The 144179-nt window shown below is 40.9% G+C and overlaps 1 protein-coding gene across 2 annotated transcripts; it reads left to right on the top strand.

Moving 5' to 3' along the window:
- Positions 1 to 29525: 29525 nt before the first annotated feature.
- anos1a (anosmin 1a) lies at positions 29526 to 78679 on the top strand. 2 transcript variants are annotated; one of them, XM_039657428.2, is made up of 14 exons: positions 29526 to 29816; positions 34400 to 34447; positions 49610 to 49672; positions 52762 to 52984; positions 53534 to 53718; positions 54034 to 54163; positions 54299 to 54495; positions 56168 to 56309; positions 56450 to 56566; positions 59684 to 59772; positions 60249 to 60420; positions 73256 to 73473; positions 76600 to 76744; positions 77692 to 78679. In XM_039657428.2, exons 1-14 carry the CDS (start codon positions 29637 to 29639, stop codon positions 77739 to 77741), a joined length of 1959 nt encoding a protein of 652 aa, XP_039513362.2. In that variant the 5' UTR covers positions 29526 to 29636; the 3' UTR covers positions 77742 to 78679. The 2 variants fall into 2 exon arrangements, with proteins under 2 accessions (XP_039513362.2, XP_039513361.2); XM_039657427.2 differs by having other exon boundaries at positions 29527 to 29816; positions 73253 to 73473.
- The last annotated feature ends 65500 nt before the right edge of the window (positions 78680 to 144179 follow it).

The following is a 144179-nucleotide window of genomic DNA, read 5'->3' as shown; positions in this document are numbered from 1 at the left end:
GCATCATGAGACGCGGCAATGGCCGTGACATGAACCCTAAGGGTGGAGGGTGACAGCCTACGCTCCAACCCTTCTTGCAGGAAGGGAAGCACGACACCGATCGAACATCTCCGGGGGTCTTCCCCGTGAGAAGAGCACCAGTTGATGAAGAGGTTCCACTTCAACGCATAAAGGTGTCCAGTGGACGACGCTCTAGCGGGAGTGATGGTTGCCACCACCGCAGGTGGCAGCGAACTCAAACCTGCCCCGTCCCGTCCAGGAGCCACACGTGTAGCCTCCATAGTTCGGGACGAGGGTGCCACAGAGTGCCCCGTCTCTGAGTGAGTAGATCCTGTGTCAGAGGAATAGGCCAAGGAGGTGCTGTCGCGAGGAGCATGAGTTCGGAGAACCACGTCTTGGTGGGCCAGTAAGGGGCTACCAGCAAGACCTGCTCCTCATCCTCCTTGATCTTGCACAACACCCGTGCAAGGAGGCTCGCTGGGGGAAACGCATATCTGCGTGGGCCCCGAGGCCAGCTGTGCGCCAGTGCGTCTGTGCCAAGCGTGCCCTCGGACAGGGAGTAAAACTGGGCGCAGTGGGATGAGTTCCGGGAGGCAAACAGATCTATCTGAGCCTCCCCGAACTGGTCCCAAATCAGCTGGACCGTCTGGGGATGGAGTCGCCATTCTCCGGAGATAGAGCGGTGACAGCTCGTCGGCTGCCAGGTTCCGGTCTCCTGGAATGTACACTGCACGAAGGGACCTCAGGTGCTTCTGACTCCATAGCAAGAGGTGGCGGGCGAGCTGCGACAACTGGCGCGAGCGTAGACCCCCCTGGTGGTTGATGTACGCTACAGCAGTGGTGTTGTCTGAACGGACAAGTACATGTTGGCCCCTGAGCAGTGCTCGAAAGCAGTGCAGGGCCAGGCGTACTGCCAACAGCTCGAGACAATTGATGTGCATGAGGCGCTGGGGTCCTGTCCAGGAACCCGCGGCTGCATGCCTATTGCACATGGCACCCCAACCCGTGGTAGATGCATCCGTGGAGACAACGAGATGCTTGGAAGCTCACTGGAGCGGGACACCGGCCCGCAAAAAGCTGAGGTTCGACCACGGGGAGAAGGTACGGCGGCACGCTGGAGTCACTGGAACTCGGAGCGAGCCGCGATGCCATGCCCACCTCGGGACTCGTTCGCGAAGCCACAGCTGAAGTGGTCTCATATGACGCAAACCGAGCGGTGTTGCCACGGCTGCGGATGCCATATGCCCCAGGAGCCTCTGAAAGAGTTTCAGTGGAATCACATTCTTGCCTTCCAACTGACGAAGACAAGTCAGCAGTGAGTGCGCGCGCTCGTTCGTGAGCTGCGCGGACATGGCGACCGAGTCTATCTCCATGCCGAGAAAAGAGATCCTCTGCACGGGCCAAAGTTTGCTCTTCTCCCGGTTGACCTGAAGGCCCAGACGGGCTAGCTGCCGGAGCACCAGGTCTCTGTGTTCGCAAAGCTGTTCTCGAGAGTGTGCCAGTATCAGCCAATCGTCGAGATAATTCAGGATGCGAACCCCGTGTTCGCGAAGGGGAACAAGGGCTGCCTCGACGATCTTCGTGAAGACGCGAGGCGACAGAGCTAACCCGAAAGGGAGAACCGTGTACTGATGCCTGGCCTCGAGGCAAACCGAGAACGGTCTGTGTCGAAGCAACATGGAGACATGAAAGTACGCGTCCTTCAGGTCAATCGCTGCAAACCAATCCTGCGGCCGGACGCATTCGAAAATGCGTTTGGCTATGAGCCCTTTGAACGGTGGCTCAAAATGCGCAGATCCAGGAACGGTCGTAACCCACCGGTCTTCTTGGGGACCGATGAGTCTGGGGGTCTTCTTGGGGTCTTTCTTGAGAAAAACCATGACACTATCACTGAGCAGCCCGTCTCAGGAACATCGCTTCGCCTGGCGTTAGCGGGGCACGCGGGCTGAGGGGGCTGTGACGCTTACCTGTGGCCTCCTCCACGACGCGAACCGGCTGAAGGCTGCTGCTGGGGCCGCGTGGGAGGGAAGGGAGCCGCAAGGGGGCGTCCTTGGCGGCGAGCAGGCGGAGGCGTTTGAGCCGACGGCTGGGTGGAGGCAGCAGCTGGCCGACAGGGCAGAAGTGTAAACCCGCCTTCGTCTGCTCCTACGCGGTCGAGAACTGCTGGGCGAAGTCCTGGACCGCACCGCCGAAACGATGATCTTAGATGATACTCCTGGACCACAGTGGTGTGCATCACCTGACCAAGGGAGCGAGCAGCCGCTTCCGTCGCCCGTTTAAGAGCGAGGTCGGCGGCAGGCTCGCAGCTCGCTTGGTCCGTCCCCTCCTCGTGTACAATCCTGAGCAGCTAGCAGGTGCTCATCATATGCAGGGCGGAGGCCGCCTGTCCCGCCGCTCTACAAGATCGCGCCGCCATAGACGACGAGAACCCATAGGCTTTGGATGGGCATCTGGGAGCACCGCGGGAGAAACGCCCTGCGGACGCAGCTGCATCGCAACAGAGCGCTCCACCGGGGGAGTCCCAGCGTACCCACAGGCAACCGCGTCGCCGAGGGGAGGAAAGGCGGGGAAACTGAAGCACGCTCTCAGGGCTTTTTATTTTTTTACCCAAGTGCGTGTCAGTTCCGCATGCAACTCGGGGAAAAAGGAAATTGGGCGTCATCGCAGTATCAGACACGGCGACGTTGACGCTCCCGAGGGAGACAACGCGGCCGCATCCTCACTTCCCGCGCGCCTTGTGATGCTGCGATCGTCATCGCATCATCCTCTGGAGCGCCGAACGAAACAGACGGTACCTGCAAAGAGGCAGACGTCTGAAGCGATACAGCGCTCACTGGCTCTAACACTGGAGCAGTGGGTGTGGCCCGAGGAACTAGCGTCAGGGGTTGTGCCACACATTTTTCACCGTCTTATCACCCTATCCGCGAGTCGAAGAGCTTCCATTTTAAGAAGCAGAACGAGTAACGGACACAGGGATTCTCACTTTATCAGATCATTGAGTCTAGATCACAGTGTAGAGATGCTCATGTTCCCATTCAAAAGGAACATGAGTCATCCACGAGCGCTGCTACTGCATGCTGAAGCCCAGGCACACAGAGCAGCGATCGCGACCATCAGAAAATGACATGAAACGATCGCACCCAGAAGAACACGGGCGAGTCGTCTTTAAAAAGACGTGCAGCGTGCAGCTCTTTCACTTAGAGGGGAGGAAATTCACTCTTTTAGCGCTGAGGCGACCAGGGAGAAGCGCAAAGTCCGGCAGACCACTGCTCAGATTGCAGGCAATGCAGAGTCTCGCTGGGTACCGCCGTCACACCAACACTGAAGAGGACGCTCGTCTCGAAGAGTCTTGAATCAGTGAGAATGGCTTGAGGAGTGAAGAAATCTCTTGGCTACGAAGCGAAAACATACTGCGGTTGCGTTCACTTCCTCCTTTTATACTCACGGAGTAGGGCGGAGTACGCTATGCAAATTTTCGCAGCCCCAAGGCATTGCATGCCATTGGCTCGTGATTAAATACTTGAAGAGGATTGGCTTTCTATGCGAAACCCCCAATCTCCGTCACTTCTGACGTAACTCGAAGTGACTACGAAAGGGAACTGAGCATGCGCGTGGCTTTGTAAACAGTGGTTGACGAATCAGGGAAGGATACGTCATGACTGATAACACCCAATCATAAAGCTGCGTGTCAACCTCTGCGTCAGAGTTTCTGAAGTCCTCCGTTTTGTCTCATCTACACTAAAACGCCCTCCAGAGATTCAAAAAGCAAAACGGAGCTGCAGCATTTCTAAACTTCTCAATTTTAGGTCTTCCTTTTTGCCATTTTAGTCTGAATGGGAAGTGCAAACGTAGCAAAAGGTCTCCGTTTTTAAAAACGCAGTAGTGTGGACGGGGCCTTAGAGAGATGTACAAAGCCTGTTTTTACTAATATTTACGTGACTTTGTTTGTAAGTTTGTAATGACACAATAACTATAACGCGTTGACACGATCATTATAAACGTGGGATTATGAATTATATTGAGAACGTCATACATAGAAAACATGCCATAATGTACCTAATGTATCCTGAGTGTAAACCTTAGCCACATTCATCGTGAAGTATGCAAGCGATTTGCAAAGATTAAATGGATTGGTGCGCGTCTGATTTAGTGACGTCACACGGTCGACGGCTCGATTTGAGGCAGGGGCTCCGGCGCAAAACCTTTGGTCTAATAAAACATCAGTACCTACTCAATCGTTCTCTGAGATTTGTTTTCATGATAATCGAATGTAAAGAGTTTTATCTCTAAAAACTGTTTAGCGTATAACGCTAGTATATGGGGCATAGAATAAGTAAAAAGAAATTGCTAGTTAATACCACTAACAAGGGTCAAAATAGCCCCACACTAAAACTAACATAATGAGGGTCCATACATGCAAAATGAAGCATTGAGAACTTTGTAAGTGTACAGACCGTTTAATAAGAAGATACGTTATAAAGACTTCATGTATACAGACAGGAGCCATCTTAGAAAATAGTCTCGATAAGTCTATCCCCGAACGCCGTTCATACAGTTCAGAAGTTCGCTGAACTTCATACAGTTCAGATCACTCAGCACGACATTTATGGTTTGACTTGTCGTGACTGTTTTCCAAGATGGCTCCTGTCTACACCATGGTATACATGAAGTGAACGGTCTTTATAAAGTATCTTCTTATTAAACGGTCTGTACACTTACAAAGTTCTCAATGCTTCATTTTGAATGTATGGACCCTCATTATGTAACTGTGTTAATGTTGGGCTATTTTGAGCCTTGTTAGAGGTATACACTAGCAATTTCTTTTTACTTATTCTATGCCCCATATACTAGCGTTATACGCTAAACAGTTTTTAGAGATAAAACTCTTTACATTCGATTATCATGAAAACAAATCTCAGAGAACGGGTACCGATGTTTTATGAGACCAAAGGTTCATTTTGCGCTGGAGTTCTCCTTTAAAACAGAAACACTGGATAGATTTTCATCTTTATATGATGGTTGTGTACAGGCATTGCCAACACACATCTCAGTACTATCAACTTGTAAAAGTGCATGTACCATTATATGACCCCTTTAAGAAAGAAATCAAAATTGACCCTATGACAAGCTTTGACATCTGTGGTATACATATTATCTGTAATATAATACATATTATCATATTATTAGTAATTTACTAGGGAAAAAGAGTTTTGTAATTTGAAAGAACAATATTACAATATATCAAAATTACAAATGCAATTGATTGAACTGAACTCTATTGACTAGTTGATAAATTGTAACCCTGTCTGGTGTCAACGCTTTGAAGGTTTTGTAGGTTCTTTGATTACAGCGTCATGCTGTCTCCCTCTTCATTCCGGGGAAGAAAACTGTTGTACTGAGCTTGCGTGATGCTCTTCTTTGTAAATTCGGCAAGGCCTTGTTCAATAATTCAGACTAACATTTTCACAGAGCAGAGTGATTCATCCTAGAGCTCCAGAAAGCTTCAGCTTGCCATTATTACGCCTCACTGGACTAAAGGTAACAAGCATCCAACCCCCAAACTCACTAGAGTAAAAGTGAGAGGAAGGGACATAAAGAGAGAGAGAGAGAGAGAGAGAGAGAGACCCACATCATTGCTGAAAGTCTACCACCCCCTCAAATGAAAACTTCAACTACTGTATATGTTTGAAGTGGATGTTGGAATGTAGCAGAACAACAGAAGGACATTTGAGTGTTTAAAGGACAACTCCGGCGCAAAATGAACCTTTGGTCTAATTAAACATTGTTACCTAGTCAACCGTTATCTGAGATTTGTTTTCATGTTTGCCGAATGTAAATAGTTTTATCTCTAAAAACAGTTTAGCCTATAACGCTAGTATAACGCTTGTATATAGGGCATAGAGTAATGACAAATAAAAATCGCTTGTCATTACCACTAACAAGGCTCAAAATAGCCCCACAACAAACACGGTAGCATAATAAGGGTCTACCAGTCGATCTACGAACACCGATCCATGTGCGCTGGTGAAATGTGAATAAGGTGATAAGGTGAGCGCGAACAGTAGGCTACGTGTACATATTGAAGAGAAGAAAACGGTTCGTGTTTGTGTTTCTTCCGGAAACAATGGACCATATGAGATTCTGCACAGTTCAGCGCACTTGGATCAGCGTTCGTAGATCGACTGGTAGAGACTATTTTTCAAAGATGGCTTCTTCCTGTATTCGCGAAGTTGACTGTGTGTATAAAATATCTTCTTATTAAACTGTTTGGACACTGACAAAGTTCTCAATGCTTCGGTTTGAATGTAGGGACCCTTATTATGCTATCGCGTTAGTGTGGGGCTATTTTGAGCCTTGTTCGTGGTAATAACAAGCGATTTTTATTTTGTCATTACTCTATGCCCTATATACTAGCATTATACTAGCGTTATAGGCTAAACTGTTTTTAGTGATAAAACTATTTACATTTAGCAATCATGAAAACAAATCTCAGATAACGGTTGAATAGGTAACAATGTGTAATTAGACCAAAGGTTCATTTTGCGCCGGAGTTGTCCTTTAAGGTTGCTTTCACAATAATCTTTATCATCTTATTTTTTTTAAAGTGAACTTATTATGCGTTTTCAGATATTACCATGTAGTGGGAAATATAGCTGTTTCTGAATGAAAAAGGTCTGCAAAGTTTTAAAGATCAAAGTTTTTTTTAGTTTTTTTTATACACTCCCAAAGGATGAAATGTGTTTTATATTGTGTAGATCTCCAGCTCCTGTTGGCCCACTATTGCCTAAAACTGTGTTTGTTCATGCATCTTGTCTGTCGTACTACTTTGAGAAAAGATAAAGGATAGAGCAAGAATCAGTCATTCACGTTATTGCTCGGCTAACGTATGCACCGTTATTGATAATGAGACAGTTCCCACATGTGCACCTCAATAAATTAGAAATATGCACAGTTATTTGATGGACATACACTTGTTAATGCTGATGTAGGGGAATTACAGAGGCAACATCTCATATTGTACATCCAACATGAGTAAAAACTAATCATTGAGAAATGTCCTGCTCAAGTTTTCCTTGCGATGGAGATTCGGTCGATCAACTAGTTCTTGGGATTATGGTATTGGGCGTTTTATTTCAGACACATGCTCTAAATGGTAGACCAATCACAACAGATTGGGCCATCTGACCAGTCAGAGCAGTCTCGCGGGATGGAGGGGTTTAGAGAGTTTTTTTTTTTTTACCTTTAATGGATGTAAACCCGTTGTAGGAGAAATTTGGAACCTTTAAAATCATAATTGGGGCACTTTAAGTTCGGTAGCATATGTAGTATATCCGTATGACATTAAGTAGACAATGATCCTCACAAGTAGAGTCATAATACCACACATAAGTTATAAAACAGACACTTTGGCATGCAGCCCTTTCATGCTGAACAAATAACTATAACAAATAATTATAACATAAAAAGCAAAATACACAATTAGGTAAGCATTGCTTAACTGTTGAAACATCAGATACATGCTGCCAATATTAGTCCACGTGATTCCACTTAGTTTTCATACTGTATTGGGAAATAATAGTCAGCAAATAATCATATGTCAACAAGAAAAATACATGTTTAACTCAAAAGTTACTTCAACCCAGAAGTCGATGCAGTACCTACAATGTTTTCAGTCCAAAAATGTTATACCAATGTATTACCTCACTCCTATCCAATCAGGTGTTAACAGCCACAGTATAAAAGTTTGGTACTTACACTTGTCTGAGTTCACAGGTGCTGTTGCTCCCATTCACCTCCATCCTCCCCAACCACCACCAAGATGGTACCTTCCCCTCCATGCTCCCCATCACAACCACCAGGATGGGGGGGGGGGGTCGGCTGCGCCCCCGCCTTCATCTCAGGCGGGACATGCAGATTAGGCTAACCTCGCTTTGCTCGCTAAGGACCGGGCCTACGCCAAAGAACTCATAAATTTATGCTTGCTGAGCTGTCAATAAATTTATACTGCTATTCAATTTGTCTCCCGACTCTTTCTGGTAGAGCCTCTTTTCACTAAAAGAAATTTTTTTTTTTTTTTTTTTGCAATGGAAAAGCTCCATGGATTCACAGATAAAGAACTTGTGAGGACTCAAATGTTGTCTCTAGTATTGTTTCATTGTTACAGTGTTGAATATGTATCTGTTGGATTAATATGCCTCATTAGTAAGTGCGAACCAGTGAATCAAAAATTCCTGCTATTTAACATCAGATGAAATAGGATTATGTACCTCCATAGCAAACTGTTTCATTTATTCATTTTACATCACGTTGTTTATTAGACTGGTTATAAAGTCATTCTCAAGTGCCACATCCCCTCTGTCTATTTCCTTTATCTCATAATTATTGTACTTGACTGTAGAACAATTTCACTCTCTGTAGTTATGCACATCAGAATAATTAAGGTGGTTGAACAGATGAAGCTGAAAACATCTCCAGCGAGAGATGTTTTCTATTGTTGTTCAAATTTCCAAACATTCTTAAATTGTTTCTTGCAAAAAATAAATAAATAAATAAATAAATAAATAAAAAATAATTATTTTGGAGGGATTTTTTTAAAAAGATCAAGGCTTTTAAAGTGAACTACATAAGAAACCTTGGATCAAACATTATGTTACCCAACATTTGAAAGCCGTTCTGAATATAATAGCAGCAAAATAACACATTTAAATGATTGTATATTTTGATGTATATTCCTGTGGCTTTACTTGTGGTGCAAGTGAAGTCTTAGGCAGGTCAGCATAATTTATCTAGAGGTAATGAATTATGCATCCATGGTTAAAAAAAGGATCTATTTGTCATCTTAATGTATCAGGGTAATTGAATACACACAAACCACAACTCACTCGTAATTCACAGTTTAGACACATGACTGTGTGTCTTTTTTATGTAATTGCCAATGCATATGGATCTTGTTGCATAACTTATGACAGTATTTGGACACAGATTTGTCCAATCTGTATCTGTTCACAGAATATGAAATTAATACACCTTTTCATATCTGTGTCAATACTATACATCAGGAACATCAAGAGAAGGCAAATTTAAGTGCCAATGCCCTTCACAACCTTAGTATCAAATTTAAATTTCTCTCTTATCCACCCACCTCCTCCCTTTCTCTCTGCTCCTCCCCCAACTCCCCTGTGAATATTCAAAATACGGGTAAACCCCCCTATGAAAAACAACACTGACAATTTATTCAAATTCTTTTACAGTATATTTGTCTCTACAGACTTTCTAAGAGTGCATATGGCAATGGTGAAAAGAAAAATGTGAATCGTGGGAATATTTGATTGGTAGAGGAAGCAATATTGATCTTACATAAGATTAATGGATGTTCAGACTGACAGTAATTAAACTCAGTCAGCTCTGCTGTTGCCTTGTAGCAAGTCTTCATTACAAGACGTGAACACGCATACAAACACATTCTAGTTACCGAAGAGTGCTCACACACACACCAAAACCACACCAAAACCCCTGCCTTCCACCTCCTTCCACCAGCAGTCCAATTTACTTTTACAAATATAAATGCCACCATAACAGTTTTAGCACATAATGTCCCAGTGCATGTCAGATCACTGCATGGAATGAAGCCACAACACTTGCAGGTGATGAAACAGGAACAGGATTAAGAGGAAGTTTAATGCTGACAGATTTAAAATGCTTTTCATCAAAAAAACAAACAAAAAAACATCATCATCCAGTCCAACTGATTTGACAACATACACTTATCAACTATATTAATGTTTAAATTGATGCTCTACCCAAAAAGAAAAATAATCAAAAATAAATAAATAAATAATTAAAAAAATGCAGGTAAATAATATCATGCAGTAAACAATAAAACTATTTGCACTTCCAGCGTGTATGCGATTACATTTAGCTTGCATGTTTATTAGCCTGATTAAAACCAGACCATTCTCAGTTGTAACTGAGTTATGGAAACAGACAGTAAAATAAATGGACAGAGCGACCCCATTGATTTCAACGGAGTCTTCTGAAGCCCGATTTTTGCACTTCCTATCTGATGTCTGAGCGACTGCGCAGGCTCAAACTGAGCATGACGACAGTCTGACTGTTATAAAACTTTTAGTAGCTGTGCCAAGCCAAAACATTGGTGAAATATTTTCTCCCATTGCTTTTAAGGACTCTCTATCTATGGGCTTCTCCCATAGTAAAAGGCCTCTCCCTTGACTTTATGCCTTCATGTCCCCCCGATTCCCTCATAGATAGCAAAAGATTGCCTAAGAACTTCTCCTCCTGTCTATACGGTAATGTCTCTATTGTGCGACAGAAAGTTGTGTGGTGATGATCAGGCCATTCTCACTCACCTAACTGACACCTAACATTTGGACATGCTTCAATATCTGACGCTTTAGGCGCCCTTTAGCGTCAGTTAGATGACGCCCTAGGATCGCGTGTACCCTACCCCCACCCCACACCTAAACCTAACCGCGTCCTCTAACTGACGCTTTCCTTTAGCGTCAGTTAGATGACGCCGTAGGATCGCGTCATGTAAGTGACGCTAAAGGGCGCCTAAAACGTCAAATATTGAAGCATGGTCAAAGGTGATGCCTTGGGGTGAGAATGCCATGTGATGATGCAATCGTTTTTTCACAAAAATGGCATCTACGGGGCCATAAGGTAAGATACAAAGTAATGGAGCTTTTAATACATTGTCGTGTTTCTTTAGAAATAAATAATGGACAAATGAAGTCTTTGGACGCCTCAGATGTAAAGTTATTCGCTGTCAAAATGACGCCAAAATGAATGTCAATGAGATGCTAAGAGCAGGTGAAGTTCTGCTACAATGGCGGCTCCCGCGAGGCTTCAACTTCCGGCTGATGGATTACCCCCTTGCTGGCCCATTTCCAGAGGGGCGTCACCAACGGACGTCGCGGATAGACCTAAAACCAATCAGAACGATGAAGGAGATGACGTATGCAGAGCAGCGGAGAAACATCTCCAAGTGTTGTTCTTTGCTCGGTTTTTAACAAAAAGTTCGTTCATATCACTTAAAACAGATGCGATAGCTGATTCGAATGAGTGACGTTCGAATGTAGTCTACAAAATCTGCTTCAAAATCTCAGCGCTGTGCTCATCGTGTAAAGCCCGCCCCAACATTTCTGAATGTTGCCTCAATTTTGACGGATTGGAAATGGGCTTGAATGAGCTCTTTGCCAGACTAACTTTCAGAGCAAACCTAAATTTGCCGGAAGTTGTCTGGGTTTTCCCAGGCTACATGTTAATACCTTGTTTAGGGCTTTTAACCAAAGTGCCTATAAACAATAGAGGAACATGACTGATTTGTGTAACAGTCCTGTTCTGCATGCCTACATACTATGTAGTTATTATGGTAATAACAATAACTAATAGGTAAAAACCTGGAACCAACCCCTAAACCAACTCATTAGTTTGTACGGTAAGTAAACTTATTGTAAAATAAAGTGCAACCACAATTTGTCATAGAGCTAAAAGTGTATACAGTACCAGGTTTATAAGAAAGCTAGATCAGTAAACCAGTTAGAGCTTGTTTTAATAATAATTGCATTATAGTATTAAGATGTACATTATTAAGATGTACATTAAGAGTAATATATTTCTATTGCATTTTCTTTAAGTCAAACACACTGTTTGCAAATCTCAAGCACACTTTTTGCAATACTCTAAACACATTAAAACATATCTCGCACTGTGATCCATTTGTGTTGCAAAAAACTAAACACAAAGGCAAAAGTTAAACACAACTACAACACAGTTGTCATCGTTTACACACAACAATTCAAAATTGTTCACACTTATTTCTACTGATGTGACCAAACCAACTGTACATAAAAGAAGTCAGTTCAGAGTCTGAGAGGGAGAGGAGGAAGAGTATGTGTAAGAGGAGGAAAAGGATGAGGACGAGAAAGTGTTGTGGACAGTGTTGTCACACTAAAAAGTTTTTTTTTCTTCGTCTGGCAAGAGAAAACATTTTCTGTGATGTGGCCAGAGCCAGCAGGAAGACATGATGCTCTCTCTCTCAACATACAGTATTTGAGTGCAATGTAACATGCTTTTCATTTAGAGTTTTATTTGACCTTTTTAGCTTTTGCAGTATTTTTACACTATGCAAGTGCTGAATATATAGACATTCAATAGGCCTATATTCAATATTCAGTGCAATACTATACTTGTAGTGCATACAATAATATTCAGTTGAAATTACTATTACTATTCTTTTTATGTAATGGCAAAAAATGCATAAGATCTGCATGAAGATCTGTCTGTGGAGTACGTACCATCTAGCAAAAATATTCAGAGCTGGCAAGAGCCACACCCTGCAAGCTCAGCAGGAGGTCTCTTCTCACAGAAGGACAAAGGGGGAGAGAGAGAGAGAGAGAGAGAGAGAGAGAGAGAGAGAGAGAGAGAGAGAGAGAGAGAGAGAGAGAGGATGTTTGCCCTGATCATGACAACACATCATAAACCAGAGGTGACAAACAAAACACACACGCAAACACACACACACACACACTTGTATTTAAACCTTAAGGCATATATAAGTCCCAAAATACCTTCCCAGCCTGCACAAACAAAATACATATTGCACCATCATAGTGTCTAGTACTAAATTAAGCATTCTTCACATCCTTCCCTTTTAGATCTGTCTGATGCTTTCTTTCAGACAGTTTCAGATCTGCTTATGGTGGGACCTTCAAAATTATTTAATACTTAATAAAACACTTTTCCATTCATGTTTCCACAGCATTTGACAAAAACACACATTAATTAAGCTATTAGGCAGTTTAAAGTATTGCAAGGGAGAGACGTTGTACTGATCTCAGGTCAGCAATAGACAATGGGCAGATGGAAGATGCAGCAGTAATGATTAGAGATCGCCATAGGCTGACTCTTTCTTTTAATTGCAATTGATTAAAGATCAAAACAAAGGAAGTGGTCTAAAACCCAGTAATATGAGGTCTGTGGTGAGACTCAAGCCCATGCACAGGCACAACGGGGGTCTAAAGATCTGAAATAACTACTGAAAATGCTTCTATTTTGTTTCTGGATTAATAGAAAAAAAAGAAATAATAAATAAAGAAATAATTGTAATAATAAAGTTGTACAAAAATTATATTTTTATCAGAACGATTGAGTGAAAAGTTGGTTATTTGAATCGTGCCCTATTGAATAGTGTCCTATTGAAATAATGACATTTTCAAGACTTATATAATAATGATTGAATATGAGTATAAACAATGGATTGTCCATCCTCAAGGAAACAGCTGAGAGTATTGACACCCCTCCCCCCACACACTTGCACACACACACACACACACACACACACAAGCACACACACACACACACACACACACACACACACACACACACACACACACACACACTGAGTGCCATGGTAAAATTCATGCATGACCACACCCTGATGTCAGACTGCAACGTTTGCCTGCTTTTTCTTCCTCACATTCAGGACTGCAGTTATTATGTAACTCACTGCCAGTAAGTGACTCTCTACAACACATCTCATGTATGACTTTAATCATTGAACTCTTCTCTTCACATTGTTTAGCTGTTCTCCCGTCATCTCAATTAACTCTGCCGCAGATCTCATCCTTAAATTAAGCATTGTAGCAGGACACATTACCAATTTTGGCTGATCATTATGTCTGTGAGAGATAATTCAAATTATGGTTTAATTGCTAAAGTCACATACAGCCTGAATCTCAAAAGCATATTTGCTAAATGATCTCTTTTACATTACCCAAATGCTGTAGACTTATCAATAAATCATCTGATGCACTCAAAATTATTTCTAAATGAATGTACTGTCATAGCTTAAGGACATAGTGATATATGTTTTATATAGGTTGGGTATTTGGGTATTTATATAGGTTGGGATATTATTGAAAAACTGGATACTTATAACTTATTTTGCCGAATATCTACTCAATTTTGAGAATTATACCCTTGCAATTACATCTCTGGTTTGATAGTAGTATAACTTAATAACAAAAAATATTATATAAAATAGAATATTTCAAACAATTTTTAAATATTATTATAAGTTTGTCCACTACACATTTTATTGGCCCAATACAATTTTTGTCTCCATAGCATTCAACTGCATAAAATGAACTACTACGCCATCTGCTGATCAGTTAGAAAAATGCAATAACATTAAGCAATTTACTTGTTCTGTTCTTTTGTGTCATTGTAATTGATGTTAATTAATTTAATTCATTTTGGTTTTGTGACTAGGTTGGACTAGAATAATACTATTATGTGCCCTCCATGGCTAACCTGATTTTATTCAGCCTTTCTGGAAAGTGCATTAGGGGTTACCGTTTTTCTGAATTGCTAAAACACTAAACCAATTTGTCGAATAAATCACTCTTTCTGTAAAACCTCAAACAAGTTCAAGTGGTTAAAACACTGTTTGCAAATCTCATGCATTATTCAACTCTAAACACATTCTCACTCACTAAAACACATTGTACACTGTGATGCACTTGTTTCAGTAGGCGAAAGTTAAAAAAAACTGCAACACAGTTGTCACCGTTTACACACAACGACTCAAAATTGTTCACACTTATTTCTACTGATGTGACCAAACCAACTGTACATAATACAAGTCAGTTCAGAGTCCCACAATTTACTCAAAATGTTGCACTGAATGTTGATACCAACAATGGATGGAAACAATATAAGAGGGAGAGAAGGAAGAGTATGTGTTTTATAGGGAAATGTTAAAACAACAACAGGACAACTTCAAGAGTTTTGTTCAAATCATTATGGAAATGCGAAAAGGCTGGATGGTGTGATTAGACATGTACAAGAACTAAAAACTGCAGTTCACACAAGGCATCATGGATGAGATGAAAGCTAAGAAGAATGACATTGACATAAAAATTAAATCATTTGAGAGCAGCATTTTTAAAATCAAAGCAGGAAGTGGAGGATCTGTTTGAGAAGCTTGATCACATTAATAATCAGTCAAGGAGATCTAATCTGCTGATTGATGGGATTGCAGAGGAAAAAGGCGAAACTATCAGTGGATTAGAAATGAAGATTCAACAAATGCTGTCGAATAATTTGGGTCTGGATAGTTCTACAATTGAGATGGAAAAGGTCCACCGGATTGGACAATTCCATGAGGGAAGAAAGCCAAGAAAAATTGTTGTGAAGCTTCTGAGATTTAGGGATCGGCAGCGCATCCTTTCCTCCACCAAGAAATTAAAGGGTACAAACATTTATATCAATGAAGACTTTTCTGATTTGGTGCAGCGGAGGAGACGTGAACTGCTGCCGAAACTGAAAGAGGTAAGAGAGAAAGGTGAAAGAGCCAGCTTAAGGTATGATAAGCTTTTAATTTGGCCGGCAAATGGACAAAGGCAAGCATCTGAATAACTGTTCATGACCTTTTTGGATTTTTACCCTGATGTTTTTTTGTTTTAATGTTTTAATCTTATTAATATGACTAATTTACTTTCAAACTTGCCTAAGAAAGGTCTCGTTTTAGCACATTTGAACATTTGTAGTCTCAGAAATAAGGTTCATGAAATTATAAACATCTGTTCTAATGAGATTCAGGTATTGGCCTTATCAGAAACACACTTAGATCACAGTTTTGATAATTCACAGCTAGCTGTTGAGGGGTATAGACTTTTTAGAAAAGGCAGAAATCAAAATGGTGGAGGTGGTGCATTCTATATTAGAGAGAATATTGCAGTCACTCCAAGGGAGGATTTGATGGGCAGCGAGATTGAAATGATATGGCTACAGTTACATATTCCGTTTAACAAACCCATTTTAGTTGGATGCTGTTACCGACCTCCCAGTTCAAATGTAGATTACTTGGAAAAGATGTGTGATATCATTGAGAAGGCATCTGCTCAAACCAAAGATATCTTTCTTTTAGGGGATTTCAACATTGATTGGTTTTCAAAGAAGTGTTATTTACGTAGAAAGATGATTACTATAACTACTGCTTCTAACCTTAAACAGATTGTTACACAACCCACAAGAATTTCTTTGAATGGCTAATTTAAATCGACATGTATTGACCACATCTTTACAAATGTGTATGAGTTGTGTTCACATGTCATCTCAGTTGGAGTAGGATGCAGTGATCATAATTTAATCATCACAGCAAAGAAAACTAAACTGCCTAAATTTGGTGCAACGATTGTCTATCGAAGATCTTATAAAACGTTCGACCCCAATGCATTTGTGGAAGATTTTGAAAGGTCCACTTGGTCGGCTGTTTGTGAAGAGGAGGATGTTAATGCTTCTTTACGTATTTTTATGGACAGGTTTGTGGAAATAGTTGACAAACATGCACCAATTAGAAAAAGGTCGATAAAAGGCAATAATGCTCCTTGGCTAGATACCGAGCTAAAATCTATAATGAGGGAAAGGGATAATGCCAAAGCCGAAACTCTAAAATCTAAAAGTGATATGGATGAAAGGTATTATTGTAAGTTGAGAAATAAAGTGACAAAGTTAAATACTGTAGATTGAAAAAGAAAATATATTTTAGCCAAAAGATTAGTAATTCATAATAGCAAGCAATTGTGGAAAGTTATAAATGAAATAATGTGTAAAAAACCTAAGCGTTCTAATATGTATTTGGAAACAGGAGAGGAAATAATTACTAAACCTTTGGATATAGCAAATCAGACTTTATAAAAAAAAGACTTTTTATAAAGAAAACTGCAAATTTAAGATCTAGTATGTTATCATACCCTAAGGATTCACCTTGTAGTAATGTGAAGAACATCATGAGGAATAAATCTTGTTCGTTGACATTTGGTACAGTTAGAGAGGAAATTGTAAAGGATGTTGCTCTCTCTCTCCCGGAGGAAAAAACTGCAGGTAGAGATCATTTGGATGGCAAAATTTTTAAAACTGTTGCTAATATCTTATGCAAGCCTATCTATTTTAATAGATCTGTGATAAGTGGGGTGTTTCCGGAAATCTGGAAGCAGTCTAAAATTATACCGTTAGTGAAAGATGATAGATTAGGTCTCAGTGAATCAAATTGTAGACCAATTAGCATTCTACCTATATTGAGCAAAATATTTGAAAAGCTACTTTTTAATCAAATGATGCATTACTTTGTTTCAAATGATTTGCTCTCTAATTCACAGCATGCTTATAAGCCAGGACACTCCACTAACACTGCATTGGTACAAATGGTAGACCAGTGGCTAACTTTTATTGATGATAAAAATCTTGTGGGTGCATACACCGACGGCGTCAGCCATGCAAGGCACCAGCCAGCTCGTCGGGAGCAGCTGGGGTTAGGTGTCTTGCTCATGGACACCTCGACACTGGGTCAGGTGGAACCGAGGATTGAACCACCAACCTTTCGGTTTGTAGACAACCCACATGAACCACTGAGCCACTGCCACCCCAAGGTTCTTTTGGTGGAAGAGTTGAGGAACAGTGCAGTTCTCCTGTCGGATTATATTGGCTGATCTGACGCTGTTATGGCTTTAGTTGACGTCAAATGGAACTGATGGGTTACACGAGTGCTTTAGGCCTAAAGGTGCAGAATTTCTCGTGAGAGGCCTTGGCTGATCGAAACTCTCGGAGGAAGACCACTGTGCCTACGAGGAGATGCGACACTGAACGAAGGAACCTGTTAACACCTGATTGGATAGGAGTGACAGAACTTCCTGACAGAACTTAGCTAAACATTTCATTTCTAAGAATATGTTGTTTCTGAAGTCCAGACTTTTTGCAATGTCCATGATGGTCAGTAGTAGTATGACAATCTTGATCATCTGTTCTGAACTTTTTCTTCTAAAGTGTTTGAAAACTCAGGAGTGAAAACCAGGAGACTCGAGTTGTACCTTTTTAAGCAGGGTTCTTTATTGTTGTTGCATTGCTGGAGTCTGTTTTGTCCAAAAATCTTAGCCAAGTCTAACTAAGGGAAGTTTACATTGCAGTTGATATACCTTTTTAAGGGGTGGGGTTACATAGAGATGGAGACACTCTTAAACATAGCATGTTTATTCATCTGGTTACCATCAGGATAACAGTATAACTCAGAGTGTAAATGAGGTATATTTTTGGAACCTGCTCAGCATTAAACACGAGAACAGGATGGTGCAGGACTTCTTGTACTGAGACAAGAACTCCAAGACTAAATGGTCTCAGTACTAAAGTAGCAGGTGTTAAAACCTGCTCAGCAGAGCTTCCCACATTGAGACAGGAACCCCAAGGCAAATGGTCTCAATTTAACTTGCAATAGAAAGATCTGGACAGACAGGAAAAGGCAAGTTTGTGACATTTACCTTACAAAATTCACACTACTAAACTCCCTTAGTTCCTTCATTACCTTGACACCTTAATGTGGCGATATGGGAGGAATAAAAAGCTCACAGACTTATATGCGGGGCAGCAGAGGAGGGGGATGCCTCAAATCTCTCTGCGAAGCATGCACAGAGAGGGCTTCTGGAGCTAAATACACATCTATGGCTAGAGGTTATAGGTTCTTAGATTTTGCAGTCATAGCAGCATTTTTTTATTTATTTTTTCAAACAAAACATATGTCCTAAACATATACTGTTGTCACAGTCACACACCATTTGGACATTGTTTTTCAGTTTCCACCGTTTTCCTGAGGAAAGTATTGTAATGGTTATTGATTTAATTTTTTTCATTTAGTCCAGGCGTGTATTGTTAATTATTCTCATTTGCATATATCCTTAAAGTCCCTGTAAAGTCAATTCTACAAAAAAGTTCTAAACACATTATAAATGTTACATATGTATTGCTAAAACATATTACAAAGTCTGTGAACTGTGAAGTACTGAAATGTGGAGTTAGACCGTTAAACAGTTTTTCACCATTGCAATTTTACGGATTAATTGGGTGGGGCTAAAACAGGGCTCCGTGACGCACTGGAACCCATGAGCTGCTGGACACCCCCCTATTTGATGACGCACAGGGTCTGATCTCCCTCTCTCCACACACACTCCCCGAACACATTCGCATTCACCGCTCAATCGCGAGTGACTGTCACAGTACTATTAGTTACTACAGCTGAGCCTACAGTTTTCTAGCTAGCTATGCCTTCGACACGGACATGCATGGGCTACTACCTGGATGCGATCATGTACAAAACAGATCGGTATCTTCATTTAAATTCCCTTAAAAACGATCACATTAAGAAGAGGTTTTTAGAGAGCCTAACGTTACCTTGATGAAGAGCTGAGGATCACCCCCAACACCCGCCTCTGTAGTGATCATTTTACACTGGATCGTTTTATAAACTTTCCTCAGAGACAACTTAATTGGATTCACTGATAATTCACTGATAATCCGCTGTTACTGGTGAACGGGGCCGAAACGACGATCTCTCCCGCCTCAGCTTTCATCCTCCCGTCTCCAAAAGCTAATCAGCTAATATCACCGTCAACAGCTTTCCCTTGAGTGGGCGTGGTTTCAGCACAGCCAGCGGACACGCCCCCAGCGTTTGAGAGCAGAGAATCTGCTCATTTTTTTCATGATTTTGATAGCTTATTTTATGTACTTGCCGACTTTTTTATCATTCAAATTTGGCTGGGTGGCTAATTACACATTTTTCTGTCGTGTGACAAACTCAGAACACATACTTAATTTTGACTTTACAGGGACTTTAAGTTCCTCTAGCCTACTTCTCTGTTCATTGTTTTTGAGTGTAACGAGCTGAGGAACGCATGCGAAGGAGAGGATCTAAATGCAGGATTTTAATAAAGTAATAACAGATAAAACAAAGGAACAAAAGCAACCATTGCATGTACAACAACTGACAAAGTAACAAGTTAAACACAAGGGCTATAAATACACAGGGACAAACAAGTTAAACAAGATAACAAGAGAACGGGGCTAATTAGAAACACCTGGAGAGACTAATAAACTACAAATGAGTTCAAAACATGGCACAGAACAGGATATAACAAAAGTCCACACAATACAGGAATCGTGACATATCCCCACATTTAAGGGCGGTGATTTTAATAGATCTTGTGCTGACTTTAGCAGGGGATCTGCTAGGCTGGAAATCAGCCCTGGTCGCCCATAGACCAATCCGGTGGCTGGCCTGATGGCTTGACATGAAGAAGCACTGGCATGGCAGTTGTGATAACATCCTTTAAAGTGAAGGGGGATCCACAAAACTGCAGGACAAAGTCAATATATCTTCTTCTGGTAAATTTAAGCTGTCCTATTCTAAACCACTCCAGAAACAGTCCTTAAGCATCGTATTGTAACCAGGAACAAGGTGACTATAAAAAAGGAACTCCTCCAGATAGTTCGCAATGCTACTGTACGATCATGTTGATAAATTGAAAAAAGTTTGCTGGGTTCTGGTCACATCTAGTGATGTTACGTCTGACACCAACGCTCTGAAGCTTGCTTCAAACTCGAACGGTCCTTGCAATGAACCACTGCTTCGGAGCTTGTATCATTACATCAGTAGTCACGTGAAAATGACATCTGAAGCAAACACAGTGGTTCACTCCTGTAGTGAACCACATGACTGCTTTGACAGCCCGATCTAGTGTTGACAGGTTTGAAACCTGGCGGCTGTATTTCTCATAAAAGTGAAGCCAAACCATGGCAACACCATGGGTTGTAGTAGTCAGTGTTTGGATTGGCATTATTATTGAGAGTGGATTGAGTTTATTTTAGTGTTGTGATGGAGCCAGCGAGAAAGAGAAGTCGTTCGCAAGTTTGGGAACACTTTAAACTTATTTTCCCGAATAAGATTAGTTCTTTGACATTTCTGCATACAAATATTTTTACATACGTAGTGAATGATATGGAGAAAGACAGAAACTTCAAAAAAGCTACATTATTCAAGTTCAACCAGTTACACAAGCACATCCTTTTCAATATGCAAAAATAACAGTCCCACCAGTAAAGTTATAGAGTTCTGGTTCCCACCGGAAAGAAGCAGTAGCTAAAGTCATGGTTTAAATGGTAAAAACAGAGGGTTCCTATCAACTTTTTTTTTTTTTTAAGCTGGTCTAAACTTATAGCCTGGTTCAACCAGACTCTAGTACATTTCATTTGTACATAGAGTCTGGCCTCTCTCCATTGAGAAATGTTTACTTCGTTGTAGGCGGGTTCACTATTAAAGTTCAAAACTATTGGATCTGCCCAGAGTCACTCACGATCTGCCAAAGTCAATCGCTAACGTGTGGTTGTGACGTAAACGACTGGAAACAACAAGTCTGAATGATCAGAGGATTATGTTTACAATAGGATTTCAGTCAACGAGAGCTGCAAGTTTTGTTAATCTAGGAACAATTATTAATTCGAAATGTATATTTGACACGAAGGACAGTGATGTATTCATTCAACGGTCGAAGCTGTATCTAATCATTACAAATACGTCGCTGTGGTCGTTTTTTGATCTGCCACAAATGCTGTACAGTGAATGATCTGTCTGTCTCTATCGGCAGATGTGTAATAAACAACAATTTTTCATATTACGTCTTATTGTTTCTTAATTACCTTAATTATGGTCTTAAAAGGATGTGTTTGTACATTTTTATATGGCATTTAGTTTTTTTTTTTATTATTAAAACAAATTAACCATTGACATCTAAAACTGAAAATCAAATTATGGTCTTCAAAGTATGTGTTTTCACATTTTTATTTATGACAATTATTTTAAAAAATCACAACCAATTTGTATGATTTACAACATGTAAAACTGACACACCAACCTCCTGCGCGAGTACACAAAGGGGCTCAAAATGTTCTATTCATCACAAGAATGAATTTACTGTTGGGAATGTGAGCTACTGACATGACTCCTGAGGGGATCTTCAAGAAAACTTTAGCAGCCAATATTCGGGGCTTCCAAACACCAGGCTAAACCGTCCGTCCAAAATGTCACGGTCATAGTGCACGCCGAGCTATACGCAGCACAAACTTCCAACTTTTCTGCCTCCTTCACGTGGTCCTCTGTTGTGCAACAAGAGGTGAGACGTCAACAATTCGGCTTTAAATTCTGTATATTCGGCAGTTTCTTTTCCAACAACGGACCGAATAGCTTTTCTCGCGTCTCTCTCCGCTGCCATTACTGAACTCAAACTGACGCGCTACATCAACGTCATCGTTCTCAGCCACTCCCTCTAATCGCTGATAGGTTTCCAGAAATCAGTTTTTTGTAGGACCAAAGGATGCACAGCAGTCCCAGACCTAGTACTGAAGGAAAATGAAATTGACCGTAAGTGTATACATGGTTCCCACAGGCGAATTAATGTCACATGACCTCCCCGGAGACGCCATCTTTGAGGGCAAAACCGCTGTGTTTACCATAGGCGTTTACAAAGTTTTATCAGAGAATGTCGTTTTACAAACAAATATTTATTTCTGTTTATATTGTTATGCAAATCATGAAGACAGAGAGAGCTACAACGCGAACATTTCATTCATAAATGGTGTGGATCCGTATGCAGTAACGAAGGAAGCACTGAGCACTGATTATGCAACTTTGCCTCAGATACAGTATTTTCATGTGTACCATTATCTGGTATTGGTGAGGAGTTTTTACACATGTGAGCAATTCTGAGCCTGGAAAACACTTGAGGTGTACGATCAGATTGACGTGGGGTTGGTTTGGTGACGTTTGCTCAAGTGCAATCGATGGAAAAGTAACTTAGTCATCATAGCGAAGTAGCATGATGCTAATCTGTCTATTAAAAAGGCATAGCCTGCACAAGTTAATTCCCATGTTCCCCTTAAAACAGTCACCGGTGCTTTCTGTAATATGCATGTACTTGCGGGCGTCATGGTTCGGTGCATGAATATAAAAATAAATAACTTGCGTGCAATTTAATTAATGTAATGCGGAACTACATTATATGTGGGATCTTTAGGGACATAATCTGAGATTGCAATGCTGGAATGTGAGATCAAACAGTGGAAACAATGTTGTTTTGTATGTTTTTAATACCTCGTCATTTAGTACAGGACATTATTCAAACTGCAATGTTCGCTTATATTTGTTTACAATCGCAATAAAACACAACATTGTGCTTTTGTGAAACAAATTCTTGCGTGTTTTGAGCGAGTTTCTTTTCTGTTTATGCTCGCCAGCCACAATCTCCGTCGTTGTTCGGACAAAAGCTTAGTCTTCTCACATCCATACGGAGTCTAATGACGGGTATAGTGTAAAATCCCGATTTAACTGAACCTCCGGCACGATTTTAACATCCATTGACCCAGCAGGAGATGACCATTTTCACTTTATAGCACGAAACTCATTTCACTTCGTTCAAGTCGTATTGCTTCTTCTAATGTTTTGCCCTCAGCAATGGCGCCGGGTCGGCAAATGCCCGTATGTTGTGACGTCATGTGGGAACTATGTATAGGAGGGTGCAGCCAGGCTATTGATCTTCTGTCCTTGTCTAAAGAAATAATTACAAACACACACATTATGTTTTATTATCAAGGTGAACACATGAAATTGATCATTATCTTTAAAATTCACCTACATAAATGAGTTTCACTGCACTAACACTGTTTCAGCTTTGATCACTTCGTAATAAACGGAGCGTTAACATACAGTATACGCCTACTTGCATTTTATGTTTGTCAGCTTTGTTGCATTACATTTACTTCACCAGGAGATGCTGCTGCCATTTCTATCTGAATGAAGTAATGAACCATTTTCGACACAATTGTATCAGAAAGTAATAATGCTTCGAAAAGCTTCATTTGGCCGTCACTAGTCACGTCCTGCTAGATCCATTAAATCGGTCAGTTGTTCTGCAACGAGCTGAGGAACGCAGGTGAAAGCGAGGATCTAAATGCAGGATTTTAATAAAGTAATAACAGAAGAAAGGAACAAAACCATTACATGTAGAACAACTGACAAAGTAAATAGTGAAACACAAGGGCTATAAATACACAGGGACAAACAAGCTAAACAAGATAACAAGGGTTAATTAGAAACACCTGGAGAGACTAATAAAGAAGAAAAACTACAAGGACTACAAAACTTGGCACAGAACAGGAAATTACAAAAGTCCACAAAAGACAGGAATCGTGACATTGAGTCTAGTTCATGTGTCTCTGTTGAAATCTCTGTTGAAATTCTCTCTGTTTGAATTGATCTGCCAGTGCATATATTAAAGATTACCTTTGCTTTCATCATCGTGTTCATGCAAGCTCTTACAACACATTTCTTATGACAACTGTAGTCTACCTGCAGAACATTATACACTAAGTTAAAAGCAAATCATTTAAAAACGCCAGAAAATACATATTATTTGAAAACAATAATATTCATAAATATCAAGAAAAAAACCACAGACACAGTGCAGTAGAGGCCTAGTTCTGAATATCAGATAATGTACTGTAGAAATGTCTCTGAAGTCAATTGTTTCCATCAAATCATTGATCATTTCCTTTAATTATCAGAAGATTTCCTGAGTTGATTAGATTAACAGGACAAGTTATTAAGTGTTCCTCTCTGACTGTGATTAATATATTGTTCTTTGGATAGATGAGGGGACTGAATCATGAAAATCCCAGCAGATCACATACAAATAGGTTGCTTTCTCACACATTTATGTAAACTGTCACAATTATGGAAAAACAAAGATTATATATGGTGGTTGAGGCCCTGAAGTGTTCAAACTAGAATGAAACTTCTCTTTCATATACACTGTATTAATTTTGAAAAAAAAAAAGGTGAATAAAGGATTAGAAAGCATACCATTACAAACAATGCTTCTTTCTGTGAACATTTTAGATCAAAGACAACGGAAATGTTGCTCCATGTATCTGAAATGGACATCTTCCTATCTTTAAAATGATTTCAGATTCTTTGTTGTGTGTTTTCGAAAGTAATTTTTCAAATAAAGCTTAGTTCTAAATGAAGTCCAGACTTCATTGTTTCAGTGATCTACTACACTATGATGACATGGATTATGGAAACCTTAGAATTTATGGCAAATACTGCATCTATTAATGACTATGTCAGAGTGCATTGAGAGTTTTACATTCATCTAACTGATTTTGTTTCATTGACAGTATCTGGTCCTCAGGAAAACATTAAATGTACTTCTGTAATGGCACTAATGCCCACCAGATGTCAGCAGAGTTATTAAACAAAGACGACCAGGCTCTTCTGTCAGGCCTAATAACCCATTCTGAGCTGACAGACCTCAAAATGTCTCGCTTTAACACAAAAATGAGTTTCCTTGTGCCACTGCCAAGATTCCATTTATACTTGATCAGAATAAATAAATCAAAGTGGCTATGATGAAATCTCTCCCTTCCTCCCCTCTTTTATTCCATTTTGATTTTATCATAGTTTTCACTTGCCAGATGGTGAGTAGTTTCATCATTCTGATCAGTTTAAGAACGGCACATTCCTCTTTTTTTTAAAGACAATTCATTTTCATTAACATTTACTCATATTTTTTTGCTCTTGAGTAAATGTGACTCATAGGCTGACATCAACATTCGGTTAATTCGGCTTTCCCAAAATAACACCATAAAAAGTTATTCAGGCATATTAGCAGGTTGTTTCCTAACTCGGAGGAATAATAGGGAAATGACAAAATCAACCTACCTCATGCTCCCCTACTATGCCCAAATAAACTACAAGGGTCTCCCTGTACTCCGTATTTACGAGCTGGGCTCCCCAAAGGCCGAGGCATTTCACTGGAAGCACAAGGGAAATACCATTCAGTAAGGCTGCAGGAGAAAAGAGGACCCCACACCAACATGTTTTCCATGTGTACACACACACACACCAACCACCAATACTACACACTATCCTGCTGGAGTGCACACACTTGTATAGACGCTTACATAGAAATTCACAGCTGTGAGGAAACCACAAACACGTCACAGACGGCTAATTTTATGTGTAAGTAACATAGACTGATGCTTAAAGGCTTTTTTAGGGGGAATGACTGACACCTCACCTCCTAAATGTTATGGTGTGTGGTTCGACCACCAGGAGCACCAATCTGGCATAGTGAAATGTTTCAGAGAATACTCACATGCAAGTATGGAGTCACTTGCTATATCATATGCACATACTTCCCTACTATACGATGGTCAAAAACATAAGACCATAAGGCCACAGGAAAGAGTGAAGAGACGCAACTGACACTGGTAGGGCAAATGAAAATATCAACGTATATAACATGTCTGGATTACTTTCATATTACACACATTTACACAACAAAGAACATATTTTTAAATGGATGTAAAGTAAGTACATTTACAGGGCACTGACGTTTTATGAAGTCTGGCATTTTATGGATTGTCTCAATCACAAAATTCTTGAGATTGAGACAACCTATAGAAAATCACACCATAGAAAATCCCACAGTGCACCACAAAAACCAAAGTATCAATGCTCATTATGTTCCTTTAAAGGAGCAATGTGGGATTTTTAGCGACATCTAGCGGTTCGGTTGCGAGTTTGCACCAGGTTTGCACTAAGGGCTCAGCCCACTGCTCACCCCTCACTTTCGAAGAAGCTACGGTTGCTAAAATGGGACAAACATCTCGTCGGCTGAGACAGCAGAGAATAGCCAGAGTAAGCCAAGAGTGTGTAACATTGTCACTGTTTCTGTACCACAGTCCATTATAAACCACATCATGGATACTGTTTACAAGCCAGTCAGGTGAGGATCAAGGGTTTTAATATATAATTTAATATAATAATAGTAATCAGCTGATTGTCTCACAAACGTAACCAGCAGCACATTTCTCCCCACATACTGTAGCAAACCCATAATACAGCAAGGGAGCAGCTATATATTTTTTTCTAACAGGGTAGTAATAGTTTAGCTGGCTAATATGAGCTGTTACTGTGGCTGAGCTGGGACGCGTCTGCATGAGTCCAAAGGTCGGAAGTGCGCGCGCTGTTACAATCATGTCATTTTTGACGCGCGCACCTCCACATCCCATAGATACTATTTACTACACGCAATAGGCTTTTTTCTCTGATTTTGAATTTTGATTTTGAATTTTTCTCTGATTTTTCTCTGATCTAAAAGTCTCTATCGACGGGTTAGTGATTCCTGTAACGTACTTTTTTACGGTCAATGACATGAATACTAATCATCAGCTGTCTCACGAACGTAACAGCACATCTATCCCCAACATAACAAACCCATAACACAGAGAGGGAGAACTAAGTTACATGAAACAATCCCAACTACATATTTTACACCACTCACAAGGGAAAAGTCACTACTCACGGAGTGTAAGGCTCCAGCTTTCCGCTACTTCTCTTTCAAGGTAGTGATGAAACGCGTTCTGTAGCGCTGTTTGTTCGCGTTCGGCTACGGTAGGAATATGACGTCACAACATGGCAACCTTCATAGAAGGGAGCTATAAATGTCTCATTCTAAGGTAATAAAAACATTACGGTTAATTAAGTAAGTTCTTTATACACCACTGAAAAGTTAGTTATGGATGTCATATTGCATTTCTGTTAATAGATACTCAACTTTTTTACACATTGCACCTTTAACAAGAATTCTAAAGCATTGAACAATTTGGATTTGATTGCGTGAATGAAAAAGGCCTAATCTGAAAAATGGCAAAGCTAAGAAAAAAAAAAAAAAAAATCACATTAGTCATCCCGCCCAGAAACCCACTCCAAAATTGCAAGATTTAGAGGAAAAAAAGCACCAGTTTTTTTTTTTAGAAGCACAACAATTAAATTGTTATCTGTTATCTGACCACTGAACAAATAAGTTTATTGTAAAGCACTAAAAACCAAAATGTGTAAATAAAGCTTAACTAAACTTTAGCCTACTTGAATTCTTACAACACAATGCATATTTCTTCGTCTTCATGTCCACTTGAACACTTGGGCAAAATACAGGAAATGACGTATACGTAAGTAGGCAAGTTGTCAATTTCAAAGAACGCAAGAGTGGATGTTGGGAAAGGCCCATTGAGTCAGGGTCCGAACCCATGTACACAGTGCCGATTCATGACCTGGGAGCAAGTGGGCTGATTGTGACACACCCACAATCTTACACAGCATGAGATTAGTACTCAGATGTTGATAATTACAACTAACTTGATGTCAGCGCAGCCTGCTAAAGGAAGTCATTGAGATTCACCTGTTAAAAAATAAAAAAAGACCTCCAAATTGCTGACAGCACAGCTGCCAAAACACCAGGAAGCTTCGCTACTTCATAAAAGCCAGTAGGGAGGAGGACGAGCGTCTCGTTAACACCCTGGGATCTCCCTTGTGAAGCACAATCCATTACAGCAACTCGCATGACAGAGTGAAAAAAGCACATGATTTAGTTCAATATTTCCAACACGTCATATTTTCTCCATTCCTTGGGCGAGGGACCAGTGCCAGTATGTTTAGAGATACCTTGTGGTATACGTTAGTGGTCGTTTTAAACACTGTGCACATAAAACTGTTGTTGTTCTCAGCTACCAGTGAAACCTTTTAATAGTTGTGGGGTTCCCTGGATGCTTCCTGCTCCCCTCCAGATGGGCTCAGGGTTTGGTCCATGATGTTTTGGGGTTTCTATTGGACACACACGTGCACAGCTGCATTTCAACAACACAGACTCAGTGGAAAATGCGTGCATTGGATGGCATTTTGGCTGAGATGTTAAAAGTCCTGGTAAAAATGAATCTAGTACTTCGGGTGAGAAAGTCAAGGGCGAAAAATCTTTCATCCATGATGACTAATTGTTTTTTTTTTAGTTGTCTGTAAATACTATGTTTAGAAAAAACACACAAAACATTAAATAAAATTCTACTAATAATAATTGTTAGGTACAATGTATTTATTGTGTTCATGTTGTATTGCAAAACACATTTGCTGCAATTGATGCGATACAGAATAGGGACAGGTTTAGTGGTATGGGTAAGAAAGGGTCAACAGTGTTGTAAACATTGATGTAATTACAAATGAATTAAAGATGTAATCACATGAACTTATTTTTTCTGTTGTCCTTTTACAATAAGTACAATGTAAAAACATATGTTGGCCTACCCAGTAAGTGCATTGTATCAAATCAATAATTTAAATGTTAGTACATAGTAGGATCAATTAATAGATTGATAATGTGGACCATTATATTTCTGTATAAAGAAATGAGTTCAATTTGCTATTTTGTGGTATACTTGTAATGTGTCACCAAAAGATGGCAGCAATACATGTCTCTAACTTATTAATGCTTATTAGTTTGAGATAATTCAACAAATCAACATGATAACATATAACCAACAAACAGGGTGGTAACTGTTTGATGTAATGTTTTATTTGTTAAAATGAATCATACTAATTTCACTATTGCTACCCTGAAACAACGTCACAACCAAACAGTTGTGTTGTGTTCGGCCATGAAGTGAGCAATCCACAGAGAGCATGAAAGCTGTGTATCTTCACTGAACAGCTGCTGCGTGCGCTCGATGCACCTGATCCCGCGCGTCTCACGGGTGCAAACTCTGTCCAATAGCAGTGCGCGTCTCTGTGGAAGCTCCGCCCACACGCGGTCATTGAACTTTCATTATTTGCATCCAGCACCCGCACATCCACTTTTACTTTCAAGCTCCTCGGTTCAACAGGGCACTTTCTGTTCGTCAAGATGCGCGACGCGCTCGTCGGTTTGTGCATTGGGATTATACTGTTACTAAACAGCGGGTTTGTTGTAATGAGGAGGCAGGACTCGTCTTCAGCTCTTGGCAGTATTTTCCGTACGAGGTGCGCCGCCAGGTGCCTGAGCCTTCACACCACGCGCATCGCTCTCTCTCCAAGACATTTTCAGGTAAGTAAGAAAAGAGTTGACAAATAAATTTGTGTGTTGTACTCAAATGTACAGAATAGCCTAAGTGAATCCCTTGTAAAGTCAGTACCTTTTACCCTACCTTTATAAAACAATAGGCGACTTCATTATTAGGCTACTAAACTTAACTAAACTTATATTATAAAGCTACATCTCTTTTTTTTTTTTTTGCAACGGATAGAGATTGTTTAGCTTTATTGTATTGCTTGTTATTCATAATGTTACTTGTATTAGTGATATTAACCTATTGTTTTTCTTCTGCTTTTGAATCAATAACTAGCAGGAATAAATTGAATGAAAACATAATAACCATTGCCATTATATGCATGAAAAGTAGATTTGGGATCTAAATAGTCTCATATTCATCAAAATAGCCAGGGAGAGTAGAGAATAAATTACTGTAAACGTACAGAAATTATACAAGTAATATACGAAATAAGTCACTTTTTCCGATCAATCTGTGTTGTTGGGTGCCATTTGTTCTGTAAAAATATAATCAAATCAAAAAACATCAAATAACAATAATACATTATTCATTTTAATATTTAAAACTCCAAATAGATCAGAAAACTCTAAATAGATCATTCAGTGGCTCTATTTGATAAAACATGTTTGTGTTTAATGTACTATCACTCCACACCTGATCAGATGAACAAAAGATACTTTTTTTAAGTTAAATGACAGTTATTTTTAGTACTATACCATACTCCGTGAACACAAGCAAACTCACTCATCAGCTCATCCATTTCAAATTCCTAACCATTCACCCAGAGGAGTTCTGTCTATAAACAAACAAATGCATAGAATTGGAAAACTGGAGACACAACTGTACAAATCTCTGCCAGCCTCAGTCTCAACACTGCGGTTGGGGTTTTCATTAGACGTTTTAAGTTACTTGCTTCTCTGTTTATGTTGGTTATGACAGACCATGGGGGTGGGGGGTTGGGGATGTAGACGAGGATTGTGTTTTAGACTTCCTCTGTGTATGTGTGTGCGCATGCCTTATATGTTTATGTGTGTTTGTATCTGCGCAATGGCATGTGGGGGGGGTATCTTTGTGCGTGTGTCTGCACTTTTTGTCTGCTGTCAACAAACTCCCTTGTTACCGTGATTATATTCATCCTCATGTCCTTCCTGATCTTTATCATGAGTTTGCACCAGCATCTGACCCAGAAAGAGACAGCTAGACAGCCAATTTCATTTACAATTGTTTTGCAAACCTTTAGTATGAATGATAGGGGAATTATGTAACACTGCAGGAATTTTGTTCAATGTATAAAATTAAAAAAATATGATTTGTGAGTGTCAAACATTATTCAGAATCAGCAGCATGAAAAAAGTGATTTTTTTCTTGTTGTTTCGAGATTAAGCTATTCTATTCTACAGTACGGTAATAACAACTTAAATATGTTTTTGACATAGGCTAAATAATGCATCAACATGAGCAAACATGTACTGCACTGTATGCAATTAAAAGCCCAATGCCAATTCAAAAAGGCCCCCAATACAAATCATCCAGATCTTTTAAAAAAATCAAATTAAATCATCTTCTATTTTCAAATGCCCTGTCTGCTCATCACAGTGACTGCCTTGTTGTTATCTAATCTAGACATCAGTGCAGAGGGAAGCTATGCACATCAGTCTCTTTTATCAAATGCTTTATTCTGCAGCAAGCTGTCCATCTGGAGATGCTATCAGATTAGACACTGGCCTAGAAGCTCTTCATTGTCTCAGCACCGATTCCACAATGGGTTCAAAGCGTTCCAGAGCTGTCTGACTCAAACAGCAGCTTGTGTTCCTGAACAGCTGCTGTCATTCTGATGTCCGAGCAGGGAATAAACCAGAATGAATGCTTTTCATATCTGCTGATCATTGTCTTCGTGTCCACATCCCTGAAGCCCACTTACGCTGTCTCCCGAGGGGGGAAGCCATTTTGGCAATTATCCCCCTTCCTCTAGTATCAAATGGAGAACCGGGGTCATGGGTTAATTTAGACGGGCTGAGCTGAATGTCAAGTTATGCTGTGGCAAGGCATAACATCGAACTATGAGGAGCTATCACTGATGATTAATGATTATGGGAAATTAGAGAGCATTTGATGTGGTTCAGAGAACGTCTGATCTGTCAGCGTTATGCAGACAGTTATGTGGAAATACACAAATCTTTCAGCTGTCTCAATATCCTGTTTGACTGCCATTGTTTTATTTGATTATCAGTCTTTGCTTCACTATGTCTTAAATTTTTCTCAGGAACCAATAGTAGTTTATAGTTTTATTACTTCATTATATAAAAAGGGTGGTATAAAATTATTTAATACATTTAGGAATTTGTTTATGATGAAATGCTAATTTTAAAATAATCAATAAAACAATAAAAAGGAATACACTTGAATTTTTTTTTATTATTATCATTATTATTTTTTAGGGGGACATAATGTCAAAACATTTCAGGGTTATACAACTGACCTGGGCCGGATTTCCCAATAACGATGTATCTTAGCTCTTAAGAGCGCTCTCTACGTGCAAGGTTACGAACACTCGCAGCAATTCCACATGCGTTTCCCAAAAATGCACTTAACATGTGCACTACGTGCTACTTAAGCGTCGCTATCCATTCGCGAAGTGCTGAAATATAACCTCATATGGAGTCGTATTCTGAACGTTTAACCTAATAATCGTCATTTGTTGTGCATTACAAATCAAGACACGTCTAAATGGATATAAAACACCAATACAGGCTGACAAAATGGCTGAAAAACAAAAACTAAAAAAACAAAACAAGAGAAGATAGACTACCTTTCAAAAAGTTAAAATTAATGTCCTTCTAGAGGAGATAGAGGGAAACAAAGATTTTATTTTTTAACAGATTTAAAGGACACCATACAAATAAGTTAAAACAAAATATCTGGAAGGACATTGTCACATTGAGGTCCACAAGAAATGTCCAATACATGGCTGGTTTTCGCGCATGTCCGCAAGTCATTGACAGATTTTTTTGAATTCATCCCTATTTTGCCCGGTCTTTAAAGCATATTTCCCAGATTACTTATTTCATTCGTTTAATTTAGATGTGTAGGCTATTTATATTTTTTCTTCCTTTTTAATTATTTAATTTATCCAACACGAGTACAACAAAGTGTACAATAAAGTACAATCAAAACCTATATATTATACTTACATTGCAGTGTAATTGAATCTATATAAAAGTGTAATCGGCCGGTTGTCCTGCAGGTGACCTCGTAACTCTGTCTTCTTACGATGCGCTTGGGGATGCCCGATTACTCCAGAGCACTCGTAGTTCTACGAAGATTTTCAAGTGCTACTTAAGTTGCGATGCTTTTGGGAAACAGAACATAATATTAAGATCATTCGTACGATCGTTTTTACGATCAACTTAGGCTTACGATGCTTTTGGGAAACGCAGCCCTGATATCATCAAAAGTGAACCATCCGAATTAAAAGGACATTATATAAAATGTGTCTGCCAAATCAAAGTCATGTGGAGCGACCAAAAATTATTGTGATCCAATCAATATGAAGAAGCACAGGGGCAAAATAAACTTAGAAAATTATGTCAAAGACAATTCAGAATTACATTGTTTTTTTTAATGAAAAGACAAGGTTTACAATGTCACGTGGTGCAACTTCCCCCAAAAATGTAATTATATTTATGAAGTGGTTCATAATAATCGTTTAAAAATACTTAAGAACAAAAGAGGGTAATAAATGTGTAAAAAAAAGTTTTTGGTTACATTACATGACATTTTAGATTCATTAAATGTAAAATATCTTGAAAATGTTATAAATGTTTATTAAAAAAAAAGACCAACATGAATACAAATTAATACAAGAATGCTCGTATACATTGTTTACCAATAACAGGTAAAATATGTCTCATATACAGTACCTTTAGTAATGACAAAAGGTTTGTGTAGCTCTGATGAGAGCACATCTATAACATGCATGTGAACTAGCTTGATCCATTGATCCCACCACAGGCCAAAATAGATTTGTTGCTCTATTCCCCATAGTGGCTATAAAATTGTGGTTACTTTAGTGTCCCCACCATGTTCAATAAAATATACAGTCCACCAAAAAGGTTTTGTCCTTTGTTTGTTTTTGTGCTATTCAATAACCATTATTCCGAAGACTGGCCAGGGGCGTCTGCCAATCAAACATGCTGCATAAGCTTAAAACAACTAGTTGTTATTCAGATAAGCAAAACGCTGTGACGATTCCTGACACGCTACGGAACATTCCAAGATCTGCTATGCAAATGTTGATGAGTGATTTCTGATGTTTCTGTGCTCAGGTGCCCTGGCTAGTCTTTTTAATAAGGGAGGGGATGTAGACTGACTGTTCTGGTTTATGAGCAATTTTACATTACCGTAGTCAGGGCAGTGTTTTTAAAAAAGAATAATGCGTTCATAATAGGAAATTTCCTTTTTAAAGCCTCTCTGCTCAGCAGGGGCACATTAAAATAACACGATTCAAATGAGCCTGTCTGATGTGACTGGTGATTACAGCATTCTGACTCGCGTTTCCAACTTTCTCTTCTGTCCGCAGAGTAATGGATCCCTTGGATGGTGTCAGAGCCATAAACAGTGTGCAAAGGTAATTTCTGTCAAAATTACACAGCATTTCACAGCAGTTTGACATAAAAGCCAACATAGATCTATCACTGTAAAGCATTGGTATGCCTGTGCACCTCCCGTAATGACATCATACATCATCGTAAAAGCTACTGTATTTGTCAGCTATCGCCTTGTTCTATTATATCCATGCTAGCTGGTTGTCAAACAGAAAATGAGATTATGATTCACTAGCAAAGCTAGAGGTCAGATCTGTAATGAGACTGATACAAATGAAGTAGAAACGCTATGTGTTTTGATTCACATTAAATTATACAGTGTTTCTTTTTTCACTTCAAGGCAAAATGCTAATTTCAGTAAAGAACTCAACCCACTTTTCTTAATGAGGACATTAACATGCTCTAGCAGCCTAGTCATTAAATAACAATAATATGCCAGTAGCACAGGGGGAATTGAGCTGACATGTTGCCAATGCAGATTTTCCACACATTTCACTGTGGTATTATGTAAAGCTCCCTTTGATGTATTGTTAAAGAGGGCTGCTTTCCTTTCAATGCTCTATGCTTGCATTCCTTTACATATCAACCATCCATTGCATCCCGCACAATGAAAGTCTGCAGGAAATGTTCTTGAATGCACATCTGGACATTTTGAAATATTTCAAAACAGTTCATGATTGTGCACGTTACAGTTAAGCGCCTAAGCAGACTTTTCATGGCTTGAGGGTCAGCTTTAAGGATTTGAGATCTTTAATGCATTGATGTATGTGTGCATATGGTTGGAAATGGTGCAGCACGTGTTTTCATATCACCCTTGGGGGGAGTTCACTGGAACAGCCACGGTTTTGACCTCTCTTCTACAATCCATGAAAATTTGGCCAACTGGTTCATGGATTTTTACTGCATTCTCCAGAGAGTTTCTTCCATTTGCTTCAAATGAAGACAATGCCTTTTAAATTCTTTCTTCTCATTATACAGGATCCATGCACATTTAGTTAGAAGTCCAAAAGCTTCAAGACAGTGTGCTCTGTCAGTAATAATGTATTTAGTAATGCTCTAACTAAATAATGCATGCAGTCTTGTCATCATGTAGAAGGAATGTGCAAAATGACATATTGTCATTATCAGTTAGTTTGTGGGTTTTCTGAGTTCGCAGCTTTTCAGTAGGATAACTCAAAAATATTTGAACAAATATATATAAAATTAGGGATGTCCAGTATTTCAATTACAAGCACAACACAGTGTCAAAAATATTTTCCAAAATTAAAAAAACAAGAAAACTAAACAAAAAAAACTTAATTTATTCCATCCCCTTTAAAGTATCGCAGTTAAAAATATTAATCCTGACCTATCCTTACAATGCAGACACATCTACATAAGTCTTAAGCAAAGTGAAAAGTCCCTCAATTAAACGTTTCCTTGCTTAAATAATCGTAATCTCTCGTTGAAATGTGGCCTATGGGAATCATAGCTTTGATAAAGCTAAACTTGTTTATCAGTCTCTGTTCGGGATCTCTGAGGATAAGATGGACTTCCTTGCAGAACATCTGGGGTTTACGCTGGAATTTTACACTGCGTTCACTCATTTTGTCTCTCATGCCACGTCAAGGTGACCAGGCCTCTAAACATAACCAAGTATTCAATCTCCCTACAAATTGTACACATCTAATTAAAGAGGTGTATCATATCATAACTGCAAACAGAACGTACACAAAGCAGACTGCAGCTTTTGTTTTCCTGACCTTGTTTACCATACATTCCAGAACTAGAATTTGCATTCATCGGCTTGTGCACACAAACATCCATTTATACTCCTAATAGAGTGTTTACTAGACATGTAATTAAAAAAGGCACTCTTGGAATTTATAACATCTTAAAGGAGCATTTCACCCATTGCAGGATTAATCTTTATTGAAAGTGGATCATATATGTAGTCGAAATGTAAAATCATTTTTTAATTTGGTGCCCTCTTGACTGAGAAAAGACAGAAAATAACCAAGGGGCGCCTTTGTGTTAAAAAACTACAGTTCCCAGAATTCCCCAACATTGCACAGCTCCGCAAGCCACACCCACTAACCCACCCACCGGAACAGCGCAAACAGAGACGCAAACACACTCTTCCGTCTACAACGCTAACATTAGCTGTTACCAGAGTGAGAGTTTGAAATTCATTTCAAACAAAATGTCTAGTTAGTTGGCTGTGGCGAGCAGGACGATCGAGGGCGAGGGCTGTAAGAGGACGGCGCGCTGCCGGTGGCGTGAATGATAATGAAAGACAGCTGTGAGGCGCGCGTCGGTGCGTCTCTCACGAATAGAAGAAGCGAATGCATAAAATGGGGAGCGACGACGGCAGATCGAGAGAGAAACAGGCCTGATTTTATGTTTTGTTTCTGTTGTGTGTAACGCTGGCTTACTTTCGTTTTGTATTTGTTCATTTTACTATTAAAATGTTTAAATGTTCGCCGGTTCATGCCTCTTTCTTCCCACAACATCAAACCCCGTTCATGTTACATTTGTAAACACATTAACGTTAGTGAATTACTCCTCGTTTGTATTTATTTCTGTATGGTGAATTACTGTATGATACCTGGATGTTCTGAAGGCGAAACTATCACAACACAAACGTCCGTGTGCTCGTCTGATTCAGAGATTTCCTCCAGGAGAAATTGCCATCGTTGAAAGTCTCTGCAGCAGACGGACTCTGTGTCCGTAGGCCGTGACACGCAGCGAGAGTACAGGCACCAGCAGGCCGCCGAGCTCGACCCAGTCCGGGCGTCTCGACCGACAGCCAGGCGTCTCCTGCTCCTCCATCAGCCTCAGCTGCTCTAAACTATACTGCAGCTCGTAAAGAGAGCCACGAACATCGGATTCGAGCAGCAGACTTTCAAAATCCTCTTCTTCCATATCCTGTTTAGTTTCTTCCATTATCACAACTTCATATCTCCACAGGGCTTGTTAGCTTAGCTTCCAAACAAGATGGCGGATATTGATTTCAGTTTCTGCAAGTGAAGTCCCACCCACTGATCTGTAATAGGCCTGTGGGTGAATGGGTGCCACACCCTTGAATAATAATGAGCTAATCATTGTAGTCTGTTGACATTTCAATGAAATGTGACTTCCTGCTTATCGTGACGCAAAATGACGATTTTTACGTCACGATAAGCAGGAAATAAAACACTTAAATCCTTATTTCTCCCATCTCAGGGCAAAATAAGGGAATAAACCATGACCATTCAAAAATATGACTGGGTTTTTAAAGATACAAAGCTTAATGCAAATGGGTGAAGTGACCCTTTAAGGCCAGGACACAATAACTGCAAGCGTCCTTTGGGCTAGTTTTTGTGGTGTGTCCCACATGCAGGCTCTCGTCAGGCTCACGTCGGCGACGGCTTACCCGATTCAGCATGTTGAATCGGCGCCGGGGCCGATAATGAGAGTGGGAACTTCAATGTTCAGTTTAGCGAAGGAGCACGAGAATTAAAGCATAAGCGATGAAAGAGAGCAAGTAAGTCCGACGTAAGTAAGACGGTACAGATGGATGGCTGATCTAATGTTATGTTATCTTACCTGAGCATTCCAAAATGCAAATATTTTCATAACAACATGAGCCACTTAAAAAAAGAAAGTTATCACCATAACTGGTATTCAAAATGTTAAGCAAGCGTTGCGTTATTATATCTCATATGTACTTGTTTCGGTTTGAAACTAGACTATTGATACCTACTGATAATTCCTTACACAGCAGGCGCAGAACACACATGCTAGTTTGCAGTCGGCTGTAGTCTGTGCTGTGTGTTCAAGCACAGATTTTTGGTCCAGACGCAGCCGACATGAGGCGACAACACCGTTGGTTTTCAGCTTCGCTAGTTCTTTGAAGTCGGTTTGGTGTGTCCCAGGCTTTAGATGTTCCTGCTCTGAAGCTTAGTTAGCTTCCAAAGGCTGTTAACTTGATGCTTCTTGTTTAGGCTGTTTGCCTCGAATTGACTGTTAACCCAGTGGCCTCCGCTCATCAGCAATTTTCGATTCGTAATAGCTATACTCAGACAGCACTTGGAAAGCTCTTCACTGAAGTACTGTGATTAGCATGATATAACTATGTTATACACCAATTGCTCAGTTTTTGAACGACGACTACAAAAATGTTGAAGAACACATGCGGCCCTCAAATCAAAGATCTGCTCTTGAATATTATTATGCTACTGCAGCACATGGCCTTTAGGCATTTGATATTCAAATGGCAGCGAAATAATTAGTGTGCCTTGACAGTTCTCTTAGCCTCCAGTTTAATTGCTGGTTCAAGTATTAGTGCTGTGGCACCAATGCAATTGTAAAACCGAGAGTGCCAGCAATTTTCATGACATGGGCAAGATTTCAATTACAGTTGCTCTACATAATTTGCTGAGGCTGGCAAAGTGAGTGTCTCAGTGGTAGATTAAACAAGGCTTGGAAACTCCTTAAAACAACTACAATTTGTCCAAATGTTGGGTCCAGACATGGGTGGGATTCTTGCATTCTGCCCAGCATTTAACACCCAAAGCATGCATTATCCAGACTCACTTTCTTAAAAATAAAGATTCCAAAAGGAATTTCTTCTCGCAGCGATGCCATAAAGTATCTATTTTTGAATTTCCCAAATAACCTTTTAGTGATCAGTTACCATTTTTTTCTTAGAGTAAAGGACATTTTAATAATCCGAAGAACCCTTTTCACTATACATAACTTTCTGTGCTATAGAAAGGTTCTAAGAATGTTAAAGTGGTGGTCAAGTAATTTCACTTTTCTAACTTTAGTTAGTGTGAAATGTTGCTGTTTGAGCATAAACAACATTATCAAAGTTACAATGTTTAAAGTTCAAAGCAAAGGAACATATTTGTTTTTAAAGAAAGGGACTACAACAAATGGCTGGTAGGGACTACACAACATTCCTCCTGGGTTAGTGACATCACCAACCCTATAATGTGCATAAACCCTGCCCCGGGAACACGCAGTCCATGTTAAGAAGAGGAAGAGTGGTTGTATAAGAGTACAGTTGTAAGTCAGCTCAAACTTTAGCATCCATCTTTTCACATAATAGAAAGTCACTCTGTGTGCATCTCACAACAGTTCATATACGAGCGATTTATACATTACATGACAGCATATGAAACCACTCCCTCAGAAACAGGCAGTGGGCTCAGATTGGTTAGTTTGGGCCGGTGTGTTGTGGCTAAACTGTCGCTCACGTTGTCCAGAAGGTTAACGCCCATTACCATTACGAGTGAAACGTGCATGTCATGAGCTCCGGTCCAGATGTAAATAATGGTGTCGAACTGCAGTATCAGTTAGAGGCAGAATCAGACCGAGAAAGCGGCGATGAAGAGAGTCAAGCAGAACGTCACCACACACAGCTCTTACTAAGCGCTTCTGAGTGATAATTTGCTACATTTTTTTACTTTATACACGTTTGTTTTACACAATAGTGTCTGACTGGCAACAATAGCAACTGACTGGCTACAAATGTTAAAAAACAAAAACAGCGTGGCATTAGTTTACGTTCTTGATCAAATCGAAAACAACATAAAGCATATACACATGAAAAATACGTTTAAAACAGTAGTAATTATACAAAATTCAGGTCCATAATGTTTGTACGCGTTTGTCGTGGACACAAAATAGCATAACTAGTAGCCTAGTGGATATAAAGCCAGCGCTGGCATTTGAAAAAAATAAAACACAAGGCTACGTCTGGAATTATACATGCAAATACATTTAAATTGGTTAAGTCTTAGACTAATTACAGGTTGTGGCCGAACAACTGCTGCCTCTGCTTTTAAAGATGGAACTGCTTCATGTTTTAGTAACAGTTTCTTGTTGAATCCAGTGTTGAATTCGTGGAGATTGTGGAAGCTGTCTTCCGTAAAATGCGCAGCACAGAGAGCTAAATTACGATCGTCATTTTCAGGAAAATAATCAAACATAAATTGTATCCATTGTTGACGAAGTACAGCGTCCGTGGGAAGCCTGAACACAGAAGACCTGACAGCTGGGTGAACACAACACACTTGTCGTGCCGCAGAAATCTGCACATGCCCTTTTCTGCATATTCCGGAGGGAGGGGTTGATGCAAATGTGTGGGTTAGTGACGTCTAAAACCCAGCTGTAGTCCCAGTCGAGTCGTTTTTGTAGGCAATATGCTTCCTGATTTTTAAAAGATGATATCTCTGCTTACACTAAACTTTCAGCGCTGCAACTTTGCAGATACTGTTCATGCACCAACAGCAACATTACACACTATTTAAAATGAAAAAAGTGAAATCTCAATCAACCCCTTTAAAGGGAGTTTCTGTCATGTTAGTATATCTGCGTGAGAAAATCGCAGCTGCTAACACACACAAGCTCTTGAAACCCCACCCTTTGCAGCAGCTCTTTTGCATTTAAAGAGCCAGTCACAAAATGGTGTGTTTTTGTATTGTAAATCCTCAAAAAGTGACAACTTTAACATGCTTTATAAAATATCTGTGGGGTATTTTGTGCTAAAACTTCACACACACACTCTGGGGACATCAAAGATTTATTTTACATCTTGTGAAAATGGCATTTTACCACCCCTTTAAAGGTTCTCTATGCATGGAACCATCAATGCTACTAAAGAACCTTTATTTATAAGAGTGTATGGAGGGAGCGGTCTCATATTTGACCATTTATATTGAAAAGAAACTGGTCTTAATTTTTACGTAATGTTAAAAAGTAAAATATTTGAATAACTGTTTCCCAGTTTGTGTTATTTGTTCAAGGGCGGTGTATCTTAGCTGAACTGGAACTCACCCAATGCTTCTTCTCAGCTTAATCCCCATGTCCGCAGCTCTTAAATAACCTTTATTTTGTATGGTGGAAGGGAATGCTTGATTTGAGACTGAAATGGGGCGGAAAACTAACTGGCACTGGGGTATAATAAAGACACTGGGAGCGAGTGCTTACATGGAGATTACAGGTGCTTCACGGACAAAAGCGTAGTGGGTTTGGAACAAGCCAAATGATGGCTTTAGAAAAGTGAAAGCGATTAAATGAAATACTTTTCAGTGATTTATAGCTTAGATCTATGCTGTGCTTTTTTCCACCAACATGCAATGCATCAAAAAGGGCTGTTACACAAAGGGGCATTGCGTGCTTTATTTGAGACAATGATAAAATGAGACTAAGGTTGTGAATGTGGCGTTCCTCAAAACCAGCTATTGTTTACAATGGTTGAGGTTTAAGGGTGAGACTGAATAAAAATGTATAAAGAGGCATATATATATATATATATATATATATATATATACTTGTCATATAAGATCAGTTATAAAATATGTGGGTAGGAGGTAATTTCCCTGAATTGACTTCAGCATTGCACAAAAAAATCCATTATCTGCAGAGTATTGAGCGAGGAGGGTGTTTATCAAGACTGCATCATATATCAAATCTATCACATATAATGCTGCATAATCAAGGTAGGACTCTCCTATTTTAAGGGCATTTTAATGAATGCCAGAGAGTCTACAATAATTAAAAGGAAGCATTTTGAAAAATTTTATACCATTTTCATCAAAAGTTTTAATTTAATGACTCAAAAAATTAACATTGTGTACTGTAACCTTCAAGTAAAATGTAAAAAATGTAATTTTTTTTTTTTTTTTTTTTTTTACAAATAGGTATACATTTGTATAGAATTATTAATTAAAACATATCATTATGTTGTTGTTTTATTTTTTATTTTATTTTTTAAGGGAATTACTGGACTTGGAACACATATCATTTTCTGTTTTTTTTTTTTTTTGTTTTTTTTTCCTACAAATGGTTTTCCTGGTTGTACCACATGTTGGTCGCTCAACATGACCTTGATTTAGCAGACCAAGATCTTTTAATATTAAGCAGTGAAGCAGTTTTATTAAAATGTTTCTAAGAAGTAATAATAAAACAATATGCTATACTATTTAATTACATTTTATAAATAAATATATATAGAATAAATAAACAAACTAATAAGTAAACATGTAAGTAAATAAATAAATAAATAGTCACATGTATTTACACAGTGCTTTATATAATTCAGATTGCAATATTCTTCAGTAAGGAAACATTTGGTAATCTTCCAATTAAAACTTTCATTTCAATAAAGCATCTTAACAGGAGAGAATGGTGTCATTATTTTAGCTCAATTCAATTTACTAATTTTGTGATCTGTCAAGTATACAGCTAAATTGATATGATTTATAAGTATTTATACATCAATGAAAAAATGAAAATAAAAAGATAAATTAATATCTAGACACAAAAATGCAGTTTATTCACCAGTCATTTAATACAAATTTCTTTATACTGTATACTACACCTATTGCAAATGATGAACAGTAAAATTTAGTACTGTACAAAAAAACTGAATTGTATGTTAATTAATCTTCAATTATACAATGCTTGTTTTATTAAATGTGACAGTTGATATTTACATGCATGGGAAATAGAAGCAGGCAAAGCATAATTCTCTCAGCTACACATGCGACTCTGAGACAGTGTTTCGTGTGTTAGAACACACAAGCTCCAGGCGATCTCAGCAGGGCCCTGGCCATTCTAAGCTCCATAAAACTGCCTCCTCTGCTGCCTCTAACTGCCCCTGTGCCTCTCCCATTATTCATAGTTTCCAACGACTGCACCACCCCAAGCCCGCGCCGTCTTTAAAAGGTGTGCATTTTTACTGCCCTCCCAGATAAATGTGTTTCCCACTCTCATTCTTACTCAGAAACAGTGCCCCAGGATAACCTCAGTTTCCCCAACACACAAACACACACATATTAACAATTCACACACACACACACACTAACGGAAATGTGCCTCGACCTTATCGTTTCCTCCTGATACTAAATCCCTGGATTAACAAGCATTTTAATGCGAAACGTTCTAACTGACGTCTGCAGAATCTTTCCTTCGTAAGGAAGTGTACGTTTTTCCCAAGGTGGTGGTAAAGGTCCATTCATGCTGTTCTGAAAATGGGACCATTGGAGTAAAGACAGCTCCTAGATCAGCATAATGTGTTATGTTCACATCTCTTCCCAGGATTTTCCTGCAGAGCAATGTTTAGCCGCAGCACCATAGTGACCGCTGTGTCTCATCGTGGCATGAAATTGGAAATGCGAATTCCCCAGAGGCAGCCACGCTCACTCATGCAAGGAATTGAAGTGTCAATTTTAAGGAAAAGAGAATAGAAGATGAGAGAGCAAGTAAATGAAGGGAAAGAGCCAGGGAGAGAGTCAGGTGTAGACAATGTAATGAAAGATTGTTGGCATGTGATTTACATAAGTGCTGAATGCAAATGTCAGTGATCAGAATACATTCAGGGATCTCTCCACTGACTTTTCCACGTTGCAGAGAAGGTAATGACAGACTCAAACACCTATGTGTGATCAAAAACAACAAAAAACTGCTAAATCATCTTTGTCTGAACAAATTGAAAACTAGAATACTTAGATTACAAACCACCATAGCTATTCAGATCAGCAGAAACAAACTATTCAAAATTAGGGCTGTCATTATATCAGATTTTCACTTAACAAGTATTCACAATAACGATAATTTCGAGCTCACTTTTGAGGGAACTTGTGCTGCATGGAAGCGTCTGAAGCATGTGTGAAACTAGTCCAATCTTAATGGTTCTGCATCATGACGTGGCATGTACGGAAGATACAAAGGGACGGCGGCACACAACAGAGTTAGATTCACGATGTGGCATCTCAGGTCATGGGGATCACAGATGGAGTTAGCAGAGGGACTTGACACTTTGACATTCTCTCAGTCCTCATCGGGCAGCTTATATGCTCCTGATCCCCGACGCAAAAGCCTGTGAGACGATGGAGTTGATTTGCGAGAGATTCGGACCAGTGGAAGTGGATTTGTTTGTATCTCAGTAGACGATGCTCTGTCCACTGTGTTTCTCCCTCTCTCATCCAGGGCTGCCATGGTGCAGGTGGTGCAGGGCTGTTCCCTCGAGTTCTGGAGAGTGTCCGTTGGAACTAGGGGTGGCACGGTACATGAAAAAACACCCGAACCGTCCGGTTCGCTTGTCTCGGTTCGGAGCGTGTGTGCGTCTCACGGTTCGACGCATGCGCAATGTAACCTCGTGCCCGCGTATGTGACGTGTGTTTTCTTTTCGCGCGACATTAGCTTGTTCGACGTGGACCGGCGCTGCACAGAGCGATCGGTGAATAACATCAGTCTAGCGCGAGTCGGCTCCGTATGCATTCATCACTTTCGCGGTATTTGATGTCATTACCGATCGCTCTGTGCAGCGCCGGTTCAAGTTAATAAACAAGCCAGTAAAAGTGGAGTATAATGGAGCGCTGCAGGTCACGGCACGCGGAGAAATGGCAAGTGGGAGAGATGAGGGAGTTGGAGGATGCACCAGCGTCGTATAAGTCTATGGTATAAGTCCAGTGTGTGGGAACATTTTGGATTTCATGTTATGATATTTTAATTTAACTACAGTGGCACTTTATGTATAGATAAGAGCTTCAGTCATACGTTTCCAAACCCTGCATTTTAATTTTAAGTGGAAAAAAGTACCCTCACATTTTGGGACTAGAAGCATTGTTGATAGTACGGTTTTTGTGTTGAGGTTGAACTTAAATTTCACTTTATGTTTATGGCCTTTGCTATTGCTATAGCTAAATTATCTATAGGCAATGAGGTTTCATGTATATTGACATTTAAAAGACAGTGTTTTAAGAGTTCCTCTCTTATTCTTTTAAAAGATAGAATTTTGGTAAGAGCTACAAAAGTTAGCAGTTGATACATGAAAGTTAATTTCTTTGTGTAAATAAGATTTATGTGATAAAAATGCACAAGTTCTTGTAGAGATAGTGATACACATTCTCCTTTTTTTTGCCAAATAAACAAAAAGCATGTCAATTTCTTCTCTCTTGCTGTATCTAAATCTCACCTAGCTTTCCTCTGAGATAGTCCAAAAATGTGCTTAAAGTCAAAGAGTCAAATTCAGTTTGTGCATGATTGCATGAATATAATATATATTTTTTTAATACTGTATCCTAAAGTGTGGATAATTAAGCTATATATCACATACTGAAGTACATTTCTGGAGTGTTAAAGATTAAAAGAAAAAATAACAAGAACCGTACAGAACCGAAAACCGTGACCCTAAAACCGTGATACAAACCGAACCGTGGGTTTTGTGAACCGTGCCACCCCTAGTTGGAACGGGTCAGTCTACTCATAGTAGCCCTATTCTGGCCAGCCCAAGTGTGGTTCTCGGACATCATATCACTCCTGGCAGGGCCTCCTTGGGAGGTTCACCTCAGAGCTAAAATGGACTGATTCACAGTTTCGTTTAGAACGCCTGGGTTTGACATAGTTAACTGCCCGGTGGCTTCAGTGCTGGAGTTCCTCTAAGGTCTCTTCTCTGCTAGTCTTACGCCATCCACATCTAATATGGCACACTCTACGGTTCTTCAGGCTTTCCTGCACCATATGTGTCGGCGGAAGAGGAGAGACTTCATTTACACTGCCCTGTCAGAGCTCTAGAGTTTTAAGTTCAGAAGTCTTCTCAATGGAGAAAGTCAGAGCAATTGTTAGTATGTATTGGGTTGCCCAGGAGGCCGATCCCTGGCCTCTAAGCAAACGATCAGCAATTGGATCATTCAGGCTATCTCTCTGGCCTTCCATGTGCATGGTTTGCCTTCCCCCTCTGGCCTTAAAGGAGAATTCTGGTATTTAGGACTTTGAGTCTATTGATATCTGTTTTGGATGAACTAGAGTGGTGGACAGAGAAATGTTGATGATGGGTCCTGTCTCAATTTTATGACTCTTTTAGAATCACCTTTGACCGCTTCAGAGTGGCTGTCTACTGGCATGCACAAACATCTCCCTAAAACAACCCTTAATGTTTGTTTTCAAAACTGTGCAACTCACAGAGTGGTTAGCGGTGTTCGTTGATGATTAAAAACAAATATATATATATATATATATATATATATATATATATAGGCGCAATGAATGATTTTAATCTGTGTTATTTGCTATTAGTGTAACTATTTTTTTTCAGATACCTCACAACCGCGTTAAAACTTGCCCTCGATATTTGAGTCTGAAGTGTTTGCACACTTCCCGACCACTTAATGGTAGCGCAGTAATATCAATGAGCAATGAGTCCTCCAACAGAAATCAATGCGATTTTACAAAATGCCAAATAAAATATGAAAGAAACTGTATTTCACTACACTACTTGTTTTGGTACATCAATGATGTTGATGTTAGGAACATCAAAGCATGGGTCGGTGTGGCAAAGTAGGTACTTGTTCCCCAAAGCGTCATCATCGACGCATTGCATGTTCTCTTGAAAGCGACTTGCTTCAACCTATCAGAAGCTAACTCTGTTGTGTGCCCTTTGTAGCTTCCTTGCAGACTGTCATGAAGTAGCATTTGAATGACACGGCAATTCTTATTTCCATTTTTGGCGTGCTATCAACACGCATTATTGCTTTTCAGCATGTTTATGAACGCCGTTGACTTAACGTTATTACTGTATATATAAATATATGACCTACCTCAACCCCGTCCTTAAACCTACCCGTCACTGGGGTTAATGGCATTTATGAATGTTCCCCAACCATCCTAGGAAAAAAAGATCGCTCCCCAGATGTAGATCTACGTTTTGCTTTGTTTCGCGTGGACATTTGACGGCGTGTACAGACAAGCGGAATCACTCGGACGTTAATGGCGTAGACATAACACGCTTACACGCGGATACACGCGGATAGTTCAAAATGCGTAGAGATAACACGCCACTTGACTCGAAAGTGTATGTTTACGCAAAAGTCATGATGTCATGTTGTTCCGTGTATGCCATCACATGCCACGCCAATATGCAGCACCAATCAAGATTGGACTAGTTTCAAACATGCTTCAGTGTCTTTCACACTAAGGGCATTCCCCAAAATGTCATAATCTTATGAGCGATTAAGCAGTTTTTGACTCATTGAAATCAATTGTTTTAAAACAATGTTAAAAAAAAAAGATTGGTAACACTGACACTAGGCATAATGATTGCTTTTCATTTCAGATAATGGTGAAAAATATATATATTGGTGAATCTAGTTTTAGGCGAATAGACAGAAGTAGAAACCTAGACCAACCACTCTATCAGCCTAACCTTCTCTCCTCCTTCTCTCCACTAACTGAGGAAGAAGTATCTAAATTATTCCTCTCCAGTCATCCTACCACCTACCCTCTAGACCCCATCCCCTCACACCTTCTACAAGCAATCTCTCCCACACTTCTACCGGCTCTCACACACATTATCAACTCTTCCCTACAAACTGGCTTTTTCCCTACAGCATTTAAACAGGCTCGGGTAACTCCACTGCTTAAAAATTCAACACTAAACACATCTCTCTTAGAGAATTAGAGACCTGTCTCTCTCCTACCATTCATTGGGAAAACGCTTGAATGAGTTGCTTTCAACCAAGTATCATCTTTCCTGTCTCTGAGCAACCAGCTGGATGTCAATCAATCAGGCTTCAAGAAAGGCCATTCAATCGAGACTGCATTGCTGTCAGTCACAGAAGCCCGTGGATCGCAAAAGCTGCTTCCAGATCATCAGTTCTTATTCTTCTGGACCTGTCTGCTGCCTTCGACATGGTGAATCATCAGATCCTTCTGTCCACTCTCTCATCACTCGGCCTCAATGGAACTTCTCTCCACTGGTTTAAGTCCTATCTCACTGGTAGGTCCTTCAGGATCGCATGGAGAGCCGAGGTATCCAAAGCACATCAACTGACCACAGGGGTTCCCCAGGGTTCAGTGCTTGGATCCCTCCTCTTCTTCATTTACACCACATCACTGGGACCCATCATACAGGCACGTGGTTTCTCTTACCATTGATATGCTGATGAAACCCAGATCTACCTCTCATTTCCACCAGATGATCCCACAGTAACTGCACGTATCTCAAGCTGTCTGGCTGACATCTCGGCATGGATGAAGGAACATGCAGCTCAACCTGGCTAAGACTGAGCTTCTCGTCCTCCCTGCTAATCCATCTCTACAGCACGACTTCACTATCCAGCTAGATTCTTCTTCAATCACCCCATCAAGGTCGGTCAGAAATCTTGGAGTAATCTTTGATGAACAGCTGACCTTCTCAAACCATATTACAAAGACAGCTCGATCATGCAGGTTTGCAATGCTCAACATCAGGAATATCAGGCCTTTCCTAACTGAGCAGGCGACACAGCTTCTTCTCAAGGCCCTGGTTATTTCTAGGCTTGATTACTGCAATACTCTTCTGGATGGACTCCCATCATGCGCAACTAAGCCCCTACAAATAATCCAGAATGCTGTGGCTCATCTTGTCTTTAACAAGCCCAAAAGGGCCCACGTCACTCCTCTGTTCATCTCTCTGCACTGGCTGCCACTCACTGCTCGCATCAATTTCAAGGTGTTGACACTTGCTTACAGATTGACCACTGGCTCAGCTCCCTCTTACTTTCACTCGCTCCTACAAGTCTACATCCCTAGCAGAAGCCAACGTTATTGCCTCTTCATGATGACTTGTTTGATTTTGCCCTCAGATATAAGTCGCTTTGGATAAAAGTGTATACTAAATGACTAAATTTAAATGTAAGTAGTAACTGGTTTGGCATTGTTACAAAATCATAATTGTTTTGTGAACCTAAAGTGCAAAGGAAATGTTGTGCATTGACAAGTTTTTTGCTTGCAAACTCTTCCAATTTGAGGTACAGTTGTTGTAGCTTCAACTACTTCACCTGCGTATAGTAGTTGCTTTGCTTTCTTTCTTTTATTAAGGGATATGCTGTAAACACGTACAGTTTCTCGGAAAATCTGTCTCGGCAACTTTAAAATATAAATAAATATTATAGGCTTACCATTGTAATTTAGGGTAAGACAAATGCATGGTTTGTAAGGTTTTATGATGTTTTCACTTGTTAATTTTGAACTAAAAAAGTTACTAACATAGTTATAACATGATATCAGTATTTTTTTTTAATATGATGGTTATTATTGATGTCTGTACATTGTAACATCCCAACTCAAAGCAATTGCTTTTGACTTTAACATATTTGGCTGTGATTGTTTGAAAAAGAATGATACCAGAGACATTTGAGACTGCTGATACTCAAACTCTTGCTGTCTATTCACAGTGCCTGGAGCCATGCAAAGATTCTTGGGAGTTGAAAGATGGACCTTGTCGAGATTTATGTGAGGTACAGACTGCAGCATTCTTAACAGATATAGTAGTTTCTGGGATATGTTCTTAACAAGAAAAAAATAATAATACAAAATGGCTGACCTTGATGTTCTGGTTTTCCAAATATTAATCCTCCATTGTTTTCTTGACAGACTTGGCTATAAGTGGTCTCCTATTGTTCAAAATTATAATGTTCTGCTCTGATCTTCTTTTTTAAAACAGTCTTAGAATCTGTTTGAACATTTCCATTTGGTCTTGAATCCTATTTCTGTGGATTTTCTACATTTTAAAAACCTTAGCCTAGTTACATCTAGTTTTTCCTAGTTCTTTGGTTATAAATGCAATGTTGAGGGCAATGGGGACTTAAAACAATGAATATCGTTCTTGGATTTGTCAGTACTGATCAGGACCTTCATCAATTATTTTAGACTTGTATAAGAGTAAGCAACATTAAATCATTCACAACTCATGTAAATGTAAAATGTTATAATAATCTTCTTTTGAACAATGTGCCAAAGCAAGAAAAGCCATTCTCTGAAGCCAGCTGAAAAACAATGTAGCCATCACCTTTCATATAGGCTTAAACTACACATGAACATACAGTTTTATGCAGAACTTATACAGGATCATATTATTTTCCTGAAATAAATAAAACGTATAGTATGGTCACGTAATGATTACATTTTCAGTAATATAATTGTCAATAATTATATTTGTAATATAATCTGGGATAGGCTCCATAATCCCTGCCCTACAAAGAATTATACAACAGTTCTTTCTGGTTCTCGAATCTGATTAGCTGAGACCCTTTTCCAGCTGTGCATTATTTACCCAGTATCAGAACTCTAACCGTTTCACCGTGTGTATTACTCCACTTGTGGTGACTGTCATGGCGGTCAAGCAAATCCACCTAACCATACTACGGTTGTTGTGTCATGAATTGTAGTTTTAAGAGTTTTTAGGTGCGAATGTAGTAATTTAGACCTCAAACATGCGACTAATATTTAATCGGTGAATGTGATTTCACCAAGTACCACATGTTCCTGAATCACATTTTTGTTGATCCTGGATCAACTTTCCAATCAACCAGATTTGAGGAACAAGTTTACAGTTTATGTCAAGTTCAGGGTTAGAACCAGGGTGAAGTACTTAAACATCAGTGTTATTCAGATCAGTGTTATTCACCTTTCATTACCCTCGGATTAGGTTTAGGGGTAGGGATTGGTTAAGGACTACATTTTGGGACAGGAATATTGATCCAGGATCAACAAAATATGTTGATCCAGGACCATGTCTTACTTGGCAAAGTCACGGTGACCATACAGAATCATAGTGCCTATCTAACATTATGTTAGGATGCTTTCGCAGATGCGAGCTCCAGGCCGTCAGGAGCCGTTCAGCACTCATGTACCCGCAGAGAACAGTGTTATCTCGGCCAGTGCTTTGGGAATTTGCCGCTGGTGGTTGATATGAAATATAATTAATTTGGGGCATATCAAACTGGCAATCTTTGGTCTTGGTAATCTATTACTTGTTCCAGAGCAAATCTAATTTAGCTAAGGGGAAAATTAAGCATTTAGGCTATATTTAATTCAAATCCTGCTTGTAAGTTTGACTGAATTTTTTGCTTGTGTTTATTTCCTATTGTCTTTTATAATGGATATTGTTGTTAATTTAGATGTTATTGTTCAATAAATATTATTTTATATAAATAATACATATGTAATATTTGGTATAGAGAAATGGTCCGTTATATGGACTTCGGTGAAAGTTACAATATGACATGAGATTGCGGCAAAGACTCTCTTTATGAGTGAGTCAGAATTATGGTCAGAACAAGCAATTTGTTTAATCGCTCTCATGGGAAGGACAAACATAATGAATATAACGCTGTCCTCAGCGGATTTCACACTCATGGCTGTACGATACGGCTGTATATCAGCATGCTGTGATTACCTACGACTGAATCACAGCCGTGCTGGTATAGACCTTATGTAGCCCCACCCCTTTTCAGCGCTGCGCTCGTTGTCTTTTGTCTTCCGGTCTGTATTTTCATAGTGATCTTGCCTATTTATGAATGAACGGCTCGTTTTAAAATCTTCCCTGTCTATTGACATTTGTTAAGACATCTGCCTTAAACATTACAATCCTCATTATAACTTTCGTTAACTTTACATTAAGTAAATCAACTTCAAAAGCTAATTACTCCTGGACAGCAATGCCATAGAGATACAGAGCAACCGCAAAAACGGAAGTTCGAAGACAATATTCTAAAGATGGCGGTGCCCTTGTTTCTCTGGTGCATAAGGTCTATACAGCCATATCGCACGCCACGAGTCTGAGCAATATCACACGACAATAAAAAAATAATTTATAAAAAGCAAACAATGAAGTCAAATGTACAAAAAAAAAAAAAACAGGATTTGAGTTAAATATAGCCTTAATATAAGCTTATTTTCCACTTAGCCAAAGATTGTCCATTCGATATGCCCCAAATTAATTATATCTCTTGTTTACTATCTACATAAGTACCAATGGCAAATTTCTGAAGACTGAAGCTGTTCTCTGTGAGTGCTGAACGCTGCTGATGGACTGGAGCTCACATCCGTGAAAGTGTCAAAACAAATTGTTAAATAGGCAATGAGCAATACATGAGTCACACAAATTGTAGGTCTAAAAAACTACATTCTTGCATAAAAAAACCTTTAAAAATACATTTCCTCCTGACACGACAACAGTAGTATTTTTTTCTTTAATATGGTGGATTCGCACGTCTGCCATGGCAGTAGTGATACAAATGGTGAAACCGTATTAAAATATATTATAAAATTTCCATGGTTTATTTAACTATTATATTAACATTTTTGCGTATAATGTGCAACGTTTCATAAATCAATATTTAAGTGTGAAAGTGTCTATGTGAGAATGCACAAAAGTTTTATGTACAAATACATACTGCACATAGAAATGGTTAGAGAATGAGACCAAAAGTGTATTTTAAAAATCCATAGACAAATTAATGTCACATAAATGAATTGCTAGAATCTATAAACTATGAGTTACAGGTGTTAAACTTTGGTCCTGTATACTATGACATCTCCTCAGCATGCGTTTCCCAAGCGTCATGGGGAGTGTGTGACGAGCTGTGAGTTCCTGCGATCAGTGATGGTGGTGAAACAGGGTGACTGTCCACCACCAGAAAGAGCTAGCGGGTTTGCAGCCGCTTGTGTGGAAGGATGTGAAGAAGATGGAGAGTGTTCAACCCAGAAGAAATGCTGCCCAAACGGCTGTGGACACACATGCCAGTCACCTAAGAACCTCTATAGGGGTAAGACTTGCTACCAAACCTGATGGTAAACAGCTGGTTTTACCCAGTTACCAATTAATTTTTAACCTCAGCTGTGGTTAATACCAACTGATAACTGTACCTTTTTTTCTTTCACCTGGAACGACTTGCAGCTTAATAATTAAAAACCACTCAAATAGTTAAAAATCTTAGAATTAATACTTCATCATGCATGTAGGGCAGTGGTTCTCAACCAAAGATCTTTGCAGCAGGGCTTAAAGTATTCCGGCACCGTGCCAGATCTCCGGCGTACAGGCGTGAGGGAAAAAAAAAAGTGAACTTGCATGCGGTTTAATATTTTCGAGTCAATTGATTTCACCTACCAATCATATGAGAGGAACGCAGCTCTAACACGTTACAAGCCTATCAGAAGTAGAGCAGGGCGGGTCCAAGCGACACAGTGGGATAGATGGAGATCCGTGCGTCACGTTAGCGGCGTTGGTGAAAGCATGGAGCGCAAATTCATAAAGTCCTGATAATATGATAATATCCTCTTAATATGTAATATCCTATAATGTATAATATCCTCAGGTGCTCCTCTAAAGCCAAGGAAGGAGCTGGTCTTTGTGGAGCTGGAGTCGGGTTTGCTGGAAGTGCGCTGGTCCTCCAAGTTTAATGTGTCAGCGGACCCAGTGCTGAACGTTCTGCAGAGGAGGTGGAACTATGGCATCCACCCCAGTGAAGATGGAGCCACTGATTGGCAAGTGGTGGCACGGGTAAGTGTGAAATAATATAATATAATATAATATAATATAATACAGTACTCAACATTTGAAGTGGATCAAAAAAGTTTATCAAAGATATTAACCTAAGACAAGAACGGGCGTTGTTCAAAATTCATGTATAACGTTGATGAAAGATTTTAATCCTTAATCAATCAAATGTTACTATAATATAATAATATCTGTAATCATAAACATCATAAACTTTGTAAATACATTTATATGAAGTAGGCCAACTTCACTTGGGGTCTTTGACTCCCTTCAGTGATTTATATGCTCACTCCTACGCTCTGTGGTTCTGTACTGTAGACATCAGAAGAGCGTGTGTGGTTGACAGACATTCGACCCGGTCGCTGGTACCAGTTCAGAGTGGCAGCAGTCAATGTTCATGGAACGAGAGGATATACCACCCCCAGCAGACACTTCAGATCTTCTAAAGGTTGGATCAAGAGACTATAATATTAGTAATATTAATATAATTTATTATTCTTTCTCACATTATTATATGATATGTCTACCGTACTGTTTTTGTACTGTATAGTAACTTTTATTTCTTTATTTCACCCCCTCTCAGATCCTGCCCCTCCCCCGGCTCCATCTGAACTTCATGTCAGCGACATGACCTTTGGTGCAGATCGCTCTGTGTCTGTCCGCCTCAGCTGGAGCATGTCTGCAGATTTAGACATTCCTGTTAACCATTACAAACTCTCCTGGAGCTGGTCTGACCACACAATGCCACCCAAACTCAAAAGGAGACAGACTGCAAATGGGGTAATTCTGACTTGCCCATGCCTCTGCACATTCTCTTTTTCTCTCAAGTCATTCACTATTTAATTTTCTCATACACTGAATTGTTTCCAAACCCCTTAAGGGTTAAGCTTTCCAGTCCCTTCTTTCAGCAAGCCACAACAAATTAGATATCTTAGTGCAAGATAAACAACTCAGGATTGGGCCTTTGATCACACCAAGCCCTAAATTTGAGGGCTACAGACACCAAACTAGGGTGGTACAGCATTGCATCACCGTTCTTGGCAAATGCAAACATTTATGGGTGCCAGTTGATATACAGCCAAAAACAGCATATCAATTCTAGTTGTCTTGAGAAAAGGAAATCTCTCAATAACAGCTGAATTGTTTTTCTTTGTATGAGATCATGTTGAAGAGTTTATTTTTTCCTCCATTAGGAATCCAAGAGATGGCAGTTGCCTTTATATTTTTGAAGGCTTTGTCAGCTGAGGGACACTTTCCTCAGAAAACTACATTTCTAAATAGTTGAATGCAGACAAATGCAAACCACACTGATTTCACTTTTGGCCTCTGTAAGATGATAGGAGAAAATATGCTTCAGATTGATTTTAAACAGATTACTCTTGTGCACAATGATTATAAGATTATAAAAACAAAATCTGCATAAAAATGATGCATATTCCTATGATTTATGTGATTAATAGTAGTTTTATTAATAACGTGACTTAGCTACAGTATCAGATCTCATGTTAAAGCAGGGGAATCTAATATGGCCTATCTACAAACTTTTAAATGGTAGTTTAGTTTGCATATTAAATTATGTATGGCATTGAGCAGTTCAGAATCTCGTTGAAACTAAATCTATGCGTGACTCTTTCCCAGGGCAACCCAATTCATTTTCCCACTTTGATTTCAGAGATGCTCACAGCAATAATGGACCATATATAAGGAAAGAATTTTAGTGGCAAAAAAATTATTAAATAAATATAATGCACTAATACTAATTTGATGATGACAGAGTTTGACTGAGCAGCAGGCCCTGTTTATTGACATCTAAACTTTAATGTCCACGGTACCTATCCATTGCACAAAAAGTTCTTTATAGTAGAAAAAAAAGTTAATAAGATCATTAAAATGTTCCTCACACTAAGAAAAATAACGGTTCTTTTTAGAAGTGATGGCCTAACTTCAATTTCATGTTCATCTTCAGTTATGCTTCCAGAGACTTATTAAATCTACTTAAGTTATCCAGGTCAGACCAATGAGTGGGTTTCTCTTTTTTTAATTTGATTAATATTCCCTAATTATTTCATGTGCAAAGTAAACGCAAGGTCTCTGGTGACTGAAAATAGCAAATTGCTCCCAATATTGGTTAATAAAACAGCTAAATTTGATTCTGGGTTATGTCCAAAAGCACATATGCTCTTTTTGTGATTAGGCTTCATCAAGGATTAACTAATAAAATATGATTAGCTTGTATGTGTAATGTGATGTTTTGTATGGCCCTCGAGCCTCAACGTACAATCAGTTTGACACCTCTGGATTGCCAGGTAGTTAACAATTCCATGTGGACTTACCTTCTATTTTCATATAGGTACATTGATCCTTCCTTTTTTCTTTCTATCTTTTTCTTTTAGATTTGCATCGCTGTGACTTATCAAATGCATCCCTGTGGGTTTTGTGTGTGTGTGTGTAGGACTCTACCTATGCTGAGCTGGATGACTTGGGAGAGAACAGGAGTTACACTGTGGAGTTGCAGGCAGTTTCATACTGGGGTCAGGTCCCCATCAAGAGCCCCAAGGCCATTCTTCAGTTTACTACAAGCCAAAGACAATCTGGTACAAAACGATTTAATTGCTCTTCATTTGTACTTGATACATAACAGCACTCATTTGGGTGTTGTGAAATACAGTGAAAACAGCTGTAAATGTTTTGAATTTGTAACGTTATACCTTTCCTCCACATTTGATGTCTTTAGTTTTGGAACCCACAGTCAGCACGGTCTTTATAAATGACCAGTCAGATCTATTAGACGTGGGCACTCCGTTCTATCAAGATGGACAGCTTCAGGTCCGGGTTTACTGGAAAAAGACAGGTACTACAGATGCAATATACCATGTCTTTTATCTGGGAAACAGTCCTGTTCTGTGCTGGATGTCTTTCTTTTTGTGCTTATTAAAGAGTTAACGATCAGAATATGTGTAATTAAATGAAGAACAATAACTCTTTGTTTGTGAAGAGATAAGAACTACTGAAGTAATTGAGGAACTGTTTGTGTGCTAACATGAGCTGACAAGACATGTCTCGGCCTAACTTTGCATGCTGCAAATTACATTTAAACTGTTTCATTCTGTCAGTGAGTGATGAGTTAATCCTACATTAAACTCAAAAATGAAAGCTGTCATAGAAACAAAAACATTTCATTCATGCCAAGCCATGCAAAATGTTGCTCAAAATCTTCTCCTTGACCTCAGCAAGGATGTTTTTTTGTTTGTTTTGTTTTTTAAATATTTAAATAACTTTAGACTCACACTGGCCACATGTCAAATCCCTTAATCTCTCTAATGGATGTCCCACAGATTTACCTCATACTAATCTGTTAGGCACATTATCAAGATTGCTTTACTTTGCATATTTTCAAGCATGAAGGTCTAAATAGATCATTACTGATGATTACCAGTGAATCATTAACTGTTCATTAACTGAAAAAAAAAATAACACTTAAACATGTATTTAATTACTTTAAAAAAAATAAATAAATAAAAAAACATTTAAGTAAACCAATTACATGTTAAGAATTTTAAATAGGCTATATACAATAATATAGCTTCAAAATATAAAAGCTAGTAAATAAAGAGAAACAAAAAAGCATTACAAGCAATAAACAAAGAGTGGTCACAGTATTTAAAAGTAGGCTGTCTGAATGTTTATCATTCAAGAGGTGGAGTGATTTCCCCCTCAGTTTAGATATGATAAGCTGCATTCACACTAATGCACATATCTCTTTTAAAATTGTAATATAACTGACCGTGTTTACATTAATTTCGCGTCATAAAAGCATTTTGACATGCGTACATTTAACCAGTGAGTCGCTCACGGCCGCATGCACGAGAGCTCTTCACAAAGCGTGGGTTAGTTTTTTAAAATGAAAGCAGCCTTCAGTGATTTTCATAGTTTTAATATACAAGCCAACTGCATTCCAAAAGACATAAATAATGCCTCTGTGAAGCATTTGCAACGTTATAACGTCAAGCAAAGCGACAAAACCTCTTCAATGAAGCCCATGAATGTCCTTGTAATTCGGTTCAACCCTGAACTTTATGAAATAACGTTAAGTTTCGGAAGGTTTGAGTGGTGTCGTTTGTGTGCGTGTGTGTGAGTTAGGAAGAGAGAGAGAGAGAGAGAGAATAGAAGCAAGCGGGTTCGTTTCTAAAGCACGTGCAGCGTCATCACGCATCTGTGTTTAAAAACTAAGCTCAGACTCGATTCTGAAATTCTCTGAATCGATCCAGGATTGTTGGGGAGAGAATAAATAACACAATATCACATACATTAAAAATAAACTGTTCTTTTCTGAATGCCAGACCGCGTAGGGTGGCAAGTTGATGCTTGATCTTGCAGACTGCTTTGTGGTTTTCTCTCGCGTGTCACGTGACCAGTGCGATTTTATCGCAAATGCAATTAATCGTTCAGTCCTAACATGAACACACCGAGAGAACTACAGGCGACTGTCAGCTATAATGTGCGTTCTGCGCCTGCGTGTGCCGTGTAATGAGCCAACTGTCTATTTCTGCAGATATATTAGTCCATGTTCATCATTCAAAAAGGAAAACCGACACTGCCGGCTGCAAATATACACACCGTAAACAAAGCAGCGCATGCTTACCGTTTTGAATATCAATCATGCTAAACACTTCCTTTATTCCTCTCCGCTCAAATTAAAATTGAAATATTCGCCAAGGTAAGATGACGTTACATAAGAACAGCCAAAAGTTTGACTTCTTTGCTTGCTGTTTTGATTTTATTCTCGTGCACTGACTCTTTCACTAAGCTGAACAGCCAATCAGAGTTCTCTCTTTACCCGGCGGCCCGACGCTGATTCAATATTGGAGAAGGACTATTTTCAGCCGACGGCACGGAACCGTGCGGAACACACCGAGGAAACTTAGTCGGCCAACACACAAAAACTGCCAGAGAGCCGACCGTTGGCTTGGTGTGTTCCGGGCTTTACCCGTATGCCGTATCCCAACTCAAAAGTATTTTGCAATACAACATAAAAACAATACGTACATTGTACTTTGTTTTTGATGCAAGTACAAAATAATTAAAGACTCCTAATATAAACATAACTTCAGATGTATTGAAAGCCCAGATAGCAAACTGACATTGAATCAACGTGGAAACATGACATCGAAACAACGTTGATCTGACATTGTTTTGCTCATCGAATTAACGTTGAACCAACGTCAGACGCGTCATTCTTTCAAAACTAGCGGAAAATCAACTTGAAATCAACGTTGTTTCAACGTTATGAAAGCAAACCAATTTTCGATTTTCATTTAGCTTTGAAGAATGCCGCGTCTGACGTTGGTTCAACGTTAATTCGATGAGCAAAATCAACGTTGTTTCGATGTCATGAGAGACGTCGTTTCCACGTTGATTCAATGTCAGTTTGCTGTCTGGGAGGGATCATTCACCCTGACATAATTTACTTGCTATGTTGTGCCAAACGAGATAGTGTGTGTTTTTTTTTTCTTTTTACACAAAATAAGATATTTTGAAAGCCAAAAACACTGCTGACTTTCATTGTATTATTATTTGTATGCATACAGTTTTGGAATGACATGGGGATGTTAATTGAGATTTTTAATTGTTGCATGAACGACAGTATCATACAAGAAACAGTGCTGATATTTAGTACACACTAGAACAATTGGATGTGTGAAATTGCTGAGATATAAAATAGTAACAAATAAATAGTATAATATAAACAAATTAGTCCAGTTAGTTCATATACTGTAATCCTTCTCAGCCAACCCATAGAAATAGTTCCAAACAAAAGCAAAGCATCAAGGTGTGTCACCAAACAAAGCACAGACTGGAAGCCGTTCTGGAACAGCATATGAGTGGAACAAACTGACAGAAACTTCCCGTCCCTCACTCAAAGTGCTCCTTAATCTAAATCTGGCATTTATCTGTCTCTCCTTTTCAGATCCCATGGTGAATCGTTACCGTGTGCAGTGGTCTCCAGAATTCTGCAGTCACAATGGATCCAGAACCCAGGAGAAGCTCATCACCCAGGTAACCAACCAGGAATGTGTCTTCCATCCTCCCTACAGATGCGAGGCCACATTCTGACAGCTCATACATAAGATGAATTTCTGGGGAGAGGGTTCATGTGGTGTTCATTGATCATTCATGGCAGATAACTCACCATTTTTAAGGCATATACAAATTCCAGAAATATTTATTTACTACATTTCTGAGAAATATAAGACAAAGTATTATTTTAAACATCTTTAATATTTAGATTTTCATCAATGAAATTGTTTCTTTTACAAAGTAAGAATCTATATTAAAATCTATGACACACTCAAAGGGGAAATTTTATTTTTTCAGCATGAAAATTAATCTTTCTTGACATATAGAAAACATGAACTATAGATTTTCCCATTGAGGCCCACAGCTATGCTGGATTTGTTGATAGGTGATCAGTCATCATATTTCTCCTTGAATTCTTTTTAGTGGAGTTGGAACAAAGATTTTTGTTTTTTCAGGAGAATTTTGCTAGCCTTCCTGGTCTTCAGTTCTCTTGCAAGTATAAGGTGATTATCCAGCCTGTCGGAACAAAGGGTCGAGCCCAGGCTGAAAGCACAAACTTCTACACCCCTTCCTGTGCTACCATCCAGAGCAAGAGTCCCAAACCCATCCCCTGCTCTACAGTCTCAGGTGAATCTGAGCTTTAAAAAAAATTGTATTGTATTGCTACAATTCATTAACGTAATCTACAAAACCATTTATGAGATATGTTGGATCAAACTTGTAGGTCGATGTATAAGAATTACCAACAATCAAGCCACTCCAAACTATGAAACATTCTTCTTACCATATCGTCGCTATCCGATGAAAACCGCGTATGTCCATTTTGCCGATTTTGAGATTTTTTGACGGATAGAATGTCCAGGTTCATTTCCATATACAGCATGCTTCACATTATCTAAATGACCAATGAAAAGTTGTGATTTCCATCGTATTTCCATTTGCTGTCAAATCTGTCAATCGCGCAGCGCATCTCCCTGCCCTGTGGAGGCATCTCGCCGGTCTCGTGAAGTTTCTCGCCGGTCTCGTCTCTGAGACCCCATTTACACCTGGTATTGAAATGCGATCTGTATGCAGATAAGTTATCCAGATAATAAAAAAGGCATGTTAATGCAAGGTGTAAATACGTTGTGATCGGATCTGCCTGACCATCTGGAGGTAGTCTGGCTCGCATTGTGTTCGGATCTTTACTAGGTGTAAACGCAATCTGGTTGTTGAAACCACATATGTATATTTTACTCCTCCCAAAAATGCTAAAAAATAAACGAGTGAGAGCGTGTTATATAGGATATATGACATGTTATAGTCAGATATGACGGCGCTACTGCGACACGCATCACCGCAGATGAGCAGCTGAGCGTCTATTCATCGAGCCAACATGCAAACATCGCAAATAAAAGTGAAAGTAAGTCACAAATGCTTAATCATCTTCACAATCACACAATCATCTTCAAGTAAAGTAACGAAATGATCTTACTGCCACTCTCTCTTATTGATGTATGTCTTTGATTTTGAAATTAGCTGATTATCAATAAAATGCAGCTCATATCTGTAATAAAATGCAGCTCATATCCGACAAAATTACGGTAGAATTGTGTAAATAAAGTATCAGTCTAGCAATGCCATATGTCAGTGTATTGATTCATTGTCTCTTCATAGTTTGCAAGAGTAAACTGAGCGTATTTGATAAACTATTCATCTGTCAATATGAAACGCGATTTGGTCATTCTAATTAATGATCGGAAGAACGCGTATCGACCACCGTTACTGTACAATATGCACATATGTCCATTTAAACTCGATTTTGGGTCAAATGTGGATTATATCATGACACTGGCAAGAATATGGTTACATTTAAAGATGTTGTGCCAAGCATGACAACGCTACGTTCAGCTGCTTTTGAAATTACATGTTTTTTTCACTTCCTGAAAAGTAACCGTTTTGAGTTTCATCGGGCAGCGACGATATTATACATATTTACATGTGATCAGATATCAACAAACACTGTATTTAATAGTGAACAGGTCTAAACATTATAATATTCACCATGAATAAACATTCATACAATCCTACTGTTATATTGTGCTGTGTTTAATTATCGAACATAAACATTCCTGTGTCCATGCAGGCCTAAATACATTTAGCATTAGGCTTCATGTTTTTATTCCAATCACAATTCATAAAATAAATTTTAGTCTGGCACCAGTTTAACTAGTAGCTAAAATGCAAAGTTTATGCAACAATGGTAGCAAACATGCTACTATTAGTGTCTTACCTTAAAATTGTTCTCATAATCAAATTGTGTTTTTTTTAATTCTTCTGAGGTAAATCCAAGGTAAACAGCACAGCACAAACACAGTCTTCCAAACTCGATGAAAGGCAGAGCAGTACTGAAATCGCTGATTCTTTGTTTTAAGATGATGAGGGTGGTAACAGCTTTGCATTTGTCTGCGTGGATCATTTGCATGTGAACAGCTCTTGCACGCTTGGGTGTGGTTACATTAGCGCTAATCGCCTTTGGCTGGAGAAACTATACATGTCGTTGCTTTCATACGAATTACTTAAACAGATAATATTTGTTTTTGATATGATTTACATCATTTAAAAAGGAAGACTTAAGGCTTCCTGTAAGAGCCAACTGTAAGTCTCCTATGGTTTTATGGTCTCATTCATTATTTTTACTGCACTCAGATTGTAGGTGGTGGGCGTGTCTACCGGGGCTTGGGCGGAAGTGATGTGTTTCTTGCACGTATTTGTTTGCTACACCTGTGCACCTGAGTATGGGGGCTTTGACAGAGAGGGAGTGAGCCTGGGAGCGAACACTTTCTGTTGACCGCACTTTATGCAATCACACTGCACTTATGAACTGGTAACTGGCTAACAGTTGTATTTTATGTGCAAGAAGCAATAAATGAGTGGATCGCTGTGTGAAACTGTTTCTGCGCGTCGCAGTGCATTCATTCTCCCAGTGTTTAGTCTCTCGCGGCTGCAAAGATAATTTTGCCTGGTCTACAGCCGCTACAATAGTCAACAGAAAAGTTCTTTGTTGTAAACCGAAGTGTTTTTCTATGGAAACGAGCTGTTCATCGCGGATCGCAACAGGACGCTTTGGATATCAGAGGAAACACTGAAATATATCGGGTACTGCTGTTGGATGGCGGTTCATTCATTACTGCACGGAGGATAAAGACCCGGCCGCGATCAATACAGCAACGGAAGCGGTATGTAACTTTTTAATTTATGCTGTGCAAGTTGTTTGTTTGAACACAGTGTAAAAAGGTTACTGCCGCTCATCCATAGGGGACGCGTTGTTGTTTGCTGGTGTCTATTGTTGGTCATTGGATGTGGTTTATGACGCCGCGATTGATTGATGGATGGATTGATTCATTGAACGGCGCGGATTCTTGGATGATTTGTGGTATATTGGAAAATGGCAACAAGTGAATCAAAATCAAACTCAGACCCAAATGGTTCAGAGATGGATGAACAAAAGAGAAAAATCAAAATGACTGCCAAGGCCTTGGTGAATAAGATTGAAACACTACAAAAAGAACGTAGAAAAAATGTTCATAAAATTAAAGGTCTAATACAGACAATAAAGGATCTCATGCAAAAGGATGATAATGCCCCACAAGTGCAATCCCATCTTGAGAAAATGAGTCAAATGGTGGATGAAACTACTGTGTTACATGATTCTGTGATTTCTATGCTTCCTGAAGAGGAACAAGAAAAACAAAAGGAATGGTTCGTGAATGTACTAAAATGCTACAATGGATTTATGGAAGATGCAAAGGGATGGCTTTCTGAAATTGGGAGACAAACAAGCCGTAGGCCTACTGCTGCTCATGTTGTCACATATGATACTCCCATATTTGTACCACAAAGGGAATCAATGCACAAGTTGGAAGAACCTCATAGTGATAATGAGTCTGATGTTTCAGATCACTCTGAGCAAAATGTTCAAGCTTCTGTTATACAAGATGAAATTAAACCAAGTGACAGTGTGTCAAACATAGGAAGTAAATGCTCTAAAAGTAAGCAGAGCTCGGCTGGAAGAAGGTCTGGTATCTCAACAACATCATCAGCATGCATTAAAGCAGAGGCAGATATGGCTGCTCTTATTGCAAGACAAAGATTATTAAAGGACAGACATGCGTTAGAAGAACAAGAGGATCAGCTAAGGAAAAAACGAGAAGAGTTTGAACTTGAAGTGGAAATAGCCGCCTCAGTGGCTAAAGTAAATGTGCTGAGAGGCTCAAGAGGGTCTCGTGTTTCAAGTCATCCATCTGTGAAGTCCAATGGCATGAATTCTTATCTAGAAAGGGGACAAAAGATAACCAAAACCCTTAATGCTGAGGCAAAATCATTTGTGCCCGATACGAATATTCCAACGCTTGGACAGTCCAATCCACATTTTTCTGGTACAGAACGAGTGGGAAAACGAGTGGGAAATGTTATTCAATCACCACGACCTCAACCCACATCCTCTAGACGTCCAGAAGTCACGGGACATCAAGATACGTTACAATCACGTCCACTGCCTATGCACAGCACTCATCAATTTTCTACACAGGTGACAAACAGTAGTGATCAAAGTCAAATAATTACAGTTTTAGAAAAACAAAATGAGATAACAGCCTTATTGGTTCAACAACAATCTCTTTCATTACTGCCTAAACGAGACATTCAGATTTTTGACGGTGATCCTTTGCAATACCATACCTTCATGAGGTCTTTTGAACACAGTATCGAAGAGAAGGCTGATAATCCTAAAGACTGCTTGTATTTCCTTGAACAATACATCAGGGGGCATCCAAGGGATCTTGTCAGAAGCTGTCAACATATGGCACCTGACAGAGGATATGCCAAGGCTAAGGCTTTGCTGCAAGAGCATTTTGGTAATGCACAGAAAATTGCTGCAGCTTATATGGAAAAGGCTCTTTCATGGACTCCAATAAAATCAGAAGATGTGAAATCTCTACAAGCATACAGTCTTTTTCTTCGAGGATGTTGTAATGCCATGGACGATGTTGAATATATGGAGGAGTTGAACATGCCTACCACTATGCTGACCATCGTAAAAAGGCTGCCCTACAAATATAGGGACAGATGGAGAACTGTGGCTTGTGAGTTGCAGGAAAGGAGTGGACAGAGAGCCAAATTTATAGATATTGTCGATTTCATCGAAAGACAAGTGAGGATAGCAAGTGATCCACTATTCGGGGATATACAGGATACACCATCAACAACAGCAAACAAGGATGCAAGAAAATCTAGGTTTGAGTCTAGTTCTAGAGCCAAAGGAAGTAGCTTTGCTACCACCGTTGCAACAGTGGAAAGGAAAGTTGAATCAGGAACAAAAGTAAAAGAGGACAGGTCAGCTGGTATGAAGGCTTGCATATTTTGTGGAGGTGAGCACACATTGGATTTGTGCCGCCAGTTGGAAAAGAGGGTGCATAATGAGAAGATTACTTTCTTAAAGAAACATGGTGTGTGTTTTGGCTGTTTGTGCATTGGGCACATGAGTCGAGATTGTAGGAAGCGTCTCTCATGCAAAGTATGCAGTCTGAAGCACCCTACTGCACTTCACATTTATCCAAAAGAGAAAGAAAATAATTTAGTGCAAGTCAAAGGAGAGTCTGAGACAGCAGTGGGCAGTTCTCTGATCTCTGTTCAATCCAGTGGTCTTACTGGGGCCGGTGACCATGATTGTACACTCTCTATAGTTCCAGTTCAAGTTAAACATAGGAAGGGGCACAAGGTGTTGATTACCTATGCCTTCTTGGATCCTGGAAGCTCAGCGTCATTCTGTACAGAGCGGCTGATGAACAAGCTTAATGTCAGGGGACGAAGAACTGGTATTCTCCTTCGTACTATGGGTCAGGAGAAGGTCGTTGGGAGTCATATTGTTTCAGATTTGGAAGTGGCTGAATTAGACGGTGATTGTTTTTGTGAACTACCTGATATTTATACGCAAAAAAACATGCCAGTTCATCGAGGCAATATTCCTCGACAGAAAGACCTCCAACGATGGCCACATCTGAGACATGTCCAGATAAGGGAGATTGATTCAGATATTGACCTGCTGATTGGATCCAATGTCCCTAGAGCACTGGAGCCATGGCAAGTTGCTCGAAGTACGGAGGGGGGCCCCTATGCGGTCAAAACGATGCTGGGCTGGACTGTAAATGGACCTCTTAGACGCGATGAATGTAGAGAAATTGCTAGTGGACAGCCAGATGTCACTGTCAATAGGATCTCTATTGCAAACCTCAAGGATCTGTGGAATGAGCAGCTAAAGGCTGATTTTCCTGAATGTAGCCAGGATGAGCAGATGGGGTTATCAAGAGAAGATTGTCAATTCATGGAGTTTGTGACAAAATCTGCTAAGTTGGTGGATGGCCATTATAGTATTGGCTTACCTTTAAGAAAAAAAGATGTGAATATGCCAAACAATAGAAAAGTTGCCGAACAGCGTGCTATGAGCCTCACAAGGAGGTTTGAAAAGGACGCTACATTTCATGCTGATTACACAGTATTTATGAATGACATCATCTCCAAGGGCTACGCTGAGAAGGTCCCAATTGAGAATCTGGATCGGAGCGACAACAGGGTATGGTATATACCACATCATGGGGTATATCACCCGAAGAAGGGCAAAATCAGGGTCGTTTTTGACTGCAAAGCCACATTCCAGGGAACATCTTTAAATGCTCAACTCTTACAGGGACCCGATCTTACCAGCATGTTAATTGGAGTCATGACCAGATTCAGAAAAGAGCCTGTTGTACTCATGGCAGACATTGAGGCTATGTTCCACCAAGTCAGAGTACCAGTTGAGGATTCAGATCTGTTGAGGTTTCTCTGGTGGCCGGATGGAGACCATAAGCAAAGCCTAGTGGAGTACAGAATGGTAGCGCATCTGTTCGGGGCCACATCTTCGCCAAGTTGTGCAAGTTTTGCTCTTAGAAAGTGTGCAGAGGATAATCGAGAGCAATTTAGCTTCAAAGTAATCGAAACAGTCCTCCACAATTTCTATGTGGATGATTGCCTTACATCAGTGGCTTCTGAGGAGGAAGCAATAGCGCTTTACCAGGACCTTCGCGCCCTTTGTTCGAAAGGGGGCTTTCAGCTCATGAAGTGGATCAGCAATAGACGTACCGTGCTGGCAGCAATTCCTGCAACAGAGAGAGCAAAAGAGGTTAAGGATTTGGATTTGAACAATGACACCCTTCCTGTAGAAAGAGCATTGGGCGTACAGTGGTGTGTTCAGTCTGACACTTTTAAGTTCAAAGTCCTCATCAAAGATCGACCCTTAACCAGAAGAGGGATTCTCTCCACGGTCAGTTCAATCTATGACCCTTTAGGAATGTTGGCACCTGTGGTCTTATCTGCCAAAAGGATCCTTCAAGACTTGTGTAGAAAAGACCTTGGTTGGGACGATCTTATACCCGACTTGTCTGCACAGGAGTGGAGAGGTTGGTTGAAGGAGCTCTGGCAGCTTGAAAAGTTTGAGGTTGACAGATGCCTAAAACCAATGGATTTTGGGGAAGTGATTTCTGCTCAGTTACATCACTTTGCGGATGCATGTGAGAGCGGCTATGGAACAGTGACTTACTTGTTATTAAACAACATAGAGAGAAAAGTTCACTGTACTTTCATAATGGGAAAGGCCAGAGTGGCTCCATTAAAAACAATCACCATCCCTCGCATGGAGTTGACGGCTGCCATGGTTGCAGGTCGAATGGATGAGCTCTGGAGGAAGGAGCTAAAGATGGAACTTCAAGACTCAATTTTCTGGACAGACAGTACTTCTGTACTGAAGTACATCAGCAATGAGACCTCAAGGTTTCGTACATTTGTAGCCAATCGGGTTTCAAAGATACTGAGTGTATCTAGTCCATCTCAATGGAGATATGTTAACACCACAAATAATCCTGCTGATTTAGCCTCTAGGGGAGTAAAGGTGACATCACTTCTGAGAGATAACATATGGGTGTCTGGACCTCAATTTCTGGTTGGGCCTGAAGCGGGCTGGCCTGAAAACCCAGATGGCCATGTGAGAATTCCACCAGATGACCCTGAGGTTAAGAGGGTCTTGATTGTGAATGTTGTGCAGGCTGAAGAGAAGATCGATGCAGTCACTCGCTTGATTAACTACTTCTCCTCTTGGATCCGTCTGAAGAAGTTGGTTGGTTGGATCCTTAAGCTGAAGAGTCTACTACTGTACTTTAGTCAGAAAAGGAAGCAACTGAGTATGACTCTTGCTCATTCTGGCTTGGATAAGGACCAACAGGGAAAAGAAATAGAAAAGGAGATGCAGAGTATCAAGGCTCAGACCGCCAGTGGTCTTCTTTCAATTGAGGAACTTAGAAAGGCTGAGATGGAGATTATTAAGTTTTGCCAGAGAAGGAGGTTTCCCGGGGAATTCAACAGTCTGCAAAAGGGCGAAAGTGTGAAAAGGACTAGTCACATTTATAAACTCAACCCAATACTTGAAGATGGTGTTTTGAGAGTTGGAGGACGACTTAGCAGAGCAGCTATGCCGGAAGAAGCTAAGCATCCTGCCATATTGGCAAAGGATTTATACATTTCCAACATAATTCTTCAGCACATACATCAAGAGGTGGGACACAGTGGTCGTAACCACATGCTGGCTTGTCTGCGCCAAAGGTATTGGATCCCTGGGGCTAGTGTGGCTATAAGAAAAATCCTGTCTAAATGTATTGTCTGTCGACGACTGCATGCAGCTCCAGGCCAACAACAGATGGCAGATTTACCTCAGGACAGAGTTTCATCTGATGAACCTCCATTCACTCGGGTCGGAGTTGATTACTTCGGACCTTTTGAAGTTAAGCGAGGAAGGAGTATATTGAAGAGGTATGGGGTTCTCTTCACATGCCTTTCCATAAGAGCGATCCACATAGAAGTTGCATCATCCTTGGACACAGATTCTTTTATCAATGCTCTTCGACGCTTTACAGCAAGACGTGGACAAGTATTGGAACTGCGTTCAGACAATGGAACCAACTTTGTTGGTGCCGAGAGAGAATTGAGAGAGGCAATGGAAAGTTGGAATCATGCCCTAATTAATAACACCCTCCTTCAAAAGGGAATTAATTGGGTTTTCAACCCCCCCACAGGGTCACATCATGGCGGGGTTTGGGAAAGGTTGATAAGATCTGTGAGGAAGGTTCTGAATTCCACCCTGAAGTTGCAGACCCTTGATGAGGAGAGTCTTCACACAGTTCTGTGTGAAGCAGAAGCTATTATCAACAGCCGTCCTATTACCAAGGCATCCACTGATCCCAATGATTTGGAACCATTAACCCCTAACCATCTGTTGCTGCTCAAGATCATGCCATCTTTGCCACCGGGTCAGTTCAAAAGGGAGGACATCTACGCTCGTCGCAGATGGAAACAAGTTCAGTATATATCTGACTTGTTCTGGAAACGTTGGATTAAGGAATACTTGCCTCTTCTTCAGGAGCGTCAGAAGTGGTCTGGTATCAAGCGCAACTTCCAAACTGGAGATATTGTACTCATAGTTGACGACTCAGCCCCTCGCAACTCATGGCTTACAGGAAGGATTGTGCAAACTCTCCCTGACAGAAGAGGACTTGTTCGTCAAGTGCGAATTAGGACGAAGACCAGTCATTTGGATAGGCCTATCACCAAGATTTGCCTTCTACAGGAAGCAGAGGAGCCATGAGGATATCCAGCTGACCTTCGAACTTCTTAGACTTTGACTTTAATCTTGACATTATTATATAGACCTTTTTACATTACATGATTAAGTGATTGTGAAGATCACTTTTTACAAAGACAAAGGACTCTGTCTCTTGTTTGATCTAAAGAAGAAAAGACACTTTCGAAGGGACTGTTTTATGTAAAAAAAAAAAAAAATCATATTGTTGATCTCTTACATAATGTGCAGTTGTATAATTATTGTGTTAAAATAATTAGGGGCCGGAATGTAAGAGCCAACTGTAAGTCTCCTATGGTTTTATGGTCTCATTCATTATTTTTACTGCACTCAGATTGTAGGTGGTGGGCGTGTCTACCGGGGCTTGGGCGGAAGTGATGTGTTTCTTGCACGTATTTGTTTGCTACACCTGTGCACCTGAGTATGGGGGCTTTGACAGAGAGGGAGTGAGCCTGGGAGCGAACACTTTCTGTTGACCGCACTTTATGCAATCACACTGCACTTATGAACTGGTAACTGGCTAACAGTTGTATTTTATGTGCAAGAAGCAATAAATGAGTGGATCGCTGTGTGAAACTGTTTCTGCGCGTCGCAGTGCATTCATTCTCCCAGTGTTTAGTCTCTCGCGGCTGCAAAGATAATTTTGCCTGGTCTACAGCCGCTACACTTCCTAAAGACATGTTGGATGCATCGTATGCATCGTACCATTTCCCTAGGCACTTAATTGGGTTTTCCTCAATTGATGTGATCATCTCCCACTGCACTCGCAACTGAAACTTGCTGGTCACTTTCCCGCTTCTGATCACCATACTTTTTGATTTCCTTGGTTTGAACTTCATCCTAGCCCATGTTACCACGTCATCAAGTGCCTTCAGAATCCATCTTGCTTGCACATGGGTTGAAGTTGTTATGGTAAAGTCATCCATAAAGCCTCTTATCTGAGGTTGTCGGATGCGGGACTCCATTGCTGGCCCTCTGGATTCCTTTCCTGCAGCTGTTATAAGCAGGTTCGTTCCCATGACAAAAAGGATGGGGGAGATGGTACAACCTGTCACGATTCCCTTTTCAAGGTCCTGCCAATGAGTTGTAAACTGGGCAGTTTTGAACTGTAGTTCAAATCCTCAGAAAAAGCTAGTAATTGTACCCCTGGTGTGGTGGGGGATATGGTAGTGTTCCATAGCCTTATTAATGAGGCCATGCAGGATTGAACCATATGTGTTAGCCAAAGTCAAGCCAGACAACCATTAGGTTTCCTTTGTTCCCCTTGGCCTCCCGGATCAGCTGGCAGCACCCAGAAAAACCTGGAATGCCGCCCTTCTGGACTGATGTGTCGACATATTTATTCTTCACCATGTTGGTAGTCACCCTTTTTGCCAGGACAGAAAAGAATACCTTGCATTCAACACTTAGGAGAGAAATTGTTCGGAACTGACTCATGTCGGAGGAGTCTATTTCCTTAGGTACAAAACACCCCTCTGCTCTTTTCCAGGATGCTGGAATGATACCTTTTGACCATATCCTTCACAACAGTTTCCATAACCTTGGAGGAGCATCGGGCACATCTTGTATACTTTATAAGGTATACCGCTTGGGGCAGATGCTGAACAGGCTTTCTGCACAATGTCCTGGGACTTCTCTCCATGTTGGTTCACTGGTATCAACCTCTTCCTCAGTTGTTTCAGCAGTTCTGCTGATCTTTGGGTGTGCGCTGAAGGCTTGGTTCCTGAGGGCATCACTGTGGCTCTCCTTCAAGAACTCCTCTACGACTACCTTAGGGCTAGTCAATCTTCCTGATCTTGCTTCCCCCAGCAGGGTTTTGGTAAACCTGTATGGGTCCTTAATGAACTGAGCCCGCTTAGCCTCCTTCTCCTTCCTCTGTTTCAGAGCCCTTTCTGCTCTTCTCAGTCTGCAGAGTTGCCCTCAAAGTCCACTTGTTTGATCTTTTATGCCCTTCCTTTCTTCAGAACTTGCTCTTCTGAACTGCTTATTGAGGGTCTTGATCTCCCTCCTCAGTTGCAAGATCTCTCTGGCCCTCCTATTTGGCTGATTTTCTTGGGTTCCGCTACCACCCTTTCTCTCTTCTGTGCCAAAGCATTATCTGGCCATGGTGATGATAATTGTTGTCATACTGTTGATTTTCTTCTCAGCTGATCCTGCTAATGTGGCCTCAAGAACTCTAGGTCCCCATCTAGTTGGTTCCATGCAGCATTGTTGTTTGCTTGGGACCATCTCACTTTCTATGTCATAGGTTGAGTGCCTGAGGTAGTGTTAGGAGAGTCCCTCCTGTGGCTTTGGGATGGAGTAGGTGCTGAGAGCTCTTCTGTGCTGTGGGGTGCTTACTGACTGGAGTCCTCCTGCATCTCACTTAGGGCCAATCCCAATTCTACCCCTTACCCCTTCCCTTTCCCCTAGCCCTACCCCTTCGCCTTCCCCTTGACCCTTGAAACAGATTGGCAATGTGTAGGGGTGAAAATATTCCCCTAAGAAATGGGACACCACTACGCCTCCGTTAGACGTCATTATAAGTCGTCGCTAGCGCCTACGTCACAGGATATGCGGCGATGTTTATCACAACTTCCAAGTTCCCGTCGACAGCTGAAGTTATTTCAGTCGCGGGGGTTACAGCTATTTTCTTGCATCTTGTGAAGTTCGCAGGAAACAACGGAGACGACGAAAATATGTTGCGGGACTATCGTTAGCAAACTACAGTAATTTTAGCGATTTTTTTTACAAATGTTTCTGTGAAGAAACTGACCGTAAATATGAACACAATATTGAATGTAACATTAAGCAAATCATTATTTGTCGTTATAATACTTATTAAAGCCACAAATACTTAAATTTATGGGTCTCCTTTGTCGCTTGGGCAGCCAGCCTGGGTTAGCAGTGACACTTCTCATACCCCTTCGTTTGAAGTGTGCTCCCGAAAAATCTTCGTTTGAAAGGCTATCTGGCCCTTCACCCTAGCCCTCCCCCTCCAACCAAAAGAGAATTGGGACAGCCCTACCCCTTCACGTGGACGCGCACGGGGGGGAAGGGGAAAGTGAAGGGGTAAGGGGTAGAATTGGGATTGGCCCTTAGTGTCTCCACTATGTGCTGCATCTGCTTCTTCCCTTCTCCAAATTGGGTCTTGGATTGATGTATCTTTAGTCCCCTTTCGCTCTTGCAAAGCTTCCCGCAGTGACACTTTACTTCCAAAACTTCCCCTGTAAGTGTGGTTTGGATGAGCCGTCTCGTTATCCGTGTATTTTCCTTAGCCATAACCGTTGTGTACGTTCTATTGGGTCTCTCATCCTCCCCCCTCTCGGGAGACCCTGGGGGTATTGCTCATTGTTCCGTTTTGTAGCTTTGGTTGGTGCCCTTTTGCGAGTGTTGTGATTGAGGTTGCTAACCTCGCCCACCCCCGCCAGTCTTTCCTGGAGGTCACCTGTCTTTCCAACGTTACCAACATCTTCCTTGGTTGCCATCCAGCCTTTCCTGGAAGTCACTGGTGTCCCAGGAGAATACTATGGTCACTTTATGTTAACACTTATATGTTAGATGAAAATCATCAGAGTATTTTGAGTTTGTTTTGCTGTGATCATGCCGGCGTGATTGCCAACCCCAGAGGGTTAAAATATTTAGTTTTCTAAGAAACAATAATAGATTATAAACATGAACTACTTATATTATGTCACTGTGACATATTTCACTTTATGCATATTACACTTATATGGTTTTATGTGACTTATATGATTCTTTGTTTTCTCAAATCAGCAGTGGTTCTTCCAAAGGTCCTGGTCAGAGCGGAGAACCTGACGGCAGCGTTCTCAGTCTACATGGGGAATGTGACGGGCCTGTTCTCATGGGTGGTGGCCATGCCTCAACCACCACAACAGGTCACAGGTTATCAAGTCACATGGGCAGAGGTCATCACAGAGAGCCGCATAAATAATCTTCCCAACAGCCTCATATCTCAGTCTCAGATCCTACCTCCAGTAAGTCACATTCAGAACAATTGGTCACAAGTAGACAGTATGTTCCCTTGCATGGGATCCCAGTCAACCAGGATATATTTTGTTTTGGGCACTAGCATGCAGGTCGAGCAGCTAGATCACCAAACCAGCATAAAATCCAAACCGAATTGATTAGCTTAATTCTGTTCTAAACTTAGTTCTTACTGTTCTTGTAACATGTGGTTGCTGTAGTAAACACACAACAATGGAGATTTCACAAGTTTGTTTGCTTATATAGCTATTAAGGTTAAACATATTGGGAGTAGTGGGACTACTAATGCTTGTAAGATGAGTCTAGTAGCAAGATGCCTAAATTATGTTGGTAGAGTTGGGGAGATGCCAAAATAGTGGATGCAGTTTGAACGATTAGATGGGTTCACTCATCCTGAAAATTTAAGGAAGTTTAAGAACTTCACTAACAAATAAATAGTATTTAATAAAAATAAAATAAATCCTAAACCGGAACACTTAGGAGATCAGAAGGATAAATATATCATGGTAAAACCACATAGAACGGAAACGAGACCGAACAAAGGAAACTAAGGGCTTATAAACACAGGCAATAATCAAGAGAAAACAGAACAGGTATAAAGGTCTAATCAAAATCCATTGTAACTAATAAAGAGCAGGAAAACAGAACAAAGGAAATATTCCGAAAAGAAAGTTTATCTTACCGTCAAACATAAACTCTCGGTTGACTAACCCAAACCTTACTCAATCTATGCTGGTTTCAAAAAACATGTTCAGTAGTAAGTTCAGCAAACTCTGAGTATGTTCAATGTTAACACACAACACATTTTAAATAGAGGGATGAATTGACGAGTCACAGTGGAAAGGATGCTAAGAAAAAGCATGCCATACTACTTTATCTTCTTTTGATTAATGGTACAGTACTTGGTGCATATCACCATCTATTTGTTGGTTGTGCAACTATTTTTCAATCTTTCAATTAAATACTCTTTAATCACTGGGAATAAGAACTATTGTTTGTTTGATACGAATTATATAAAAAAGACTGACTAAACTACGTAAATAACAGTATGTGCTTACATCCTGCTGCTGCTGGAAAAACAGATCTTCTGAATGCAGATAAATGATGTGTAAGATGAGATTTTTTTATCAGAATAAAATAAAAATTACATTGTTTTAATAGTGATTGGAGCCTTATCAATAAGAGCACACATGCACTGAACACCTCTGAAACTAAACCCAGGAACAGAACCCCCTCCGAAGCGGGTTATGTTCAGAGATTAAGTTGATATGGCTACTTGCCCTGTAAATTACCTCAGTTTTTGGAACTAAAAGTTGAGGTTATCCACTTACTTACCGTTAATTCACCCAAAAATGTTATTCCTTTCATTAATTAGCTACTCGCCCTTGTGTCATTCCAAACCCATAAGAAACCCATCTTCGGAACAAAGAAAATAAATATTTTTGAAGAAATCTCAGAGGTTTCTGAACCAGGCATTAACGTCATTGCAACTTTCAAGGCCCAGAAAGGTAGCAAAAATATTGTTAAAATAATTAATCCTTAATGTTATGAAGCAAAAATAAAGACTTTATTCAACAATTTCTTCTCTTCTGTGTCAGTCTCCGCTGTTCATGTAGTAAACAGTGCATCGCTTCTGGGTTCTACGTCAGAACATGTGTCGTGGTGCTCACGCAAACAGCGTAGGCCAATAATGAGCCAGCGTTCTGTTGTGTTTGTTTTTTGCAAACAAAAAGTATTCTCGTTGCTTCATAACAGTAAGGTTTAACAAATCAAATTAAACATATGAAGAGTTCAGATGCAAAAGCCTCTAAATGCCATTTGAAATTTTCTTCTAGAATGATCATTTTTATCAAGCTTGTATATTTAAGTTCAGTGATTTCACTTAAATGGCAATGATAATTACTTATTAATTGTTATTTAAGTGAAATTACTGAACTTAAATATACAAGTTTGATAAAAATCATCATTAAAGAAGAAAATTTCAAATGGCATTTAGAGGCTTTTGCATCTGAACTCTTCATATGGGTTTCTATATATTAACTTAGAAACTACTAAATTTGGTAACTAAGCCATATTTGTATTCTATTATTGACGTAATACAAATCGTACTTTTTCTTCCATGTGCCCCAAGATTCATATCTGAAGTTCTTCAAAATGTACACTACCATTCAAAAGTTTGAGGTCTTTTTTATTTATTTTTTGAAAGAAAGAATGTAATAGTTTTATTCACCAAGGACAATTGATCAAAAGTAAATGTAAAGACTTAGGGCCCTATCTTGCACCTAACGCAATTGACCTTGACGCAATTGTCACTTCTCTGTCTTTTACTGCCCTGATGAGACCGTCGGTCTCCTCGGCTGTGAACAGCTCCTAGGGTGCGCCTAGGCAAATCCGCCATTATAATAGCAATCCGTCATGGAACAAGCGAACATGCTTTTAAAGGAAATGTGAGATGACGCTTTGATTGGTTTATTTCACGTTATGCCCAAACCACACCTATGAGTTATGTAGCTACTTCAGACCAACCCATTATAGATTTGGGTCGAGATCCGCCCACAAAGTTACTTGCGTTTTGCTTTTGATACATGCGTTTCAGATCGTAAAAATATGGCCCATGATGTTACAAAAGATTTCAAATTTCAAATAAATGCTGTCCTTTTGGCATTTATATTCATCAATAAATCATGCAAAAACATACATTACAGTTTCCACACAAATAATATGCTGCTCAACTGTTTTCAATACTAAGAAATATTTGTTGAGCACCAAATTCGCATGTTATAATTATTTCTGAAGGATCATGTGACACTGAAGACTGGACTAATGGCTTCTGAAAAAAAAAATCTGCTTTGCCTTCACAGAAATAAATTACATTTTAAAATATATTAAATTATAAAACAGTTATTGTAAATTGTAATGTTTCACAATATTACTGTTTTACTGTATTTTTGATTAAATAAATGTTGATTTGAGCATTAGGGACTCTTTTTAAGATTTAGAATTTAATTTAATATTTTTAACAACAGTGTATTTGTATTTTATATCTTTCTCAGACTCAAATGATCTTGATTAACAAAAAAAATAAAATAAATAACCTTCTCTTTCCTCACAAATAGGAGCGTAATATCCTGGTAGTTTCTGGTCTTCAGTTGGCATCTCTCTACAGGCTTGAGGTGCAGGTGATCACTACGGGAGGACAAGGCCCAGCAACATCCAGAACCTTCCAGACACCAGTTCACAGCAGGCCAGTCCTGCACTACAGTAAGCTCTTTAAACTTATGAGACCCCAACATTTGTGTACCAAATCACATACTATTTAAAAATAGCATAATCGCTCGTACTTTTTTCCGTAATCTTTTGTGGTATCTATATGGCACTGACCTCTCCAGTGCAAAAAAAAAAAAAAATGCAGCCCTTAAATCTTAATAAGGGAGAGCTGAAAAGACATTCTTGTTCATCGGAAGGAAAAGGCCAGAGGGTATATGAGGTCAAAAGTCTTGTGCAAGTAGCCCCAGCTCTTGATGTCAAGGTCAAACAATAAATCATGTAATTGAGATGAATTGCTTTTCCTCTCCTGACTCTAGTCAGTGTTGGGTGTAACTAATTACTAAGTAATTAGTTACTGTAATTTAATTACTTTTCCTTTGAAAATGTAAAGTAAGGGATTACTCTTAATTTATCTGTAATTTAATTACAGTTACTTCTGATGTAATTGAGGTAAATACTCTGTCCGATCTCACAGCGATTCGTATGCATTTTATGAGGTGTCTAAATATGACGACCGCACTCGTACAAATTCGTATGAATTATTGTAAAATATGTATGAAAAAAGTGTGAAATGTCATGAGATCAGACATAAAACAATAGTGGGTTTAACATCAAAATGTATTGTCTGATGCTAAAAAGTATGTTTTTATAATGTAACCTTCTCCACCTTGGTTAGTTTAAGAATAATTCATGCAATTTTATAGTATTTATTTGAAAGAATTAAAACAGATTCATGTCTATCCTTGTATTATTCAGCTGGTTGAGATTGATATGGGATTTTGAAAGTAATTAGTAATTAAAAGTAATTAAATACTTTTAGAGAGAGTAATTAGTACAGTAATCTAATTACACTGTTGAAGAGGTAATTAGTAACTAGTAATTAATTACTTTTTTAGAGTAACTTACCCAACACTGACTCTAGTGTATATTTAACTTTGCAGAACCAAGGATTAAGAAACACCATCTAAGGTCTGTGATAGAACGGCACTGAAGACCACACTGCAATGAATCATTCTGGACCAGAACTGACTCCTCAGGAACATAGAGTGTCAGAAGAACCAAAGAAAAATTAATTGCAAATCGTGATTCAGTCTGAGCCAGTCAGCTGCCTCATACATTAACTCGCAAAGGGGACCTGATGTAATCAGAAGATCAAATTGTGATTGACGTTATGATATTTAAAGACCCATAAATTTCCTGTTGGGTGGGATCAGCTTCCACAAACTAATTAGTATTGAATTTGCAACAAAGACTTGGGCATCAAAAGCAAAAGCCATAGGATAAAAACATAAAGAAAAAGATAAAGTGCAAAAAAAAAAAAAAAAACGAAGAATTTTTTTTTTTTGAATTGCACATTCCCTAAAAGAAAAGAAAAAGGTCTGGTTACACACCCTAGACTCTAAAATGGACCCTATAACCCTAATACAATATTGCATGTGATGACTAATTTGGTTTAACTTGTAAATAAGCCTGACTCAATACAACTGTTTGTGGTTTTGCATGTGTTCGTTAAGCATGGAATTTAACTGTTTGTATCCCCATTGTGTCAATAGGAACAAATGAGGAATCAATGAAAAATATTCCTGCTCTATAAAAGGGAAAATGCCATTTCATTTTATGAGGGATTTGTGTGGTGTGTGCTCAATATGCTGTAGAGATATTTGTTTGCAGTCATGTAATTCCTGTATATACTGTATTTTTTTATTTTTATTTATTTATGTATGCAATACCAATGTGTTATGTGGATTTGTTACTGTCTGTGTGAGTGCATGAATGTGTGCGTTTGTGCGGGTTCCCCCATCATCATTCACAAACTGACAAACCCTTGCAAGGAGATTTTGTATAAATATATTTGTAAATTCCCATGGATAATGAATATTATGTACATATTTTATATGAATAAAGATGTTAAACCTTGTTTTCCCTTTACCATACTGGTTGTGTGTTTTGTAACTGCTATCAGGGTGAATAGGAAATCATGTCACACAAGCAATATTCACTAAAATAATTTCTGTCAGGACCACTATCGTCAAATACGATTGACAATTAGCATACAGGATTGGCGGAATGGTTCCGTTCTGGGGCGAGAACTCCCTGCGCATCCATGCATCCTAGCATGGTTAAGAGCAGGGAGAGCAGCAATAACCCCCCTTAGGGTAAACAGAACAGAACCAACATGAATGTATGCAGATAATATTAATTCAAGATTATAAAATATAACATTATTCAAGAATTTATTCCGATTCCAGGGGAATCAGAATGCCAAATCCTGATTGACGAGAGGAGGAGCTGGGGATGAAGGAGGGTAAAAAGTTCCTGAGAAACACGATAGCTGTTGCTAATACTGAAGGTGATAGGCATCGTATTCCAATAGGTACCGTGAATCAGCTGAGAGTCAGCTGATGCAAGCTTGACTAACGCTACGCTTGATGTATATTTACAATACACAAAATCAAAAATCAATATAAACATACACATAAATTTAATCTAATTTTATTACTAAAACACACTACAAAACAGTCAAGGCAAGGAACTTTTCCACCCCTTGACAATAACAAGATACAGTATGTATACATTATAATTGTGTTTATTTTTCATTACGATGCAAATGTACTCACTATTTTGGAACAAAAAAGTAATGAGATGTTCTGTTGATGCAGATACATTGTCTTCTGCTTTTATTTCTGTTGTGGTTCAGTGTGTGTGTGTGTGTGTGTGTGTGTGTGTGTGAAAACAAAGAATTAAGCCCAATGCATAAGTGTGTGGTTACTCAAACATAGACATATGTAAGCAAGCAGGCAACCCTACCCTTGCAGCTCTGTAGTCACTTTCATTAGAATTCAACTCCACATCTGGCCCTAGTCTCACAACAGAAGTGTGTGTGCATTCTTGCGCGCATTCTATGTGGCTTGTTGCCATTAGCCCTTCCGAGAATGTCTGACCAAAAAGACAGGAGTACCACAGGACAGGACACAACAATATTTGTTTATGTTGATCTTAAGTGAGAGAAAAAAAAATAGTCCATTCTACTATATATTGCAGGTCACAAAATACAATGCACGAGCAGAAGATTTTTAAATGGTAATGAACAAGCGGGTCTGTTATTGCCTTGTATTCCCTTTAAAAACTTGATCTTAACCTTTTACATTAAAAATAAGTAAGTACAGTATACTTTCAGTCTACTTTTTAAGTAATTCTCAGAAATCTAATTTATGTACTAATCAAAAATATACTTTTCTGTCCGTATGAGTCAAGTATACTTATGTGTAATTTTAAGTAAATTTAACCTATAAATCTTTTGCTCGGCATATGCTTAAAAGTACAATTCAGTGTTTTAAGTAGGGCCTATACTTGTCTTGTAGTTGTCTTTTGTTGAGCCTATTAAATATTTATTTATTTATTTTTTTTTTATTTGATTTGATTTTTTTTTTTTTTTTTGTGGTACACTGGTAGTGTACATAGGAATTTACCTCATAACTACTTCACTCTTTCCATGCCTTTGACGGAATTTATGACACAACACTTTCTCGCCATTGACAGAATTTTTAGGCAATACATGTTTTCACTGTTATACAATAGGGGGAGCTATTATGCATCTTCTGAAAAAATCTCTGGATCAGAAACACAGGCGAAGAAGATGCAGAAACAATGGAAAGAAGCATTGCTTATGCACATGTAAAATAACGCAAACATTGAACACCCAAGTGAAAAAAAACTATACTTCATTGTATTTGAAATATATTCCCTTTTTAATAGTACATTGCAAATATACAAACAAAAAATGTACTGTATTTCAACGCATTCTCACCCCAAGGCGTCACCTTTGACCATGCTTCAATATTTGACGTTTTAGGCGCCCTTTAGCGTCACTTACATGACGCGATCCTATGGCGTCATCTAACTGACGCTAAAGGAAAGCGTCAGTTAGAGGACGCGGTTAGGTTTAGGTGTGGGGTGGGGGTAGGGTACACGCGATCCTAGGGCGTCATCTAACTGACGCTAAAGGGCGCCTAAAGCGTCAGATATTGAAGCATGTCCAAATGCTTCCCAAGGCGTCAGTTAAGTGACGCCTTGGGGGTGAGAATGGGCTGTGTATTTAACCCTCTAGGCGCCAAGGTCGAGTTTACTCGACAAGATGCGGCACTGAATATAATGGCTGATTTTGTCAAATTGGGTGTCAAATTTCGTTCAACCTCCCTTCCACTCATGGCAGACATATCATACTTCATCCCCGATTAAAAACAAATGTCATGCTTCCAGTGCGATCAAAAGCGGAGCTAGTGTGTGAGTGAGGCATTTTATCAGAGCCTCTCCGCAATCGCGGCAACAGTATTGTGGTGGAAACTTTGTCTAATACCACTGGGTATGTTAGATGAGGTCGAAGTATTCATAGGACAGTTAGGGGGCAACGTGGAGGCAGGGTGGGGAGTCGCAATGACAATAGTCTGAGCTGTGCACACTCGGCACGTGCGCGAGGCAGATCTGGCCACTGCTCATATCTCACTCATGATCTATGCCTTGCCGTTGTGAGTGAGCTTTTGAACTAAACAGGTTTTGTATACTTTATGTCATATGAATACTAAATGTGTGCCCCATACATGGAATCAGAGTGCCTACTGTATGTAATAAATGGAAAATCTCTATAGCAAAAGGCCAGCCAATACATACAATCGGTTTGTTTCTACCATTTACTAGTAATGATTTACACAGTTTGTTTACTACTTAATATATACCTGAGCATTCAGTATTGTGCTATATAGCATACAGAAGGTGGTGGACATTTTGGGGAGAAAGAAGTGCTGCATTTTATCATTTAATTTATCATTTCTATAATCCATGATTGCCGCCACCATATGACTTCATAATATGCAAATTAGATGGGGAAATATACATAAATATCCCTACATAAACTTTGGGTCATCCTTAATATTTCTCTAATTTACAGAAAGTGTCTATCTTCTATCACTTTTAAGATATAGCCTTTTGAAATCAAGATGTCAAAAAAAAAAAAAAACTCTGGTGCTTAAAGGGTTAAATAATATTAACTAGGTCAACCAGCTTTACCATAAAACTATAGCATAATCCAATCTTGACCAGCATGGAAATTCATATTGGTCAAAGATCTTTTTTTTTTTTTTTTTTTAGCAGGGATTTACACAGCGTCAGGCTATATGATGGATATTACATTTGGCTTGTTTGGATGGTGGGGTATGACTTCCATATGTAGTGCCTTGCATGTCATGTATGTGTGTGTGCCTGGTTTAAGATGAGACTCTGACATTATGGTTAAACTTTAAATAGTTCAACAAAAATTACCTGTGTATCTTATTTGTCTGAAGTCCCTGAAGGAGGGTCTGAAAAGTTGTTGTTTTGTCACATTGTCTAATAATGAGGCACATCAGTATCAACCTTATTGTTTAAAGTAATCATTATCCTGTCAATGATACCTCAGTGGATTTAGTTAAGCAGAAAATATTGCTAGCTATTTGAATCCAGGCATAGTGTTAGTGTGACTGATATATAAAAAGATGTCTGAATAAATCGATGGAGCTCTGCGTGATGCAGCTGGAGCGCAGTGAGAACATTAGAGCATTAAATGGCCTTGTTGGAAGAGTCTTCTTGCTTCCTTGCTGAAGTGTTGAACTGTGCCTCAGGATTTATGTGTGCTCCTGGACTCTGGTGACCCAGAGACAGGGATTTAGAAGGAACAGAGAGAAGGAATGGTGGGGGCTGGAGAGTTTGGGAAGACTCGATCCGCTTGCAACACATTTATGATGCTCCAGAGAATGGCTGCAGAATGGTATAGAGAAAGAGTGTGAGAGAAAGGGAGACTAAAAGGGAAGCAGCATCAGGAAGAAGGAAACGAGGGGAGAGAAGTAGTGAAACCAAATGGGAGAAGAGGGACAATGAGCGAAGGAGAGAATAGATGACTTCAGGGACTGAAAGTGTGAGCAGATGAAATATGTATCAAAATACTTCACACTTTTTAAGCCAGAGGGAGAAATGATATTTCCTCCTCCCACTTTCCCATGAGCCTCCCAGACGAGTTGCCTCACAACTGGCCGATCCCATAAGAAACATTTTCAAAAAAGATTGCACTCTGGCCTGTGTTCTCACTTACACCACTGCAGCTTCAATTCCAGCATAATGGTATCTGACAAGTAGCTTCTAGCTTTGAATCCGATAAAGAATGAAACTTGTCTCAGTGCAACACATTCTCATCCCAAAAAGTCATATTTTTGGGACGTCTTTTGACCATACGTCAATATTCGCCTTTTTAGGGCCCCCTTAAACGTCGCTAGATGGCGATCCCGGGCCGTCATACAACTGACGCTTTACCTTTAACGTCAGTTAGGTGACGGGTTAGTTTTAGGGTTAGGTTTAGGTCTGGGGTAGAGTTAGGATCCCATAACCTCATCTACCGAAGTTTAAGGGGGCCCTAAAAAGGCGAATATTGACATATGGTCAAAAGACGTCCCAAAACGTCAGTTATATGACTTTTTGGGGTGAGACTGCGCTGCTCAGTGAGTGTCCACTTTCACTTTTTTTTTTTTCAGAAGTTTTTCCTCTTTGTCGCCATCTCTGTTCATTGCGTGACTACATTTAAAGCCCTTCACATACTTTGGGGTTCAAGCACGAAGTGACATTTAAAGTCAATTTTTTTGTTAATTTTCCCATCATGCAACATTCTCCATGTAAAACTGATCGGGCAGCACCAACCGTAAGTCATAGAGACTTGAAACTTTGGGAGCTGGTTGTACTCACAACGCCTACAGCGTCACCAAGTATATGTTTTGTCACCAAGGACATTATGAGGTCACAGTAAAAAATAAAACGGTGTTGATTGGCCACATGATGGTGCTATAACATTCAAATAAAAAGGGCTATGGCCACCTGACCATTAGTCCCTAAATTCTCTAAATTTAGTACAACTCATTGACAGCCCTACTAGACTCAATCCATCTAAGCTTAATAGTGCTACCTTGTTAGATGTCATTCTCACCAATAGGGCTCATAAGTACACTGCGATAGGTGTGTTCGCAAATGATCTAAGCGACCATAGACCTTTCTCACAACTTCCGTATTTGTGACCGGAAATACGCAATTGTCGTGGTAATCTTCTTCCGCTCCATTCATAACAGATAGCGCCGAAGGCAACTAGTGAGAGTTGTTTCGTACCGATCTTTTTTGTTATTCCCAAAAGCAGCCATACCTGTCGTTTTCATTCCTTCCCTCGTCAGTTCCCTGTCGATGAAGTTCGACGGAAATGGATTCAGGCAATCTGGCGGGATGTTATTGATCCTGTGATCTTCTGTACTTCTCATGTCACCATTCACTAATAAGCCGTCATTGTTTGTTTATTTTTTATGTTTTATGATTTGCGTATTTTTGAAGTAACGTTAGTTCATGTTCAACTGTATTAAGATATTTGTATCCAGCGGAATAAGCACATAAAATATACACCACAATATAAAACAAGATAAATAAGAACACACAACAGTGGGCTACATATACATTTAAAATATTAATATATACCATTCTGAGTATTTAACAATCTGAGTGTACAAGGAATAAATTAATATTTGTATAATTTTTCTTCATCTTTGATCGTTCTATCAACAGCAGTGCAAAAAAATCAGGATAACTGTTGAATAAAACTGACAGACTTCTTTCTGGTATTCACATCAAAATGTAGTTTATTGTAAATAATACTCCCTAAATATTAATAACTTTCCACACACTCCACCTTCTTACCTTTAATGAACGTATATTGGGAAGAATGAGCTTCAGTTCTAAAATCAATATCACATCTTTGGTCTTAGATACATCAGCTGCAGACAAGCATCACCACAGCATTTTACAAAGTCATCAACAACAGTACCATGACAAGTTTACATTTTTTCGAAGTTTTGAAGACTCTCTGATCAATTTTCTCCTCCCAGAGTAGGTTTTTCTGATGTGTTAACAGTTGACGGGAATAGGGATAATCCTTGGTTCTCTCATGAACTAGCCCAGTTAATTCAATCAAAAAATAAACAGTGGTCCCTTGCAAGGAGGACCAACAGTAATGTAGACTGGCAACATTTCAGAAGGTTGAGAAATCAATGCACCACAGCCATTCGGACCTCTAAATCAAACTATTATCTTACCGCAACTAACGATAATTTTAATAATCCATCAAAATTCTGGAAAACTATTAAGGTATTACAGAACAAAAAGGCTTCAGATTTTCCTCAGGAATTAAAAATGGGAAATGTAGCTATTACAGATAAAATTGATATATTAAATGCCTTTAATGGTGATTTTGAGAAGGCAGGTAACTTATTTGACCAACAGCTTCCTTCAATTTCAGTTGATTCTTCAACATGTTTTTTGTTACCTACCCAGACAGCAAACTGACATTGAATCAACGTGGAATTGACGTCTCTCATGACATCGAAACAACGTTGATTTTGCTCATCGAATTAACGTTGAACCAACGTCAGACGCAGCATTCTTCAAAGCTAAATGAAAATCGAAAATTGGTTTGCTTTCATAACGTTGAAACAACGTTGATTTCAAGTTGATTTTCCGCTAGTTTTGAAAGAATGACGCGTCTGACGTTGGTTCAACGTTAATTCGATGAGCAAAACAATGTCAGATCAACGTTGTTTCGATATCATGTTTCCACGTTGATTCAATGTCAGTTTGCTATCTGGGTAGTACATCTTCCGCTTTCTCATTTGATTTTGAAGCCATACAAGTTCAAGATGTTCTGCAATCACTGAATTCAATAGACCCCAAAAAAGCGCCTGGACCTGATGGTCTGGATCCCTTCCTGTTAAAGGTGGCTGCACCGGTCATAGCTAAGCCTATTACTCACATTTTTAACATGTCATTAAGTTCAAACCAGGTTCCAGACAAATGGAAGCAAGCATATATTACACCCCTTTTCAAAGCTGGCGATCGATACGACATGAACAACTTTTGACCGATTTCTAATCTCCCTGTTCTTTCAAAAATATTGGAATCATTAGTTGCCATTCAACTCAAATCATATTTGTACTCGCATAATATTTTAAATGAAATGCAATCCGGTTTCCGGTCAGGGCACAGGGCAATAACTGCCACTTTAAAAGTCGTGGATGATTTCAAAGAGGCTATAGATAATAAATTCACCCGTGTTTCTCTGTTCATAGACCTTACAAAGGCGTTTGACACTGTGGAGTGCTGGTATTGGACTCAATGCAGTTAAATGATTCTATAGCTATTTGTCCAGTTGTTCGCAAATGGTCAAACATGGCAATGATATGTCAAACCCAGTTCCTGTTACAAAGGGTGTTCCACAAGATTCAGTTTTGGGACCCTTTCTTTTCCTACTTTATATTAATAATATTTGTGACAAGTTTACATTTTGTAAGTATCATCTGTACGCAGACGACACAGTTCTGTACTCCTGTGCCCCCACAGCTGAGTTGGCGTTTTCTAATGTGCAGGCAGATTTTGATACCCTGCAACATGCTCTGTTAGATTTAAGCTACATGAATGACTGGTTCATATGACGCAGATCCAAAATTGGACGTAACCCCCCATACTTCTTTGGAACGAAAAAATACCAGCTGTAGAAACCGGCTTCTCTGTCGAGGGGAGATACACATTCCTTGGCCCCTTTTACCTCCTGTTCCATGACCCAAGTCTGCTCTGGGCCTACCACTGTGGGTAGGACCCCCATAAACCTGGGTGGAAAAGACCTGAACTGAATAGTGTAATCCCTCTTCTACTGTGCACAGGACCCAACAATTTGTAAGTATCTTCCTTGCTGCCAGAAAATCTACTAAGGTAACCAGCTTCTGGAGACTGGCCTCTGGTGTTATGCTACTGAGCAAACAATTTCACCGGGAGTGCTTACTGAAGACACAGAAGCTAGCTTTTCACTATTTGGGTATGCTTTACAGTTTCCTGGTTTGTGACTACACCCGCCTTTGACATCTCATCACACCATTGAACTGATTTCACACAGCTTTAAGGCGTAATCACACACCGCATTGCCACAGTGTCAATTGACGCAGCCCGAGTTCCCTTGAAAAGAAAGTCACATCACTAGTTCACTCTTTTTTTATTTAGCAATTTCTCACAAATTCTATACCATGGACCATTTGTGGTCTCTCTGAACTTTTACATACCGTTTTGTTCTAGAATGAAGAATGATTTATTAGGTGTTTTATTTAATCCAACCTCTTTATATTGATTTTGAATTCCCTCCGATGTGTTTGTCATGTCAATCAGTTTATGCTCAAATAAATCTACAATATCATAATACAGAGGAGAAAAATCTGAAGATCTCTGGGACCCGCAAGAAGAAGTAAGGTTCATGGAATTGAAAGACAGAGCAAGAGCTATTTTGCACATTACACTGAAAAGAAAGCATATACAGCTTATTGAATCAATTGAATGACTTCCCTCAAGGGCATTGGAAATTTGAGGTTCATAATCTTTTAAACCCTGAATGTATGATAAATGTGGTTGCACATCACCTAAGATAAAACAATTGCTTTGCGGTTTTAACGCTTGATGCTTAAAAAAAAAATGGATTCATTTTAGCAACATTTCAAAGTGCACATTTTTAAAGGTTCAGTGTGTTCTTCCAAATGTCACAATATAGTCCTTTCGTTTCAGAAGATAATAGGCCTACAGTTGAGTGCTGTCAGAATAAATCATCATTAATATATGGGGTTCAAAGGATAATACTTGTATTCTCTGCATTCTGAAATGAAAATGAAGCTTCTGCATTCAGCACACTTTTGTAACGACAGGAACTTTGAATAGGACCTTTAAATAAGATAAAATCGCTTGAACAATAATGAATTCAAGGTAACGTGATTATCCAGTCTAATCTAATAGGATGTCCTCTGTATTGTAAAGTGTGTCTTGCTCTACTCTAGGGAGATACCTTTTGGCCATTACTGCAATGTTGTTTTTGTCCAGTAATGGGGACCAATGAGAAAGTGGGACATACATGAGAAAACATCTTAGATATTATGTGTCCTACATGGATTTACTACATTGTATGGATAAGTTTGCTATGGTAAGCATCTATTTAGATTACATGAGTGTGCGCAAATGTGCTTGTGTTTTGTGTCATGAGAATAGTGAGCAGATGTTCAGTTATTACTCTAAATTTTATGGCTGATGATGGTTTCTCCCATCAGTACCTAGTATGGGGAGCCATTACTTTCACACTGTATATTTGATACTATCACATATCAGTCACAGAGGAATTGATTATGAAGAAATGTTCACTCCAATACATTGTATCCTACAAAAAAAAAATGTTACAGGCAATGTTTAAGGGAAATCTCATGAGATAAAGCGATTATAGACCCATATGGACATCTGGAGGGCTTGATTTCTTTTTTTCCATGTGGATTAGTGTTTTGAAACTTTGTTTTTGTGCACAGCGCTGCATCGCGGCTGCTTTTGTTTGTAAGGTTCCTTTGAGGCTTTTTTCCCCATCCAAATCCCGTTTGATATGGATTATGCATGTCGTCTGTGCTAGGATTACTGGAGATGAATTCCATAACCAAATAGCAGCAAAACAGGATATTTTTGTCTCCTGCTTTACAGGCACTGCTGCATGAAGTTTATGTCAGTTAAATAGATGATTTGTGATATTAAAAAGGTGGCTGACTGGACTAGTGCTAGTAGAGTTGACAGCAAAACACAGCACTGCATATTTTTTTTTAACAATACAAAGATTCGAACAAAGATTCAGCTGACTGAATTTACACGTTCATTTAAGAAATCCACTATGACAAAATACCAGATTAGCGCTTGTGTTTGTCTATATCTCTTCGAGGATTATCTCATCACAGCAAATTAAGTGGAATGTTTTCATTCATTTTTGGAATTATTTATGTTCCCACAACAGTTCCCATGACAACATCATGTTGAATTCCACCAGTGATACATTAATCACCAACCCAGGCTCAAAGGGAAAAAAAAAATTGCTTGTGGTGATATTTCTGCAAAATATTGCTTCATGCACATTTCACAACTTTCTCAAAGATAAATGTCCAGTGAGTGGTGCTAAAATGAATTAAATTATATATGAAACAGAAACATGAATCTGGAAATTATTTATTTTGCTGGTTCAGAAATAAAATGTATGATGAATGGCACTTAATGGTCAATTCTCTATCACAGGGCTAGACAACTCTGGCCTTCGAGATCCACTTTCCCGCAGAGTTTAGCTCCAACCCTTATCAAGCTCACTTCACTGTAGCTTTCCTAGTGATCCTGATGACCTTGATTAACTTGATTAACTTGATGAACTTGTCCAAGTGCGTTTGATTAGGGTTTGAACTAGGTTCTCCAGCAAATTGAGCAACCATACTCTAAGCAAGGTTACGTTTACACATCAACAATATGCTTAATACAGAGAAGTTTTTCCTATGAGTTTTCCATGGACAGACAACATCATTGTCAAAATGATCATTCACACAGATCCACTACGACAGAAAACGTCTCATATTACGTATGTAACCCTGGTTCCCTCAGAGGGAACAAGAGCTGCGTTGGGAATGCTCTGCGTGATTGCGTCGTGAAGCCTCTGTACAATCAGTCCAATGAGAGAGTAGGACGTCATGTGATATCATAGACCAGGAAACTATAAAGCACCCTTGAAATCAGACCGCAACAGGTTCTGAAAAGGCCTGAAGCAAGTCGATTAGGGCATGCAGGATGTATGGCAGGCGAACGCAGCTCTCGTTCCCTCTCAGGGAACCAGGGTTACATACGTAACCTGAGACATTCCCTTTCAAGGGAACTTCGAGCTGCGTTGGCTAACGCGTTGGGAACCCCATACCCACTACGCCATGCTGAGAAATGCCCGTTCTGTGTGAAGTCCTTGCGCACACTAAGAAGCAAGCAACCTAGCCCCAGGAGTGGAGAGGTCAAGGTCATAAAATCTGACAAATGTATGCGGAGAGGACATCCTGCCGTGTTACAAATATCAAGAAGGGAAACACTCGGAATAAAGGCCGTAGAGGCCGCCATACTTCTAGTAGAATGGGCCCGAACAGCCATAGGTGAAAGCTGTTCAGCCGCTTCAAAAGCCAATGATATAGCCTCAACTATCCATTTGCTCATAACCTGTTTAGATGCAGGGGACTCTTTCTTGAGTGACCCGAAGCAGACAAATAATTGTTCAGACTTACGCCACAGGACAGCTCTGTGAACATAGGCATCTAATGCCCGAACTGGACATAACAGGTTCAGCCGTTCCTGATCTGGGGTATTAAAAGGTGGATGATAAAAGGCCTGCAGCACTATAAGGCCCCCAACAATAACTGGGACCTAAGGAGTAAAACCCGGTCTAGGGTATAGAAATGCTTTAACCATACCCGGTGCAGATTCCTGGTATAAAGGAGCAACCGACAGGGCATGCAAATCTCCTAATCTCCGATAAATGAAACAGCAAGGAGAAATGTTTTCAAAGTGAGGAATCTTTCTGAAACCTCTTCAATGGGCTCAAAAGGAGCCAAAGCCAGACCTTCAAGTACAATGGCCAAATCCCAAGCTGGTGCTCTGAGTGCAGTGCAGGTCTCAACCTCATGTACCACCGAGAAAAACTAGTAATTAGAGGATCTCTCCCTATAGAAGTACCCCCCAGAGGGGTGTGGTAGGCCGATATAGCCGCCACGTAAACCTTTAAGGTAGAAGGAGATAATCCAGCAGAGAAACGGTCTTGCAAGGAAGTATTGAGATTTTTGGAAATACCGCCATCACTTTTAGCCAATTATGTGCTAAAAGGTAGATGGTCCTGCCAAATACCATTCGCCGAGCGACCACTCATGATCACCCCCAACTTGTGAGGGAAGCATCAGTCGATAGCATTTTGCGTCAACAAGAAGCCCCCAAAACTGGGCTTGGGCGAGGGACCAAGGTTCTTCGACATGACCGAAGCAAAAATGCAAAGCCGCGTGACCTTGATCATGTGAAATGTTTTTCTCCTCGGAGCATGGGTCTCATGTACAAAAGGCCAAAAGTAATTACGTTGGACGCAGCTGCCATGATATATACCCCATTTACTGCTGTAAAAGGCTATACATAGAAAAGTGGTCCTCAGAGCACACTCTTCTTGGCGTTGAGCGACAACCCCCAACATCTTTAAATGAGACAGAACGACATCTCAATGCCGAACTGCCACATGCTCAGATTGAGCCAGGATCAATCAATTATTGATGGTATAATACGCAAATGCCCTGGAGTCCAGAGGAGCCAGAGCTGCATCCACGCATATTGAAAAGGTGTGGGGTGAGAAACCTAGGACGAATGGGAGAACCCAATATTGGTATGCTTCGCCCCCGAAAGCAAACCTCAGGAACCTCCTGTGATGAGGATGGAAAGATAAGTAAGCATCCCTTAAGTTTATTGAGAGAAACCAGTTCTCGGACTGAATCTGTTACACAATCATATTTAGCATAAGCATATTGAACTTAAGATTCTGAAACCTGCTGTTTAATTGACACAGGTCTAGAGTAGGACGCAACACCTCATCCTCTTTCAGAAACAATAAAGTAATGGTTGTCTGCTGGGAGGAGGAATCCCTTCTACAGCTCCTTTTACAGAAGTTTCGATACTTCCTGCTCCATAACCAAAGCCTGCTCAGGTCCACCACTACGAGGAGGACTCCTAGAAATTTGGGTGGATGAGAACCGCTGAATTCTGAAACCCTTTTCTATAGTGTGCAGGACCCACTGAGAAATGTGTGGCAGTAGTTTCCACGCTGCCAGAAATTCTAATAGGGGAACCAGTCTCTCAAGACTGGCCTCTGGATTTGCTTAAACAATAATTTCGGTGCCCTGAAGCGGCGAACCGGCAGGGAACAACCGAACTGACCGCTCTACGACCCTCCTCGGAGGATCGTATGGGGACGCTGACACCTCGGTGTCCTAAACGGCGAACCGGCAGGGAACAACCGAACTGGCAGCGCTGCGACCCTCCTCAGAGAGTCGCACCCCAGAGGTCGCCGAGGAGAAACAATTTCTCAAAACCGTCCCTGCCCCTGAGGAACCCTCAAAAGCCTGATAGCGATATTTTTTTTTGCGACAGAACTTCTTGTCTAAGCTTTATTTGAGATGATGACAGTTCATCTTGCCTACCTCTTAACTAGCTTAGTTCCTATGACCCTCCTCGGAGGACCGTTGGAAAAAGCAGGCATCTCGGCGCCCTGAAACGGCAAACCGGCAGGGAAACCGAACTGACAGTGCTGCGACCCTCCTCAGAGAGTCGCACCCCAAAGGGCGCTGAGGAGAAACGATTTCTCAAAACCGTCCCTACCCCAAAGGGGACCACCCTTAGAAGCCTGACCGCCTCGGCGTCAGGGCTTCTCCTTTGTCCAAGCTTTTTTAGAGATAAAACAGTCCTCAGATCTTGCATATCTCTAACTGGCTAGACTGTTCTGTTTTGCACCTTGTACAGCGAGGAGCTTAATAGGCCGAGACTGCTCTCGTCCAGCAGTCTCAGGAACATTGGTGAGGAAGAAACCTCTGGAACACCACTGAATGGATTATTTCATAGTTTTCTTGAAAGCGGAGTGTCCAGAAGAACAGACATATTTATATCTTTATTTTCCCATGATCTTTTTATTGGAAAAACATATATATATATATATATATATATATATATATATATATGAAGAGTTCAGATGCAAAAGCCTCTAAATGCCATTTGAAATTTTTTTCTTTAATGATGATTTTTATCAAACTTGTATATTTAAGTTCAGTAATTTCACTTAAATGGCAATGATAATTACCTATTAATTGTTATTTAAGTGAAATTACTGAACTTAAATATATAAGTTTGATGAAAATCATCATTAAAGATGAAAATTTCAAATGGCATTTAGAGGCTTTTGCATCTGAACTCTTCATATATATACATATATATAATTCTGTGGCTACCAGCGGGAACAACCGAACTGGCAGCGCTGCGACCCTCCTCAGAGAGTCGCTCCTCACACTCATTCCATACCCCCTAATAAAAATGTATTCACTATTTATGATGGCTGGTGGGTAAAGTCGGGGTTAATAACGATGACACCGACTCGGGAGAGAGAAAGCTCGCAAGCGTCTCTTTAACCCGAGGCACTGAAATGCCATAATACTTAATAGCCAAACATTGCTATAATTAGGCATCTGGGGATTAAACACATAAAATACAAACCCCGACGAGGAGGCTGAGATACAGAGATTTCTTGTTTTAAGATAAATTTAATCTAAAAACTCTTCTTTATTTTCAATCTCATAATGTTCAGCTGGCCAGTAAAATATTGCCAGTTTAACTGGCAAAAGCTCAAATAAAACTTCCTTTTAAAAGCTCCTCTTTATTCGGCAGACATGAGCTGACTTATTTATTCATTGAAAACTCAAACATCTGCCTTTCTCTTAACATTTCTTATTTGTTTTGTACTCTTTTAAACATAGTGTGACTGCGATTTCCCGAGGAATTGGTATTGTTAGAGTTTATGATACCAATTCCTCGGGAAATCGCAGTCACACTAGATCTGGCATGTGAAAGCTGAGATAGGGCTGAGCCCGTCCTAACCCCCGCTGTCAGATCCATTTGTGAACCCTGAAATGCGAGTTGTCTCCGTGCCTTGGCAATAGAGAGACCCGCGTGGGGAACGTGAACCGAACCGAACTGAACCGAACTGTCCTCCTCGGAGAACGCCCGGCGGGAGCGGAGCGTCCTCGTGGACAATTTCTCGCAATGCCCACAGTCAGCTCCCTCGAGAACTGACTGCTGGCATGCTCCACTCCCAAACATTACAACAAATAGCTGATGTGTGTCCCCACCCGTGATGTAACGAGGGCAGGGAACCACACACTGTCTATAATCTTGCTTGTTTGCCATAAATATAGATAGTGATATATATTGGGCTTTGACAAACAACAATAAATAGTTGCCCTGTCATAACTTCCATACATTTCCATGGTGACGCGTCATTGCTTGTCACGTGACACAGCACAACCACAACACAGCGCTGAATGAATGATCTGCTTTTATGTAATTTTCCCTTAAATATTCACAATGTATTAGCTATAGCACGAAACACTGATATTCCGATTGTCAAATATGTGCAAGTGGATGGGTTTTGTTTTTTAACCATCTTTATAACGATCGCATTATTTGAGCTGTATGCACAACGGGCGGCGCCATTTTAGTTTGTTTTACAGTTCAGAGAATCAGATCTGTTGGATTTACAATGTCAATAGGCTTTATGTCGAGCGTCACGTGACCAAACCGGAAAACGGGTCTCATCGCATCCGCTTGTCAGAGAAAGTGTTAACGGCCGTAAGAACTGACTACGATATCTATGGATTTTTAAGGTAATCAGCTAACCTACCTAGTCCACTCTGTTATTGGCGTTTTATTCCATTTAAATATCTAAACGTTACTGTGAAGAACAAAAAATATAAAACGTTTAAATATCAATCTGCACATGTGAGGGACATTGGTTATGCAAATCTTTGCTCGCTCCTTTTAAGTGATCTTGAGTAAAAACGCAAAAAAAACCATGAAGCACATACAAAAGACCTGGACCGGAAGCGATACGACCTGTTTTACAGAATGCGGAAGTAAGTTGTGCATATAGCCTATTCCTCCACTTCCCACAAAATACAGGAAAGTAAGTGGCCGGTGAACTGGGAGAAGAATAGGGTCAAATGTTAAGCACAATGTGTGAATAAAACGTGTCGTCTTATTATAATTGAAAGGATTATTATAGCCGCTTCCATAGACATCAGTGTGTATTTTACCCTAAAATAAACATTATATGGTTGAAAACACTCAATAGGATATATAGACGCTTTCAGCAGTAACAACATAAACAAATGGTACTGTGCATGTGCATTACTCTGGCCCAAACTTAACTTCCGGCAGACAATCCATAACAAGTAAATAACCTTAGTATTAGCTGGTATTTCTTGCCAGTCAAAGAAAAGAAATGTTACTTGGCCAAACTGAAATGTGACAATACCAGACCCGTTGAACAAAAATTGGAGACAAGAATGTTTTTCTACCGACGTGTCTGATTTACCGCAGTGTTAAAAAACTGTGGCAAGCGCGGCGTCGGGGTTTTATAAGGTTAACATAGCTCTCCTTATTAGCTAGGCTTCTTATATGCTTGCTAATAACCTTTTTTTCAAGGTGGGTCTCCACATTGACAGCATGTTGGATGGATCTGTGCAGCGTTGTTTATGATACTAACCATTCAATACACAGGCTGGTCCGATGTCACTGTGTTTGAGCGCGCGCGCGAGAGAGAGAGAGAGAGAGAGAGAGAGAGAGAGAGAGAGAGAGAGAGAGAGAGAGAGAGAGAGAGAGAGAGGGAGGGAGGGAGGGAGGGAGGGAGAGAGAGAGTGTGAATATGTGCTGCATGCAACTCTGCAGCCAAGCTACAACTTTTCCCATCTTAAATTGTAAAAAAACACGGAAATCAATATGTGGTGGTCAGCGCTGATAATGTGGTGGGCTGCCTCTAATAAATGTATGGGAAACACTGTACCGGATTCACTCAGATAAACATAGCTATTTTAATACCGCCGTCTCCCTCTTTGTTAGGAAACCTTAACATTTTTTATTTTTAAAAATTGTGTTTGCTCCCAAGGTCAGGTTGCACCCCACAGCTCAACAACCTGCTCATCACCTTAACTTTCACTGCATTTGTAGACAATGCCATATTATCCTGTAAACACTAATAAACAAACAGAATGGAAGTTAACTTTGGGCCAGCTCATCACCATGGCAACGGGTCTGATGAAAGCGTCTATAACAGAACTGAGTGCGTCTGGCTCAGCGCCAGCCAGGGCGTGAAAGCACATTTGAATTTAGCAGTTGATCACGTGATGCACTGACTGTTCTAATCACACCAAGTTAAAATGTCTAACTTCACAGCAGAAAAAAACAATCATGTTTACAGCCTGGTGGCAAGTTGTTTTGGTCTATGTCGCTAATTTTGCCCTTCATGATGACTGTGAGGTGGGTGAATTTTTTTACAACTCATCTGTTTAAATAAAAATTTAAGCCTTAAAGTTCTGCATAATTAAGGGCGTGGCCACTTGAGTGACAGGTGGATTGCAGCTGCTTTCACTGCTAGTCGTTTGTCTGTCTGTTAGCATCACCCTCTGCTGTGTTTGTGCTTTTTCCATTATTATTTCATACATGCAATAGATGCACACCCTTGAATGAGCACGGATTTCTAGTTCATTTACTTGAACTTCTGAGGTAATATCTGTAGGCGAGATAAAAGTGTGGCATTGTCTACAGTGTCGAATGCAGTTGTTAAATCTAAAAGCAACAGAACAGTAGATTTGCCTGAATCAGCGCTAAAAACAAATCATTTAAATCTTTTTAGAGGGCTGTTTTTGTGCTATGCCGGGGTTTAAAGCCAGATTGGAAAAATTCAGTGATTCCATTCTCATAGTTGGTCATATATATATCTATATATATAACTTTATATATATATATATATATATACACAGTATATATATATATATATATATATAAAACTTTCTCCACAATCTTAGACAGGAATGGGAGTTTAGAAATAGGTCTAAAATTTGATAACATTGTGGGATCAAGATTTGTTTTTGTTGTAATTTTTAAAAATCTTTGAAGGCAGCCGGGAAGCAGCCAGACAACATTGATGAATTAATACAATTCAAAATGAGAGGTCCAAGTGTCGGGAATAACTCTTTAAGGAGTGTTAAGAGGGATTAAGACTGAGTTTTTGCAGCTTTAACAGCTTTCTGTTATTCCGCCAGACTGTTTCTTAGTATTTCATAGGACACTTGCAGATGGTCCTTTTTCCATTTCCTCTCAGCGTGTCTACATTCACGTTTGTGCGCGCGCGTGGTTTCATTCAGCCATGGCTTCCCAGTGGAGCTATTATATCCAGAAGATCCGAGCACGTCGAGAACATCAAGCCATTGATCAACATTTAGATCATCAGGGTGAATCAACGAGTGAAGCAACGAGTCATTAAAGGAGCATTTCACCCATTTCAACATTAATCTTTATTGAAAGTGGATCATGTTGTTGAAATGTAAAAGAATTTTCGAATTTGGTGCCCTCTTGACAGAGAAAAGACAGAAAATAACTGTGGGGCGCATTTGTATGTAAGACAACAACTCCCACAATGCACCACATTGCACAGCTCCGCAAGCCAGACCCACTAATCCGGAACAGCGCAAACAGAGAAATCACTCGTCTGTCTACAGGGCTAACATTAGCTGTCACCAGAGTTTGAAATTCATTTCACACAAAATGTTTAGTTAGTTGGCTGTGGTGAGCAGGACGATCGAGGGTGAGGGACGTAAGAGGACGGCCTCGCATCCCTCACGGAGGAGCGAAAGAATAAAATGAGGAGCGACAATGGCAGATCGAGAGAGAAACAGGCCTGATTTTATGTTGCTTTGTTTCTGTTGTGTGTAACGTTACAGCAGTCATCAATGAGTGGCTGCTGGCTTATACTTTCATTTTGTATATGTTCATTTTATTATTAAAGGGGGGGTTGAATGCTTTTTTTCTTTGCATGATTGTGTTTATGGGGTGCAATATAACATGTATTCGTGGTTTTTCTTTTTTAAAAAGTCTTATTTTTTATAAACTTCACCTTTATTGTAAGCCGCGTTCTCCTCTGTTCCCTGAACGAGCGGATGACTTCCTGATTCTATGAAACCACTCCCTCAGAAACAGTCAGTGGGCTCAGTTTGGTTAGTTTAGGCCGGAGTGTGGTGATTGGCTAAACTGTCACTCACGTTGTCCGGAAGGTTAACGCCCATTACCTTTACGGCCGAAATGTGCCTGTCTTCCGTAAAATGCGCAGCACAGAGCTAGATTAAGATCGTCATTTTCAGGAACAAAATCAAACATAAATTGTATCCATTGTTGATGAAGTACAGCGTCCGTGGGGAGCATAGGGAATTGCACTGCAAAGTGATCCGGAATACCGGTGTTGCAGATTTCCTGTGTGTTTACACTTAATCCAAAGGACAGCACGATATCCAATGGATGTCCCTTCTCGTGTGAAGCCCCAACCACCCATTGAGTAAGATTAAAAGAGCCATGTTAAGAAAATCCTTAGCCAACTGGTTTGTTTCACAGCACACATGGACATTCATATCCCAGGCTATTAAAAAGTGATCATAGCTAAGAGTTAGTTCTGCAACAAAGTCTGTAAAATCCTCAATGAAAGTCTTATTAAATTTTGGAGGGCGATAAACTAAAGCGCACAGGACTGGAGCGTCTGTAGTTCGAAGCTCAAAAATAAGTTTGTTTGCACTTGTCGACAATTAATACTAGATTTGAAAATTGATGCTAGCCTTCCACCTCTGTCGGTGCTACGTGGGGAGTTTAGAAATGTACAATCTGGGGATATGAGCTCTGAGAACGGAGAGCACTCACCGACGTGAAGCCAGGTTTCACACAGAAGAAATATATCCAACTGGCGTGATGTGAAGAAGTCGTTGAGGATAAACGTCTCGTTAGTGAACGATCTATCATTGAGGAGGCCAAAGCGGAGAGTCTGCTATTCATGGCCCAGTGCAGAACAGAGCTTCAGCTCCAGGAGGCATTCTTGATCCACTCTGCAGCTGCGCTTGCGGCGCCTGAGCAGTTGCGCTTCCAGCGGCAGGTGACGCAGCGTGGCGTCTGGTTTGCTGGGGTCTAGGGGCTGAATCCACCGCAGACGCGGTACTCTGTCAGAAACCAGGTATCCATCATCTCGGGCATGAGGGTTGATCTAGTTGTCAGGCCTCTACTGTGCTCGGATTTCCGCTTTCCGTGTCTTCAACGCCGCTTCCTCCAGTTGACTGGTGTGCGCTACAGGTAGGCAGGCACTGGTGCCAAGTGAGGGGAAGTTTTTGTTTTGTTTTGTTTTCAAATTCATTTTTAACAGTGATGAGTAAACTGATCTGATGTTAAACAGTGCTTGGCGATCATACACAAATAAAGCAGGGATCACTTGGCAGAAACCACAAAAAAAAAAACTATCATTAGCATTTAAAGAAGGAGACAAGGCAGATGGCTGGCCGCACATCCTGGCACCATCTTGCCAACCCACATTGAAATAAAAAGACAGAAAAAGACACCATAAAGTAAACACATTCCATTTTAATGCATACAGTTTCCTCATGGAAGGGGCTTTAAGGCCATTGCACACCGAGTCCGAAATTCGCATCCGAAATTTTCGCACGTTAAAAAAAAAATTCGACCTCACGTTATGTCAGTCACGCTTGCACACCGCCTCCGAAACTTTCGTCCGTCATAAAATTAATCGGATCGGGTTCGATTTTCTGCGTTTTTCGCATCCAGAGCCAGCATTTTGAGAGGTCTTTTGACAATTCAGGGCCGGGGGGAGCTCGTCCTCAAATCATTCATATGCGCCGTGCTTTCAGTTTCGGTTTTCAATTCGATCAAGTGTTTATGTTCTCTTCTCTATATTGGATTATGAAATTAATAAACCTCCCCTTTCAATCAGATTGAAATTTAGGATCGAATAAGGTGTGATTGAGCAGCCTATTCGATAACTAATGTATTATTTGGGCACAATACACAATAAAAGCCTAGCTGTTCTGTCTGCCCAGCGCTTCCAACGGGCCGCGCGCGGGTGTGTGTTTGTCCGTGTGTGTCTGTGTGTGTCCATACCTGGTCCATTTCAGACACACTGCCAGTCTCCGTTCAGAATCGATTGGTTCACGGAAATTGGTGGTCTTGTTTTTAATATGTGGCTCCAGAATCGCTAGCAAAGCATCGAACTGTCCCACTGACATTCTGAGGTAAATTTTGAATCGCTCAGGATAAATTCGCAACTCCTTGATAAGGAACTCTCCTTCTTCTTCCTCTCGGCGCAATTTCAGGATTGGATGGACGTAATATTTTTTTTCTTTCTTCCCTTTTCAATAAGAGAGAGGGCAAAAATCATCCTCACTGCTTGACGAATCCATTTGGTATTTTTGCGTTTTTTCCCGCAAAGGTTTAAGAAATACGCAACGGACTCGGTGTGCAAGGTTTCTATGCGTGACGAATTTTTAAGCTGACGAACACGAAAATACGCATACGAATATTTCGTGCTCGGTGTGCAATGGCCTTTAGAGTTTAGGATGGTCTCAACAACTGTCCAGTACTAGGACCAAACAGATCTCTGGACTAGACTGATTCTCTAGAACTCTTGGGAGCAGCTGACTGTAGCTTCGCCTCCTAAACCTTCTCGACCACAGTGTTGCCTGCGTCGCCGAAGAGGCTAGAATATAAAAGTGAGGCATCGAGGAAGAAGGCCCTGTCCTTCTCCCCAATGCCCGACAGGTTCAGCCACAGGTGTCTCTCCTTAGCTACTAATGCTGCCATGGAGCGGGCGATGGCACGGGCTGTCTCCTTAATTGCACGGAGAGACAAGTCAGCTGCTCAACGAAGTTCTTTGATATCATTGAGGGCGACCTTCCTGCTGTCGTCCACCTCTTTGAAAAGATAAGATGCAATATCTTCCATTGTATGCAGGCATGCACCAGCCCAACCCGACCCCATACATGCTTTCCCCACCAAGGCAGATGTAGTATGGCAGGGGTTTGAGGGGAGTGTCGGAGCTCACAGGGATGATGCAGCGTCAGCCGAGAGATAATATACAAGTGTCTCTTCTACCCGCGGCATCACCCCATAGCCTTTCACTTTCAAGCCTACAATGGAGGACTATATGTTGACATTGGCGCTCGATAAACAGGACTAGAATGACTTACTCCACAATCTCGACACGTCGGTGTGGAGATCGGTGAGGAAAGGTAGGATCCAGCACGAAGGCTGTGACCGGGCTTTCTATTTCATTCAAGGGACACTGCTTATATCATTTCTCTTTAATCGCCATACTTATATATTTATTTATTTATTTATTGAATGAGTGTGAGTGATTTCAGAGAGACAACACCACATAAGACAATACAGTTCACACAGAATGCATGCTGAAGACCAGAAAGCTGATGCTGTTTTGATCCGGTGTCCTTTTTATTGCTTATGCATCACCGTCCAACACATTCTCATCCTTTGGCGTCATATAGGTGACGCCATATGACATTTCCGCAACACCAATCGAGATTGAACTAGTTCCATACAGGCTTCAGATGCGTCACACTGAAGACGTTCCCCAATGTGTCGTTTCTCGTTTTTTTTTTTTTTTTTTATGTTGCTAGCCAACCCTGGATCAGCTGTCCTTTCATTCTAATCGATTATTGACCTTATTTGCCACGCAAGAGTGGGCACGGCCAGTTATTTCTAGCTGTACAAAAAAAAATTGATATTGCATGGTATTTCTTACCCTATTATTTTAATGTATTGTAAAAATTGTAAACACACTAGTTCGTAGCGTAAATACTTTTACATTTTATAGCACTTTGTTATTTTCTTGTTATTTCCCTATAATCTAAAGTTTCGCACATGAGAAAACACAGAAAACAGCTTAAAGTACGTCTGAGTTGAAAAATAAGGTGGATAGTGCAAGCACTCTATCGTTGGTTTGCGGTTAAGTAAACTGTCATATTAGCATGTAATATATAAAATGTAAAAAATGTAAAAAAAAATGCAGAAACTTAAAACTTAAAAAAATGGACAAGCAGAGAGGGTTCGTGAAGTCATACAGCTCCGGATAACCCGCGACAGACACCACAAGTTTCTCCCCCATCATAGCATTTTCTGGATGTTCCAAGCGACTGTAAACTTCCGTCACCACAATGGAAGGCCCAACTCTTCATTCATTTGACTACACAAAAAAAAGCACTTTATTGAAAAGAGTTGATTTTTTTTTTTTTTCAGCTTCAGGCACTCAGAGCGCTCCTACACAAACGTAAATAAACAACAAGCAAAATGCTCCCTGCCAATAGAAAACAATAAAAAAAGTCTCTCTCACTGTAAAAAAACATGTTCTGTCTTATCTGGGCTAGAGAGTCATCCGTGTTGGACATGATTAGGGTTGCTAAACACCTGAACATGTAAGAATGATTGGCGTAACATTTATATATTAAAAGGGGAATTGTACAAGGACCAAATGTGCCCCGTATTTATAATTTGTGTTGCAAAGTAAGAAAAGTTGTTGGTGTTTTACTGCCACTAGTTTTCATTTCAGCTGGAAACTGCAGTGAATTATTTATAACTAAGTTTTGTGAGTTTTGCATTTCAAGTTAGAGGCACGTTTTTCCAATGAGCCTATTGCAAATCACAGCTGATGCAACTAACATGATTTGTTATATTTTTGTTGAGCTAATAAGATTATGACAGTAACCACTGAACAACAACCTCAGCGTTATTTGGATTATTAAGTCGTTCAAACCGAAACCGAGCAGTGTTCCAAGATGAGACTCAGTTCTGTGCCAGACAGCCATGTCAACAACAATCAACTCTTTTGGTATGACCTCGACTCTTTATCCAGACTCTCTCGAATGATTGCCGACCTCGCTCACGGCCAAGAGGGAGATATATTTCCAAAGTGAACATGCTTGTTTGCCTGTGTGGGTGTTGCTGACAGCCGGAGAGATGGCTGTTCTGATAGTGCTGATGAGGCACACATCAGCGCTTAATCAAAAGCAGAAGCAGAGGAATCACACTCCGGAGATGGGAGTCATAAATTTACAGTGAAACACCAAGTGCAGTTTTATAATGCAACTCACGGCGCTGAAAGCACAGCAAAGGGCCCCTTACGACACCTTCAGAGCACTGAGTTTATTGTGCACTTGTGTGTGGAGTGCACTTACCTCTTAACTGATGAAATTAATAATTCTTTCAAAATAATGTTCTGTAATCGGCAAGCCATAAAAGTGAAATTTTATACCTCGCTAGCAAGCTATTGTAAACAAATACAGAAGCTTAAAATATGCCAAGTACTATACTTTGAAATGAGCTTTGAAATTATAGTTCAAGATCTTCAACACCCCACATAACATTTTACATAATAATGCAAATGATGAGCACACTGGTTTCATAAACAGACATCTGCACTCCTTGTGAACAGGCATGATCACATTTATGAACGCCAAGAATAAAGTTGTGTTTAAATCATACAAATAAAATTTAATATGACCCAGATTTTGGATCATTTTGTCAAAGTCGGCTAAACAGATTGACATAGGCTTTGAAGGGACATTGGCAAACACAAACCATGACAGTGATTGACAATCAAGATGAGTCTCATTAAAAAGAGCTTGATGTCTGCTAAAAAGAGAAAATCTATAAATAATCAAGGATTCTTTCCATAGGACCACATACTTATATCTGATGTGTCTTATAAAGAAACTCAATCAATCTTCTTTGTATTGTTTAATACAAAATGTCAACAATCAGCTGTTTAATGACTTTAAGTTGGTAAATATGTGACCTGATTTTATTGATCAGAGGTTTAATAATGTATTATAAAGGCATATTGTATCTCAGAAAGCATATATTTGCTTTATGTATGAATCAATGCGTGATGAATAAGAGTTATGTCAGCTGATGGAGTTTGAAACAACCTTGAAAGCATTGATCCATAGACCAATTTATTTTACAACCAACAAACAAGGCTGCAAATCAATTTTCAAACCAAATGATATGGAGATATGTATTGATCGGCGGAGGTGTTGGCAGACACGAAGCACAGTATGAGGCAGCACACTGTGTGTGTGCGTGCGTGCGTGTGTGTGTGTGTGTGTGTGTGTGTGTTTCCATGGTAATGGAAAAGCTGAGGAATATGTGGAGCTGAGTTTTGTTGCCCTGAAGAACTTGAAAAATAAACGCAGGTGCCAGTTATCATTAAGTCTTTGCCAGTGCGACACTGACATTATATGACTATTTCATGATGTCATGAACATATTGAATGAAGTAATTTCAGGTTTCAATAAGTTCCTTCAATGGAGTTTAGACCATTTCATTTTAACAAAGTTTGATGTTATTAATGCTAAAAACAGTGAAGAAGAAGAAGAAATCAATAAATATATTGAAAAATAGAGGTAAACAATTATTTCTATTGTGTCCTATTATTTTCTATTATAAATTCTATTGTGTCTATTATTTCCATTTAAGCTGTAGTTGTAAAAGATTGTCTAAAAAGTGTGAAAATATGATTTACTTAAAACTATTCATTTTTTATTCATTTTTTTTTTCATATTCATACTTAATAGAACGTTAACAAAAGAACAGTATTTGAAATAGATTATTTAATACATGTCTTTATTCATGTCTTTATCGTCATTCAATTTAACACTAGAAGTGCCAGAATTCCAAAACTACTAGAACGGCCACAAACGGTCATTTTGACCGTTAGATTTTGTTGACGAATAATTTTTGTAATTATTTTCGTCAACCACATTTTTTCAAAAACGAAAACGAGACGATAACTAAATAAAAATTAGGTTTGAATGACAAAAACTATGACGAAAATGTTAGATAGTGAAGATTTGCGAAGCGGTCAATAGGCTAATAATAATAATAGGACTCGCAGAACTAGTGAACAGCCCATGCAGCAAAACAAACAGCGCAGGACAGGGCAGCAGATCACCAGGATCATCCGACATGAATGGAACATCTGGATCCGCCGTGTCTGATGATAGCAGCCGTCTCTTTTTCCTTGATGTGGACTTTGACTCTGAATCACTCTCTGATGAGGAGGAAATGTTAACTTGCACCCAGGAAACGTCGCTGTCACTTTCCACCTCCGATTGTTCCCCTGCATCCGAATCATCACTCGTCAAGTTCTGAAGTATCTCCAGGGCCATGGTTCGAGTCATGTTCCTCCTCATTCGCTCATTCATTTTAGACATTTTAGCCTAGCCATATGTTTTATATATATATATATATATATATATGAAGAGTTCAGATGCAAAAGCCTCTAAATGCCATTTGAAATTTTCTTCTTTAATGATGATTTTTATAAAACTTGTATATTTAAGTTCAGTAATTTCACTTAAATGGCAATGATAATTACCTATTAATTGTTATTTAAGTGAAATTACTGAACTTAAATATACAAGTTTTATAAAAATCATCATTAAAGAAGAAAATTTCAAATGGCATTTAGAGGCTTTTGCATCTGAACTCTTCATATATAAAGCCATAGATAACGTATATATTATAGATAACTGTAGTCCGGTTTTATTTGCTTATTTCTGATCAACAACTAATGTAGAAATTATTATATCAAACACCGCTACAGAGGTGACCGGACGGACCTTTCTGTTGACAGTTGAGAGAGACCACGATCAACCGTGGGATATTTAACAAAAAAAATAGCGAATTTCAGTGCGGTCAATATGACCCTCTCTGGCCGAAATAGGTAAATATGTTCATTTTTTTTTTTTTTGCCTTACGTTTACGTAACTTAATTTATATGAAAAGCATTTTAAATGAAAAAATAGACAATTTTAGGAAAAGTCAGGTACCAGCAGGATTTTATTATTTTTTTCAACAAAGTTATTGTAGATATAAAATTCAAAACGGTCAAAATGACCGTTGTGGCCGTTCTAGTGTTAATGCATTCTTGCTGAATAAAATAATACATTTCTTAATTACTGAATCCAAATTTTTGTAGTAGTGTTACTGTATATTATCAGATCAGATCTTCAGCACATTTCATATAATTCTTAAAATTTTATTCAGCTATACTCTTAAAGTGCCCCTATTATGCTATTTTAAAGTTTCCTAATGTTGTTTTGGAGTCTCCTATAACATATCGGTCACCTAGCGTAACCTCGGTTCTCTCTAAAAGAGGGAACGAGTATTGCGTAAGTTAGCTTACACTATGGGAAAGATTCATCTTCCCGAGATATTGAAGCCAAAAATTATCCTTAATTTTGTATTTATTATCATTGCAGTGCAGCAGCTGCCAGCCCTAGAGCAGGCTATTTAGCGAGCTCATAGGCTACTCTGCGGCAACTGTAGCAGCCTACCAGTGAACCTGGCACCCTCATGGCATCAAAGCCCACCAGAATGGGCGTGGCTTGGTATATTTCAGCGGGGTTCAGAGGCTGCTTCCCTGGTTTTCATCGACTGACGCGAAAGTCGCTCATGGCGCGAGCACGGCCGCTTCTAGAAAGAACCGAGGTTACACTAGGTAACAGATACGTTCTCTTACGAGAGGTTGTCTCGTATTGCGTAATTTAGCTTACGCTACGGGAACCCTTTGTCAACGCCGTGTGCACCAAGAATCCACTACATAAGCACAGGGGGACCTGGGGAGCCCTGATAAGTGGGAAGAATTGTTGGCAAGCAGCAGTGCGGCACTTAAAGGGAACAATAGAGTGGCAGCGCTGGTCTGTGTAGGCATAAAGTGATGACCCAATAGTGCAGCTCAACCAGGAGAGCTGATTTGTCATGAGAGAAACCTGCACACTATAGTTTGTGCAATACTTACATCTCACTTAAACCGCCAGAAGTTTTGCCTGCAGGCCGGGAACTTAAGGTAGACGGGGAAGCCCAGCCTGTCGCCACACATGTCATGAATTGAAATTCCGCTGGACCACGCCCACGATGAGGCCATGCCAAATGGTCATTGCAGACCTTTTGATGCATAAGCAGCTGCGATAGCGTCCACTATCCATCTGGACAGGGTCTGTTTTGAAGTGGCGAGAACTTTAGTGTGGCCACCAAACGAAAAAAAGCTGCTCCGTGCATCTGAAAGAGTGTATAATCTCAGCGCTCTGACTGGGCAGAGGAGATTAGCCTAGCATTCGCTATCGGATGCTGGCAGAGCCAATAGGGAAATGACTTGCGCTCTAAAGGGAGTACCAATCACCTTAGGAACATAGCCGTGTCAAGGTTTGAGAATGATTATGGAGTCATTTGGCCCGAACTCAAGACACGCAGTGCTGATAGACAGCACGTGAAGGTCCCCCACACGTTTGACTGATGACAAAGCTGTCAGAAAAACGGTTTTGAGTAATAGGTTTTTCAGATCTACGGATTCTAGTGGTTCAAAGGGAAAAGCTTTCAAGGCCTTGAGGACCAAAGAAAGATCCCACATGGGAATCTCCTTAGCGCAGAGGGTTCATCCTTCTAGCTCCTCTAAGGAAACGGATGACCAGCTAATTTTTTCCTAGTGACTGGCTGTGTGTTGGTTCTGTTAATGCTGAGACGGCCACCACATATACTTTACATATACAGCTCCTCTTGGAACACGAGCAGCCACGAAACCCCACATTTCCATGGGTAAAGATTTTTGTTGTTGCACCATTTAGAAAACACAGACCATTTAGATGCATAGAGCTTTCTAGTTGAAAGAGCTCTGGAATGCACGATTGTGTTTATTACTCCTTCTGGCAGAGCAATGGATAATCACCCACGTATGGAGGGAGGGTGGGGATGCCAGATCGAGCTGCGAGCCTGAGAGAGGAGATCTGTTATCACCGGAATTGGCCACGGGGCTGTCTGTGACAGCTGCGTAAGCTCCGGGAACCAAGTTTGATTCTCCCAACATGGGGCTATGAGGAGTGGCACGTTTCCCTGATTCTCTTTATTACCTGTGGCAACAGTGAGATAGGTGGGAAGGCATAAAGAGTGTGGCTGGGCCAGTTCTGGGCCAGCGTATCCTCGTTCTTTGAGAAGAACACTGGGCAGTTAGTGTTGTCTTCTGACACAAAAAGGTTAACTTTCACTCTGCCAAATAGGCGGCATAATTTCTGGACTGTTTAGGGGTGCAGGGACTGCTAGGCTCTGTACATGGCGCGTGCGCTGTGTTGATAAGTGAGCTGTCATAGTCATCGGGTCAAGTTCTATTTCTAGAAAGGAAATCGACTGACTGGGCTGTCTAGCCTAGCCAATATGCAGAGGGCAGAGCATATCCGTATCAGATCCCAGTCCCAAATTGCAAGGTACCCCACCTTACAAATTATAAAAGAATTGCCCGGTAGTCTCGAAGCTGGTCCTCATGCAAGCCCCCTCATGCAAGCGTCCCAAAGGCATGGCGAAGTGCTCTGGCTGTCTTCATCATCCAAGGAGAAGGACTCTCTGGAAATTGACCAGTACCGTAGCAAAGCTTTGCTCAACGTCGAAGGCAAGATTTTCTTCTCTGTTTTAGCAAGAACAATTACCAACTTCTTGCTGGAGAATGGGTATGTGAACACCAGCTTTCATGGCTTTCCAGTGTGTGTGGAACACTTTTCAGTAATCTGGGAACAGTTCCAACTGGGAAAGCGAGAAATATCAGACAAGTGCGATGTGTGGCTTGACGTGGCGAATGCATATGGTTCAGTACCCCACCAGCTCATCGACTACACCACTTGCAGTTTTTCCACATGCCCGGCAGCATCAGGAGTCTGGTCCCAAACTATTTTAAGGAACTGGAAATGGCATTCTCCCTGCAGGAGTTCACAACCAGATTGCAGCAGCTGGAGGTGGGCATCGCCATGGGGTGCTCAATATCCCCCATCCTCTTTGGGTCTGCCTTTTAGGTGATCCTTATTGCTGAAGTCAATGGACAAACTAATGTCCTGGGCAAGGATGAAGATCAAGCCTGCCAAGTCCCGAAGCCTTTCTCTCAGGAAGCGAGTTAGAAGAGACCTCACCATCTTCATCGTCGGCGGTGAAAAGAACCCCCTTCTTGCTGACCAGCCCATTAAAAGCCTTGGGTGACAATTTATGGCAGACCTCTCTGACTAACAAGCATGGGAAGCTGTGATGAAGCAGCTGACTGGATCATGTAGATGAGGATCGACCAATGCCAGATCCTGGGAACACTTAAGGCCTGGTGCTACCACACACACTTTACCAGAGGATAGTGTGGCCAATTAAGTTGTGTGAGATTCCATTATCCATGTTAAGCAGGCTGGATGGAAAAGCCAACTTGTTCATCCGAAAATGACTGGGGGTGCCACAATGCCTGTTTGAAACCGGTCTCTTTGGAAGAAACATGCTACAGCTGCCCTTACCACTCAATCAGCATGGGCATTCTCCAAAACTTGGAATGGAAATAAAGGAGTCCACTGCACAGTCAGTGAGGGATGCCAATATGCTGATCCTCACTTAAATGGAAATCCCATGTTGAGGTCGACCAGGCAATAAGTAGGCTGCAGCAAAAAGAGATAATTGGCAGAGTTTAAGCAGGAAGGGCAGGCCTTGGGCATGGAGAAGTCCCAAGGTTCTGGTCCAAGGCGAGCAGGAAAGGGAGGAAGAAGCTTGTCGTTGCCGAGACAAACATAGAGGCTGTAGCTCAGGGGAATGGACAACATGGGAGAACGTGGTTGTCAGAAAGATCAGCTTGGCAGAACTTTGAAAGATTCCGTGGTTTGGTAAGGAGGAATGCTGCTCTCTTTGTAAAACCCCGGGTGTAAGCCTCCACCCTATCTTGTCAGGTCGCAAGACGGCACTCTCCCAAGGCAACTATAGATGACGGTGTAAAGACTTTACCAAACACTCTTCGAACCTTTGATTCTTTCTACCTTTGGATTGACTAAAGAACTCACCCTGTCATAAATAATGTTTTGACAAGACAAAGGAAAACCTTCGCGCCAGAGTTTTGTCGAATCTCATTGGTTAAGGTTGCTCCAGAAGGGGCATGGTCTGCGTCCCTTTAAAAGAAGGACACAGATTCAGTCTCCGAGCTCTTAATCCGCTGGTCTTCACGTCTGCTTGCACCATGTAGTTTCTGATCCGATTTCCCCTCGGGAAACCCTTTCTTTCTTTTGTTTGTTTGAAATTTTTGTTTTCTTGAAGTCCAACCTAATTCATCCCACCGGAGAGGAGATGAATTTAGCCGAGTTTGGTAATGTTACCTCGAAGACTCCGTCAAACACTCATGCGCCAAGCGCCAGGTGACGCTTCCACACAAAGGACTCAGCTTACGCACGCGCCTAGACCATGCAGGCTGTTCAAGGAACGCAGCAACAAATGAGCGAACCATCTCACATGCAAGTACATTTGGGTTACCAAGTTTCCAGAGCATTAAGATTGTGTTTTTCATGTTGTTTCCGAAAGGTTAACTGTCTGGCTAAATGTTGCCAACTCTCTCTCTCTCCCTCTCTCAATTATTCGCTCTCACACATGTTCCCATTATCCAAATGCCCCGCCTTGTCGTCGTTGTCGTGTTAATGTTTGTAAATACATGTATTCCTGTAACGTAGTAAATGCAGAAGTAGTTCTGCTTTATTAAATTCATTATATTTATTTTGATTGACTTACTGTGTCTGCTCATAACTCCAGGTCCCTGAAATGACTGATCAAAGCTATGAGCTTTACAAATTAAAGATACCTCAAAGACTATTTGTTTATAGAGCAGGAAAACTAATTCTTGTGGCCACAGAATTAATTTTCATAAACTCTGTAAATTAATTGAGCTAATTAATTTTACCTGTTTTGTAAAACGTGGTCCGTGTAATTAATTGCAATCAACTTGTGGTTAATTACAAGGATACACATGCATGCATGCAGTTTAACCCTTTCACACGTAAGTTTAAAATATTCTAACTGACCCCCCAGCGTGAGTTTTTCAAGGCGACCGTTATTTAGAACTTGCCACTTTAATGTTTCCATGGTGACGCGTCATTGCTTGTCACGTGACACAGCACAACCAGAACAGAGCGCGGAATGAATGATGATCTGCTTTTATGTCATTTTTCCTTTTTTATTAAAAATATTCAAAAATGTATTACCTATATCATGAAACACTGATATTCCGATTGTCAAATATGTGCAAGTGGATGGGTTTTGTTGTTTAGACATCTTTATAACGATCGCGTTAGTTGAGCTGTATGCACAATGGGCGGCGCCATTTTAGTTTCGTTTTCAGTTCAGAGAATCGGATCTGTTGGATTTATAACGTCAATTCATCCACTTCTCACGAAATACATGATAGTAAGTGGCTGGTGAACTGGGAGAAGAATAGGATCAAATGTTAAGCTACTTACACAATGTGTATCTGATATGAATAAAACGTGTCGTTATTATAATTGAAAGGATTATTATTGCCGCTTTCATAGACATCTGTGTGCATTTTACAAACTCAAAATCATTGTTTTGCTAGTAGTACATATATGTATTTAAATGTCTGAAACCTAAAATAAACATTATGTGGTTGAAAACACTCAATAGTTGTGATATATGACAGCACTGAGTGCGTCTGTCTCTGGCTGAGCGCCAGCCAACGCGCGAGAGCAAGTTTGAATTTAGCAGTTGCTGACGTGTGCACTGAACGTTCTAATCACACCGGTGTGATCGTACGCTCCAGGGACCAGCCAAGACTGATCACACCGGTGTGATCGTACGTGTGAAAGGGTTAAATGACATATCATCCCTTACCGGGAGATTTAATAACATGTAAGACTGATCTAATCCAAACCTGTATGAATAATTATTAATTACCAATTATTAATTATGATATGCAAACTCCCCATGGATTAGATCCACCCTTGAGTCTTTACTACGGCATGACAGGGTCTTGAAAGGGCTGGCAGACATAATGGAGAAACAGAGGCAGGAAGCGAGCAGAGGGCACTTGTACAAGCAGACCATTACATCCGTATGTTCAAGGAGGTGGAAGGGGGGTACAAGCACCACTCTGAGATTACCACAGAGATCGACCCGCTTAAATCAGGTCTGCAGTATGAAAGTCGACCTTGGCAAGAAGCTCCAGTTTTCTACAGAGATCACTAGCACAGGACTGCATCCAGACATTGTGATGTGGTCCAGCAGCTCTAAAGCGGTACTCTGGATTACCTTGGCTTGTGTCGCTGCTTTTCACCGGTACTCGCCTGGATATCGGCTAGCCGCTAACACTGCACGCATCATGTTGTGGTCCGACGCCTCGATGCAACATCTCCGAGCTCTCAACGGCAGGGCCCAAGCTCCCCTGCAGCAACTGGACCTTCCATACCGACCTCAATACATCCATAGGGGATCAAAGCGGCGGTTTGTTGTGTCTAAATCCGGTGATCACAGCTCCATCCCATCCCTCTGGTCGGCATCGCGTCCCGCCACGAAAATGACACGTCACCGTTTGCGTCATTAGAATACCACCACTCATGGCATAGATAGTGCCATGTGTAAACGGTGCACTGTAAAACCTGGAGTGGATCGCAGAGTTCTCCGCCCTATCAATAAACTGGATTTTAGAGCTCAAATGACATTTGAACTGCTGAATGTGCAGTCCCTGTCAAACAAATCTGGACTTATATACGACCACATCCTGGATAAGGTGATAGACATTCTCTGTTTAACAGAGACATGGCAGCAGCCTGGAATATACTCATCCCTCAATGAGGCCTGCCCACCCAGGTACAAATATCTTCATAAGGCTCGTACAACTGGCTGTGGTGGGGACCTAGCTGTTTTACATCGCAGCAACATTGAATTATCCCCTGTGTCTATGCCGAGTACTGGCTCATTTTAAAGTCTGGTTTTCAGTTGCAAAAAAGCCTTTTCAGCAACGATAGCCCTCGTCTATCACCCTCCCAAACCACAACTAACTTTCATTTCTGACATTCATGATTTTCTAATCTCACTCTGTACATCGCACTCAAATATTCTGGTCATTGGTGATTTCAACATACACGTGGACTCCCAAAATTGTAAACTGGCCTCAAACTTCAAGCAAACCCTAGATTGTCTTAACCTTCAACAGTTTGTGGATGCCCCCACACACAATAGGGGGTGTACACTCAACCTTGTCATTACAGACTCCCTCTCAGTTTCAGGCCTTCAGGAACATCAAGAACTTGGACACTACCTCACTCAGTCAATATTTCCAGCATCTCTCCCCTCCTTCTAACTCATCTGCTGACGACCTAATGGACTACTACAATACCAGCCTCACCTCTATTCTGGACAGTATTGCTCCATTAAAAACCCGGACAGTCACGTTTACCCGCTCTGCCCCCTGGTTTGCAAACGAGCTGAGAGGGATGAAGAGGTCTGGCCGTGTCCTGGAGCGTGCTTGTGAAACATCTGACTTGACGGTGCATAAATTGGCCTACTGGGAACATCGTAGGGCTTATGCCAAAGCACTCTCCAGGGCTAGGTCAGAACACTACTCAACACTTATAAACAACGATACTGGTAACTCCAAAAAACTGTTCTCCACAATAAATCACATCATCAAACCACAGATCTCCCCATTCTATAGTTCAACCGACATAAACTGCAACCGTTTTTTTTTTTTTTTTTTCACATCAAAAATTGACAATATTCACTCCTCATTTCCACTTCTAAATATCACTTCACTAGACCTGCCCGCTACACCTATTGCTCAAACCCTATCAAAACTGTCACCCACAACACAGCAGGAGGTCGAACATCAACATCATACGAACATCATTCGTAAATCCAAAACATCCACTTGCCGCCTTCCCATCGTCTCTGCTTAAAACCCACTCTAGCTCTATCAGTTCCCTGTGTCTGTAGAGACGGGCTATGTTCCTAACTCCCTCAAAATTGCTCTCATCAAACCCCTCCTCAAAAAACCCATCCTGGACCCCACACTGCTGTCAAATTACAGACCAATTTCAAATCACCCTTTCATTTCCAAACTCCTGGAAAAAGTGTTTCCATCGAGCTCCAAAATCTTCTCACATCAAATAGGTTATATGATAAATTTCAATCTGGTTTTCCTCCATCCCATAGTACAGAAACATCTCTGATCAGAGTCACCAGCGATTTGCTTATGGCTTCTGATTCCGGCTCCACATCCCTACTCATTCTTTTTGACCTCTCTGCTGCTTTTGACACTGTAGTCCATCACATTATCCTGCACCGACTTCAACACTAAACAGGTCTCTCTGGTACGGCCCTGAAATGGTTTCACTCCTATCTCACTGATAGAACCGAGTATGTAGTTCTGGGGGGTGTAAAATCCAGACCCCACACTGTCACCTGTACTCGTTCCGACCCTCTTCAACATTTACATGCTCCCCTTGGGTCGTGTCATCAGCAGGCATGGAGTAAATTTCCATTGCTATACTGATGACACACAACTATACCTTCAAGTTACTCCTTCTAGCTCCCTTCTCTGCCACGGCTGCACGCCTTAGCTCCTGCCTGGAGGAGATAGAGGCATGGATGAGTCAAAACTTCCTGCAGCTAAATGGCTCCAAAACAGAGGCCATCCAAACTGGAACTGCTCATCAACTGCGCTCGTCTCCAATCACCACTGTTTCATTTTTTGGACACACCACTCCCCTCTCTTCCTCTGTTATTAACCAAGGGGTAAAATTTGACCCCCACCTTTCATTTGACAGTCATGTCAGCACTATCTGCAAAACTGCATTCTTTCACATACGCAATATTTCCAAACTGCGCCCCTTTTTCTCCCTTTTTGCTGCAGAGAAGCTCGTCCATGCTTTTGTGTCCTCCAGGTTGGACTACTGTAATGCACTCGTCATCGGGATTCCTGGCAGGAGCCTTCAAAAGCTCCAGTATGTTCAGAACAGCGCTGCCAGGGTCCTGATGGGGGCGCGTAAACATGAGCACATCACCCCCATCCTTCATTCACTGCACTGGTTACCCATTCAGTTACGTATAGAATATAAGGTTCTCCTTCAGACCCATCACTGTCTGCACAGTGTGGCCCCCACCTATCTCACCGAGCTTCTCACACCTATTTCATCAACCAGAACCTGGTCAGGCCAACAGAACCATTTGGTTATGCCCAGGGCATGGCTCAATGGGCAACAGGGCCTTTTAAGTCGCTGCTCCCTGCCTGTGGAACGCTCTCCCAGACCACTTCAGAGCCACACAAAAAAACCCAGACTAAAACCCCATCTTTTTACACAGGCTTATTTTAATAGCTAATGCTTGTTCTTAGTCCCTCCTTATAACATGTTGTGTTTTTATTGTATACTGTATTTCTTATGTTTATTTTTAACTATGTTTTACTGTAGCACTTTGAGGTTTGGTGTCAAATGTAAAGTGCTTTACAAATAAAATGTATTATTATTATTATTATTATTACTCTTTGTTTAGTTAACCAATTTGTGGGAGGCAGGGGTGGATGCTGCATGGCAGAGGAAGAGGCTGAAACATGCAGTTCTTGCAGATGAGTGCAGGTAGGCGGGAGGGAGAACCAACATTTACACGGTAGAGGTGGAATGCTGCAGCTTTGTGGGGACATCAGCTGTCCACCTCATGAGAGATCTGAGAGAGTCTGGAGCAAGAATCTGGCTTTGTAAGTAGAGAAGAACAGCTTTTGCAGAAAAACCGAACAATTCCTTGGACCATTTTTCCTGCCGTCAAAATTTGCGCTATTTAATATAGTAACACTAACTGTAACCAGTTTGGCTGGAATAGTGTCATGCTTTCAAATACTTCACACATCTTTTTCCAGCACTTCAAAACTCAAATATTATATAAATAAATATATATTTAAATGTTATTTTCAATGTGATGACCAAAACGTTATTTGTTCATCCTTCAAAGACGACTCCCATTTATAAACCTGAAAGATTCAAGATGTAGGAAAATGTAAACTTATTTAAAAATGTTTTTTTCTTTTAACAAATAGGAAATTTCTCTGGCATATCTTTCTTTCTGCTGTATCGAAAACGTACTTAACCGTGACTTTAAAACCAAGGTACGTACCGAACCATGAACCAAGTTAAAGTCAGTTTAGAATTGATTCAGTTCAGTTCCATACCTGTGTAAAATTAATAAATTGTGCAAACATAGTGTATATACAGTTTAATTGTACATATGGCAAACTCCTGCACTCCACAGCACACTAAACAAAAAAAAAAGACACAATATACTAGTTGTGGTGAGGGGGGGGGGGGTTGGTTTTCGCGTCGTTTGTAGTGAGAGACGAGTCAATGAGCTGTCCGGTGAGTAAGTGGGTCAAGTGCAAATGATAAACACCTGTGTCTGATTGCAGTGATTGGCGTGGAGAGACTGATAAAAACCGCACAGCGGGAGATGGAGGGGAAAGAGAAACTGACTGGAACTCGTGCCCGTGCTCTGGGATTGAACTGAGACCTGTGAACTGGAAACGGATCGTGATCAACGTGGAAAGAGTTTTTGTGTATGAGTTGTGCTGTAGCTGCGCTACGGTGAATGTCCTGTGTGCGCGCCTTTTTGTTTTGTACGATTCTGAGTAATAAAAAAGTATGAGTTCCAGTTTCGCCTACCCTGTCGCCTTCTTCCTATTGCAACTATTTTGAACCTTGTTACACTGGAGCCGAAACCCGGGAAGAAGGAGTTTGCAGCCGCCATGCAGAATCCGCCAGGATTGCCATTTCCGGAGATCATTCAATCACTCGCGGCTCTTCAAAGGTAATAACACCAAGCCCTGCTGAGTGTAAAAGACGAGCATGAGCAGTGCATGGGCGCTACTCCAAGGCCAGCAGGAAGACCGCGAGTTGTTCCGGAGCTGTTTAGACAGGGGGATTCCGGCCACCCCCTCTCCAGCGTCAACCTCGGCCTTGCCGCTTACACTGGGGAAGATGGGTCCACAAGACGAACCGGAGGCCTTCTTGGAGGTCGGACGAGGCCCAAAGCAGACTGGCCTCTGCGTCTCATCCCCCTGCTGTCAGGTGAGCATCCCCCTGCTGCCAGTCTTGAATCTCCTGGTCTATCAAGATCTACGGCACCCCATTCTTCAGCGGATCGGCCGGACCCCCGAACAACACCGGCAGCGTTTTAGGTCCTTGACCCTCGAAGGGTCCGGCCAGCCCTTCGTGATGGTGCAACAGCTCCGGGACAGCTCCAGCCCAAGAAGACTGCTCAGTGGGTCCAGTGCCACCGTCCGACGTCGCTGGACCAGGCCATCCAACTTGCGGAAGATCACATGGTGGAGTGCTCTGGGGTCGGCGAACCCCTTCCATCTGTTTCTCTCTCTCCCTCTCTCTCTCTCGCCCAGCCTCTTCCCCCTCCCACTCTGCTAAGCCTGTACCCGTTCCCAGGTCACGAGGAGGAATGGCGCCTAGACCAGCGCCGAAGTGGAGGTCTGGGTGGCCGGGGGACAGCAGTTCCGCAGGGAGGGGGACACCGGCTGGGGATCTCTCCACCCTGGCTCCGTTGGCACCGCTCTCTCTACGCCAATCCCTTGCCCCGCTTCCCGCCGCTGGGTCAGCGGTAAAACCTGGGCCGGTCTGTTGGCGCTATGGGGACCCGAGTCACTTTATCGACCGGTGTCCAGTAATGGAGGTGGGGACACTGGTTTGGGTCCCCGACGCGCCAAGGGCCGCCCCGATCAAGCTGGCTTGATACCCGTGAGTATCAAGGAGGGTACTTATCAGGCCTTGGTGGATTCAGGATGTAACCAAACCTCTATTCATGAAAGCCTGATTCGGCTCAGATTCTGATAGGGTCTTGCACATTACAGTCCCATCTGCTCTGCAATCAATGTGATGGAGTGGCTTGATGGAGGGGAGCTTCCTTAAAAACTGTAACAGGTAAGTGTCCCAGCCAAACATGGGAACAATGACATTGCCCACCACACAGTTGAGGGATCAGCATACCACTTGGAGAAGCCTTGCACACAACATTCTCAATGTCAGCCAAGCAGTCAACTTTTGAATTCCTGTACTTGCGCTTGAACAGGCCAAACATAGAGTCAGGAGCAAACTTGGTGTGTCCGGTTAACATGAATGAAAGGGTGATCCTCTGATGCTTCCCTGTTACAACACGACAAAGAAGATATTGAATGACTGCGTTGTTTTTATTTTGGCCTGAGCAATTGTCTGCAAAAGTGCAAGTGGGTCTCCTTCAAACCATAATTGTCGAAAAAGTAGTCTAGAAGACTGATGACACAGTTGGCCCCTTTGCCTACCACAGTTGCCTCATCTAGAAGGAAGACCACCATCTGTGGAAGCCCTTCCGTCACGACGCCGAACACAGCACACTTGCATGGTGTCTTGAAGAAGATGGGTCCTGGTTGCATAGGATTGTGAGGGTAATGGACCTGTTGCGCAAAGTCAAAGCTGTAATGAACCTTAAAGAGATAGAGAGAGGACAGAGAATATTTACTGAATTTGTTAATGCATCATCAGAAATGAAGTTCTATTCAGACACAAATGGTGCCAGGTTGTCAATTATATAATTTTAACTAAATACATGAAATTGTAACAATTATAAAACAATTACATTAAGCTAGATCTTAGCTTAGATCTTAGTCCACCGTTTTTTTCATATTAAACTATGTTATTTCCTTAACTAAGACGAGTTGAAACATAGCCTACTGTCTGTCGTCTCAGTGCATGCACTCTCGCGCTCTGCCGCGCGAGACACTTTGATAGCACTTAATTAAACTTTTTATTTTGTGTCAACGTGCTAGGTCGAGTTACTCTACTCGTGTATTTAAATAGGGAAAATGTGGAGGTGTTTGGTCGCTTCTCTGCTTGGCCCAAATTGAATTAACTGGGCTAGTTGAGTGCGATCAAAGTGTCTGGCACGCCAGAGCGATTGAGCGCACACACTGAGACGACAGAGGTATGTAGCAACTTGTCTTAGTTAAGGGAATAACATAGTTTAATATGACAAAACGGTGGAGTATCCCTTTAATGACAGACATCACAAGAAAGCTTAATCGATGGATTTTGTCTTTGTAACAGCATGTTCTATACAGTATAACAACATAGGTGAGTGTACCGTGCATAGAAGAGTGAATTACCTCAAAAGCAGACGAAGAATTGGGCACACTGTTCCCAGGATCCAGCAGCTTGGTTACACCATTCTCAGCTACAACACTGCGGCACTGCTGCACCTTGTTGTTGGAAAATGACCGCTCTGTTGTGGCCTGCAACAGATGTTCCTCAGCTTTCCGAAATGTTTCAGTTTTCTCATCCAGGTCTTTCTTTGAGGCCTTTAACAGTAAAGTGCTGTTCTTTTGGCACGTCCAGCATAGATCTGACATTGGCTTCATCGGCAACACGTTAGGCACATACTGCTGCCACAGATGATAAAACGTTCGCTCACTCAAAGCTCGATGGCCACTGGTCTCACAAGAATCATTAAACAGCTTGTGAATTGCAACTTTGCTGATGGAGGAGGGCAGCAACTTGAGGTCATCTCTCTTGTATCCAGGTATTCTCCCTGGAAGAAGCACAGCATTTTCCTCTGCATAGTTGTGGATGAATGTAACCACTCTTTTGATGTCATCAACTTCTAATGCATGCTTGGGCAACCTTCCCTTGTTCCCATGGATCCTAGGAGTCACACCATTCTGCAGGTAATGCTTGATTAATGCAGCCAAGCGATCTTTAAACAAGGCATGCATATACATGAAAGTATCCCGACATATTTTGCGCCCTTCATAAAAAAAATCCACGATTACGTTTCCGTGCAGTCTGTGATGCTTTTTTAGTCCGGACTGTCTCTTCCCCACAGTGCAGGTGACTTTGGATTTGACCTAACACGACCAGATCGAGGGCCACACTATCCATCTCCAAATACCTCATCATGAGCGACAGCAACTCTTGGTGCTTGAATGAAGATGAACACTTTCCTCCATTGTAAAACTTGCAGTTGCAAGAAAAAACAACATTCAGTTTTGCATCTGAAAGTCCAGCATTGGGGGCAAATTGAGATTCTGGATGCTTTTCCACTTCAATATTTCCTAGACTTACAGCTTGCAGCATCAAATTCCTCTTCAGACACTTCAGACTCGTCGAAGCAAGAGTCCCCATCATCATCACTGATTTCATGTAAATTTCATGTAAATAATATTCAATACAATTTCTAAGATCTTGGTTTGAGGCTATCCCTCCTAAATTACTTGAAAACAACTTATTAAGACAGGATGCAATCAACTCGCGCTGCCATATCGGGTAACAATCACATTCGTCGCTGGTTCGAGATGCCAGAAATCTCCTCAGCAGTGGTGCAGCATACGGTCAGTCAGTGTCCAAACATTGAATGTTTCAAGAGGTAGCAGCTTGACACGTCCTTAAAATATGTTGGTTCGATTCACAAGTTAATCTTCAATAATAAAAAAAAACAGTACTCCTAAAATTTCCGATGTAATACGAAGCAATCCATTGAGAAATCCATACCTGCTGTTTCTCCGCTGCGTGAGCTTTGCGCTCTGTTTGCCTTGTAAGGAGTCGGACTTCCAGTGTTCTCAATTTTCAGTTTTGCATTTGCCAACTGCTGGATTTCTCGACTGTTTCTGTTTTGTTTTTCCCATTAATATTTTTTGGACTGTTTCTCGTGAGCTTTGCGCTCTGTTGCCTTATAAGGAATCGGACTTCCAGCGTTCTCAAGTTTCAGTTTTGCCTTTTGCCTACTGCTGGATTTCTCGACTGTTTCTGTTTTGTTTTGTTCTGTTTTGTTTTTCCCATTAATATTTTTGGACTGTTTCTTCAGCCAATAAAACTTCAGTTTGAGCCTGCAACTGAATCTCGTCTTGACTCCTGATAGAACGATCTGGCCAGCAATGGATTCAGCAGGCACAGACCAAGTAAGAACAGCGCTTGCCCAGCAGGGGGCTCTCTTGGGCCAACATGCTACCCAACTTACCACTACCTCCAGAGGCCTAGATTTTCTGACCTCTCAGATGACTGATCTAAGTCTCCGTGTTGAAGAGCTGCGGAATGTTTCATCAGCCAGGGCCGACACACTTTCTGCTTCACCTCACCACGAGTCTGAACCTCATGCCAACAATCCTCCACTTTACAATGGAGACCCTAATTTTTGTCGGGCTTTTCTCACTCAATGCTCCTTGGTGTTTGCTCTCCAGCCTCGTCGCTACTCGACAGAGAGAGCCAAGGTTGCATATGTTTTGACGTTGCTTTCTGGAAGGGCCCGTGAATGGGGAACTGCTGTATGGGAGTCCCAAGCCCCTTTCTGTTCATATTTCCAGCATTTTCGTCATGAGATGATAAGACTGTTTGACCAGTCTGCCCAGGGGGATGATGCAGCTTCCCGGTTGGGGCGACTCACTCAGGGCAGCCACTCTGTTACCGACTTCTCCATTCAATTCCAGACCCCGGCTGCTACCTGTGACTGGAATTATGGGGCCCTACGCTCAAGGTTTTTGGAGGGGTTGGATGATGAGATCCAAGATGAGATCGCTGCTCACGAACTGCCACGTGTTCTTGATGCACTGATGGACTTGGCCCTTCGTGTCGAGGACCGGATCGTCCGTCGACGTCAGCGCCGAGCCACCCATTCCTCCTGGAGGTTGGAGGAGAGTTTATCCACTCAGACCACCTTACCCTCGTCTTAGTCTTCTCTTCCTGACCCTGAGCCCATGCAGTTAGGGCGCCTTCGTCTCACACCCCAGGAGAAACAACAACGCCTTACCCGAGGACTCTGTTTATACTGTGGGAAGCCAGGACACTTTGCCATTAAGTGTCCTTTAAAAGCCAAAGCCCATCAGTAGGCCAGGGGATCCTGGTGGGCGCCTCTCCCTGTGTAAATTCCCCTTCATCTCGCACTCTGTTGTCGGTCACTATTCAATTTGAGGGCTCTTCTAACTCCTGCTCAGCCCTGGTGGATTCCGGGGCAAAGGGCAATTTCCTGGACACCTCCACAGTGGCGCAGTAAGGAATTCCGGCTGTTCCCTTACCTGCTCCTATATCTGTCTGGTCCCTTGATGGTCAGCTTATTGCCTCCATTATCCACTCCAGCCCTTATGTAAGTCTTATAGTCTCAGGCAATCACCATGAGGTGACCAGGCTTTACCTTTTTAATTCGCCAGGTGCCCCGATAGTCAGCACTATGATTTTTGCAGTGCCGAAGCGGACCTTTCACTGATGTAATGACGCAATGACGTGCACTTGCTAGCCTGTTCCATTTACGTGTTCTCCGAATGCTAAAGAGGACCCTTGCCTAGCCTATGAAGGAAATGACTTGGAAGGACCCATCCTGCCAAGGAAGTATCCATGACATTGAAAAACACCTATGGTGTGGGTTTTGTGTCTTTTTCCTTGTTCTTGTCTGTCATGTGATTCCCTGTTTGTCATGGGTTCCTACCATGTGTCTTTTCTTTTGTTATGTTGTTGCTCAGTGTCCACAGGTGTTCCTCATTTTTGTTTATTAGTCTACCCAGGTGTTTCTTATTTACCACGCCCCCTTGTTATCTTGTTTAGCTTGTGTGTCTGTGTGTTTAAACCCCTGTGTTTCAGTTGCTGGCTGTCAGTTGTTGTTTGATGTTATGCTATTCCTAGTTCTTTGTACCTTGTTCTTAGTTTACTTGTTCTTGTTTTTGTTCTTATTTGTTTATTGGATTATTAAAGTGCTTGCGATTGGATTCAATCTCTGCTTCGTTCCTGTCGTATCATAACAGAACAACTGACCACAGATTAATCCAGCAGCATAGATCTGGGAGTTTGCTGGACAGATCACGGTCTTGGCCCTGGACAGCCAAGATCTGTTCCAATACACATGGGGTTTTGCTTCACTTGCTGCCTCCTGCTCCCTGGTGGACGAGGCGATCAAATTATGTTACCGGCTGGGGGCTAAGGAGGTCAACCCAAGGGAGCTTCCCGATTTATACGGTCTGAACTGGAGAGAGGTGTTCTCCGTTTGTGAAGAGAGCTTCATCCCAGAGCTTCACGTCAGCCACGTCCAGCCAGAGCTTCACGTCAGCCACGTCCAGCCAGAGCTTCACGTCAGCCACGTCCTTCATGTCAGCCATATTCAGCCCGCACTCCACGTCAACCCTGCCAAGGCTGCTCTCCATGTCACTTCTGCCGAGCCAGAGACGCTTCACGTCACCTTTGCTGAGCCAGTGTCTACGGACAAGATGGCAGTTCCAGAGACTGTTCACATTCCTTCTACTGATCCAGAGACTGTTCACATCACTTCCTTCGAGCCAATGTCTACATACAGGCCGTTTCAGAGTATGTTCATGTCACTTCCTCCGAGCCAGTGGCCACAGACAAGATGGCCAAGCCAGAGACTGTTCACGTTCCTTCTGCCGATCCAGAGACTGTTCACGTCACTTCCTTCGAGCTAGTGTCTACGAACAAGAAGGCCATTTCAGAGACTGTTCACGTTACTTTTGCCGCTCCAGAGTCTGTTCACGTCACTTCCTCCGATCCTGTGTCTCCAGACAAGATGGGCGAGCCAGTGTCTCCGGACAAGATGGCCAAGCCAGTGTCTCTGGACAAGATGGCCGAGCCACTGTCTCCGGACAAGATGTTATGTCAGGGTTATGTCACGGTGTGGGTTTTGTGTCTTGTTCCTTGTTCTTGTCTGTCATGTGATTCCCTGTTTGTAATGTGTTCCTACCATGTGTCTTGTCTTTTGTTATGTTGTTGCTCAGTGTCCACAGGTGCTCCTCGTTTTTGTTTATTAGTCTCCCCAGGTGTTTCTTATTTACCACGCCCCTTTGTTATCTTGTTTAGCTTGTGTGTCTGTGTATTTAAACCCCTGTGTTTCAGTTGTTGGCTTTCGGTTGTTATTTGATGTTATGCTATTCCTAGTTCCTTGTTCTTTGTACCTTGTTCCTAGTTCTGGTTTATTTGTTTATTGGATTATTAAAGTGCTTGCGATTGGATTCAATCTCTGCTTCATTCCTGCATTATCATAACACATAGTTTCAAAAACTGTGTGCGAGCATTTGTAAAGTTGTAATTTGTACAATACCTAGTATGAAGTAAATGTATTTTATATAAATGTTGATGTATATATATATATATATATATATACAGTGGCGCAAAAAGTGGGTATGCGCTATATGCGGCGCATAGGGGTGCAGCAGAATGGGGGGCACCAAAGCGATGGTAAAAAAAAAATGTTACATTTTTTTTAAAATTTAAAAAAAAATATATATAGGCTATATTGTATTTCTATATGTAGCTCATTAGTTTGACTGCGTTTCTAAATCATTTCTGCATTTCTTTAATGTTATATAAAATTTTATAGGACTAACAGCCAGGCCAGAGTAGAGCCTAATATCGCGAGTGGGCTGGGGCGCCGTGAGCGCTGAGCGAGCAGGTACGAGTAGTGAGTTGTCGTCGAAAAAGATGGATAAAACATAATGCTGTGGGGCTAAAAATAGAAAAAGAAAGAGAGAAAATGAGATGGCAGATCAACTGATGCGACAGCAGCTAAATAACTGCATGCATTGCTGAAAGTGGCATGTAGGCTATCTTCTATATCTCGGTGGCCATCGGGACTACCGGGAGATTCCCGGTATGTGCTTTTTCAGCACATCTCATACATCTCATCCTTTTTTAATTTATTTTTCTTAACGGCCCACAAAACTCATACATCAGCGGCCCATTTGTTTGTTGTTTGTTTTTGTTTTGTTTTTTGCTTGATTTGGGGCTAAAATTGTTGCTGCTCTGAAACTGGGTAGTTGCGCCACTGTATATATTTATACTAGAATTTTTTTTCCACCAGGGATAGACATTTTTTGTCCTTTATGCAAAAACATGATTTTGTATAATTAATAAGCTGTTTTGCTCTTTTGGACCAAAAATAGATAAATAAAAATGTCCCCACAAGTTCAAAATTTCTGGTATTACCGGTACTACCCTTTTGTGGGCATTTGGTCCCATAGGGTTTACCAGGACCACAAACACCCACACACACACAGAGCGAGAGAGAGAGAGAGAGAGAGAGAGAGAGAGAGAGAGAGAGAGAGACCATCTGACAGTCAATCCATCTACCCCATGATGCTCTGGATTTTATCAGGAACACTGCAGCAGATGGGCTGTGAACAAGAACAGAGTGATATGTGTTAAAGCGGAAACTGACGCGGATACACAAACATTTAATTTATATTGCGTGCTTTGACTCATTGGAGACCCCTGGCTTCTTTGAAATAAGTCTCAGACTTTGGCAATCGTCTAGATAGTCATCCAGACTTTATGGCAAACCTACCGAAAGCACTCCTCTGGGGAGTTTCAGCTCCAGACTCTGAAGAAGTGAATGAGGGAGAAACTTTGCATTGAGATACTCCCACTGCACATCTGCCCCCAAAGCCGGGGAAAATTAACAGTGCTAAAACTAGCTTATGAGACAGCATGTGAGTGTCTCAATTCCACAACCACAATTGACATCTGACACAGTGTTGGAAGGCTGACATCATTTTGTTTTACATTTAATTTTAGAAAGTGTGGCAAATGTTGCATATTTCCATAATATATTCCAAAAAATGCCTCTCACAAGGTTGACAACAAAATGAGAAATAAAAAGTATAATGTGCAAACTCATTTGTGAATTAATGTCATCCAAAAATATAAAAAGGTGTTTTCTTTGTAATAAAACTACATGTAGGCCTAAATGTTCACAAAACAGTGGAAGCTGCTATTGAATTAAAAAAGCTAAATTGCAAAAAAGTCAGAATTGGCAGATATGAACTGAGAATTGGCAGATATAAAATCACAATTGTAAGAATCAGAACTGAGTAAAATGTGCAATTACCATTAATTAATTTTATTTATTATTTTGTGGTGTAAACCAACATCACACAAAACAGAATTGCGACATCACAATTCACACTTTATAACTCGCAATTCAGCATAAAAAGTCAACATATAGTATTGTATAACTGTGAGATATAAACTCCCCAAAAGTGAGAAAAAAAGTCAGAATTGTGAGATAAAAACCTGTAATTATCTTTTTTTATTTTTTATTCCATGGTGGAAACAACCTTACAAAACACATATGACAAGTACATAAATTACATTTAAACATTAGTCAGTCCAGCCTAATTTTTGTTCTGGTGACTATAGCATAATTTATCTCCTTTAAGCCTGCATGTCTGTCAAAATATTGTCGTTGTGTACCAAACAAATCATAGTTCACAAGAGTGGCATATCCAGACGGTGATGAGAAAAGGGATCAAATTTATCTTGGCTCATCATCAATCATTCTGAACTGCTGCTGCTGTCAGACTTATGATTAATGATTCTATGATTTTGCTCTATATTTCTTTTTCCTGTATGTTAATGATGTGGTTTAATGTTCCACTTCTATTCAAAGACTTTTTTCTTGACATCCATCCAAGTTGACCTGATTTCTTTAATCCTGAACTCAAAATGCCAGTTAAACGATTTAATGTTGCCAATCCAGGCGGTTTGAAGGTTTATACTTTTACAAGGTTGACTGACATCAAGACCAAATAATTTATTTTGTACTAATCAATATTGGTTACAGAGGTGGATATTGATTGAAGGGTCAATGACATGCTCATTTTTGTCTGAATCTGAAACTTGTTCAAAAATACATAGAGTACATTCATAGAAACAATGTGTTGCATACATTATGTTAAATTTCTGAATTATTTTGGAATTTTTAGACAACATGTGTTAAAAACGGAAAGTCATACATACACTACAATTCTCCTGATATCATAATGCAGAAATACCTCATTAAAAGAATAAAAACTATTTTAAAAAGACCCCATTAGTTTTGCTTAATCTTTTATTTCTGTGGTCTGTTAGTTTTTCAACAAAACTGCCTCACTGCTTATTAATGTCTGAAAACCTATGTCCACCAAATCAAACTCATGTGGTCCAGCCAACCTGAAAAGAAAAATAAATATTAAACAATATGAAATATCATAAAGAGGACCCTGCAAGGTCAATAAGTCCCTTAAGAAATCAAAAATTGGAGCTTTTAATGACAAAGCAAGGTTCCCTTTCATAGTCACTCTGAGTTAGGTCGGATTATGGAGAATGGGGGTTTCGCCTAGAAAGCCAATCCTCTTTGAGTATTAAAAAAGAAGCCAATGGCAAAGAAATGCCATGGGTCTGCGGAATTTGCATAGCGTATCCCCGACTCACCTCATGAGTATAAAAGGAGGAAGCGGACACAACCGCAGTATGTTTTCGCTTCGGAGCCAAGAGAACTTCTTCACTCCACAAGCCACAAAATCTGAGTTTACTACTGTGACTCACCTCTTCGAGACGAGCGAACTCTCTGGTGTTGGTGTGACGGCAGTATCCAGCGAGTTGCACATTGCCTGCGACCTGAGCAGTGGTCTGCCAGTGTGTGTGTTTCTCCCTGGTAGCTTCAACATCAGCTGAGTTTTTTCCTCTCACTAAAACAGCATGTATGCAGAGCATGTCTTTTTAAAGACGTTGATCGCACTCAGACAGCGCTCGTGGGTGTGTCTCGTTCTCTCAGTGGGAATGTGACCATCGCAATGTATAATGGTCGAGACTCAATGAGCTCAATAGAATGAGAGTCCCCTCATCCACAACCCGAACTATTTTTCTCTACGTGAGATAATACTTTGGCTGGTGGCCAGGGTGACCTAAGACGTCAGGTCTGGAACTAAACCGACGAAAATTCCTCGCTCCACACCCCGTCTTTCACATTGCAACCCAGAAAAAAAAAAAAAACAGCTGATGAAATCATGTCTATCGCCGCATCACAAGGTGAGCTGGAGTCCTCTGGAGATGGTTCGTCTGTGCTGCTGTCCTCGGATGTGCTAGCATAGCAAGTTTGATTCAGAGTTCACAGCTATGCTTTCCCAGGCTGCCACGAGTATCGGGTTTGTGTGGAAAATTCTGCCATGTCCCGAGCACTTAAGGCTGATGATTGGTTTTTAGGGGGTGGCAAATCCAAATCCTTTCTTCCCGAATGTGCATGAAGAGGCCATGAGATCGTGGAAGTCTCCTTTGACTTTTCACGACCACTCAGTGGCCTCTTCCGCCTTCTCTGCCCTCGTAGAGTACTCTAGGGTACACTGGGGTTCCCCCCTGTGGAGTGTTCTATGGCAACACTTATGTGTCCCCACAGCACCTCCACATAGCGTGGCAACCCTCAGCACCCCTCCAATGCCTGTAGGTTCTTGTCTACTCCGGTGGCGGGGACCTATAGAGCTGCGGGGCAGGCTGCCACCTCACTGTGTGTTATTGCCATCCTTTTCGGTGTTCAATGACATGCACGAGGGTAGGGCTGATTCAGGGCTCATCCTTGAGCTGCCTGCCGTCACCGACCTTGCTCTACGAGCGACGAAGGTGACCGCATGCTCCCTGAGTCAGGTGATGTCCACATGCGTGGTCAGACATTTCTGGCTTAACCTGGTTGATGTGCGCGAGGCTGAGTGAACCAGTTTCCTCAACTTCCCCATATCCCAGGCTGGTCTCCTCGGCGGTGCGGTCGTAAACTCTGCTCAACAGTTCTTGGCCGCACAGAAGTGGACTGTGGCTTTTTTGTCTGACCCTGCGGATTTCTGCTGCCAACCAGACTTCCCCCCCTCCCGCCCGGCCCCAGCAGCACCGGGCCGTGCCGTGGAGGTTGTCGCAGGGACGCGCCCCTGCCCGTATTAGCCCCGCAGCCCCGCTGTACGCTAGGCTATGCGGCACTCCCGTTACGGGCAACTCATATATGGCTTTCAGTTCTTTCTGGAGTGGTTGCAGGCCCACTCCTTCCCCCGGTGGAGGGCTGGGGGAGAATCTTTTTTCCAAAGAGCTGCATCCCATCCCTGAGCAGGATGGCAGTGTAGCAGTGTGCAACGCCCCCATGCCTCGCCACTCTCGTCTTCCTCTGTCTCTGAGGGCGTGGATGGCAGTGTGTGTCGTCTCCGGACCACACCACTCTCATCCCCCTCTATCGCCAGACCCCTGGCAGAGCAGACCCCCGTGGAACACTGGTGCTTCCCTGGTCTCCTCTGGCACGGACCTTGACCGTGCACGTGTGCAGGGTCGCTATGCCACCCTCGCCTGTGCTGGTCTCTCCGTCCCGCTGCCCCTCCGGGGAGATGCCTGTGGCTCGGATGATCAGTTTTTTGGGGGCTCCGTTAGAGCTCCCCAAATTGTCCCACTGGGTCGCCCGAGCTATCAGGCTCGACTATGGCTATAGTTCTCAAGGTCTCTCCCCGCTTCAGGGGAGTCCGCTTGACGGTGGTCGGTGGCAATGCCCCGATCATGAGTGCAGAGGTTGTCACCCTGCTGGCGAAGGGTGCAATTGAGACTGTCCCTCCAGCCGAGATGAGGTCAGGGTTTTACAGCCCCTACTTCATTGTCCCCAAAAAACTGGTGGGTTACGACCGATTCTGGACCAGCACATTTTGAACAGCACCCTTCACCGGCTGCCGTTCAAAATGCTCGCGGCCAAACACATTTTCGAATGTGTTCGGCCCCAGGTTTGGTTTGCAGCGATAGACCTGAAGGACGCCTATTTTCATGTCTCCATCTTACCTCAACACAGACCATTTCTTCGGTTTGCTTTCGAGGGGCAGGCATATCAGTACGCAGTTCTCCCATTTGGGCTAGCTCTGTCTCCACGCGTGTTTACGAAGGTCATCGAGGCAGCTCTTTTTCCCTTTGTGAACAAGGGGTTCGCGACCTGAACTATCTCGACGTCTGGCTAATCTTAGCTCACTCTCGAGATCAGGTCTGCGAACACAGAGACCTTGTGCTCCGGCACCTAGCCCGACTGGGCCTTCAGGTCAACTGGGAGAAGAGCAAACTTTGACCCGTGCAGAGAATCTCTTTTCTCGGTATGGAGATAGACTCGGTCACCATGTTCACCAGCTTACGAGCGAGCGTGCACACTCACTGCTGACTTGTCTTCGTCAGTTCGAGGGCAAGAGTGCGGTCCCACTGAAACTTTTTAAGAGGCTCCTGGGGCATATGGCATCCGCAGCTACGCCACTTGGATTGCTTCATATGAGACCGCTTCAGCTGTGGCTTCACGATCGAGTCCCGAGGTAGGCATGGCATCACGGTACGCTCAGGGTTCCAGTAACTCCGACCTGCTGTCAGACCTTCACCCTGTGGAGGAACCTCACCTTTTACGGGCCAGAGTTCCCCTAGAGCGAGTTTCCAGGCATGTTGTCTCCACAGATGCCTCTGCCACGAGTTGGGGCGCCATGTGCAATGGGTCCCAGGGACAGGGACATGACCCCAGCACCTTAAGCATGTCAATTGCCTCGAGTTGCTGGCAGTACGCCTTGTCCTGCACCGCTTCCATGCATTGCTCAAGGATCAACACGTACTAGTCCTTTCAGACAATACCGCGACAGTAGCGTACATCAACCGTCAGGGTGGTCTACGCTCTCGTGGTGGATGTCGCAACTCGCACACCATCTCCTCTTATGGAGTCAGAAGCACCTGAGGTCCCTTCGTGCTATTTACATTCCAGGAGAGCGGAACCTTGCAGCCGATGAGCTGTCACGGCTCCGTCCAATCTCTGGCGAATGGCGACTCCATCCCCAGACGGTGCAGTTGATACGGGACCAGTTCGGGGACGCATAGATAGATCTGTTTGCCTCCCACGACTCATCCCATTGCACCCTGTACTACTCTAAAAAACACTGGCGCAAAGCTGGCCGTGGGGCTTACGCATTTATGCGCTTCCCCCAGTGAGCCTTCTCACACGGACTCTATGCAAGATCAAGGAGGACGAGGAGCAGGTCATTTTGGTCGTCCCATATTGGCCCACAAAGACCTGGTTCTCTGAACTGATACTCCTCGCGACATCTCCTCCTTGGCCAATTCCTCTGAGGAAGGACCTCCTTTCTCAGAGACGGGGCACCCTATGGCACCCTTGTCCCAATCTTTGGAGACTCCACTTGTGGCTCCTGGATGGGACGAGGCAGGTCTGAGTACCCTGCCACCTGCGGTGGCGGCTACCATCACTTCCGCTAGAGCGTCGTCCACGAGACACGTCTACGTGTTGAAGTGGAACCTCTTCATCAACTGGTGCTCTTCTCGCCGAGAGGACCCCCGTAGATGCTCGATCAGTGTCGTGCTTTCCTTCCTGCAAGACGGGTTGGAGCGAAGGCTGTCTCCCTCCACCCTGAAGGTGTATGTGGCTGCCATTCCCGCATATCAAGAAGCAGTTGAAGGTAAGTCCCTGGGAAGGCACGACCTGATCGTCAGGTTCCTGAGAGGAGCGAGGAGACTAAATCCTCCTCAACTGGTGCTCCTCAACTGGTGCTCCTAAATCTTCCTCAACTGGAGACTAAATCCTCCTCGCCCTCCTCTTGTACCCTCTTCGGACCTCTCAGTGGTCTTAAATGCCCTGCAGAGACCTCCCTTTGAGCCTCTGCAATCAGAGTGCGGTTGCGTCCGATTCCTCCTTTTATACTCACGAGGTGAGGCGGGGAAATACACTATGCAAATTTCACAGACCCATGGCATTTCTTTGCCATTGGCTCATTTTTTAATACTCGGAGAGGATTGGCTTTCTAGGTGAAACCCCCATTCTCTGTCATCCGACGTAACGTCTCCGTTCACTACTCAGGGAATGAGGGTTACATACGTAACCGAGACATTTTTACATGCCATGCCATGCAACTACCGTGCAACTACCCTAAAACATAATAATATATAAATTAATAACTGATATTTGTGTGACATTTTTTTTAATTTCAAAAATATATTTTGAAACATTTTTTTATGTTTTTTTTTTAAGTTATGCTAAGTTAAGTCTGTTTTGTTTTGTTTTGTTTTTAAGGACTTTTAGTCAGTCTATCATGGTTCCAGTTTGCTCCTTAGTTGTTATGACAATTTATTATTTGATTAATTAGTGCACTCCTGTTTGTCTTTTAGTTATCTTGTGTATTAAATGCCCTCAGTTATTTCTGTTCATTGTTTGGTGTTGTTTGTGTTTCGTGCACATTTACTACGTTGCCTATCTTTTTGGAATTCTGTTTTTTTTCATGAACTCAGTCTTCATCATCTATTTCTTTATCGTCATCTAAGTAGCATAATAAGATGTATGGTACTTTATCAAGGGCACATTATCAATCAATCAATAAATCAATAAAATAATTGTGAAGAATAAAACAATGCTTGCCCTAAAACAGTCAAAATTGGAAGACAGTAATATGTTAAGATATTGAAACATTTTCTCAAGGGAGTGGTTTCTTTTCAAAATCTTCAGAAAACAACAGCCTGACAGTGATGATAGTAGTGGGATTACTCAGAATCAACATTTTTTTAAAAAGTCAAAGTTGCTGCCAAAGACAGCTTCAAAACAGACAGCTTCAAAACAAAGACAGCTTCAAAACAAATAACAGATCAGCTTCAACAGAGGAAGAGCTTTCCAAAGACATCAAAGCATATACAGTACACCTGATTGAATTGATGAAATCTGAAAGATGTTTAGAAGGTGAAGGGCACCTGGTCCTCTCCACACCTGTACAATTGTTTATAGAATTGCTAAACTTGTGAGACAGAGGTTTGAGGTGATGAAAACATAATGCTAACATGTCAATGTTTGCCAGTCATCCCTCAAAACTGGCATTTTCTGTATACTGCCCCAGTTAGAATGGCTGAAGGCACAAATGTGGTCAAAATGAAAACCAAGAATTCAGTAACTACTTCTTAGAAGATTAGACAAGCCACCTTAAGGGATTCGTAGCAATGATTCGTCAAAGTAGATCAGTGAAGGGGAGAAACTAAATAATGTAGTCAACATTACGGCATCATGGTTTTAATTTTGCTCTAACCATAAATTACACACTTCAATGTAATGATGTAATTTTGTAATTTAATTTTTTTCAGGCAGTTAATCCCCCTAGACACCATCTCACTAGTTTTCTGAAATGAAGTTTTCTCTGCTCCTAAAAAGTAAATAAAACACTTGACAAGTTTTACACCTCAAGCAAAGTGCACTGACAATTAAGGCGTATTTATGTACAACTAACAAAGAGCCCTTTGAGTTTAACAGACCTCGATAGCAGTTTTCTTTGGATCAATTCACATGTGTCTTTGAGAAACGATTAAGTTGTCAGCACAGTGCAGAGATTCTCTGATCACATTTGTCTCTGTCACTGATATGGAGGTGGAGGATTTGAAGATGGAGGATTTGAAGGTTTATAAATGTATTTTAAATTGAAAAATAGTAAAATAAAAACAATAATTAAGCCTTTTTTTGTTTGCAAAACATTTTCTGGTAAAATTTTTGCCATATGGGTTGTTTCATTACTGCATGAAGACCTAGGTCAGACTGATAACAAAAAAAAAAACATACGCTGTTATTTGAAGGGAGTGTGATTGCTTCCCTAGGCAACATTTTTCAAATAGTAAAAGAAATAATAGAGATTGTTGCTGCCCGCTGTGTTAATGGTTTTCATTTTCTCCAGACAGTGTGCAGATTGTGGCATGGCTCTGTGGAGAGGGATCAAACCGCTTGTTTTCAAAGGGATCTGCAGGAAATTACTCTTCAAGTTAAATGGTTCTCTTTGGTTGATGCTGGATGCGTGCAGGACACGGGGCTTCATCGACCTTCAGGCACGTGCTATGTTTCTAGAGAATTCCTGGACTGTGGGGGACTCACACTGGCAGAACACACACATGCAGACATAGCTCAAGGCCACGTCTTTTGTGTTGTGTCTAAACAATATTGTGGATTTGAAGGTGGGAATGTGAATTCTGACGTACACCACAATGATCTAATTCCTCAAGACCACACAAGAAGGTACAATGAGTTTTGTCTCTTAGAACTGGACTTAAACTGATCCTGGAATAATTGGACCTGTTAATGTGAAATATCCAGTCATTTCCAGTTCAGAGTTTTTCAGGTCTTCAAATTAGATTGACAGAGTGATTGGGACTGATACTGTTCAAATCACTTTGTTTTTATTGCAGATAAAATGATGTATTCATAAGTATTGCAAGTTGGAAATTTTGGAACTGTAAAACAAAAGTTATTGCATTCAATTTTGAAGTACAATCAACTTGGATGTTTAAGCCATTTCCACTTCCACTAATATTAAAATGACTTTGAAAAATGAATCTTTGTATGGAGACCCAGCCTGCCACCGTGCAAATATCGTGAATAGAAATCCCGCTGGGGATTTCAACAAAGCCATGCCTCTAGTGGAACAAAAGCCATGCCTCTAGTGGAATGGGCCCTGATGCCCATAGGCCATTGCAGGTGTTTGGACACGTAAGCTGCTGCGATAGCATCCTCGATCCATCTGGACTATGTCGGCTATGTTTTGAGACTGCGAGATCGTGTTCATGGCCCCTTCTGGCAACACAATGGGTATCTGTTGATTATCCAAGCATGCAGAGACCAGCGCTCTGGATGGGGATGCCACACTGATCGACCGTCTTGAGAGAGAAGATCTCTCCTCAACAGGATCGGCCACAAAGCTGTGTGCAAAAGCCTCACCAGCTCTGGGAACCAGGTTTGGTTTTCCCATCGTGGGGCTGTGAGAAACACTGAGTGGCACATTTCCCTGATCCTCTTGATTACCCGTGGTAACCACGAGATCGGGGGGAAAGCATACAGTGGGCAACTGGGCCAGGTTTGGGCCAGCACGTCCTCGCTCTTTGAAAATAATCTTGAGCAATGAATGTTGTCCTTTGACGCAAAAAGGTCGACTTCCGCTCTGGCAAAAAGGTGCCATAGTGACTGAACTTGAGGGTGCAGGGACCATTCTCTAAGGGGAATGTTGTCCCTGGACACTCTGTGCTGGCCGACGTTCTCATGAACCAGTACACGAGTGGCTCTCAGTGAACGCAGAAAGAGATGGGCCCACATGAGAAGGAGTTCCGTCAGTCTGCAGAGATTCCAGCATCTGACACCGCCTTGGCTTCTGCACGTTCTTGACCACTATCATCTCCAAACAGTTTATGAGAAGGCATTTCATCTGGTCTGACCACAGGCCAAAGACCGGTCTGCTCTTGAAAAGGCATCCCTTTTAAAGCGCTCGGAATAGCTTCCCATACTTTTGCATGCAGGGCTAGGGGCAGAATGGTCTCTGGGATCTGATCGCCTTGTACTGCAGGCTCGAGAACCTGAATCAGACCCGAGGGTGCAGCACATGCGCTCTCGGTGCTGGAATACGGCGGCTCGCCAACAGCGATGGTCATATATACACAAAGTCCTGGTGGCGTTGGACGGGGAGCATATTGTAGGAAATGTCGGGATTAGCTCTATTACTCAGAGACAGGGAATATAATTTTAATAACTAATCATGAAAGATGATTGGGAATCATCTACAAAATATAAAAATACCCGTAAGGGAATAAGTTGCCAATGTTCTGTATGAACGATTGAATGCAACAAACAATTGTACTATCAATGATCAGTCACAAGAATTTTAATTAAATATTAATGTCAATTGTCTAAAATAGATCGATTGTATAAATAGATTGATTTAGGTTAAAGTGCTTTTTATTAAGCGCGAATGGGCACAAGACTTACATCTGCAAAGCGATCGGTGGGGCGTGGCCGTGAGACAGAGTGGGCAGGGAGTAGGTGTGGGCATGGGGACGTGAGCACCTGTTCTACATCTAACACTCGAGCGGCTTTTGCCAGCTTTATGAGAGTGGGCTCTGTGATAGACACGGGGGGTATAGTGCTTGTGTTCAGGGGTGAACACTGAGACGTGGGCACATTTTCTACACTTAAAACACATGACATAACCAGACATTATGCTCTTTTCTCTGGGTCGCCATGACAACAGTGGTGTGCAGGCAAGCGGGTTGTATCACCGGCTTGTTGGCTACGAAATACACATCTGCAGTAGCCGAGACTACAGGGACTGACAGAGCAGAGAGTTTTGATCGTGGTCCGACCGCAGTGGGGCATTGAGGAAAACAGCCCACTCGGATTCCCTTATGTCGGGAAGCATCAGCCAGAGGTGCCTTCTGTAACTGTTAGATAAGACCTTCAATACCAAAGGTGTCAGATGCACCGTCCAAGGGCTTGGGCAGCGGATTTAGTAGCACGAAGGGAGACACCCGTCACGCTGCGCAAATCCATGATGTAGGTAGGATCCAAGCTCTTCTTATCCAGCTCACGGAGGAGATCAGCTTGGAAGATCTGTAAAACTGCCATGGAGTGCAAGGCTGAAGCGGCTTGTCCGATGTAGGGCTGATGTAGTCCTCCAGGCTTTAAATGGGAGGGCAGCCATTGAACGCTATCCAGAGAGTAGCCAAAGGTGCGCTGCAACTGCTCCACTAGGGGGATGGAATTATACCCCTTCTTGGCGGTGCTGTCAACCTGTGAGAGCGTCGAGGAGACATGACAGTGGACTCTCGCGAAGAAAGGAGCATTCCACGATTTGGAAAGCTCAGCGTGGAGCTCCGGCAAGAAGGGTGCAGTCCTGGATGCCGGTGTTTGGCGGCAGTGATGGAGGAAATAGCCGTCGAGTCTGTTTGGCGCGGGCTCTTCAGGCGTTGACCACTCGAGGCCAAGTTGGTCGATGGCCTTAGTGAGGCCCAAGTACGACCGGCCTCCTGGACTGATGAGTGGTGTGAACCGGACCATACCTCGCTGTCAGAAGTCAAGATAGAGCAGCTGTCAGTGACGGCGTCCACATTCACATTGGCTGGGGCGCGTGCAGGAACCGAGAGGAGGGGAGGAAGAGAAAGAAGCGCAAGGGAAAGGTTCCGGCGAGCTTCTGGGCACCACATCGATCTCCAGGGGCCTCTGGGAACGGTACTTCTTCCTGCATGGTCCGGCAGAGACAGGTGGCATCGTCATTGAAGATCTCATGTCGAGCCTGCAGGGTCTACATTGAAAGATCTTCTCACTCAGAGCAGCCTCCCGAAGAGAAATGCGATGGCTGCGTGCTCACGGACCAAGCAGAGATGGCAGTCTCCGGCGCTAAGCAGGGCTCGGCACGAGCCAGAAGAGGGGTGAGGCAATTTGATAAAAACGCCTTGCGCTCTTTTAAAAATAAAGTGTGGGTGTCGCAGCAGCGAGCACACACAGAGGAGAAGGAAAAAGGATGCATTGCCACTGGATAGCGTAGCAGGCACGGATTGCTGAAGGCCCCAAAGACAGCCGGCTTCTCCAGACGCTTCCTAAGCTTGCTTGTCGCTTGCTTCGACAGTGGTGGCTTCTCAAGATCCAGCAATGTAAAGAGCTTCGCTGAAGAGATGAAAATCAGAGTTCAGCCTGGTGAGCCCCTTTTTTATGCTATTATGTGATGCATAGAGGGTGCGAAGCGTCCTCATTTAACGTGACATCACGCAGGGATAGGCTGCTGCAGGACAGCCAATGATAGGCTGCTGCAGGACAGCCAATGAGCACGCTTATACGACCTGCTATGATCTGCTATCCGCTACACTGTGTTGACAATAAATACAAAATGAAGGATAATTTTTTGGCTTCAGATCTCGAGAAAAGATGACTATACCCGTAGCATAAGCAACTTACACAATACGAGAGAACCTCTCGTAAGAGAACTGGCAACTTTATGTCAGAAATTTAAATGAACAAAATTAATTTCTTATTTATTGAACAAAAGCATCTCACTCCAAATCGTGCTGTTGGGGGAATATCAGCATATCAAATATTTAGAGAAAAAGAACTCTTGCTTGTGTGATATTGCTTAAATATATCATTTGCTCATGTAGTCTAGCTCAGAATCTGTCTAGTTACATTGGAATGCACAAACTGGCATATACTTGCAGATTTGTTTGGATCAAGTTGTTTGGAACACAGATATGGATTAAAAAGAAAATGACAGCTGAAACTAATTTCATAGGATGTATAGTCTTAATGTGACACAACATTTTTACACATATACAATTTTTTATGACAACAGTAGGACTACATGAAAGTTCACAGATTGCAAAATATGAATACATATTTGGGTCTCAAAGGGATATAGTAATAATATCCACAGAACAAGAAATGAAAAAAAAAACAAGATATGAAGCGAAAGCAGGAGGGAGAGTTCAGCACAAGCAGAATAAACAAGAAGCGACAAGTGATGACATGACGTCTAATAGAAAGAGAAAGGCTGTTTTGTCACAACCTTATTTTTCGTAGAACTGCAAATAGAGAAGAAACTGACTATGCTTGTTGAAATATTTATCTGTTATAATGTACCTCAAACAAAATCTGACATTCAGTGACAGTTCCTCACAGAATTCAGTCTTATACAAGAGTAGTTTGTTACACATAACCAGAAAAATGCTTGCCTGCAAAGTGTTCTGTGGCCCTACATATAAACACTTTATGAAGATTCGTCTTTATGTAACTCTTTGACTGTCTGGTAATCATCCACAATTTCTGTCAACACAATTTTTAGTGGTTACGACTTGTTCATGAGATCCTCTTTTAAAATAAAACCAATGGTCAGTTGCCTTTAATGGTCCATGCTTGCGTTTCCTTTGAATCTGAGCAGAAAAGATGATTACATGTCATCCTTCATGAGATGTTTGCAGAAACTAAATAGGCTATTTTTGTGGTTTTTGCACCCCTGGAGAGGGGCAGACAGTTTCTCAGTCAAAAACGCAAAAAAATAAAATAAAAAAAAAATCATCCAATTTACTAAACTCATCAAATAAATTGGCCATTGTGTTTGTTGCTTAAATTCAAAAAAGTGTGAAACCACTTAAAGCAGTTTGTTCCTGGTCCATGGGGCTCAAGCCAGAATTGTGTCTACCAATGACAAAGCCCCAAACACAACAAACACCCCTGTTTCCCATGAGAGCCCTTTCAAGCCAGAAAGCCATTGCTTGTGCAATTTACTTTAATAGAACAAAATGATCATGCTACAGAAATATGTCCAGTGATTAAATAGAAAACATGGGCCAACATGGGCTTGCCAAAAAAAATAAAAAAATAGCAAACCTTTTTATGCATTTCAAAGTTGTCAAGCAGCATTTTTTTGTTACAAATAGTTTTACTGCTGTTTTCCAGCTAACAGTTTGCTGTCTCAAATTATATTTCCCAAAAGTGACATCAGATGAAAAAAAAAAGGAAATCTGGAAGTTATCTACTCTTAAAATGTATTCTTCACCATAAAGCATTTAAGATTCCTTTAAAGAGAACCACCCCACCTAATAAAAAAACAATGTTCATATTCGAAATGGGATTTCCTGAGACCTTACATATTCGTCTTTGAGAAGATACCAAAGCCATTATGTAAATAAGACAGAACTGAATCAAAGGAAAAATATATGGAGCTATTGACATACAGTAGAAAGTTTGGTCCCACTTTATATTAAGTGGCTTTAAGTACTATGTACTTACATAGGAAAATAAGTACAATGTACTTATTGTGTTCAGGTTGTATTGTAAATTTTTTTTGCTGCTATTGAGGTGTGATATGGGTAAGGTTAGGGACAGGTGTGGTGGTATGGGTAGGTATCAGGGTGGGTTAAAGTGTAAAGGAAGGGTCAACTGTGTAATTACAAATGTAATTACATCAATTAGTTACAGTTGTAATTACATGCAGGTATTTTCAAAATATAAGTACAATGTAAAAACATGTACACAATGAGTCCAATGTATCAAAGTAGTAACTTCAATGTAAGTACATAGTATTTAAAGCCACTTAACCCTCCTGTTACCCTCAAATCTGATAACACTTTTTACCCTCTGGGGTCAATTTGACCCCAGTAATTTAAATCTCCACAATATGTTTATTTTTTTGTACAAAGGTTTGTCTCAGTTAATTTATGTCTTTGTTGACTACTTAAGTAACATTTTAAGTTGAAATCCACCCACCACTCCCCTCCCCACCCCACCTAACCCCACCTAACTCCACCTAACCCCTTACACATCCAGAATACCCATTGCCCGACTATGGACAAATTTACAAATCAACATAAAATCTTACTTATTTGACCTAAAATTGGAAAAGTATAAATACATCTGGTGTTTTATTTGTTTTATAATATTTCTAAGTATAGATTTTTGTCATCTATAACATTTGGAAAGAAAAACTATTTATTTTATCAAGGATAGTAACACGAGTTATGTTTGGGGTCAATCTCACAAAAATTATGTTTTCTCCTCCCCCATGGCACGGGAAACATCAAAGTTCTCACAAAAAATCATGTTTTCCCCTCCCAAATACACAGGAAAGAATTATTAGTTATCTTGAGAATTATGTCACATGTCATGTGAACTACTAGTAGTTCTCGCAATATTACAGATATGGTTCTGTTTGGTTAGAGCCCTAAAACAGAGGGACGTTTTTTGAAAATGATATTGAATATGTTAAATTACAATGAACATTATAAATTCAAATTATAACATGTTATAATGACCTCAATATAACAACCAAAACAAATGTGTGTGAAATTTTAATATTTCTTCTGTTTTATTATACAACTAAAAGAGCCTGGGGTCAAATTGACCCCAAGGAACACCGATGCTACAAAATTTGTACAGGACTTTGAAAAAATATTAGCAGGTTAATTTTATGTTTACAGAGTTGTCCCCATTAAATTAGGAAAAGTCATTAAATTTGAAGAAAAAAAAAAAATAAAATTATGTTTTTACAGATGTTAAACATTGAATGGGGTCAAATTGACCCCAAGGATAATAGGAGGGTTAATACATGGTGGGACCGAAAGTTTTGTTGCATTTAAAAACAGAGAATATGTGCAGCAGACTAAATAAACTTTGTTAAAATAAAGTTTAAATGTTTTAAAATGTTTGTTAACGTCCGGTGCTCTCCATTCCGCTAATATGCTGCGTCATATTTTTCTCAATCAAAAATCCATGATGTAGGCCTACTGTATATCAGGGCTCGAGACTAACGGCGTCCTATCGTCCTGGGGACGATAGAAAATGTGTTTAGGACGAACAGAAATATTCTCCAGGACGCCTACAGGACGAAAGACATTTTGTATGCGTGTTCATTTATTACTAGCCTATTAGGCCAATTTACTTGCCAAAATTAACCGACCAAGCACTGACTACAACGGAGCGTGTCTTCTCATGCTGTAGTTACTATCACTGGCCGGCTACTCGCGGAGACTCGTTCCGCGGTACATCTATCAAATGGCTTCATGACATCGCAAATGTGTTGCGCTGGTTAAACAACGGATATTCAATGAATAAAAACTAGACAAAAATGTTAGATAGTGACGATTTGGGTAGAGATCCAGTCAGAACTGATGCCCTGCGTTTGTGGTAAATGCGCACATTTGTAGCCTACTGTAACGTGCTGATACCCAGCCGCACGCGAGTTGTCATGCACTGCAGGTCTCATAAAACGTAAAAAAATGTAAACGTCTGGGAGAATGAGTAAAGCTCACTTAAAAGTCTGATTAAGAGTGACGACGCCAAAAAAGCTATATTCGGTGCGGTTTTCTGTGCGCATACACACGACCGAAGCTTGCAGCCATAGACAACTATAGCGCGCGTCCCGCGCGAGTAGGCTACTGAATTGAGCTCTCTTTCGTATCTGAATGGACAAAATAATACTCACAACATTATGTCTAAATGTCCGTTTTTGGAGAGCATTCATGTAAACTATGCCGGTTATGGCTTAAACATTAGTGAGTGTATGTGCATCAGTGGATTTGTACTGCATGTCATGTCATTGGACATGATCCGATGTCTTAAAGTGACAGTAATGCGGTCCGTGTCCTTAATATTCAAACAACAAAAGAAAAAGAGAAAAGCATTTACTGCTCGTTAATAGCTTTAATAAGGATTCATCATATTTAATTCATACAAATAAATATGTCTGCTGCTTGAAAAAATAATGATGTATGCAAGTAGTTAAAAAAATGCAAATATCATTAATTGAAAAGAAGACTGTTCTACTCTAGGAAAAGTGGTTTTATTTAATTTTAAGATATTAGTTAAATCTGTATCTGTATTGCATGTTCAAATTTTAAAATTATTCATATTAACAGGTTAGACTAATAGATGTTATAGATTCATTTTTATTAAATCTGGGTTTTATCTATTTACAGATAACTTTGAATGAAGCTAAATAAGTATAATAATATATATCATAAACACTTTAATGTTGTTTTTATTATGTGACTAACAACTATAGATGATAATAAGAAACAACATTTTTTTTTTTTTTTTGGGACAGTTGACATTCACTTTAGGACGGTTCAAATAGTTTTTCAGGACGGTTTCAGGACGGAGGTGAAAAAACTTAGTCTGGAGCCCTGTATAGGTTAAATAAAATTTTTGTGCTAACGTTTTGATAGCTTTATTAAAGACCAGATAACGTTTGTCTAGAATGTTGAGAGAACCTTGCCAGAACTTTCTAAAAACATTACCCTGTAAGCATTTTGACTTGAGATAAAATACCGGCTTCAACTAAAAGAGTAATGACTCGCATATTCAGTCACATGCTCAGCAGATGTAAATGTTGATAAATCTAATAGGCATATTATTAATAATCCAATGAAATCTAATAATACATCTAATTAGAGGATTACATGGGGTCGATTTTATAATTAGGCCTAGATCATTAATATAGATATCTCTGTACCCTGAGGTTCTAAGCACCACATTACTTTCACAATAAAGACATGTTACTACAAGATTGGGGAGTAAACCATTCGACCATTTGTAAGAGGCCTTTTCTATAACACATTGTGAAGGCTCCTGTGAAGGAACTTTGTTAGATGCTCGTTTCTCTTTTATCTCCCTTAAGGCATTCGCTCATGTTAAACAAATTGCCTTTATTGAGTCATTACAGGAGTGTTGGGATGTGGGCCTTGCCCTCTAGCAATGCATTAGGCAGACTCTGTTCAGGCAGGAAGGGGTGGGGGGTTTGTGGAATTAAGAAAAAAACATGTTATGTTTTATGAACAGCCCTACTTATTACTTAAACAGGTAATTAAACTGCAATTTAATGTCCTAAAATATAAGTATTGATAAACCCTGTTTTAAATGTTTTCAAATACCCTGCTATCATTTAGAGGCCAATGCAGGTGTGCTGTCTTTCATAGCCCCCTTTTGATAAGATCAACCACCAAAGGTGGGTTCAGGACCCTAACATGATATTCAATGGTCTGCTCCACCTGGGTGGGCTGGCTGTACTGGAACGTGCCAACATGAGCCAGAGACGTGTTGAGACAGGAGCCTAAGGCTCTTGATGATAGGGGACCCACACGTGTTGAGTGACGGTGGCATGACCCTGGCATATCTGGTCTGATCATATTACTTGAGTGCCATTTAATATGCATGCTGCAATAAAGACAAATTCATCATAAGGCCCCTGCTACCGAAGAGTTTTTTTTTTATTCAGCTTATTTGTGTAAAATTTCCTGAAGCTTAATTCATCATGATGCCCAGCAGGTTCTTATGTTGTGCTGTTCTTATTACTTTGCATCAGTGCACATTCTGTGTAATACTGCACTGATGATTACAATTATGTGTCTACACATGGTGAAGAAAAGAGATTCTGATGCCCAAATCAGTTTGCTCAGTGATCCTTAGCAGCATGTGCTGAGTACTAAAGTGTTTCAGCTTACTGAGTCAGGGATATGGCATACAGGTTTTATATGTTACTGAAATTTGCATAGAGTAGGTACTTTAGATTCAACCCTATATTTCAGGAAACAAAATAAAGCTCGGGGAGACAATGCATTGATATCTAACCTTTCAGTCCATGTCAGAAAGCTGATACTGCCATCAACTGGTCAAGTTATAATATTGACTCTTTGATGTCTTTTATTTTTTTGGAAACAGTGACAGTTAAATGGTAACTATGATTATGTGATTATGAATGTTGTGTTTATTATGTGTACTAAATTTGCAAACAAATAAATGTATCATTTATCAGCATATATCACCGTTCAATGGAAAAGAAAATGCAATTGCTACTTTCCCTTGGATATACATCACCCTTGGTAAGGATAGCTCACTATAAAAATTCAGTAAAGAAGATTTTTAGCTAAAACCGTGGTTTGGTTAATCATATAATGCAACTCAATAGCTAGTCACTTTGAGAGTCAAAAAAACATACAGCCAAAACAAAATGAATCCCATTGGCTCCTGCTGACACATTGATGTTTTAAAGGGATAGTTCAGTTTGAAATTAATTTTTGGTATGTTTTTGCTTACCTCAAGGGCATCCAAGATAGGTGTCTTTGCTTCCGCAGTATTTTCAAATTTGATATTTTTAGGTCAAACCATTCTTGTCTGTCTGGAGGTATATGGGGTCCACCTCAAAGAGAAGTCCAAATTAAACATGATTTAATGACTCGTAAATGTAAGTACACATTGATGGCCTAAGACAAGAAACAAGCGGTTTGTGTGAGAAAACGAACAGTATTTATATCGTTTTTACCTCTTGTAACCACAGCCACGTTCAAGTAATCTGAGGGCACGGGCGCTTTGTGGCTGTGGTTACAAGAGGTAAAAACGATATAAATACTGTTCGTTTTCTCACACAAACCACTCGTTTCGTGTCTTAGGCCATCAATGTGTACTTACATGTATGAGTCATTGAATCATGTTTAATTTGGACTTCCCCGTGCATGCTCTTTGAGGTGGACCCCATAGACCTCCATTATATGACTGAAAGACACGAACGGTTTGACCTAAAAATATCAAAATTGAAAATACTGCTGAAACAAACACACCAACATCTTGGATGCACTTGAGGTAAGCTAAAACATACCAAAAATGTATTTCAAAGTGAACTATCCCTTTAAGCAAAAATGCAAGAAACTGGACATTATTCATTTTCAACAATTTTAACTTTAATCCACAACCTCTGCATTACGACAGTCTTGAAGACAAGCTTCCTGGCGCATTATGATGTATGGGCAGGAGCACAGCTCACACGACACTCGGTTTGTTTACAACTATCGAATGCCAAATGGGTCAGCTCTCAAAAACACGCTAATTCTGACCCAATTGGTGTTCGATTTTATCTGACAGGAAGCTCGTGCTCCAGGCTGTCTTGAATGCATTC

The sequence above is a fragment of the Pimephales promelas genome, chromosome 6, assembly GCF_988280905.1.
Source record: "Pimephales promelas chromosome 6, fPimPro1.hap1.1, whole genome shotgun sequence".
In the NCBI taxonomy this organism is placed as follows: Eukaryota; Metazoa; Chordata; class Actinopteri; order Cypriniformes; family Leuciscidae; genus Pimephales; species Pimephales promelas.
This window is presented reverse-complemented; position numbering and strand designations above follow the sequence as displayed.

Coding starts and splice junctions, on each gene's coding strand:
- anos1a (XM_039657427.2), top strand. CDS start 29,637: ATGCGCGACGCGCTCGTCGGTTTGTGCATTGGGATTATACTGTTACTA. Junction 29,817..34,399: donor TCTCTCCAAGACATTTTCAG/GTAAGTAAGAAA, acceptor TTCTGTCCGCAG/AGTAATGGATCCCTTGGATG. Junction 56,567..59,683: donor GGTTTACTGGAAAAAGACAG/GTACTACAGATG, acceptor TCTCCTTTTCAG/ATCCCATGGTGAATCGTTAC.